The sequence below is a fragment of the Molossus molossus genome, unplaced genomic scaffold, assembly GCF_014108415.1.
Source record: "Molossus molossus isolate mMolMol1 unplaced genomic scaffold, mMolMol1.p scaffold_m16_p_20, whole genome shotgun sequence".
Lineage (NCBI taxonomy): Eukaryota > Metazoa > Chordata > Mammalia > Chiroptera > Molossidae > Molossus > Molossus molossus.
In genome coordinates, this window is record NW_023425356.1 from 6,450,772 (window position 1) to 6,594,950 (window position 144,179).

General features: G+C 38.8%; 1 protein-coding gene and 1 pseudogene across 1 annotated transcript; both read right to left on the bottom strand.

Moving 5' to 3' along the window:
* Positions 1-13,153: 13,153 nt before the first annotated feature.
* Positions 13,154-65,733, bottom strand: LOC118637632 (histidine-rich glycoprotein-like). Its single transcript, XM_036273193.1, has 2 exons — positions 65,647-65,733; positions 13,154-14,068 (listed from the first exon to the last, which is right to left on the bottom strand). Exons 1-2 carry the CDS (start codon positions 65,731-65,733, stop codon positions 13,154-13,156), a joined length of 1,002 nt encoding a protein of 333 aa, XP_036129086.1.
* Positions 65,734-83,956: 18,223 nt separating this feature from the next.
* Positions 83,957-84,425, bottom strand: LOC118637813 (annotated as a pseudogene).
* Positions 84,426-144,179: the final 59,754 nt, after the last annotated feature.

The window sequence follows — 144,179 nt, forward strand, 5'->3', positions numbered from 1 at the left end:
CTTTTGTTTTGAGGTGGGTCTCTTGTAAACAACATATATGTGAGTCATGCTTTCTTATCCAGTCAGCTATTCTGTGTCTTTTTATTGGAGCATTCAAACCATTCACATTTAAGGTGATTATTGATATGTACTTATTTATTGCCATTTTTGATTAGTGTGGTTAACATTTTTCTTCCTATTTCTTCTACTAATTACAGCAGTCCTTTTAGCATATCTTGCAGTGCTGGTTTGGTGCTAATATATTTCCTTAATTTTTTTTTTTTTTTTGGTCTGGGAAGCACTTTCTTTGACCTTCTATTTTGAATAATAGCCTTGCTGGATAGAGTAGTCTTGGATTCAGATCCTTGTTTTTCATGACCTTGATTACTTCATGCCATTCCCTTCTGGCCTTTTGTGTTTCTTTTTAGAAGTCAAATGAGAGCCTTATGGGGATTCCTTTGTAGGTAACTTGTTGCTTATCTCTTGCTGCCTTTAGGATTCTCTCTTTGTCTTTAATTTTTGGCATTTTAATTATTATGTGTCTTGGTGTGGGCCTGTTTGGGTTCTTCTTACTTGGGACTCTCTGTGCTTCTTGAAATTGAAGGCCTTCTTCCTTCACCAAATTAGGGAAGTTTTCTGTCACTATTACTTTAAATATATTCTCCAACCCTTGCACATTTTCTTCTTCTTCAGGGACTCCTCTGATGAGAATGTTATTACTTTTCCAGTTGTCCCACAGTTTTCTTAAGCTATCTTTCTGTTTTTAAATTGTTTTTTCCTTTTAGTTTTCTGATTGGTTGATCTTTTCTACCCTGTCTTGTAATTCACTGATCCAGTCCTCATGTTCCTCTACTCTGATGGTTAGTCCTTCCAATGTGTTCTTATTTCTGCTATGTCATTCTTTATTTCCATTTGGTTTGTTTTCAACATTTCTATGTATTCTCATGGTGTTGCTGTCCTTACTTATGTGGTTGAGCTTCCTCAAGATCATGGGTCTGAACTCTACCTCTAATAATTTGCTTAGCTGCATTCTACTGATCTCATCTTTGATAGAGTTCTCTTGTTCTTTCATTTGGGATTTGTTCCTTTGTTTCACCATTTTGGCTATCTCAATGGTTTTAGGCGCCTGCCAATTTTTTTTCTGTGTTTGTTGGTGTTCTGCTGTTTGTGGCTCCCTCTACTGGGTTTCGATGAGCGTGGGTGGGCCCACTTTAATCACCACTGTCTATTCTTACTTTCCTGGGTAGATTTGCAAGCCCAAGAAAGGTTCAGTTATTCTATAGCTTTTTGTCTGGAGGCTAGTGGTCTCAGTTACTCAGGGCCTTGGAATGTAGCCCTGGTGTTCTGCATAAGAGGATTTCCAGAGGGTGGGATAGATGATGGTTGTTAATGAGCCTAAATATGCATTTCTTTGACTCACCAGTAAGGGGCTTAATTTCTGAGGGAGGGGCTGCTGCTTTTCCTCACAGGTCTGGGAAGGAGAACTGGCCATAGTCCTTTGTGGCTGCGACTCAGCAAGAACTCTGAGTGCCCTCCAAATCCTGGGTTTCCCCACGGAGCTCCAGTCCAGTCTGCCCTCCCTCTGCTAGAGCCCCAGGTGAGTGGCCGTAGCCAAACCAGTGTTCTGTTCCAGTTCTGCATTGTGGTGCAAGCTTAGCACTTTATCACCGAGGACTCTGCTGATAACCAAGACCTCCACTGTCTGTGGGCTCCCAGCCCACCACCCTCTCATGCCTCCACAGATCCTACCAGTGTCCCTGGTTATATGGTCCTGTCCTGCTGCATTTCTGTTGCTTTTTTTCTGACAATTTGTCTTTATTTTAGCTGTAATTCCTGTTTTGTCCTGGGAGATCGTCTGTGTAGCTTCCATTCACTCCACCATCATTTTTGCATCTCCCCTTAGCTAGATTTTTATATAGACTTGCTGATACAAGACATTGGTGTTTTCTTTACTTATAACAATACCACTGAGCCACACATTGTCCGATCATTAATGATCACCCATGTCATAGACTAAAGGTCTGTGACATTAATACTTGGAAGTTATTTGCATTAGTTTCTAATTTCACAAATTACCACAAACAAGATGGCTTGAAACAGCAAAAGTGTATTCTCTCATATTTCTGGAGGCCAGAAGTGTGCGGTCAAGGTATTGACCAAGGCCATACCTGGTCTGAGGCTCTTAAAGGCGGCTCCTTCCTAGCCTCGTTCCTGGCTTCTGCTGGCTCCAGACATCCCTTGGTTTGGATGCTCGCACTGCTCCAGTTTCTGCCACTACCATCACATGGCTGTCTCCTGTGTCTGTGTCCTAACTCTCCTCTTCTTGTAAGGACACCATTGTATTGAGGGCCCACCCTACTCCAATAGGACCTCATCTTAAGTAATTACATCTGCAATGATGCTGTTTCTGTAGAAGGTCACATTTGCAGGTCCCATGGGTTAAAACTTCATTATCTTTTTTAGGGGAACACAATTCAACCTATTAAATTCTTAAGGAAAATAAGTGATGTTTTTTAAAAATTGTTAAATTAATGTCTCCATTTCAATGAACCTAGCCTTCTTTTCAGTCATACTGGTCCTGAACCAATGTAACAAGTAATCAATCCCCCATTGTCAGTTCATGGACATGGCTTCCTGCAGACCAAGTTCCCTGGGGGCAAATCAGAAATTTTTGCCATAATTATTCCCTTGTTTTTAAGAATCACGAACACAACCATACTGTTGTTTTATTTGTCAGTGCCTAAGAGTAGATTATTTATGGAGAGATTTTTATTCATCATCAAAACAGTAGTTCATAGAACCTCAGGTGATACAAAAATGAATGGATTTTCTGAAATACATAAAGTGCTCCAGTATGCTCTTATTTATTAGGTGTGGAGTGTGTTGTGCACTCACATGGTTACTGTAGGCATGCTACTTGTGAAAATAGAGCTCAGTAAATCACACTCAGAGTTGTAAGACCCAATTCAAGAAAAGGCTCAGGCCCCTATAGGTGAAGATTACTCTGGAAGGGTCTACTGGCAAATTCTCTGCTCTCCATTGCAAGGATACCCATTAATTTGCCCATATCAAAGGTTCCATAGGTTTTTACAATGATACATTCATCTCTGTTACCCTCATGTGGTAACCAATGGATAACCTTGTTGAGGAGATAGATGTATTGTGTGAATTCAGTCTCTTTCCTAAGCAGGTCATGAGAAGTCTGCCTTAGGCGGCTACAGTGCAGAGAAAAAACCTTTGAATTGGTACAAAAGGAGTTAGAAATCAGGGTTGGAGTCTCGTGTCTGTTATTAAGTAGTTATGTGATACTGGGTACATCTTTCCTCTTCCCCTTTGAGCTGTATACTCTTTGTTTGTAAAGCCAGGATAATAATAGGAACTCTGAAAACTTGCTTTGAGAATGCAAGATTAAAAATGTGAAAAATGCATTCTAAATTCTGAAGTGCTATCTAAAAGGTAATTGTTGTTTTTGATATTTACTACCAGGCTTTCTGTGTGGGTGTACATTGCTTCTTTCTTCTATTTTTTTTTTTTTTTTCTCTCAATCCACCAGTGTACCATTAACTAGACTGCTGCGAGAATGATACCTCTCTGGGAAGAAATAAAAAACATCTAACAAATGTGCCTGAATTTAACCCTATTTTTAACTCCATCATAATCTGAGAATAACTATTTGCTCTTGTGGAAATTTATCCAACCTAAATACCTAAATTAAATTAGCTTTAGAGATTTTTCTCTTTCTTTACAGAAGATTGCATACCATGAGCATGACTTTAAATAGCCAGCCCTGGGGTATGATTTTCATTCTGATGTACTTTTGCAATGTTTTAGTGAAGAGAATAATTTCCATAGATTTCTTATTTATGCCAAGTTTAATAAAGGTCTGCACAGCACAATCGCTTCATTTAAAGAAGGCATGGATTTTTTGAACCATTGTACACCTGCTGGCTTCTCTGAGATGCTCTGTATTCTCTGGTGCATACTTTTTATTTTTTTGGCTAGTTGTTCATGTGAAAGGTGTAGAGCGAATAATATTAGAAAGATTTAAATAAAAACTGAAGATTTCTGCTCTATCTAAACTAGATCATTTCGAAGGCTTTCATCTACAATAATCCTTTCCCAGTGCACTAATGAGTTGGAAAAGGGAAGTTGATATGAAAAAAATCTAATAGATGATAAAGTGTGTGTGTGGGAGGGAGCTGGTGAAGAACAGAGACTAAGCCACTGTCCGATTAACTCAAACATGTGCTTTCAAATAATAGCATTTTAATGCCACAGAACTCATGCTTTCCTCTCCTTTCCTTCTTCTTTACTCCGAAGACGAAAATTTATACCGTTTCTCATTATTGACCAAAAAGGGGAAGGGGATATTTTATTTGATCAACAAGAGAATGGCATTTTAAGTATTATTCCATGAAAGTGTAACAATAGAGAGAATTGACAAGAAATGATTGGTGGGAAACTTAGTCTGTTTTTTCCTCAGTGGGTTCAAGGTGCACGGGTTCAGCTTGCCTCACGTTCACTGAGCCGTGTGGACAACCGCATGGGCTGCTTAGCTGATAAAGTCCAAGAAGCAAAAAGTGACTCAGCATGTAGCACACAGCAGTCCCTGTCATCTCTGATTTTTAGCAGATCCTTCAAAGGCCGACTTGGTTGGTGTAAAGTATCCTCACACCCTGAAGTGAAGTTTCAGGTTACTTCTGACAGCTGTTTAAAAAAATTTTTTGAAACCACTTCTGAAAGCCAAGGTTTATCACTCACTTCTTGCAATAGGAGAGAGAGCATAGAAAGCGGTGGGAGGTTTGATGAGGCTGAGGAAAAGGCCCGTTTAGAGACCACAGTAAGTGTACTGTGTGGCTCCCGTTCCTGGGGGAAGGGCAAGCTAGCAGATGTGGGTGAGGTTACCGAGGCTTTGACACAAGTAACACCAGGAAAACCTCAACAACGTGTTCCAACATCCATGCACCACTTACCAGTGAGCTCAGACATAGTTTTTGGAGCAAACATTATTTCATTGTTACGTCGTTTTGTTTTGTTTTTTGTTTTTGCTAAAAAATAAATTTTTTTGGATCCTGTTTCTAATAGCCATACAGGACCTTTGCAGTGAATAAATACCAGTGAGTTACTTTGGGTAAGTAGTTTAACAAGTCATTTGACATGTCCAGTCAATAATTGAGATTCAATGTATATTTGTTGATTTATAATTTTATGTTGGAGTTATTATTTTTTAAATAAAAACCGATTTTCTTTTTTCTGTTTTTTATTTATTGATTTTAGTGAAAGGAAGGGAGAGGAAGAGAAACAATGATGTGAGAAAAAAAGCATCAAATGGCTGCTTCCCATAAGCACCCCAACCGGAGTTCAAACCCACAACCAAGGGATGTGCCCTGACTTAGAATCAAACTCCCCACCTTTTGGTGTACAGGAAGATACTCCAACCAACTAAGCCATCTGGTCAGAGCGAATTGATGTTGACTTTGAGATAGAACCAGCAATCTAACGCGATGGCTCCAGAGACATCTATTTTCAGGGGATTGAGGAGCATCTTATGAAGGAATTTATCCTCAGGGAAGCCGGATGCAGGGATGAAGACCAACCTTATAACAGAATTGAAGTCTTTTGACAAGGACCTTGAGAAGCATGCTGGATGCTATTTGAGTGCAAGTAAGCTATCTAGACCTGTATTTGGGTCAAGGGCGTATACCTGGGCTGCAGGTTTGATTCCCAGTCCCTGTCGGCACACGTGCAGGAGGCAACCAATTGATGAGTTTCTTTCACATGGATGTTTCTCTCTCTCTATTTTTAATCAGGCTGGGGACTGTCCTAAGCCAAGGAGAAGGGAGAGAAAGAGCTAATTGCAGGCACATCAAGCCAGTTGGGCGAAGTCCTTGTACAGAAAGGAATAAAAGGGGAAGGAGACTAATAAAACAAAATAAAAAGATGGAAGAAAGAAAGAAGCAAGCCTCAACTGGAAGAACACGTACCCTCCCAAGTACTGTGCACCAGGGAAAAAACAGACGTTCCTGTCTCCAGAGGCTGAGAGACATGGGCACGCGACTTCAGAGGTGGAATGTTGGTAGCCATGTCTCGAAGGATTTCTGACTTGGCAGAGCTGAAATCACCAGACTGATGAAAGAATTAGTATACTATGGATACCTAGTTCAGAGTGGGCTTACACATTCCCCATCGACTAGTGAGGAATACAGAAACACTGTTTTCATTTATTTCAAATCCCTCAAAGAAGTGAGGAGGTCATGCCAACCGAGTTGACCACAAGAGACTATCTTAACTGCACGGAAGTGAATAATTAGCCATTCTGTAAGTACCAGCCTTCTACAATATTTCCATGACTAAAATTCCATTCTATTTCAATTTCTCGTTCCACCAAAGTGATTTATAAGCCAGCGGCTTTCTGAAAATTCTGTCTCTGTCAGCCAAATATGCCACTAGATAGTTAAAAAGAAAAAAGAGGAAAAGGTTGCCACAAACACCAGTGGCTCCCTGCCCGAATGTTTTATTTCCTTGAATACAGCTGCTGGGGATGAACACCTGCCTATTTTCCAACATGATCTCATTTTACAGTGGGCGTTTGGAGAGCGCACTGCTGTTCCAAGTGGCATTGTCTTTTCATCCTCTGGCATTCAGAAGTGTATCATTTGCATGACAAACGATTGCAAGGATTTTGGCAGGGAAGTGCCATTCTGCTGTGAGAAGATATGCAGAAACGGACCTGTAGCTGAGGACCCCCGACATAACTCTTATCTGCTTGGCTAGTGCCGTTGGACTTCTCTGTGCGTCTGGGGGTAGAGGCCCTGAATCCATTCGTTCACACTGCAGCTGCGACAATAAACAGTAAGCAAAGTACCTGCTACTCTTCGAGTTAAATTTGCTTTAATGTTAGGCACCCCAAAGACACTTTTGCTATCTAAATGGAATAGACTCTATGTGAAAAACTCAAAGTGGGTCAGTGAGGACACACACCTCCTAAGAGTCCTCCAGTCCTTTGAGTGTTTGTGGACATTGAAATGCAACCTGCTAAGGAACTGATGGAGCTTGGTATGGACACATCCAGTCTTAACACTTTCCTCTTCAAAAGTCTGGACTGTAAGTTGAAGGATAAAGTAGTTAAAGAATTTAGGAAAAGGTTTTGAGCAAAATCATGGCAGCCTGAGTGGGTTCACTTGGAAATGTACTTGAAGTGAGAAATGAGCTCAGAAAGAAATGGTTTCCAAGTGAGAAAGAGGAAGAATACAGAAACTTGGAGATATGCAGAGTTGGAAATACATTTGTTCTTCATCTCTGGCCAGTAAGAGATTCTCTGATTAAGTTCAAACCTAAGGGAATAACAGCAAATCAAGGGTGTGGTCATGGGAACTTAACCTGGAGACAAAGACTAAATCAAAGGCATAAATGTCAAAACTTTACATAAATGTGATTTTATTAGGTGACTCTTAGTAAATATTTTCATTTGGACATTTCTTTCTTTTAAATTTTTTAATTTTATTTTAAAAAAAGAGGAAGGGAGAGGGAGAGAGAGAGAAATATCAATGAGAGAGAACATTGTTTGGCCCCCTCCTGCATGCCCCATGCTGGGTATTTGGCTCACAGCCTGGGCATGTGCACCGACTGGGAGTTGAACCGGTGACCTCTTGGTGCAGGATCAAAGCTCAACCACTGAACCACACCGGCCAGGCTCATTTGGACATTTCTTGAAGGTAAGAACACACAGTTGTGGTCTCATGGAAGCCTGATAAACTCAAAGAACCTAAATTAAATCGATAAAGAGTGAGAGAGGTATATCTCAGGAAGAATTGTGAATCTGCTGTTGTCACACAGGGCTGACTAGAACCAGAGACAGAAACTGGGAATGCTCCTGAGAAAGACATGCAGTGCAATCTTGGTGCTTGAACCTCACTATTTCCAGAAAGTTGTTCGAAAACCAAAGCATTTTTTCCCATTAAAAATAATATAATTTGAATTAATTCGTTCCAGACTCACAAACGATTCTGTTTTAATCTTTCTTACAGATAGTATGTCTAAAGTATTGGTAAATCTGTAAGTACTTTAGAAAAAAACAAAAACAAAAATAACATGATCTGTAAATGAAAATTTAACAAAAAGGAATTGAAAGGTACAGCAATAAATGCAAATTTAATAATATTAAGCAGCAACAAAAGCAAAAACAAAACAAAACAAAACAAACCACAAACATATTCCCAGCACAATGTCCTGAGGTGTACAGAGGTGCACTGACTCATATCATTCTCCCCTTTGCTGCCGGAGAGACGTGTGACCAATCACACAGGCATCAGCAGGAGAGGGTTGTCGGCTTGAGAGGCAAATTGTTAGAACTGGAGACATTAGAAAACGGAGGTTTCACTGTATTACCAAAGTGACACGTATCTTGACGAAAAAAGTTAAACATTCTAGACCTAAAATTTACTTTAGTCTCTCAACTCTCTACAGGTAAGAGAATTGTTTAAGAACCAGGAGGGCACACGCCAGTACCTTCTTCGGCTGTGGCCAGAGGAAAAATCCGGAAAGAAAAAGCCACATGTCCTGAAATACATTGTCAGCGTTGTTCATTCCTGGGGCTGGCACTATGGCAAATCAAGAAGCCCTAGGTGAGGAGCCACCTCCCATTTGCCCAGGGGGACTTCAGAATGCCTAAGATTATGATGAATATATTTTTCCTGTTTCTGTGTTTTTTCTCCGTTTTCTCAATATACTTTGGGTATGCATTGGAGTGGATAGCTTGTCTTTGTGCCTGAAAGTTCTTCCAGCAGAGAGAAGCTCTACAGCATGTAATTTGGTTCACAGGTCTTGGGCTTTGAACCTCTTTTTACTTCTAAAAGAGTCATTTGAGTGCTTTGGGGAAGGAGTCATTGTGTAGTTTGTGCAGTATAGAATGAATAGCATGGTAGGTTCTATTATTGATAATATTATTTATTATCATTCATTCCCTCCCCATATTTGCCATGCTTTCTGACACCCCTGACTTAGGGCTTGACCATGTGGCACACTTTTGCAAATTTGAAATAAACAATTGTGACTTTCAACACATCTGAATACAGGTTTAACTGCAACTGAATGACTTGATTGGGGTTCTCTGGCTCTAGTGTTTCCCCAGATAGAAGCCCCTCCTCCAGATGGGACTTGGGTTGAGAAGACAAGACCAACTCATCCAGAGTAGAGCCCACCAGGGCCCCCACGGACCTGCCAACTGATGTAATGTGTGTGAGAAATGAGTTGTTAGACACTGAGGTCCTTCAACATTGTTCTTAATACATATTTCAATTTATTTTAAACTGTACTACGATAAGAGTATTGTTATAATATAATTCTGTGATAAAAACAGGGTAAAGCTCTGGCCGGTTTGACTCAGTGGTTAGAGCGTCGGCCTGCAGTCCCTAGAGACCCGGATTCAGTTCCCATTAAAGGCATGTACCTTGGTTGCAGTTTGTCCCCAGCCCTGCTTGGGTCATGCGGGTGGCAGCCACTTGATGTGTCCCTTTCACATCGATGTTTCTCTCTCTCTCTTCCTCTCCCTCCCTCCCACTCTATCTGAATAACAACAACAACAACAACAAAAAAACAGAGTACACATTTGTATGTACAGAATGGTCTTGATTATACAGAAAAGTATTTTTAGAGCCATCTGTATTTATTACATGAGGAAAGAACACTGAAATGTAAACAATGGTTATTTTTAAATAGTAGATTTAAGAGAGATTTGGGGCTTTGTACTGGGAAGCTCTAGATTCAGCTCCTTGTTCAGCCATGTGATTTCGAAGTAAACAATTTAACTTGTGTTCCTTAACCATACCTGTGTCTACATCATGGGGATATTGTGGGATCAGGTAAGATACAACTATGTAGGTGTTAATATGTGTAAGTAAATTAGCACAGTATTTTAGAGTGAGCTGTAAATAAATATTAGGTATAATGAGTATTTTGATATTGTTGCTGTGTTAATTTTCCAAATTTTTAAAATTTCTCCCCTAAGGATATGCTTGCTAATTAGAGAGAGAGAGAGATTTATCAGCCTCCTATACACTCCCTGTCAGCAGATGGAACTCACTACTAGGGCATGTGTCTTGACCGGAAATCAAACTTCAAACCCTTCATGTATGGGATAACATTCCAACCAACTGAGCCACGTTAGTCTGGCCTCAGTTTTTAAAAATTTTTATACTGATATATGTTATTTTTAGTCCTGAAAGAAATCATCAAAATCATAAAGGTAGAAAAATTAAACTGCCAAGTTCTGATATAACAACATAATAAAATGCTAACCAGCCTGGCAGATGTTGAGGAATGGTGGCACATCAAAAAGAACAGCAAGCAGCTAGCAGACAACTGCAGAGCGGAACTGGCTGGAGTTGTTCTGATTAATCATATATGGTCATCTAGAAACTGACTGATTAAACTGTGTATTGTAAAGAAGTTGATAGTGACCTAGAAATGAGAAAAGGCACAAAGGAGTCAATGCAAAAGGCACTTCCCTCTGGAAACCTAAGAGCATCTTTTCACCCAGTGAGATGCAGTTTGATGAAGTCCTATCTCATGTGCAAAAAATAGCTAATAAACCCTGATGCCTGCAGAGAGGGAACATGCGGAAATGGAAGCTTTTACACCCCTTTAATGGGGAACAGCCCGGAGACTAACTTTTCAGTGGAGTTAGTGGGTCTCTTAGGTACAGATACTTCTAAGGGCTCTAGGATCAGAAGTGTGTTCTGAGGTCAAGATTTCCAGAAACTTGCTGGATCAGCATCAAATAAGAGAGACTCAGACTGTTTTTACAAGAACCAGAATCATATTATACATATGTTCAGAAACTAAAGATTGTGGTAGAGTAGCAAACATTGATATTCATAGATTATTTTCATAATGCAATGGAATCAAGAACAAACACTATATTTTTATTGATGATAGTATAACTAGGCACTGTGAATAGAATGCTCAACAAAGAGTAATAAAACTGCTTAATTTTTCTCCTAAATTACACTGTGACATTGTATGAGATGTTCACCATGTTGGCATATCAAATGCTTCATTTATGTAAAATTATGAATGTATTACATGATCTTTTCTTTCCCTTCTCTTTCTAACCTTTTTTTTTTTTTTAATCCTCATTTGAGAACATTTTTCTGTTTTTTTTTTTGTTGTTGTTGTTGTTCAGATAGACTGGAAGGGAAAGAGAGGAAGAGAGAGAGAAACATCGATGTGAAGGGACACATCGAGTGGCTGCCACCCACACGACCCAACCAGGGCCGGGGACAAACTGCAACCGAGGTACGTGCCCTTAGCGGGAACCGAACCCAGGTCTCTCTGGACCGCAGGCCGATCCTCTAACCACTGAGCCAAACCGGCCAGGGCCTAACCTTTTTTTATATTGTTTAATTTCTTCACTTCTTGACACAGAGGCATATTTTACTTAACATTAATATAACTACAGATAATGGATGTTTAAAAACAGGTACTTTCAAAATTGAAGTATAATATTAAACATAGTATACAAGTCATACGAATGCAACCCAATCAGTTTTCCTAGGTGCACAACTGTGTAAACATCATTCAATCCAAGATGAACATTACCAGCGACCCACAAGTTATCCTGTTGCCACTGAGTCATGACCTTTTCCTGTGTGTTTCTCCCACATGGGTAGTTGGGCTCCTTCTCAAGACGGCAGGACTTCAGCATGGGTGTTTCAGGGAGCATGGGTGTTTCAGGGAGCATGGGTGTTTCAGGGAGCATGGCTGTTTCAGGGAGCATGGCTGTTTCAGGGAGCATGGGTGTTTCAGAGAGCATGGGTGTTTCAGGGAGCATGGGTGTTTCAGGGAGCATGGGTGTTTCAGGGAGCATGGATGTTTCAGGGAGCATGGGTGTTTCAGGGAGCATGGGTGTTTCAGGGAGCAAGGTGGGACTGACCTTGGGGATCACACCTCCTCACATGCGTCACATTCTTTTGGTCTCAAGTAAGTCAGAAACCCACCCAGATGGAAGGGAAAACGATTTACATTCCATATTTGAAGGAGGTGTTGAGTTTCTAGAACAGAGAAGGCCACATAGTACTTTTTAAAAATAATTCAAAATAAGCCACTAGATACTGGAGTGAGAAAATCATTAGGGGGTTTTGCACAGTTTCAGTAGAAAAGTGGGAAGAGAAGTCAAATTTGCTAGTCAATTTCTAGGCCTAATTATTTTGCTTCAGCCTATATTCCATATCACTTGTAGAATCAGTTTATACTGATATATAATTACAAGCGCTAAAACTGCTCTTTAGGAATTCCCCGAGAGTTAGATGAAGTCAATGACACAAAAAGCACTCTAAATTTTAACATTTAAAATTTAAAATATTTAAAAATAAATGTACATTTAAAATAAATTCCTAAATATTTTCAAATTTGAATTGAACTATTTTCTCATAATAGTCCCAGAATGAACCATTGAAAGACCATGCTGTGTGTATCTGGGAAAAAGTATATAGGACAGCAAACAGGTATTTTGATAAAACTACTTGGTTATAGTAGTTTTGCCTCTAAAAAAAAGTCACTTCTCAGTGAGGGAGATCAGATTACTGTCAAGATATTTTAATAATAATTTGTATCAGAAGACAATGAATAACACCTTTAATATTCTAGGGGGAAAAGTGTGAGCCAAGAAGGTTTTATCCAACTAACTTCCAAGCTGAAGACCCTGCGAACTGTTATGACTATACCGCGCTTCAGCGCCGCCTGCCGGCAAGCAGCAGGCAGAGGCCGCTGGCCGCGTGGGCGGAAGGCTGGCTGCTGCCCGAGGCCCAGCTGCGCTCCATTCGGATCGCCAGCCGGTTCGTCGGCGCCCGAGGCCAACTGTGGACACCCAGGAGGATGTCCAACCCCCAAAGCAGCAGCCAGTAATATATATCTCTGGAGACTGTCACACAGAAAATGAAATAAATCCAGGGATCCAATCAGATGCAGAGAATGTGGATACAGAATAATGTACAAAAAAGGGCTAAAAGATTGGTGGTTTTTGACACTCGATGAAACATGGAATTCAGAAGAATATCTTCGCATTTGGATTTGTTGTTAATGTTGTATAGCTTTTGATTAGAGTGCTTATTTTTATACACATGCACACACACACAAGTACGAGTCCCTCGCCACTTTGCGCTTCCACTCGGCGGCTTCATCCTCTGGTGGTGTAGGTGGTGCGCTTCGTTCTCTGGTGGTGTAGGTGGTGCGGCTTCGTCCTCTGGTGGTGTAGGTGGTGCGGCTTCATCCTCTGGTGGTGTAGGTGGCGCGGCTTCATCCTCTGGTGGTGTAGGTGGCGCGGCTTCATCCTCTGGTGGTGTAGGGGGCGCGGCTTCGTTCTCTGGTGGTGTAGGTGGCGCGGCTTCGTTCTCTGGTGGTGTAGGTGGCGCGGCTTCGTCCTCTGGTGGTGTAGGTGGCGCGGCTTCATCCTCTGGTGGTGTAGGTGGCGCGGCTTCGTCCTCTGGTGGTGTAGGTGGCGCGGCTTCGTCCTCTGGTGGTGTAGGTGGCGCGGCTTCGTCCTCTGGTGGTGTAGGTGGTGCGCTTCGTTCTCTGGTGGTGTAGGTGGTGCGCTTCGTTCTCTGGTGGTGTAGGTGGCGCGGCTTCGTTCTCTGGTGGTGTAGGTGGCGCGGCTTCGTTCTATGGGGGTAGGTTGGCGCGGCTTCGTTCTACTGGTGGTGTAGGTGGTGCGCTTCGTTCTCTTTGGTGTGGGTGGTGGTTCGTCTTTGGTGGTGTCTGTGTGCGCTTTCGTTCTCTGGTGGTGTAGGTGGCGCGGCTTCGTTCTCTGGTGGTGTAGGGGGCGCGGCTTCGTTCTCTGGTGGTGTAGGTGGTGCGCTTCGTCCTCTGGTGGTGTAGGTGGCGCGGCTTCGTCCTCTGGTGGTGTAGGTGGCGCGGCTTCGTTCTCTGGTGGTGTAGGTGGCGCGGCTTCATCCTCTGGTGGTGTAGGTGGCGCGGCTTCATCCTCTGGTGGTGTAGGTGGTGCAGCTTCATCCTCTGGTGGTGTAGGTGGTGCGGCTTCATCCTCTGGTGGTGTAGGTGGCGCGGCTTCGTTCTCTGGTGGTGTAGGTGGTGCCTGCGTTCAGCGGCTGTAGGTCTGGATTCAGACTGAGACTCAAGATCCAGGGAGCCTTGGCCCTTATGCACCACTGGAGGTTTCTGTCCTCTGTGAACTCGCCTTAGGACACCCTTGTTACTGATTGACAGGTGTGCCGTCCCAGTCAAACTCCCCACCTGGCACTGTCCCCAGACAGGTCGTGCCCAGCCTGCGCAGCCCAGCGCTTGGCACCAGAAGCAAGAGCCCCTCAGGGCTCGCCCCTCACCCGCCTCACCAGGTCAGTGAAAAAACTATGAGTAGTGGTATTTCACCCAGGGCTGCAGGGCAGGAGGACCCGGCCCTGCCCCATGGACGGGCAGAGAGGCACCGGGTGGGGAGAGTTATGTTAGGAGAGGAAGCAGATTCTTGGAGGAGACACAGTAAAGAATGAGAGGGGTTGGTGGGGAGGGGAGGAGTGAAGGTTAAAGCAGCATGGAGTTTAGAGAGAATGTCCCGCCCTAACAAGGGGCGGCAGGCTGGTAACACTAGAAAAGACTGGAGAAAGATATAAGGGCTAAAGAACAAGTGAGTGTCTGGGTTGCCCTGGGTTGTGATATGTGGCCATCGATTTCCACAACTGAAACCCCAGAGCGTTGAAGAGGTCCCCTGAACTCGGGGAGGGCAGAGTAGGTTGCCTCAGTATCAATTAAAGATGAAATTGGCCTACCTGCTGCCATCAGAGTTACCCGAGGTTCGGAGTTTGAGGTGATGGTCAAGGCGTCCGTTCCTGGGCACCTTCTGTCTTCAGCTGCAAGGCCAATCAGATGCCCATTCCACCAGCCCAAAGAAAAGATGAGCACAGATCCTGTGCAGTCTGTCCGCAGTCCGACTTCCAGTGGGCCCTCCACATTGAGGACATGGCTTAGGCGGTGGCCGGGGGTTGGGACATTGTTACACCCAATGGTCAGTCTGATTGCACTTAAAGCTGGGCCTGGGGGTCCGCTCTGTTGATCCTGATGGGGCCCTTCTGTCCGCTGATGGAGGTTTGCTGACCCCTTTGATTAGTGGGGCTCTGATGGCAGAGGCAGGCATTTGGAATTCTGCTGTTCTTTGCTGTTTAGCCTCTTCATCGCAATTATTGAATGCCTTAAAAGCTAGATTTAGAAGTTCCTGTTGAGGGGTTTTAGGGCCATCTTCCAATTTTGTAACTTTCTCCTAATGTCTGGGGCTGTCTGAGAGATGAATCTCAGGTTTAAAGTGACAGTCCCTTCTGGGCTGGTAGGATCTAAGTTAATATATCTTCTCATAGCCTGTGTAAGGGGGATAGAAAGGTTGCAGGTTTTTCATTCTTTTCCTGACAGTTTTTCATAGTTAACTATTTTGTGTGAGGTTTTTTTAAGTCCCTCAGTGAAACATATTATCATGTGGTCCCTGGTTTTTCTACCCTCCCCATTGTCCTGATAATTCCACCTGGGGTCCTGGGTAGGGACTGCTTCAGTCCCTACGGGTTAGTGGGGGCCTGTCGCCATGGCCCTGGGCGTTAACCCAGACTCAATTTTGATCTTCCAGATTAAGGGTGGAAGAGAGAATAACATGAATATCATTGCAAGTTAGATCATAGGACTGGGTAATTGGTGGGATCCTCAGTAAAAGATCCTAGTCATTTATTTACTTGGAACAAATCCGAGAGGGAGATGGGGACATAAACTCTTACAATCCCTTCAGCTCCTTCAGGGGAATGGATAGAGACCAAGGATGGCTCCTGACTGTGCCTGTGAGGGAGTGTTTGTGACAGTAGAGAAGCTGGAGCCAGAGTAGGAGGTTCAGGGTAGGGTGGGGGCCAACAGGAGGGGCTGGAGAAGGAAGCCCTGCTGGAGGGGCTGAGGGAGGAGGTGGTGGAGAGAGACTGGCTGGGACAAAGAAGGAAACAGGATATGTCATCGCATCTTCAGAGGGAGGTTTGGGAGCATTAGAGTAGAGTAGGAAGATTTGGGAGGGAGAGAAAGAATCACATAAAGAGAGGTGTGATCTGAGTGCAAAGGGGCCTGGATGTAAGGAACCTCAGACCATTTTCCTTGCTTGTGACAGAAATTGTCTAGGTTGGTGAGAATGTCAAAAGTGCCGTTCTCAGGCTATGGTGACCCACTGTCTAATTTGTACTGAGGCCACACAGTGTTGCAGTTAACAATAAGTTGCTTGGGACGTAAGTCCTGAGCGAGCCCTAGGATTGTAGATTTTTTAGGAGACAACCTTAGGGTGTTGCACGAGGGGTAGTCAATTGCACGTTTCCCATGTTGCGGTGTGAGATGGTCTGACAAATACACTAGTGGAAGAAGAAGGTGTCCCCCCTTCTGCCCTAGAGTAGAGAGATGTGCATCCCTAGATATATGGTGAACTAAGGGAACCTGGTTCCCAAGGAGTGTGTCCTGACCAATGCTGGATTTTGGGAGGGATGATCACACAGACGAGACATGACCGAGAGACCTGGCTCTCTTATGTTCCAGACTGAGGATAACAGGACAGCCTGGAGAATCAGACCAGCAGGCAAAAAAATACACTCACCAATGAATTAGTGTCCAGTGTTGACACTCAGTCAGCAGGAAAGGTTGAAGGTCCAGTATCAGGCTGAGGATGTGATAGATCCCAGTCCAAAAGGAGGCCTGGAGAACTTGGGTGGTCCTTGGCTGCCCCCTATTTGGGATTCTCACAGATCCCAGGTTTCAGCATGAAATAAAATTTCGAACCTGGTGGGAGATCACATCCACAATGCAAGGACAATGCTGAGCAAAACGATTTTATTGCATGCAACTGTGTGCAGGTGGGCTGAGCCGAAAAAAGTTCAGCCTTGAATAATAGTTGGGGTGTAGGTTATATACTCTACTTCTAGCTTCCAGCAGTTCTGCTGATGTACTCTGCCGGGCTCATTGTCCACTTTGCAGTTGGACTGGTCTGGTGTCTTGTATTGCTTCGCCATAATCCAGATAATCACAGTTTCTGCCTTTTGCAAGATTTTACTTTTACTCTTGTAATAATCATATGCTCTGATTTAGGAAGGTTATAATCATCAAAAAATAAGAAGAAAAGTGTGGGCATCACATGAAAGCTAGAATACACTTTTTATTGATTTATAATTATTGCGAATAAAGTGTGTTATTTTACATGAGATGTCATGAAAAGAGAGGGGAGAGAAAAACACGTTAATAACTAATTTCCATATTGTTCATAGTGGAGTGACAATACCGAATGAGAGAAAAAAGGAAATATTATTGACTTTATACAGTTATTATACAAAAGTAAATATCTAAATAAAAGACTTTCTAAATAGAAAAATAAATGTTGAGTAAATAAATCAACCACGTTAGGGAATGTTATATAAAATGGTTGGCACAGAATAGAGGACATGCCTGTCAATCATATCTATATTAACAAATGAGCTTAATTCACCTATTAAGTAAAAATATTGACTAACCAGCAACCTATTTGATAACAGTTTGTTAAAAGGATTTAGATAAAATATGCTACATCCACCAGTGAGACAGAGAATGTGAATGCCATAAAAATGTGGATTATTCTAGTTCCCTAAAGTAACCGACTTCTTAAATCTTATATTCACTATCTCCTTTCTTCACTATATTTCACTATAAAGTATTTTTATTACCTGTATTACTCTACAATATATTTAAATTTTTAAATTGTTCATATATTGCATAGCATATTTTTACAAAAATTTAACCCCTGATTTCCCTTTCATTCCATCCAAATGTGCACTGCTTAGCCCTCATTAACTTGCTCATGTTTTTCACAGAGTGTACTTTCTCTTTGTACCATACCGGCACTACTTTTTGCTAAGGAATACATTTCTTTTGAAGTAGATATTATTTTTTGTTGCTTTTGGTGAGTTTTGAAGTCTGCTGAAGCATCTATGATGTTATTATTACATTTTGTATAATTGGAATATAGATATCTGATGATATAATTGCTGTTTCTGATTTTCTATACTTTGTAAACAATTAATAGAAATACTGTTTATCATAAAGGTTTTGTTTATGGGTTTTTGTTTTTGTTTTGGTTTTCTTTACAGATTCTTCTTTTAATTCCTAGGTCATTAGTGGAGTTCTAGATAACATTTAATTTTAATGCTTATATCTGGATATATTTCTTCCTTTAAATCAGATCTACAAATGGTAAGACCAAACAAATATATTCTTTCTAATAATTTTCTCAATAATTTTTGGAAGTGGGTATACTTATTATTATTTATCAATATTAAAATGTGCCACAGAGAATGGGTTTATGTTAAAGAATGCAATTACTGTCTCAAAAACTAGGAGTAATATTACATACAAATTCTAAAGGAAAAGAACAAGTTAGCAAGGCACATCTGCCTCAATAGGTTATATTTGTGAATCTGTAAAGTTTGTTTTTAGGTTACTAAACTCAGTATATTTGATGATATTAAAAAACAAGAACATCGGCATCTTCTGGTTTCTGGTTTCGTTCCTATTTAGGAAGATAACACAACACTCAATGAGACACGGGCATTGGAACATGTTGATACATGGACTTATACATTTTCATCTTATAAGAGCATTTGCAAATGACTCCAATGAAAGCATGTGTTGGGGTTTAGTCCATTTATTTTGCTCATTGCCCGTCGAATACTTGTTCAGCTTTCAAAACTCAGATGAAGTATCGCCTCTTCATAAAGTTTCTTCTGACTCTTCCTAAATAGACTAGACCTTTTTTTCTGTGAAAAGTACTGTATTGTTGCACTTTGATATCCTATTGCCTATGTTTATTGGCATAACTGCATTTTTTTACTAGATAATAAAAGTTCCTTGAATATAGAAACTTATTCATCTTTATGTCTTCCGCATTTAGTACTGTGTTATTTAACTATTCAGTAAATGTGCATTCAATTAAATAATGAATGTATAGGAAGCAATCTCTAGCTAGAAGAGCCATATCGATATGGTTTTTGCACGGTTCCAGCAACCTAAGAAATTGTGTGCTTAAACATTTTTGCATCAAAGCAAGGTGTGTTAGTGCCTCTTAACTGTTATGAGATGGAGTTGAACTATTAGAAATAACATGAATGTATCTAATGCATACAGACCATATCTAATTTTTGTGCCCCAGCACTTACCACAGTAGCAGTTGGTGTAACCGAATAATAGTTAAGAAGATGATTAATGTCATCATTTATTACTGAGAAAATAAGAACACTTGCAGCTGTGACTGAGATAACATGGAGTTAATAAATTGTTAAAAGAATATTAAATAGTAAATGTAGAGAATGTACCCCATTTATTTTTTAAGTCAAATCTTTGGTTATGTAATAAACTAGTTTGCTCACCTCACACTCAATATAAATCAGTACATACAGTGAAAGAAAAAGAATGCACCTGTTTAGATACTAACTGTATTTTCCAGGAGAAGCAAGAATTCTTTGGCAGGTCTGACTGGTGTGGCTCAGTGGTTAAGTGTTGACACATGCACCAAGAGGTCGCTGGTTTGATTCCCAGTCAGGACACATGCCCAGGTTGTGGGCCAAATCCCCAGTGGGGGGCATGCAGGAGGCGGCCAATCGATGTTCTCTCTCATTGATTTTTCTATCTCTCCCTTTCCCTTCCTCTCTCTCTAAAATCAATAAAGAAAAAAAGACAAAAAGAATTCTTTGCCAGGATTCAGAGTGATAGCAGTGTCATCACTAAATAAATGTAAGGGTAATTTAACTGAAATATCTTCCATATTCCTTATCACTGATGGTAATCTGATTGGTTAATGAATGTCTATGTCCTTGTTCAGTGCTCATGAGTCTTCCTTGTGCTTTGCCACAAAATACCAAAGGATGAATTCTCCAGATGGGGTATAAGTATTCTTCAATCAAGGATATAAGTAATGAAGTTCACAAGGGAGGAAAAAACTTTGTAACACCATTACAACACATTTGTATTTTATCATCATTTATGTGCTTCACTTTCTCTGTCTTTCTAACTAGCAGTCTCTATTTCTGCCATCAGGAATCCATACCACGGCAAACTCAGACTTGTATGAAATGATGAAATTTTGCTCCCTGAATTTCAAAAGAAAAATCTGGCATGCTCACTTGTACAAGAGAAAATTTGTGGTTATGGCCAACAGCCACATTTCTGTCCAGGGATGTTCAAAAAGATATTTTATTAAAAACAAAAAATATTTATTTTTAAATTTTTCTCTTATTTTTTAAAAAATTGATTAATTTATTTTTGTAATAGATGTTTCTCCTTTTCCTCTCCAGACACCCTCCTCCCTATCCTGTCCCCCATCCCCACCCCGCAAGCATTGTTGTCTGTGTCCATTGGTTATGCATACATGCATATAAGCATATAAGCTCTTTGGTTTATCTCATTCCTCCCCCACCCCCAACCCCCTCCTCTGAAGTTTGTCAGTCTGAACCATACTCCTTTCTGTGTCTCTGGGTCTATTTTGGTCATCAGCTTTTTTTAAAACAAGGAATATTTAAGCAAATTAAATTGTACATGTTTGAAAACCATAACTCAGTTCCATTTTGGATTATTTTTTCTACCATTTTCTGACCTTTATACCCTGCTTTAGTGAATTTCATTTCCTTGCTGCTTCCCAGTGGCCATGACCATTCTCCAGTCTTTGCATATGTTCTTCATACTGTGGAGCACCCTCTCTTTTCTTCTTACCGTTCAAGGTCTTCGTATCTTCTTACTATTCTCCATATTTTTGAAGATTGAATACTTGTTTTCTCCTTCCAGAAACATTTCAACCCCACTTAAATTTCCAAGTTTCTTCTCGCACTTGCTGATAGTCTTTTTCTAATTGCTTCATAATTGTTTTAAATAAATATACTGTATATTCTTGTGTTTATATCAGTAATGAGAGAGACTGAATGACAAGGGCTGTCTTACAATTTTTTTTTATTGTTTTCTATTTTACTAAACTGAGTGGTAAACACAAAATTAAAAAAAAATTGAACAGAAATAAATGTAACTTGAAGAATGCATTTTATATTAGAAAACTGTAATCAAAAGCTTTATGGAAAATGCTTTAAGATTGAGGTGAAATAAATTGACCTTGTAGTATAATAGAAGCTACTAAATTGAAAGCTACCATTGTCATCACACAAATTGTATACTCCGATGAAGAGGTTAATACAGAACATATCTTCTATTTTGGTTATCTATTGTTATATAAGAAACCGCAAAACTTACACAGACAATAGTCATTTATTGTAGTTCCTGGTTTTATGGTTTGTCTGAGAATGCTTGGCTGGATCTTCTGTTCTCTGTTGAGTAGACCGACTAACATCCCTTTGTAAGCTACACTGAGCTAGAGATACCCAAGAGGGTCGACTTGCATGTCGGACCTGGCTGTTGGCTGGAAACTCAGTCAAGGCTGTTGATCAAGGTGCTGTAGTTGATCTGTGGGTCTTTCCCTGTGGCTTTAGGCACAGTAGTATCTCTTTTTGTACTAATAGAGAGACACACCCTCTAGCTTGTGTTTTTTATAAAATGATAGTTTGATTTAAGAAATACAGTGTTCTGAGTGTGGCAAGTAGAAAGTACAAATCTCTTTAGGCTTCAGAAGTTGCCCAGCAAGTTCTGTCCATTAAAATAGGTCATAATTCCACCCCAAAAGAAAGAAGACGTCAATGCCATTTCTTTTTTTTTAAATTTATTTTTCTTATAGATGTTTCTCGTTTTTCCCACACCCTGCTCACAAACCCACCTGTGCCATGCCCAGCTTTGTTGTCTATGTCCATTGATTATGTGTACATGCATATAAGTTCAGTGGTTTATATCTTCCGACCCCTCCCCACCACCTCTACTGAGGTTTATCAGTCTGTACCCTACTTCTATATTTCTGGGTCTCTTTTGTTCATCAGTTTGTTTTGCTCATTATATTCCAAAAATAAGTGAGATCATGTGAATTTGTCTTTCTCTGCTTGACATGTTTCGCTTACGATAATACTCTCCATGTGGCCTCAAAGGATAAGATAGTTTTCTTTCCTACAGCTGCATAGTACTCCATTGTGTATATGTACTCATAGCTTTTTTATCCTGTGATTGGTGTTTAAGGCTTCTTAGAGTATATTCCTAGAAATGGGATCACTGGGTCAAATGGAAGTTCAATTTTTAATTTTTTGAGGTAAAACCATATTATTTTCCATAGTGGCTGCACCAGTCTGCATTCGCACCAGCAGTGTACTAGAGTCCCGTTTTCTCCACACCCTCGCCAATACTTGTTTGTTTGATGATTTGTTGATGGTGGCCATTCTGACAGGTGTGAGGTGATACCTCATTGTTGTTTTAATTTGCATCTCTCTGATGATTAGTGATATTGAGCATTTCTTCATATGTCTCTTAGCCATTTGTATGTCCTGTTTGGAGAGGTGTCTATTTAGTTCCTCTGCCCATTTTCTAATTCGGTTCTTTGTCTTCCTATTGTTGAGTTGTATGAGCACTCCATATATTTTGGAAATTAACCCCTTATCTGATACATCATTGGCTGTTATGCTCTCTGATACAGTGGGTTGCCTTTCCATTTTGATGATTGCATCTTTTGGTGTGCAGAAGCTTTTGAGTTTGATATAGTCCCATGTGTTTATTTTCTCCTTTGTTTCTGTTGCCTTAGGTGAAAATTCTACTGTGTATGATGTCTGAAATGTTGTTGCTTACATTTTCTTCTGGGATTTTTATGCAGTCATGAGTCACATTTAAGTCTTTTATCCATTCTGAGTTTATTCTTGTGTATGGTGTAAGTTGATGGTCTAGTTTCATTTTTTTTGCATGTAGCAGTCCAGTTTTCCCAACACCATTTATTTATTTATTTATTTTTTATTATGAATTTTTATTTATTTTTTTGTTACAGATATTTTACCTTTTTACCCCATTGGCACCCCCCACCCTACCCCCCCTCTACCCTGTCCCCAGCTTAGTTGTCCATGTCCATTGGTCATGCATACATGCATATAAGTTCTGTGGTTTATCTCTTCCCACCCCGCCACCCCCCATCCCCTCTTCTGAGGGATGTCAGTCTGTGCCCTACTTCCATGTGTCTGGGTCTACTGTATTCCTCAGACTGTTATGTTCATTATATTCCGTATATAAGTGAGATCATGTGGTATTTGTCTTTTTCTGCTTGGCTTCTTTCACTTAGGATAATACTTTCCAGGTCCCTCCATGTCGTCTCAAAGGATAAGAGATCTTTCTTTCTTACCGCTGCATAGTACTCCATTGTGTATATGTACCACAGCTTTTTTATCCATTCGTCTACTGGTGGACACTTGGGCTGTTTCCAGATCTTAGCTATTGTAAATAGTGCTGCTATGAACATGGGGGTACATATATTCCTCCTGATTGGTGTTTCAGGCTTCTTGGGGTATATTCCCAGCAGTGGGATCACTGGGTCAAATGGAAGTTCAATTTTTAATTTTTTGAGGTAGCACCATATTGTTTTCCATAGCGGCTGCACCAGTCTGCATTCCCACCAGCAGTGTACTAGAGTCCCCTTTTCTCCACACCCTCGCCAACACTTGTTGTTTGATGATTTGTTTGATGGTGGTCATTCTGACAGGTGTGAGGTGATACCTCATTGTTGTTTTTATTTGCATCTGTCTGATGATTAGTGATGTTGAGCATTTCTTCATATGTCTCTTGGCCATTTGTATGTCCTGTTTGGAGAGGTGTCTATTCAGCTCCTCTGCCCATTTTTTAATTGGGTTCTTTGTCTTCCTTTTGTGGAGTTGTATGAGCACTCTATATATATTGGAAATTAACCCCTTATCTGATACATCATTGGCAATGATGTTCTCCCATACAGTGGGTTGCCTTTCCATTTTGATGATTGTTTCTTTTGCTGTGCAGAAGCTTTTTAGTTTGATGTAGTCCCATGTGTTCATTTTCTCCTTTATTTCTGTTGCCTTAGGTGATGTATCAGTGAAAATTCTGCTCCGTATGATGTCCGAAATTTTGTTGCCTACATTTTCTTCTAGAATTTTTATGGATTCACGGGTCACATTTAAGTCTTTTATCCATTTTGAGTTTATTTTTGTGTATGGTGTAAGTTGATGGTCTAGTTTCATTTTTTTGCATGTAGCTGTCCAATTTTCCCAACACCATTTATTAAAGAGGCTGTCTTTACTCCACTGTATGCTCTTGCCGCCTTTGTCAAATATTAATTGAGCGTATTGCCTTGGGTCCATTTCTGGGTTTTCAGTTCTGTTCCACTGGTCTATATGCCTGTTCTTGTGCCAGTACCAGGCTGTTTTGCTTACAGTCGCTTTGTAGTACAACCTGATATCTGGTATTGTGATCCCACCTACTTTGTTCTTCTTTTTCAAGATTACTGTGGCTATTCGGGGTCTTTTTTGGTTCCATATGAACTTTTGAAGTATTTGTTCTAGTTCTATGAAATATGTCGTTGGTATTTTGATGGGGATTGCATTGAATCTATAGATTGCTTTGGGTAGTATGGACATTTTAATGATGTTAATTCTTCCAATCCATGAACAGGGTATGTGCTTCCACTTTTTTATATCTTCCTCTATTTCTTTTTTCAATGACCTGTAGTTTTCTGCAAATAGGTCTTTTACTTCTTTGGTTAAGTTTATTCCTAGGTATCGTAATTTTTTTTGAGCGATGGTAAATGGGATTGTTTTTTCAGTTTCTCTTTCTGTGAGTTCATCATTGATGTACAAGAATGCCGTCGATTTCTTGATGTTAATTTTGTATCCTGCTACTTTGCCAAATTCATTTATTAAGTCTAATAGATTTTTGATGGAGTCTTTAGGGTTTTCTATGTACAATATCATGTCATCTGCAAATAATGACAGTTTCACTTCCTCCTTTCCAATTTGGATCCCTTTTATTTTTTCTTCATGTCTGATTGCTGTGGCTAAGACTTCCAGTACAATGTTAAATAAGAGTGGCAAAAGTGGACATCCCTGTCTTGTTCTTGTTCTTAATGGAAATGTTTTTAGTTTCTGTCCATTGAGTATGATGTTGGCTGTAGGTCTTTCATATGTGGCCTTTATTATGTCGAGATATGATCCCTCTATTCCTACATTGCTGAGCGTTTTTATCAGAAATGGATGCTGGATTTTGTCGAATGCTTTTTCAGCATCTATTGATATGATCATGTGGTTTTTATTCTTCTTTTTGTTGATGTGGTGTATCACGTTTATTGATTTGCGAATATTGTACCAGCCTTGCATCCCTGGAATGAATCCCACTTGGTCATGGTGTATAATTTTTTTGATGTATTTCTGGATCCGATTTGCTAATATTTTGTTCAGGATTTTGGCGTCTATGTTCATCAGGGATATTGGCCTGTAGTTTTCTTTCTTTGTAGTGTCTTTTTCTGGTTTTGGAATTAGAATTATGCTGGCCTCATAGAACGTGTTTGGAAGTCTTCCTTCTTCTTGAATTTTTTGAAATAGTTTGAGGAGAATGGGTGTTAGTTCTTTTTTGAATGTTCAGTAAAACTCCCCCGTGAAACCATCTGGGCCTGGGCTCTTGTTTGCTGGGAGAGTCTTGATTACCTCTTCAATTTCCTTAGTTGTTATTGGTCTGTTCAAGTTTTCTATCTCTTCCGGGAATAGTTTTGGGAGACTGTGTGTTTCTAGAAATTTGTCCATTTCGCTTAGGTTGTCGAATTTGTTGCCATATAGTTGTTCATAGTAGTTGTTAACGATCTTTTGTATTTCCGTGGTGTTGGTTGTTACTTATCCTCTTTCATTTCTGATTTTGTGTATTTGGGTTCTCTCTCTTTGTTTCTTGGTGAGTCTAGCTAAGGGTCCATCAATCTTATTTATCTTTTCGAAAAACCAGCTCTTTGTTTCATTGATCCTTTGAATTGTTTTTTTTGTCTCTATGTCATTTATTTCTGCTCTGATCTTTACTATTTCCTTCCTTCTACTTGCTCTGGGGTTTTCTTTTTGTTTGCTTTCTAATTCTTTAAGTTGTGAGGTTAGACAGTCAATTAGAAATTTTTCTTGTTTTTTGAGGTAGGCCTGTAGTGCTATGAACTTCCCTCTCAGAACTGCTTTCGCTGCATCCCATAGATTTTGTGTTGTTGTGTGTTCATTTTCATTGGTTTCCAGGAAGTTTTTAATTTCTTCCTTGATCTCCTCGGTGACCCATTCATTGTTTAATAACATGCTATTTAGCCTCCATGTGTTGAAATGTCTTTGCATGTTCTTGTTGCAATTGATTTCTAATTTCATGCCATTGTGATCTGAGAAGATGCTTGATATGATTTCAATCTTCTTGAACTTGTAGAGATTTAGTTTGTGTCCGATCATGTGGTCTATCTTTGAGAATGTCCCATGTGCACTTGAGAAGAATGTGTATTCTGTAGTTTTGGGGTGTAATTCTCTGTAGATATCTATTAAATCCATTTGGTCTAGTGCTTCATTTAGAGTCTCTGTTTCCTTGCTAATTTTTTGCCTAGAGGATCTATCCAGTGCTGTCAACGGGGTGTTGAAGTCCCCTGCTATGATTGTATTGTTGTTGATTTCTCCTTGGAAGTCCTCCAGAAGATTTTTAATATATTTTGGTGCTCCTATATTGGGCCAACACCATTTATTAAAGAGGTTATCCTGTCTCCACTGTATGCTCTTGCACCCTTTGTCAAATATTAATTGAGCATATTATTTTGGGTACAATTCTGGGTTCTCTAGTCTGTTCCATTGATGTATCTGCCTGTTCTTGTGCCAGTACCAGGCTTTTTGATTACAGTGGCTTTGCAGTGTAGCCTGAAATCTGGTAAAGTGATCCCTCCAATTTTGTTCTTCTTTTTCAGTATTGCTATGGCTATTTGATGTCTTTTTTTTGGTTCCCTATGAACTTTTGAAGTATTTGTTCTAGTTCTGTGAAGTATGTCATTGATATTTTTATGGGGATTACATAAAATCTATAGATTGCTTTGGGGAGTATGGGCATTTTAATGATGTTAATTTTTCCAGTCCATGAACAAGGTATGTGCTTCCACTTTTTTATATCTTTCTCTGTTTCTTTTTCAGTGACCTGTAGTTTTCTGCGAATAGGTCTATTTCTTTGGTTAAGTTTATTCCTAGGTATCTTAATTTTTTGCAGCGACGGTAAATGGGATTGTTTATTTAGTTTCTCTTTCTGTGAGTTAATTGTTCATGTATAAGAATGCTATCGATTTCTTGATGTTAATTTTGTATCCTGCTACTTTTCCAAATTCATTTATTAAGTCTAGTAAATTATTGATTGAGTGTTTGGAGTTTTCTACGTATAGTATCATGTCATCTGCGTATAATGACAGTTTCACTTCCTCTTTTCCAATTTGGATCCTTTTTATTTTTTCTTCCTGTCTGATTGCTGTGGCTAAGACTTTTAGTGCTATGTTAAATAAGAGAGACAAAAGTGAGCATCCTTTTCTTGTTCCTGATCTTAAGGGAAATGCTTTTCATTTTTGCACATTGAGTATGAGGTTGGCTGTAGGTTTTTCATATATGGCCTTTATTATGTCAAGATATGATCCCTCTATTCCCAGATTGCTGAGTGTTCTTATCAGAAATGGATGCTGGATTTTGTCAAATGCTTTTTCAGCACTATTGATATGATCATATGATTTTTTTCTTTCATTTTGTTTATGTGGTGTATCACATTTATTGATTTGTGAATATTGTAGCAGTCTTGCATCCCTGGAATGAATCCCTCTTGGTCATGGAGAGTAATTTTTTGATGTATTGCTGGATTCGATTTGCCAGTATTTCGTTCAGGGTTTGGCATCTATGTTCAGCAGGGATATTGGTCTATAGTTTTCTTTCTTTGTAGTGTCTTTTTCTGGCTTTGGTATTAGAATTATACTGGCTTTATAAAACGAGTTTGGAAGTCTTCCTTCTTGAATTTTTTGAAATAGTTTGAGGAGAATGGGTATTAGCTCTTCTTTGAATGCTTGGTAATATTTCCCTGTGAAGCTGTCCAGGCCTGGGCTTTTGTTTGTTGGGAGGGACTTAATTACATCTTCATTTTCTTTTGTTGTTATTGGTCTGTTCAAATTTTCTTTTTCCGGTTCAGTTTTGGGAGACTATGTATACTAGAAATTTGTCTATTTTAATTAGATTGTTGAATTTGTGGCAGTATAATTGTTCATAATATTTATTCACAATTCTTTGTATTTCTGTGGTGTCAGTTATCATTTCTCAGATTTCATTTCTGATCTTGTGTATTTGTGTTCTCTCTCTTTGTTTCTTGGTGAGTCTAGCTAAGGGTCCATCCATCTTGTTTATGTTTTCAAAGAACCAGCTCTTTGTTTCATTGATCCTTTGAATTGTTTTTTTGGTCTTCATGTCATTTTTTTCTGCTCTGATCTTTACTATTTCCTTCTTTCTACTTGCTCTGGGATTTTCTTTTTGTTTGCATTCTAGTTCTTTAATTTGTGAGGTTAGATAATCTATTAGAAAATTTTCTTGCTTCTTTAGGTAGGACTGAAGTGCTATGAACTTCCCTCTCAGAACTGCTTTTGCTACGTCCCATAGATTTGTGTTGTTGTGTGTATATTTTAATTGGTTTCCAGGAATTTTTAAATTTCTGCCTTGATCTCTATGGTAACCCATTCATTGTTCAATAACATGCTATTTATCCTCCATGTTTTCAAATGTCTTTGCATGTTCTTGTTGCAATTGATTTCTAGTTTCATGCCATTGTGATATGAGAAGATGCTTGATATGATTTCAGTCTCCTTGAACTTGTAGAGACTTAGTTTGTGCCCTAACATGTGGTCTATCTTTGAGAATGTCCCATGTGAACTTCAGAAGAAGGTGAATTCTGCAGTTTGGGGGTTTAATTCTCTGTAGTTATCTATTAAATCTATTTGATCTAGCGCTTCATTTAGAGTCTGTGTCTTTGTTAATTTTTTGTCTAGAAGATCTATCCAGTGATGTCAATGGCCTGTTTAAGTCCCCTGCTATGATTGCATTGCTGTTGATTTCTCCTTTGAAGTCCTCCAGAAGATTTTTTTTTTTTAATCCTCACCCGAGGACATTTTTCCATTTTTTGCACAGATAGAATGGGAGGGAGAGAGAGGAAGAGAGAGAGAGAGAGAGAGAAACATCGATGTGAAAGGGACACATCGAGTGGCTGCCACCCGCACGACCAACCAGGGCCGGGGACAAACTGCAACCGAGGTACATGACCTTAGCGGGAACCGAACCCGGGTCTCTCCGGACCGCAGGCCGATACTCTAACCGCTGAGCCAAACCGGCCAGGGCAGATTTTTCATATATTTTGGTGCTCCTATATTGAGTGCATATATGTTTACCAAGGTTATATCTTCCTGTTGGATAGATTCTTTCAATATTATGTAGTGACCTTCTTTGTCTCTAGTTATGGCCTTCATTTTAAAATCTACTTTATCATATATGAATATTGCTACCCCAGCTTTCTTTGCTTTTTGTTTACTTGGAAGATTTTTTTCCATCCCTTCACTCTCAACCTATGTGAGTCTTTTGTTGTGAGGTGGGTCTCTTGTGAACAACATATAGATGAGTCATGCTTTCTTATCCAGTCAGCTATTCTATGTCTTTTTATCAGAGCATTCAAACCATTCACATTTACGATGATTATTGATATGTACTTAATTATTGCCATTTTTGTTTAGTGTGGTTCCATTTTTCTTTCTATTTCTTCTACTAATTATAGCAGGGTTTGTTTTTTTTTAGCATACCTTGCAGTGCTGGTTTGGTGTTAATATATTCCCTTAGCCTTTTTTTTTGTCTAGATAGCTTTTTATTTGACCTTCTGTTTTGAATGATAGCCTTGCTGAATAGAGTAGTCTTGGATTCAGATCCTTGTTTTTCATGACCTTGATTACTTCATGCCATTCCCTTTTGGCTTGTAGTGTTTCTGTTGAGAAGTCAGCTGAGAGCCTTAGGGGCTTCTTTTGTAGGTAACCTGTTGCTTATCTCTTGCTGCCTTTTGGATTCTCTCTTTGTCTTTAATTTTTGGCATTTTAATTACTATGTGTCTTGGTGTGGGTCTGTTTGGGTTCTTCTTACTTGGGGCTCTCTGTGCTTCTTGAACTTGAAAGCCTTCTTCGTTCACCAAGTTAGGAAAGTTTTCTGTCACTATTTCTTCAAATACATTCTCTAACCCTTGCTCATTTTCTTCCTCTCGGGGACTCCTATGATGTGAATATTATCACGTTTCCAGTTGTCCCACAGTTCTCTTAAGCTGTCTTCCTGTTTTTTAATTGTTTTTTCTTTTGGTTTTCTGTTTGGTTGATTTTTTTTTACCCTGTCTCCTAATTCACTGATCTGGTCTTCATCTTCCTCTACTCTGCTCATTAGTCCTTCCAATGTGTTCTTTATTTCTGCTATATCATTCTTCATTTCCACTTGGTTTGTTTTCAATGTTTCTCTATCTTTACTTATGGTGCTGATGTCTTTACTCATGCTGTTGAGCTTCCTCAAGATCATGGCTCTGAACTCCAACTCTGATAATTTGCTTAACTGCATTTCATTTATCTCATCTTTGATAGAGTGCTCTTGTTCTCTCATTTGGGATATATTTCTTTGTTTCACCATTTTGGCTATCTCAGTTGGTTTTGGAGGCTGACAAATTTTTCCTAATTTTGTTGGTGTTCTGTTTGTGGCCCCCTCTACTGGGTTTGGATGATCCTGGGTGGGCCCACGTTAAACACCACTGACAAGTCTTACTTTCCTGGGTAGATTTGCAAGCCCAGGAAAGGTTCAGTTATCCTCCAGCTTTTTGCTGGTGACTAGTAGTCTCAGTTACTCAGTGCCTTGGAATGTAGCCCTGTTGTTCTGCATAAGAGTATTTCCAGAGGGTGGGATAGATGCTGGTTGTTAATGAGCCTCAATTTGCATTTCTTTCCCTCACCTGGGAGAGGCTGAATCTCAGGGCGGTGAGGCAGCTGATGCTTTTCCCCACTCCTTTGGGATGGAGCACACTGGCCACTGTCTTTTGAGGCTGCAAATCATAAAAACTCTGAGTGCCCTCCAAATCCCAGGTGTCCCCACAGAGTTCCAGCTTAGTCTGCCTTCCCTCTGCTGTAGCCCCCTGGTGAGTGGCTATGGCTATTATAGCTCTCTGTCCCGGCTCTCTGTGCTATGGAGTGGGCTTGGTCTTTATTCCCCAAGGGCGCTGCTCACACCTAAGACTGCTGCTGTCCGTGGGCTTCCAGCCCACCACCCTCTTGCACCACCGCAGATCCTACCAATTTCCCTGGTTATATGATCCTGTCCTGCTGCTTTACTGTTATTTATTTATTTTTTCCGAGGATTTGTCTTTATTTTAGTTGTAATTACTGTTTGGTCCTGGGACATCTTCAGTGTAGCTTCCATTCACTCTGCCTCCATTTTCACATCCTTTATGCCTATCTTGTGCACAGCTGGGTCGCACAGGCCTCTCTGGTGCCCCAGCCTCCTGCAGGTCCCATGGGTAACTGGATAGCACAGTCCCTGCTGGGTCACACAGGACTCCCTGGTGGCCCTGCACCCTGCAGGTCCTGTGTGCAGGCAGCTGGATTGCACCAGGCCTTCTCAGGCTCTGGATTCCCACTGCTGTTTTGGGCTGCTGGGTCACACAGGCTTCTCTGGTGTCCCAGAACCTCGCAGGATCCACGGGCAGCTGGATTGCACCAATCCCTCTCGTGCTCTAGCTTCCCACCACTCTTGTGAGCTGCTGGACCGCAGAGGCCTCTATGGAGCCCCAGGTGCTGCTGCTGGCTGCTTGGGGAGTGCTGCTGCCCTATGCAGCACAACTCCTGCTTAGCTTCTGCTGTAGTTTTTGTAGATGGGTCTCAGCTGCTGGTCTGTACTTCTGTTGCCAGAGGATGGATGTCTGCTCCCCAGCCTCTGTTGCTAGGGGTATATCTAGACTCTGATTGGTGTGCTACTGTGGGGGATGGTGCTGGGCTCCCGGCTGTCCACGGCTTCCGTGACTGGCACCTTGGGAGCTCCACTACTGTGAACCGGTTTGTGTTAACACAGAGTGTCCACTGTTCCAATGGTGCCAGGTATGCTGGTGGGCTCAGGTTGCTGGGTCCTAGCCACTCCCACTGCCTCTTCCTAGGGAAGACCCGGGATCTTCCAAAATAGTGGGACCGCTCCTCGGCTCTGTATTGCTCATGTTTGGTCATCCACCTTCATGTCCACTCTCACTCTCCCACACACTCACCTTCCCTCCAGTGCTGCCCGCCACCATCTTCTAGAAGAATCCAGAAGTTTTTAAATATATTTTGGTGCTCCTGTAGTTGGTGTGTATGTTTACCAGGGTTATATCCTCTTGTTGGATTGATCATTTTAATATTATGTAGTGATCTAATGTGTCTCTTATTATGGCCCTTGTTTTGAAGTCTATCTTATCAGATACAAGTATTACTAAACCAGCTTTTTTTTCATTTCCATTTGCTTGAAAATGATTTCTATCCTATCACTTTTCCGCTGTGTGAGTCTATGGTTGTGAGGTGAGTCTCTTGCAGACAGCATATATATGGGTCATGTTTTCTTATCCAATCAGCTGCCCTATGTCTTTTGATTGGAGCATTTAAACCATTTACATTTTAGGTTATTATTGATACTTATTAGTTGCCATTTTTATTTTATGCTTGTGTTTCCCCCCCACACCCCACCCTTCTCTCTGTTTGTTCTTTTTCTTCCAACAGTCCCTGTTTTGGTGATGGTAAATTTGTTAAGCATTTTTTTTGTCTGTGAAGCTGTTTATTTGTTTTTCAGTTTTGAATGATAGCCTTGCTGGATAGTGTAGTCTTGGATTCAGATCCTTGCCCTGCATTATTTGTGCACTTCATGCACTCCCTCTGGCCTGCATTGTTTCTATTGAGAAATCAGTTGACAGTCTAATGGGAGCTCCCTTGTAGCTAACTTTCTGTTTCTTTCTTGCTTCCCTTAAGATTCTTTCTTTGTCTTTAATGTTTGCCTATTTTATTATGATGTGTCTAACAGTAGGTCTTTGTGGTTCATCTTGCTTGGGACTCTATGTTTTCCTGGACTTGTGTGACTTTTTCCTTCACCAGTTTAGATAAGTTTTCTGTCATTATTTTTTCAAACAGGTTCTCTATTTTTTTCTCTGCGTTTTCTCTTTCTTATATCCCTATAATGTGAATGTTGTTATGTTTTGTATTGGTCCAAAGCTCCCTTAAACACTCCTCCTGTTTTTAATTTTTTTATCCCATTTGCTGCTCTATTTGGGTGTTTTATTTCTACCTTGCCTTCTAATTCACTGAATCGGTCTATAGCTTTTTCTACTCTACTATTGAACCCTTCTAAGGTATTTTTCATAACAGCTCTGTCATTCTTTATTTCCTCTTAATTTTTATGCATAGCTTCTACCTGTTTTTTTTTTTAAAGCTGATGTATTTCCCACTAAGCTCTTCATAATTCTTTTTAAATTTCTTGTAATTCTCATTAAATTACTTGAGCACCCATACAATCATTGCTTTGAATTATTTATCTGACAAGTTGCTTTCTTCCATTTCTTGTAGTTCCTTTTCTGGTGGTTCTGCTTTTTCTTTCATTTGGGTGATGTTTCTTTGTCTCAGCATTTTAGCAATCTGGAAGTTCTAGGCCCGGTGAGGGATGGTGAGTGTGTATCAAATAAGACTGCTGTGTCTCTTGACTGTTTTTTTGTATGGCACCTCTTGCTTACTGTGGGTCCCGGAGGGTTAATAACTGGCTGCTGGTATTGGTCTGTCATGCAGATCTCAGCTCCCTGTGTCTTGGTGCTGCTTGGGCTGGGACACTGCTCCTGATCAGCCTTTGCTTAGGCTGCTGGGGATGGGTCTCAGCTACCGATCTGTGCTGCCGTTGCCTGAGATGTGTAGGTCCAGATAGTGCACTTCTGGGGTGCGAGGTTCCTGCTGGTATGTTTCTGGGTTGCATGGGCCCAGCTGGGGTGCAGCTGGGGTACATGGGTCCCACTGGTGTGCTGCTGGGGTGTGTGGGGTCCCACTGGTACTGTTCTGGGGTTCATGGGTACTGCTTGTATTTTGCTGGGGTACCCTGCTGCCTGGGAGGACTCAGCTCCTGACCAGTGTTCTGCTGGGGGCGAGTGTCAGCTCCCAGTTTGCACTGCTACTGCTGCTGCTATTGCCAGAGTGTGCTCTCAGGTCCCCCTCCTCTTCTGCTGTTGACGGCTGAAGGTGCTCCATTCCTGAGACTTTGCTGCTGTTGAGGGGAAGGGCTTCACTCCAAATTCATTGCTGCAGTTGTCAGGGGCGGGTCTTAGATGCCTGAGCCTTGCTGCTGTTTGGGCTGGGGCACTGCTCCTGATTATTCTCTGCTGATGCTGCTGGGAGTGGGTCTCAGCTGCTGATCTGTGCTGTTGCTGCCTGAGGATGGATGTCTGCTTCCGGGCCTCAGTTGCTGTTTGGGGTGGGGCTCCACTCCTGCCCAGTCACTGCTGCTGTTGGGGAAGGTGCTGGACCCCAATCAGGCTTCTGCTGTGGGAGATGGTGCTCAGCTCCTGGCCTGTCGTGGCTACAGCACAAGGCACTTGGACAGCGCCACTACTGTGTTCACGTTGACACAGTGGGGTCCACTGGTCTGATGGTGCAAGGTGCTGGTGGACTCAGGTCAGTTTGCCCTAGCCGCTCTCTGTTTCCTCCTCCCAGAGAAGACCAGAGATCTTCCAAAATGGCCTCGCAGGGAAAAACTCACTATTGAGCTGCTTACCGCGGTAGCCTTCTGCTTTCCGTCCACAGTCAGGAACCTTCTGCCCTGTGTTTCTGCACTGCTCAGGGTTGGTCGTCCACACTCATGTCCTCTCACACTCTCTCTCACACACTCACCCTCACTCTGGTCCTGCCCACCACCATCTTCTGGTCCTCCTGACTCTAGATTCAATGCAATTTTTTGATAGGAGAAAGGGCAAAACTTGGCTGTTATTTTTAATCAAAGCACCCTTTTATTTTCAACAACGTCCTGGACATTCAACAAATATCTGTCTACCTAATTAGTTGATATTTTGAAATTAGACTTTTTCACTTTTTAAAAGTTAATGTAGTGTGGGTGGCTCATGTAACATTTGGAGGAAAATAATAAAATTACATATAGAGTATGAGCTCAACTATGGAAAAATACTTAGAAATACTGGAAAGAAATATATTAAAAGCTTAACAGTAAAAAAAAAAGTTAATGTAAATGACCAAACTGGTTTTTCCATTTTGCAATTTATTTGTAGTCAGGTTGCTAAGACATTTTATTGAGAAATATTTCAAAAAATTAATATGCTTTATCAAAGTAGTGTTAAGCAAGTATAACTATCTCCCTCTTTATACTTGTGCTATCATGTACATAACTTTGGATTTTTGATCATCTTTTCACTGAAGAAGAAGAAAGGCAGAGATATTACAGATGATGTACCCCAGAGTGGTCTCAGGCAACATGTCAATCATCTGTAGATAAACTAGAATAATTTCAGGCCATTGCCTGTGTTTTTGTGTCCAGTTTGATGGACATAGTTGACATCTATTTTTTTCCCCTTAGTTTCCTAAGGAGTCCACAAAGGTGGATTAATGTTAATAACTCTTCAAGTTTCTAAAATGTTTGAATGTAATAGAGAAACCACAGAAAAATCAAAGCTCCACCAGAAGGTATCAGTCATGGATTGAAAGTGTAGCATTTTTTATTGTGGTTAACAATACAAAGAAATTGGTAAGTTAATTGTGGTTTCTGGTAAAACTGACTGTCATTGTGGCTGGACCTACAAGGATATTTTTCCATCATAAGCTAAAAATATAAAAACTATAAAGATTGTCATACATTTTTTTTATACTGACCCTATGAATTAAAATGTATAATTTAGAGAAAAATGTATGTATGGGTAAATCATAATACTTTTATAATTAAAGGATATATTATTAGCTTAGGAAAATAGAAAATACATTATTAAACCTGTTTTTTAATTTCTATTACATTTTTATTATTTGGTTTTTTAAAACTTTTTGAAATAAATTTCTTGAAATAAATTTGAGTGGGCATTTAATTATAAGCAACATTTCCATAGCTGTAAATTCTGACACTACTATAATGGTGTGGGATAGGGGAAGTGGGGTCGAACACCAGGTCCACAAGAATAAGAAAAACAAAAGTACAAAACACACTGAAAATAACTTTGGAAGTAATTAAAATAATAGTCAGCCCATGTGGCTCAGTGCACTGGGCCTTGTCCCGTGGACTGAGAGGTCCCAGTTCAGTTCTCATTCAGGACACGTGCTGGGGTTGTGGGCTCGGTCTCCAGCAGGGGGTGTGCAGGAGGCAGCTGATCAATGTTTCTCTCTCACATCGATCGGTGTTTCTATCTCTCGCTTTCTTCCTCTCTGTCTAAAAATTCCAATAAGAACATATTTAAAAAATAAAATAAAATAATTTTTAGGCTGCAAATTTTAATGTTACATTAAATGCAGTCGAATCTCCAAACTCATGTTTATGAAAAATAATTGAAGTTTTAGGGCAAGTCTTCATAGAAAAAGTAAAATGAGATTTCTATACCAGTCCTGCTGATAAGAACAGGAAGAAAAACACAAGTGTATGCTCATGTGGTTTTATTTAGAATTAAATGTATTCCAGCAAAGTTTTATCTCCAAAATATAAAACTTCTGACTTTTAGTTCTTGTATTGTCACATCACAATAGATAGTCACTAAACAGGAAATGAAATAGAAATGCTCTGTGTAAATTGAGCTGTACTTTCAAATCCCTGTTTTTGACACCTGGTTGTGAAGGTCTCAGGTACTCTGAAGTTAGATTTCATGGGAAGTTGAGATTCTCTTTTCTTTCTTGAACTCAGTGAAATTCTTGAGCAGTGTAAATCCCTTTGAAGTCTGGTTGATATACCAATGTTGAATCAAATTTTGTGAACTTCAAAGTTTGCTCTGTTGTGGAAGATATCCTGGTGAGTCTAGTTATTGCAAAAAGAAATGAGGATACTACTTGAACATTTTAACTAACTTGGTTTCTAAAGTACTATGTGAGTTTTCTTATTTTGTGAATATTCATCAATATTCTAATAGTATTGCTATTATGTTACAAATTTTTACTTTATATTTACTGTATGTTTCAGAAGTCTGAAAAACTTAACTTGATATAGAAATTTTACTTTACTTTTTTCTTACATAAAGGAGTTTTAAAAAGAGCAAATAATTTAGAATCTTAGAAGCTTCTTGAAGACCTCAGCTATGTGTTTTTGGATAAACTGCATTAAAAGATTAATTTAAACTTTTTATAAGAAAGAAATAACAGTGTATAGCATTCAATTATAGTTCATTTAAAGCATTTGATTAAAGTTAATTTCCTTTCTTCTTTTTCTTTACATAAACAGAATTTTCTGGACTATGAACTTTCAGATTAAATGACTTTGATTAATCACCCAAAATGAGAAATATATGGGCAACAAAATTCTGCATATAGGATTCTTGACTGACAGCTCTTTAAGCGCTTGGACTACGTCAACCCATTGCATTCTGGCCTCTAGTATTTCTGGAAAGAAGTCAATGATTAATTTTATCGCTGTTCCCTTGTACATGATGAGCTGTTTTTCTCTTGCTTTTAATATTTACTTTTGTCTTTAGTTTTCAGCATTTGAACTGATATGCCTAGATATGAACCTTTTAAAATTTATCCTTCTTGAGATTTGTTGAGCTTCATGGATCTGAAGATCGATAATTATAATATCAATTATCCCTTAACAAAGAATTGTATTGTTTGGGAAGAAAAAAGGCAGTCATGTTTCCTAGATTGCTGTAAGACTCTGCAAACCTACTTTGGACAGTGACAAGATGTGTTGATTAGGTAATGAAGGGCAGCCCGTTTCTGAAGTATACTGTTTGACCCTTACACGTTGATTACAGCAGCGTCTGTCCTCCAAAGACTGAGTGACTGTGGAAGCACAGTTATGTCAGACAGTATTTGAACCCCAGGCCCCCTTCCTTACAGCACACATGCAATTTCTTAGGCATTAAGTGTGATGGCAACACTTAATTATTTCTTTATAATTGTCCTTTCTCTAACAATGGCATTTATGTGCAATATCATTCCATAGAAGCTTGGTACCTAGTAAAACATAGAACTGATTTGTTAAAATGTGGTGTGATGAAACTTTATGCAACTATAAACTGTTTATTAGAGTATGAAACTGAGGTGACTCTCAGTTGTGACTTTTGCTGTATAGATGATTTAATTCTTGACATGATTTCAAAGACTTAGAGCTGATCAACCTGAACTTGCCTTTGAATGTGAAAGTACATAAGTAGCCCATGCTCGTGCAGCCCGGGGCACGGAAGGCAAGCACACTATTGTTAGGACTTACATGGCAATATAATTCCTAATGTCTGTCTTGCAAGCTTCCCCACCACAGGAGAATGGCCAGACAGGAAGTGTTGCGGGACACCAGGAACCAAGGTGCACCCAATCACACATCTGCATTTCTGTGGACCCAACCCCCCTGCCCAAACCCATCAACCAAGACCCCAAAACCCACTGACAACCACCAGTGGATGCATATAAGGATGAAACTCCAGCTCCTAGGGGCTGCCATTATTGACCCAATACCCCATGGCTTGGTGATGTGTAGCCCTTTCTTTATATATATATTTATTTATTATTTTTTATCCTCACCCAAGGACATTTTTGCATTTATCTTCAGATAGAGTGGGAGGAAGAGAGAGAGGAAGAGAGAGAGAAAGAGAGAGAGAAACATCGATATGAGAGAGAGACACATTGACTGTTTGCCACCCACACCACCCCAATGGGGGCTGGGGACAAAACGCAATCGAGATACGTGCTCTTAGCAGGAACCGAACCCAGGACTGTGGTCCGCGAACCCACACTCTAACCGCCGAGTCAAACCGTCCAGGGCTAGCCCTTTCTTTTGAATATCCCCCTCCCCATTCTTTTTTCTTTAAATAAACCAATTTTCATTTATTCACCATCTGAGATTGCTATTTAGCCTGTCCGCACACCGCAAACCACTGGCTTTAACCTTTCAACTACCATTCATTTCCATTTCTTGCTTACATAAGAGTCTGTTGACCTAGCTCATGCATTCAACCAAAGAGAACTCAAAGACAAAATCCTGAGTGTGGGGGAGGTTATTAGAGGTGATGGGGATTTCAGAGAGAAAAGCTAGTGCTTTTAGACTTCTTTGTACAAATGGAAAAAAAATGGTCACTGGAATTGAGGAGTCTGTTCTGTTTCATGGTCAGCCCCACTGCTACTCACCAAGTGCTAGGCTTTGTAAAGAGCAAGAAGATAGACTTCACTTATGGAGATATCCAGTTATTCACTTTTAAATTAATTAATTGAATCCGAACATCGCTTGATGCTCTCAACTTGCTCATGAGATTAAATAAAGGGTGGACTGAGGTGTAAACAGAAGCCTGCTTTTAAAAGGCCTTTCGTGCTAAATTAAAGAGATTGCATTTTCTCAAAAGATAATGAATAGGCTGCTAAGCAAGGAGTCACATCATCTGATTTTCCTTAGAGAACGAAAATCTTACACCTCTCTTCTAGATGATAAAGTGATTAAAGTATTGAAGCAAGACAACCTTTCGATGGCTTTGTTCAGCTCTTACCTTCTCAAGAAGACCCGTCTTGAGAACCACCCAGCAATCTGCCTCAGAAGAAACAGAGAAAAGAGAGAAAACCCGGAGAGTGAGTAGCCAGAAAGAGACATTACCTGGAGACCACTCTCTTTTTTAATTTTTTTATGAAGCATTGCAAGTGAAGGAAACACTAGGAGATCATGTAAGATGGAGACCACATGGAACACTGGTTCAGTTCTAAGGAGCTTGTTTGTGATCTGGCGAGAAGAGTGGACTGTATTGGTAAGTGAGACAGCCAGGTGTGCAGGATGCTTCGTCTCCATACAGTGGGACATGCACAATCCAGTAATGCAAGAGAAGCAGGAGGCCCAGGGATCCGAAGACCATGGCATCCCACCCACCACACATCGATTTTTTCTTCTTCTTTAGGAAATTACCTCATTTAAAAAATAGCCATACTAATACCTGGTTCCCAATTGCAGAACTCTGTCTGATTTTTTTTTTTTTTTTGCCTTTGTCTTCAGATAGAGTGGGAGGGAAAAAGGGAGGAAGAGAGAGAGGAAGAGAAACATCAACTGGTCGCCACCCCCATGACCCCAACCAGGGCCAGGGACAAACTGCAACCAAGGTGCATGCCCTTGGCAGGAACTGAATCCAGGACTCTCCGGTCCACGGCCGATGCTCTAACTGCTGAGCCAAACTGGCCAGGGCTGTCTGGAATCTTAATGTGAAGGCCATTGCTTATCTACCATACCTTTGAGCTATTATTTATTTTGTAGGAGAAAAGCTGAGACTCTGTCAAGTAAAACATGATTAATATAATAAGCCTGCCCTTCTTTGCAAAGTATTTACTTGAATGTATAGGCCTTAGAAGTGATAATAAGACGATGTCTTTGAAGATCAATTTTATTTTTTTAAAATGCTTCCTATTGTTCACTTGATAGATTGATACACACACAGAACCAGAATGTATTTACAGGTACCGTGGTTTGAGCATTATTTCACATGTTCCAAATATGAATTATCTTACATTGCAATGTATGAGTTATTTCAATAAAAGGTACAAAATACTAGTAGCTGGAGCTACAGGGCTGCCTTCGTTTTTAACCCTGGGGTCAGCCTGCTGTTTCTTCAAAATGGGAAACCACTTCTATGGTTGTCCCTTTGTGGCCTGCCATTGTTTCTTCCCTAGTAACCATATCATGTGTGTTGAAACAGCGTTTCAAGGTGCTCTTGAAGTATTACTTTGATATGTCATTCTAAAGTCATAGTGGGCAAGTAACCTTAGAGGGTTTCTGTTGCAGTTTTTATCCTTAATATTGCTGAAATTTCCTTTTTTATGTAATGACCTTGAAATTGTCATTTCCAAATTTACAGGCCCATTTCAAATTTAAACTTTGTTTTGCTTTCTGTACCAGAGAAGGTATCAAATAAAAATGCTTTGTTGAGATGGTCAGTAATCAATATTTACTATTTCTTCATAAATTTGGTTTAGCAAGGTCAGCGACAGGAGTTAAGCTTTGATGGCTTGGACTGAGTTGTTTTAATTGCATCCAATCATTCATCTTTTTATTTTTCATTAAAGTACACTCTTAATTAAAATAGTGGCATTCAGCATTTAATTGCCCACTCATTACTGAGTAAAATAAGAAGGCCTGACAGAACATTTTTAAAGAAGTAGAGCCACCCGAGTTCAAGTTAATAACCTCCAAGTTACCAGCCGTCTGCTGCTCACACGTAGCCAGTGTTCATTTTCATGGTCTGCATTTGCCAGGAGGTAAAGAAGGATTTTCCTCACTAGAAGAGGATCATTCTGACAGGAATACACACACAATGGTGTTTCATTTTGTTAGAAGTGCACAAATTACTACATTTAATTATGTGCTTTTTGGACTCATCTGTCCTGTTGCTCTTGTTCCATCTTGGGTAAGGACCTGCTCCTCCTGAATGGACGTGTACACTCCGCACCCAGTTCTGTGAAAGGAGATGCGGGATGTGTGGAAATGCACAAGACAGGGTCATTTCCTTCCGTTAGGGATGCAGACGATAATTTGAGTGGAAGTGAGCACTACCACTGTGTGGATCCTGGTTTCAGTGACCAACAGTAAAGGTTACTCAAGGCATTCTAATGGGAGAGTAACCTGAACGTGACAGGTAAGAGTTGGAAATGGAAAGGGAGAGAAAAGACATATGGAAAGAAGCTGAAAACTGCTGTCACCACGCAAGACAGATCAGTTCCTCTCATCCTACAGTTTGGATGCTGGACGCGCTGGACGCCCAGCCTCTGCCCTTGCCCAGAGGATTCTGTGTCAGTGACTTCTTTATCTCAGCATGTTTACTAAGGTTTGGTTAGCTGGCTTTCAATTTTCTTACTTTAATTTGCTTCAGGCTAGGGGAACTACATTTCTAGGGTTTTATTTCATTTTTATATTTATTTTTCTCTTTTAATTGAATGTATTGGAGTGACACCAGTTAACAACATTATACAAATTTCAAGTGCACAGTTCTACAATCACCTTTAAATCACAACAGCCATTGTAGTGTATTGCTTCTGCACGCACGATTCTATTTCCTTCTTACTCCCAGGACTAGCTGTTGTCTTTTACAAAGCTTCATTTATGTCCCCAACATATTTCATTTAATGATTTTGCTCTTTCAAGGATAATGAACTCAAATTACTTTAAAAAGGTTGCATACTTATGTGAAACTTCAATACATATGTTGGTGAATGAAAAAGGTGTATGGCTTCTGTATAATTAAATACAACAAGAACAACAACACAGCTTCCAGTTACAGTACAGTGATTTCGCTCAACAAATCTCCCACTGAGAACCACCAGATAATTGGCCAAAATATCTTTCAAACTCTGCTTTAAAGCATTGTCAAACTACCAAGGCAGCAACAACTGCTGGGTCTGAGACTCTGAGAGAAGAAAACACAGGCACTGAGCCCTGAGACTGGGCACCCGATTTCACCTGTGGAATTGGCCATTTGAAAGGCTGAGAAATTAAGAACTTTGACCCATCTATCTACCTAGCCCCATGTGCCATGACCAGCTCGCTAGGCTACTGAGGCAGAGAGGGGTTATTGTTGGCAATGTATTTTTGGCTACAACCCAATTATCGGAATAATAGAACATGATAATACTTTTTGCCCTGGTCAATTTGGCTCAGAGGTTAGAGCGTTATCCCACAGACCAAAGAGTCACACAGGCTTGATTCCAGTCAAGAGTATGTACCTCGGTTGCAGTTCTATCCCTGGCCCTGATTGAGGTTATAAAGGAGGCAATCAATTAATGTGTTCCTCTCACATTGATGTTTCTCTCTCTCCCTCCCACTCTATCCGAAGATAAATGGGAATATATCCTTGGGTGAGAATTAAAAAACAATAAAAAAATGATATTTTTATGTATTAATTCTGTAAACCAAATGTGTAAATTAATGTTATGGGCTGTCTGAAGCCAGAAACATTTACTAAACATGGACGTTTTTTATTATTTATGTTTCTTTTGTTTGTTTGCTATTGAGTTATATCAGTTCTAATGTACTTTAGGTACTAACTCCCTATCAGATGTATGGTCTGCAAATACTTTCTCTTGTTCTGTAGGTTGCCTTTCACTTGTTGATCATTAATTTGGAAAAACTTTCAGTCTCACATTTGACTTTGTTGCTTGTACTTCAGGTCTCATATCCAAAAAATTACTAATTTTTTTCAATTAAGAACTCTATATCTAGCACAACTATCTTTCATAAATAAAAGATAAATAACTCATTAGCAGAGAGACAAAATCTGACAGAGTTTGCCACTAATGAATCAGCTCTTCAAGAGCAACTAAAGGGATTCCTGGTGTAAAATTCAACTCAATAGGCCCTGGCTGGATTTCTCAGTGGTTAGAGCATTGTCCCCATACACCAAGGTTGCAGGTTCAATCCTCAGGGCACATACAAGAAGCAATCAATGAATGCATAAATAAAGGAACAACAAGTTGATGTTTCTCTATCTCTCTAAAAGAAAAATCAATGTATAAAATACAACCACACAAATCAATAATTGTAAATCTATGTTGATAGAAATTTAATGCATAAAGTTCTAATTTGTGACAATAATCAATAATAGCATAGAAGAACGTGAACAATGGCACTCATTGGAAGCAAAGTTGTGGATATTATTGAAAGTAAGTTAATATTAATATGAAATAAATTTTGTACAAAGTATATTCTCAGACCACAATGGAACAAAACTAGATATAAATAACATACGGAAATTTGAAAACTCTACACACATATGTCATTAAACAACACACTCTTAAATAAGGATATAAGAGATAAAAGTAGAAATTAAAAAATACTTTTGAAAAGAAAAACACATTGATAAGCACTAATGAAAATTCAATTAAAACATTGCTGAGAAGGAAACTCATAAACATCTGTTTTATAAAAGAAGAAATATCTCAGATTAGTAACTTAACCTTTCATTTTAAGAAACTATAAAAAGAAGAGCAAATTAAATCCAAAGTAAGCAGAAGAAAATAATAAACATTAAAGAGATAATAAATTAAATAAGGAATAGAACAATAGATAAAATCCACAAAACCAAAAATTAGTTTTTTAAAAAGATTAACAAAATTGAAAAACCTTTTGCAAGACTGACCAAACAAAAAAGAAAGCTACATTACTAAAATCCAGAAGGAAAGAGTGTCGCTAGTAATCTTACAGAAATATTTTTTTAAATTAAAGAACTCATGGACACAAACTAGTGTGGTGACTGCCTGTGGAGCCTAGGGGAGGAGGGAGAAGGAGGTAGACGAGGGTATCAGGGTGATAGTGATGGATGGAGACTTGACTTGGGGTGGTGAACAGACCATACAGTGTGCAGATGATGCGTTATAGAATTGTGCACCTGAAACTTGTATAATTTTGTTAGCCAGTGTCATCCCAACAAATTGAATAAAAAAATGAAGGAATATCATGACAAATTGTACACCAACAAATTAGATCACATAGAGGTATTGGACAACTTTCTAGGAAGACACAGAATAAAGTTTATCCAAAAAAAATTTTTTAAAATATTGTAGACCTATAACTAGTAAAAATTGAGTTAAAATAATAAAAAAAATTTCACACATTCATACATACAAAACAGCCAGGACTAGAATTCACTTGTGAAGTCTGTTAATCTTTTTTTTAGAAAAATTAGCATCAGTTCTCCATAAAATGTTTCATCAAATAGAACAGGAAATATCACTTCTTAACTCATGTTTATAGGAGATTTATCTCTACCAACAGCGATCTCCCTGAATATCTTGAAAGTAAATAAATTATTTTGATATATGTTTTCTTATAACAGTAGAATCCTAAATGCTCAGAATGTTACAGGCCAACTTGATCTCCAGTTCAGTTGCCATGCATCGTTCCTTCATAGACAATGGGAGGGTGGCTGTCATCTCTTTGTATAAGAAAACTTTTGTTTAATAATAAGGTTAAGAGCAGAAAAAAATGTGCATTGTAAGCAAAGTGTACAAAAATGTGTTTTCAGTGACGTAATTACTGCTTTGGATGAGGGTAGCAACTGATAAATTATTTTCATCACCACTCTCATTTATCTTTAACAAAATGGTAATATTACCAAGCTCTATTTCAGTTGGTATGTTTATTTAATCCATTACTTTTACTTACAGAAGATAAATCATTTGAGAATAAATTCTTATTTTTGGCTGTATCTACACAAATAAATCAGTCTGATAAAATTATCTGAAACTAAGGTTTGAACTCAAGAGACCCAATACAAGTATGTGTGTGTGTGTGTGTGTGTGTGTGTGTGTGCGCGCGCATGCACATGCATGTTCAGTAAGAGAGAGAAAGGAGTCCTTTGACACTTTAATCCTGTTTATTCTCACTGTTGGTAAGAATTGTCTTTTATAATAATTACATGTTCTCCCATGAGGAAGTTTGTATTATAAATGTTCTTCCCTATGTATAAGAATCAACTTTCAAGAACAGAGCCAGGAACAGGTTCTACCAAACTAGAATGTAAGAGGTGATGTGTCTTCTTTTTTTTTCTTTTTCTTTTCTTTTATTGACACGAGAGAGAGGAAAGGAGAGGGAGAAAGAGAGAGATAGAAACATCCTTCTGCATGAACCCCACTGGGGATCAGGCCCACAACATGGACATGTGCCCGACTGGGAATCGAACCAGTGACTTCTTGGTGCACGGATGGATGCTCAACCACAGAGCTGGCATGATGGGTCTTCTTAATCAGAAGGAGGTGACATGCTGCGAGAAAGGTACAGCATTCAAGAGAACACTCCATCCTCTCAGCTATAGTGATTGTCTCAGAATAGGCACAAAATCCACATTTACCCATTACAAGCTTCACAAAACATTCATATAAGAATGTTGGGATAGTGAGTTTCTGTTCCTTTAGTATAAGGTATACATAGGGTAAACATACGTTGCAAATTTTCAGGGAATGTCCCATCTGTTTATACTTCTTTGCTTAGATAATTATAGTATCACCCTTTTTACTCTCAAAGGTGTCTTGGTTCAGATAATAATTAATACAGTTATCTCAGCTCAAAGGATCAAGTAAGTGTGGAAATAGTAGTATCCATCTCTCCTGATGAAATGAAGACAATAACTAGTTTGTTAGCTTAGAAATGGTGTAAAATCTCAGGCTTATCATAGTCATTGATGCACCTGACTTCACATCCCTCCCACACATATCTACCTAACCCTCTGGGGAATGTTTCCTGAATGCTCAGAAACAAGTCTTCACGTCTCCACCATCTGCTAAGATTATAAGAATTTTAATTGTGTGATAATGATCACTCCTACTATGGTCTGATAAATGCCCCAGGGCACTGAGTATTGATGCCTCTGTGAGCATTGACTATTTCATTATCACCACAACAGTGTTAACATCTGTGGCTCACAGAGCTGGCTCACATTAGTGTTCCTGGCACCCTGATTGTAACATATTCTCTGTGTTGATCACACAATATTGCTGTTTTCTAGACCTGACATATCAAAGATTGTTATGTGAAAAGAAGCAATTAATTCAGTTTTAATTTTAAGCATCTCTCTTTAGGACTCAAATGCACGTCAACAGAGAAGGCCAAATCAACACGACAGGATGTATGAAGAACATCTCTCACATTTTTTTATATATCAGAATCTCTCTCACTTAAGGATTATTTTTATTGTAGGCACTTTAATTCCTTTAGAAATTACATACCCACTGACCGAGAAGAAATGCAACACATTTGCATTCTGACATTGATCAAAATCTTGACTAACACAGACCTCTTACTATACAAATATAAAATAGCTACAATTAGTCATAGCTGTCAAAATATCTGTGAATAGTAATTGTGGGCATTAAAGCAAAAATATTTCAATAATATATTAAACTATTACTTGAAGATTTTTGCATTTTAATTAGAGAAGTGTTGTAAGTTTTGCTTTCATTTGACCAATGAGGAATTTTTATGTTATTTTAAATAGCATTGAGATTGGCTAAATTTTCTATTTTCCTATCACAGTTTGACTTAGGGATTATTTATTCTCTTTTTGGATTTTTTATTATCCATATGAATACATCAGTTAATGGTGACATTTTTTAGTCCCAGAATAACTATTGTGTGTCTACTAAACTGATTTTGAATTTCTCCGTATTTGTTTTATTACCAAGTAAAATATTAATATCCAGAATGCTACTTGAATTGTATACAATAAAGTTTAATAATTTGTGACTGATCTCTATGAGCAGGACTGACAACCATAACATGCTATATGTTTACGACTTAATTGCAGTATTATGCACAGTGATGGCTATGAAAGTTTCTCCTAAAACATAAATTTTTAACAAAACAAAGCTCCAATTTATACATTTTAATGGAGGAAAAGTATTTTATCAAAATATATGTTCTACAATTTTCTATGAAAATCTTTGGGTTTTACTCTTGAGATTGTTTTTTAAAAAAAGTGTAATGCAATATTTCTCAAATTAAGTAGAGGAAAAAAACTCATCTTTATAGTGTCCATATGTTAAACTCTTTGATATTTAATATCAAAATATTTAATTATTTTCTTTTTTTAAATTAATTTATTTATTTTGGTTATAGATATTTCTCCTTTTCCCCCCACTGAATCCCCCTCCCTCTCCCTCTCTGCCCTGTCCCCAGCTTTGTTGTCCATGACCATTTTTCATGCATACATGCATATAGGTTCTGTGGTTTATCTCTCCACCACCACCACCTCTTCTGGGGATTGTCAGTCTGTACCCCACTTCCACATCTCTGGGAATACCCCATTCCTCAGACTGTTATGTTCATTATATTCCACAAATAAGTGAGATCATATGTTACTTGTCTTTCTTTGTTTGGCTTGTTTGCTTAGGATAATACTTTCCAGGTCCCTTCATGTAGTCTCAAAGGATAAGAGATCTTTCTTTCTTACAGCTGCCTAGTACTCCACTTTGTATATGTACCACTGCTTTTTTATCCATTCGTCTACTAGTGGACACTTGGGCTGTTTCCAGATGTTAGCTATTGTAAATAGTGCTGCTACAAACATGGGGCTACATATATTCTTTCTGATTGGTGTTTCAGGCTTCTTAGGGTATATTCCTAGAAGTGGGATCACTGGGTCAAATGGAAGTTCAATTTTAAATTTTTTGAGGTAACACCACAGTGTTTTCCATAGTGGCTGCACCAGTCTGCATTCCCACCAGCAGTGTACTAGAGTCCCCTTTTCTCCACACCCTCGCCAACACTTGTTTTTCGATGATTTGTTGACGGTGGCCATTCTGACAGGTGTGAGGTGATACCTCATTGTTGTTTTAATTTGCATCTCTCTGATGATTAGTGATGTTGAGCATTTCTTCATATGTCTCTTAGCCATTTGTATGTCCTGTTTGGAGAGGTGTCTATTTAGTTCCTCTGCCCATTTTTTAATTGAGTTCTTTGTCTTCCTTTTGTGGAGTTGTATGAACACTCTATATATATTGAAAATTAAACCCTTATCTGATATATCATTGGCAATTTTGCTCTCCCATACAGTGGGTAGCCTTTCCGTTTTGATGATTGTATCTTTTGCTGTGCAGAAGCTTTTGAGTTTGATGTAGTCCCATGTGTTCATTTTCTCCTTTGTTTCTATTGCCTTAGTTGATGTATCAGTGAAAATTCTCCTGTGTATGATGTCTGAAATTTGGTTGCCTACAGTATCTTCTAGGATTTTTATGGATTCATGAGTCACATTTAAGTCTTTTATCCATTTTGAGTTTATTCATGTGTATGGTGTAAGTTGTGGTCTAGTTTTATTGTTTTTGCATGTAGCTGTCCAATTTTCCCAACACCATTTATTAAAGAGGCTGTCTTTACTCCACTGTATGTTCTTGACACCTTTGTCAAATATTAATTGAGCATATTGTCTTGGGTCCATTTCTGGGTTCTCTGTTCTGTTCCACTGGTCTATATGCTTGTTCTTGTGCCAGTGCCAGGCTGTTTTGATTACATTGGCTTTGTAGTATAACCTGAAATCTGATAATGTGATGCCTCCAACTTTGTTCTCTTTCAAGATTGCTGTGGCTATTCGAGGCCCTTTTGGTTCTATATGAACTTTTGAAGTATTTGTTCTAAATTCTGTGCAATATGCTGTTGGTATTTGAGGATTGCATTGAATCTGTAGATTGCTTTGGGTAGTATGGACATTTTAATGATGTTAATTATTCCAATCCATGAACAGGGTATGTGCTTCCACTTTTTTATATCTTCCTCAATTTCTTTTTTGAATAAACTGTAGTTTTCTGTAAATAGGTCCTTTATTTCTTTGCTTAAGTTTATTCCTAGGTATCTTAATTTTTTTGCTGAAATGGTAAATGGGATTGTTTTCTTACTTTCTCTTTCTGTGAGTTCATCATTGGTGTATAAGAATGCCATCGATTTCTTGATGTTAATTTTGTATCCTGCTACTTTTGCAAATTAATTTATTAAATCTAGTAAAGTTTTGATGCAGTCTTTGGGGTTTTCTATGTATAGTATCATGTCATCTGTGAATAATGACAGTTTCACTTCCTCCTTTTCAATTTGGATCCCTTTTATTTTTTCTTCCTGTCTGATTCCTGTGGCTAAGACTTCCAGTACTATGTTAAATAAGAGTGGCAAAAGTGGGCATCCTTGCCTTGTTCCTGTTCTTAAGGGAAATGCCTTTAGTTTTTGCCCATTGAGTATGATGTTGGCTGTAGGTCTGTCATATATGGCCTTTATTATGTCAAGATATGATCCCTCTATTCCCACATTGCTGAGTGTTTTTATCAGAAATGGATGCTGGATTTTGTCAAAGGCTTTTTCGGCATCTATTGATATGATCATGTGTTTTTTATTATTCATTTTATTTATGTGGTATATCATGTTTATTGATTTGCGAATATTGTACTAGCCTTGTATCCCTGGGATGAATCCCACTTGGTCATGGTGATTAACTTTTTTGGTGTATTGCTGGATCTGATTTGCTAGTATTTTGTTCAGGATTTTGGTATCTATGTTCATCAGGAATATTGGTCTGTAGTTTTCTTTCTTTGTAGTGTCTTTTTTCTGGTTTTGGAATTAGAATTATGCTGGCTTCATAAAAAGAGTTTGGAAGTCTGCCTTCTTCTTGAATTTTTTGAGATAGTTTGAAGAGAATGGGTGTTAGTTCTTCTTTGAATGTTCGGTAAAACTCCCCGTGAAGCCATCCGGGCCTGGGCTTTTGTTTGCTGGGAAAGTCTTGATTACATCTTCAATTTCTTCTGTTGTTACTGGTCTGTTCATTTTCTATCTCTTCCTGGTCCAGTTTTGGGAGACTATGTGTTTCTAGAAATTTGTCCATTTTGCTTAGATTGTCTAATTTGTTGTTATATAATTGTTCATAGAAGTTGTTAACGATCTTTTGTATTTCTCTAGTGTCAGTTGTTACTTCTTCTCTTTCATTTCTGATTTTATGCATTTGTGTTCTCTCTCTTTGTTTCTTGGTGAGTCTAGCTAAGAGTCCATCAATCTTGTCTATCTTTTTGAAAAAACAGCTGTTTCATTGATCCTTTGAATTGTTTTCTTGGACTCTATGTCATTTATTTCTGCTCTGATCTTTACTATTTCCTTCCTTCTACTTGCTCTGGGGTTTTCTTTTTGTTTGTTCTCTAGTTCTTTAAGTTGTGAGGTTTGATAGTCTACTAGAGATTTTTGTTTGTTTGTTTTTTGAGGTAGGCCTGTAGTGCTGTGAACTTCCCTCTCAGAACTGCTTTCGCTGCATCCCATAGATTTTGTGTTGTTGTGAGTTTATTTTCATTGGTTTCCAGTAAGTTTTTAATTTCTTCCTTAATCTCCTCAGTAACCCATTCACTGTTTAATAACATGCTATTTAGCTTCCATGTGTTCAAATGTCTCTGCATGTTCTTGTTGCAATTGATTTCTAGTTTCATGCCATTGTGATCTAAGAACATGCTTGATATGATTTCCGTCTTCTTGAATTTGTAGAGACTTAGTTTGTGTCATAACATGTGGTCTATCTTTGAGAATATCCCATGTACACTTGAGAAGAATGTGAATCCTGTAGTTTTGTGGTGTAATTCTCTGTAGATATCTATTAAATCCATTTGGTCTAGTGCTTCATTTAGAGTCTCTGTTTCCTTGCTAAAATTTTATCTAGAGGATCTATCCAGTGATGTCAGTGGGGTGTTAAAGTCCCTGCTATGATTGTATTGCTATTGACTTCTCCTTTGAAGTCCTCCAGAAGATTTTTCATATATTTTGGTGCTCCTATATTGGGTGCATATATGTTTATCAAGGTTATATCTTCCTGTTGGATAGATCCTTTCAATATTATGTGGTGGCCTTCTTTGTCTCTAGTTATGGCCTTCATTTTGAAATCTATTTTATCAGATATGAGTATTGCTACCCAACTTTTTTTTCCTTTTTGTTTGTTTGGAAGATTTTTTTTCCATCCCTTCACTTTCAACCTATGCGAGTCTTTTGTTGTGAGGTGGGTCTCTTGTAAACATCATATAGATGAGTCATGCTTTCTTATCCAATCAGCTACTCTGTGTCTTTTTATTGGAACACTCAATCCATTTACATTTAAGGTGATTATCTATATGTACTTATTTATTGCCATTTTTTGTTTAGTGTGGTTATATTTTTCTTCCTATTTTTCCTGCTAATTACAGAAGTCATTTCAACATTTCTTGCAGTGCTGGTTTGGTGCTAAAGTATTTTCTTAGCCTTTTTTTTTTTGGTCTGGGAAGCTCTTTATTTGACCTTCTATTTTGAATGATAGCCTTGCTGGGTAGAGTAGTCTTGGATTCAGATCCTTGTTTTTCAGGACCTTCATTACCTCATACCTTCTGGCCTGTAGTGTTTCTGTTGAGAAGTCAGCTGAGAGCCTTAAGGGGTTTCCTTTGTAGGTAACCTGTTCCTTCTCTCTTGCTGCTTTCAGGATTCTTTTTTTTGTCTTTAATTTTTGCACTTTAATTACTATATGTCTTGGTGTGGGCCTGTTTGGGTTCTTCTTACTTGGGGACCTCTGTATTTCTTGAACTCGAATGCCTTCATCCTTCACCAAATTAGGGAAGTTTTCTGTCACTATTTCTTCAAATATATTCTCTAACCCTTGCTTATTTTCTTCTTCTTCGGGGACCCAGATGATGCGAATATTATTATGTTTCCAGGTGTCCCACAGTTCTCTTAAGGTGTTTTCCTGTTTTTTAAGTATTTTTTCCTTTCGGTTTTCTGATTGGTTGATTTTTTTCTACCCTATCTTCTAATTCACTGATCTGGACCTCAGCTTCCTCTACTCTGCTATTTAGACTTTCCAATGTGTTTTTTATTTCTGATATGTCATTCTTCATTTCTTCATGGTCGTTTTTAATTTCCAACTGGTTGATTTTCAACATTTCTATGTCTTTATTCATGGTGCTCATGTCCTTACACATGCTGTTGAGGTTCCTCAAGATCATGGGTCTGAATTCTAGTTCTGTTAACTTGCTTAACTGCACCTCATTTATCTCATCTTCGGTAGAGGTCTCATGTTCTTTCATTTGGCTTTTGTTTCTGTATTTACCATTTTGGCTATCATAGTGGGCTTTGGAGCCTGCCTAATTTTTCCTGTGGGTGTTGGTGTTCTGCTGTTTGTGGCTCCCTCTCCTGGGTTTGGATGAGGCAGGGAGGACCCTCGTTAAACACCATTGTCAAGTCTTACTTTCCTGGTTACAGTTGCTAGCCCAGGAACTGGTAGTTATCCTCTAGCTTTTTTGCCTGGATGCTATTAGTCGTGGTCACCTGAAGAACCATGGTTTCTGAGTTGAATGAAAAACTCCCTCAGGTGCTCAGTGTAAGAGGATTTCCCAAGGGTGGGGCAGATGCTGATTGTTAATGATCCTCAATTAGCATTTCAATGGCCACCAGGTGGGGTTGAATCTCCGAGGGAGGGGCCACCGCCTATCCCCAGGGCCCTGGAAGGAGTCAGATAGCCACAGTCCTGCATGGCTGCAACTCAGCAAAAGCTCTGAGCACCCTCCAAATCCCAAGTGTCCCCACACAGTTCCAGTCCAGTCTTCCCTCCCTCTGCCAGAGCCCAAGGTGAGTGGATGCTGCTAATTTAGCCTCTGTCCCTGCTCTGCGCTGTGGAGCCGCTTGGGACTTTAACCCGAGGGTGCAGCTCCCAGCTACGACAGTTGCTCCTGGCTGAGGCTGAGGCAGCTCCCAGCCGAGGGCGCAGGTCCCAGCCAAGGCCACAGGTCCCAGTCAAGGCCACAGCTCCCAGGTGAGGCCACAGCTCCCAGCCAAGGCCACTGAGGACAGTGGGCTCCCGGCCCCCTCTCACATCTTCAAAAGCCTACCAGGATTGAGTCAGTGTCCCTGGTTATATGGTCCTCCAAGCTGATTTTGGTTGTCTTTTCCTGACGATTTGTCTTTATTTTCATTGTAATTCCAATTTGGTCCTGGGAGATGGTCTGTGTAGCTTCCATTCACTCTGCCTCCATTTTCAGTCTCCATAATCTATTGTATATTCTCAATTATTTTCTTAAAGAATCTGAAAATATAATTGATGTATAACATAATTTTACAGAAAATACATAATTTATATTCTCTTTCAGTTCTCTTATACCATTTATATGGTTTACATGACAGAGCACTTTTTAACAAATTTTGATAAGAAAAGTAGCATAGGTGGTGATTCAGAGACCCAAAGAGCTATTTCACCGGACTTCCCTTCTAGTTTGGGACATGATTCCTTCAAGGTGTAATGTTGCTAGGTTTTTCAACACTTTGGCTCAACAATTCTTATCCCATATTTTTTATTCTGTGAGAAGCAAGATACTTAAACTTTGCTTAGAGCCTCATGCATTCAGAGTGATGGTCAATGCGTGCTAGGAGTCCAATTTTGTTTTCTGGGTTAAAATCACTACTGTTGCAAACCTCATGGACACATTCTTGTCCATCCAACTGGGAGCAGCTTTTCACTGATTACTTTTCCCCAAACAGTTTCCTAAGGACTAAGCACTTAATGGATTCTTATTAAGGCAGAAATGAGAATATTATAAGCTTCTCTACTCTTCACAGAGATGAGTCTAATAAGTCAATACCGGTGACTCTGAGTCACTATGAATTTTCTTTGACCATAGACCAGTATGGACTTGGTTTCTTCCTCTTCCTTCCTCACTTCCTCCATTCTGTTTTTTAATATGGGAAAATATCTTCAGTAGAGAAAAATCTCATTTGCAAGGTGAAATTTTGAAATTTTAACATGTTTACATAATCATGACACTATCATGTCAATGTCTTTAGTATTCTCAAGAAAATCTATACATTATATTATTGTTTAGCCTATTTTGTTTGAATGGAAAAATTCAGAAAACCTTCAGGTGTGAGTTGAAGATAATTTTATTTGTCAAAATCCTAACAAGTAAAAAATAAAACTAGGTAATTGCAATCAAACTCATCTGCCCAGATTTTCCTCTCTTGCTTTTCTCTTACTGTGTTGTTTCCCATATCCCTTCATTTCTGCATTTTATGTATGCTGTTTCTAAAGTATTTTTAACCTGTCTCACGATCCTTCTCTAAGCACTATCTTCGACTCCCACTTTTTTCTCTACTAATATAATCCTATTATGTCTATTACATATCCCATACTGTCTTTCTTTTCTGTACATCATAATCTGCCTGCCTCTTCTATTGACCGTTTCTTCCTCTCTATTGTTATATTTCAACTTGTCTCATTTGCTTTTATATTTGCAATTCTGTCTTGTTTCTCATACTCACCTTCTTGGTTTCACCTTCATTCTTGTACTTGTTTTGCCTTTCATTGCTATGACTAATCACTCAATGTTTATCAGTTAGCTATTACCAAAATAAGTGCTGTGTAACCAACCAGCCCCCAATTTAGTAGCTTACAATGACCTCACTAATGGCCTGTTTATTGGTTGGGGTGGCTCTGCTTTATTTTGTAGGGTGAATTCAGGTCAGCTCCACTTGTTTTCCACATCATCCTGGACCAGTAGAATGCACAACCTTCTCTTTACGGATACAAGGAACAGAAGAGGGTAAGTCAAAATCTGTGGTCATGACATATTCCACTGGCTGAAGCAATAGGTGAGAGAGCAAGAGCTTATTCACAAAGGGAGGAGAACTATCATTAAACAATAATGCAAACCATCACACTACCCTTTCTCCCTACTGTATTGTATTATAGTCCATTTAGCCTAGTTGAGTCTCTAATATTCAGGGCCAAACCAGTTCTGTATCTTCAGCTCCCAGTCCCATCCAGCTTTTTCCAATCTTACTGTTTTGCTTTGTGCAAAAGCTCCTCTTTGTGAGTAAATGGTCTTTAAAAAGCTAGCTTGACAAAGGTTCATTTATTAGCTCATGTAATTCATAGACTAGCTTACAAAGCATGTGAAAGAAAGGGCACAGCTAATCCTTGAGAACAAGGGGATCCAGCACTTCAGATGTTTCTTATCTTTGCTTTTTCTTTGTTTGTGGGTTTCTTTCTTTCTCACAGCTTGCTGGCTTAGTTAACCTGGTTGGAAACACAGGGAAATATTAAATTTGACATCTTATATTTTCCATCCCCAGAGAGGATCAGCATATTTTTTTCTCCATCCCAATATATACAAGTCAGAAGACCAGGTTGGGACAGACAGCCACCCCTAAACCCAGAGTCAAGACAAATTCAATGTAGATAAAGAGAGAAAAGGAGTGTGTGTGTGTGTGTGTGAGTGATGCTCACACCCCTGACAGTATGTTTCTCCCTGTTTTATCTCATCTCTAAGCATCGCATCAGCTCTGATTCAAGCACAGCGGTTCTTGGCTTGGTAGTGATCATTGCTTACCCATGAGGATGCTGCATAATTGGATTATCATAGTTTCTATATGTAAGCTTATCCATATGGTGTAAAACAAATCATTATTAATTCACTTATTAGGATAATACTACAAAATAATATATCCAAATACAACACTATTTCTTAAGAGAATTTAACATTTTGCGTGAGGTCTGAGATGTTATCCCAGTCTTCTTGACGGAATTGCTCTATTCAACAGAAAGTGAAGAACACTTCTTCTGTAAACACAGATCTCATTTTAGGGAGAAAATGCAAATCACACCATCAGGTCAAGAATAGCGTGACCCTCAGACTGGGAAGCTCATTGTTCTAGTACACATGGAAAGCTTCTACATTAATCTGACTACTACTGCCAGTAATAGCCTCAGTAGCAGGTGCTGGACGGAGGGAAATGCAAGCACTTTGAATGAGCTGCTGAAAGCCTGGTAAGCAGTGAAGTAACCCTAAAATACACCAAGGGAAAAATGTAACCCTCAAAAAATCAGAGTAGTCGTTTGTTTGTTTTTAATCCTCACCCAAAGACATTTTTGCATTTATCTTCAGATAGAGTGGGAAGGAGAGAGGGAGGAAGAGAAAGAAAGAAACATTGAGGTGAGAGAGACACATCGACTGGTTGTCACATGCACACAACCCCAACTGGGGCCAGGGACAGACTGCAACTGCGGTACGTTGCCCTTAGTGAGAACTGAACCCGGACTCTCTGGTTTGCAGGCCGATGCTCTAACCGCTGAGCCAAACTGGCCTGGGGTCAGAATAGTTTTTTATAGGCAGTGAAATTACACCCTCTGTGGCCATTTTTGCTTTATGTTCCAGCCTGCATGTCATAAATAAGTATGACTCCAAGTTGAAATGATTTCCCATCTGGGAGTCAATCATCCTATCTTTTCCGTTTGTCATCAGTGTAGCCAATGAGTATTTTGGACACAAATGAAGAATTATTCTGATAGGTTGCAAAGGAGAGTCCTACTCACCAAACTCGGAAGAGCTACACTAACTATACCCTCAGTTCTATATTGCGCCCAACAAATGCAAACTAAAAAGCCCCAACAAAAAGAATTATACATTCTTTTGTTAGGGGTACTCTGTGTATGAGTCTGTGTGTCTGTTCGGAATTATATGTACTACCTCACATGTTTGATTATAGCAGAAAATTTTCAGCCTGTAATGGTGCCATAATGAATCCCCAAAGGATAAAATTTAAAAAGAATTTATTTCCAAGGTGAAATATGTTGTTGGTTGATGTCTAGGCACTCTTACATATATTTACTGAACATTGCAATTTAATATTTATTTATAAATACTATTATTTACACAATGCTGAGCAGAAGGTAACTTAAAAGCAGTTCAATTCCTAACTCCCAAAAGTTTCTATTTTCATTTGAAGATTCGATTTGTGTCAGGTATTTATAATAAAAGGCAGCGTATATGCTATATTAAATGAAGGTTTATCCGAAGACTTATGGATTGTGAGTAGCTAAATATTGCAACTAATGGGAAATATCAGGAAAATCTTCTTGGAAGAGGTAACTTTTCAAATAAAGACTCAAGATTTACACTTTGACAAATAAATGAGAACAAAATAATTACTGTACAAGTAATTAATCTGACATATAAACACTACTTAATCAATGCTAATTAAGGCTGAATTTAGGTTTCCAGATAATGTAAGTAAAGAAATGGAGTTACACAAGAAAAACCAATTTTGAAGAGCATTCATAACACAAAAGCTTGAAGCACAGGATTCTCGTAAGATAATAGTAGATTGGAGGTGAGTGAAAGGCCTCAGGGATACTGCATTTTATTAAATATATGGAAAGAAAGTTTGATGTTTTCTGGGAAAGAACAAAGCAATCTCAGTCATACTTAAGTAGACTAATTTGACCTTGGGCTATAGAATGGATACTGGGGGAGAAACCTAGAGGCAGAAAGCTGAATTAAGAAGTGTTTGCAATATTCCTTTTCACAGACAGGCTGTTCTCACATAGGCTGGCTCTTTCCTTCTAAGTACATAGTAGGATTCTGGGGCCCAGCCTAGCTGAAGTTAGAGCTGCCCTGTGACCTTCTCCCCGTACAATCAAACAAAGCAAATCAAAATCCAAAACCTTATGGGTAGAAAATTTGAGAACCAGGACGTTTTACTACTTTGCATTCTCTGTGCCATTCCATAGAGTGGCAGCCTAGCAGCTGCATTTCTAGAGGAAGGTGACATTCAGGCACGGTAGGGCCTCACCAAGCTGCTTGACCTGCAGCAAGGGTGAACACTAAGTCTGAACAAATCAAGCCACTGAGAAGCGAGGGTTTTTCATTTCTCCGTAATATGGCCTGTATGGACTGTCCCAGTGGAAGATCATTAGGATTTAGGCTGCATCAAGAGAGGCAGAGAGAAATATAAAAATAGATAGGTGGTTGCTATGTTATGAGCACAGTATTGCTTAGACAGTTCTGATCCCATCCACTGGGGTTCTGGTTATTCCCCAGTTTTACAACACCTGGCTTTAAGGTCATCCCAGGTTTCCATGAGACTGGCAATACCATGTCATAGTTGAAAACTTGAAGCCCTGTAGTATTCAGAAAAGAGAGAAGCAAAGGGACAGTAAAGCCCACAGTAATCCAAGAAAACTTGGAAAACATTGCGCAGAATGATTTCTAAGGATTATATTCTTCCTGAAATGTTTATGACTTGCATTTAATTTCTTTTATCTTAAACTTTCTTTTTATACATATTTTTGTTATATTTAATACATAACATGGTGTTAATTTAGTGTGTCCGACATTTTGGATACATCCGTGTATGGTTATGTCACGGTAGTGATAACTACCACCCCTGTCACATCTTATAATTATCAGTTCTTTTCTGTGGTTGGAATAATTAAGTTCTAGTCTCTTACAAGTTTGAATATCATGAGTCAGTATTGTTTTATATATGCACTATACTTTGCCTTAGCTCTCTAGTGCTTTTTTACTACTAGCCACAAGTTTGTGCCCTTAAATAACATCTCTCTTATTTCTCCATTTCTCAGCCTGTTTTTAACTCTCTATTTTACCAGTTTAGCCTTTTTAAAAAAAATTAGTTTATCTTTACTGTTGAATGTATTATAGATGTTCCTTATTTTTCCGCTATTGACCCCCTCCTCCAAACTCCCACTCCCCTCCTGCCTTTTCCTACACTGTTGCCTGTGTCCATTGGTTATGCATATATACATACAACTTCTTTGGTTTATCTCTTCCCACACCCCACCCTCCCTTCCTTTGAGGTTTGTCAGTCTAACAACCAATTTGTACTTCTTAATCCCTTCACCCATTCCCCCAACTCCCTCCCATCTGGCAACCAACAAAATGTTTTCTGTATCCATGAGTATGCTTCTGTTTTGCCTGTTCATTTTGTTTCTGGATTCAATTGTCAATAAATAAGTATTCATTGCCATTTTGTTTGTTCATATTTTTTATCTTTTTCTTTGAGAAGACCCTTCAACATTTTATATAATAATGGTTTGGTGGTGATGAACTCCTTTAGCTTTTCCTTGTCTGGGAAACTGTTTATATGGTCATCGATTCTAAATGATAGCTTTGCAGGATAGAGTAATCTTGGTTGTAGGTTCTTGCTTTTCATCACTCTGAATATTTCTTGCCACTCCCTTCTGGCCTACAAAGTTTCTTTTGAGAAATCAGCTGACAGTCTTATGGGAACTCCCTTGTAGGTAACTAACTGCTTTTCTCTTGCTGCTTTTAAGATTCTCTCTTTGTCTTGAACCTTTTGCATTTTGATGATGATGTGTCTTGGTGTGAGCCTCTTAGGGTCCATCTTGTTTGGGACTCTCTGTGCTTCCTGGACTTGTATGTCTGTGTTCTTCACCAAGTTAGGGAAATCTCCTGCCATTATTGTTTCAAATAGGTTTTCAATTTCGTGTTCTCTCTCTTCTCCTTCTGGCACCCCCAAGATGCGAATGTTGGTATGCTTGAAGTTGTCCTAGCGGCTCCTTACTCTATCCTCATTTTTTTTTTTTTTTTTTGGATTATTTTTTATTTTTGCTGTTCTGATTGGGTATTTTTTGCTTCCTTATATTCCAAATTGATGGTTTTCTTCTTGGCTTTACATATTCAACTATTGAATCTGTGTAAATTATTCTTTATTTCAGTTAGTGCCTCCTTCATTTCTGACTGTGCATCCTTCATTTCTGACTGCTCTTTTTTATGCTGTTGAGGCCCTCACTAAGTTTATTGAGGTTCTCACTAAGTTTATTGAGCATCTTAAAGCAGTGTTTTGAGCTCTGCATCTGTTAGGTTGTTTATCTCCATTTTGCTTAGTTCTTTTCCTGGGATTTTGTTCTGTTCTTTCATTTGGGACCTGTTTTTTGTCTCCTCATTTTGGCTGCCTCCTGTGTTTGTTTCTATGTATTACTTAATGGGAGGTATGGGGCTCGCTGAGACCAGATGCTGCTTGTTTGAAAGAATTTAGGAAAACCTGAAGCAGGATCTAAGACAGGCCAATCCTATGGTAAAACAACTGGCATCAGCTTGAGTGGGCCTGAAAGTTCGGTAGGGCAGGGCCTCAGGGAATCACCAGGGCAAAGCAAACAGTGTGAGCCAAGTTGCTGGAGTCCCAGATATGGTGGCTGTCCGCCACCGCAGGGAAGGGCTCACCAAAGGAACAAAGGTCTCTGATAGCATGTTTGTCCCGGAGAAAGCTGCCTCTCCAGCCCTCGCTCCAATGCCAAACAGCTCAGTTCTTCCCCATATGTCTCTGGTGCCTTTCAAGCTGCCTCCCCCACGCTGGAGCCTGGAGGGTGTGAGTCCATGTAAGTCCGTGCGCGGGCCTTTTAAGAGGAGCTGCCTGGGGCTCCAGCAGCCTCAGACTCCCTCAGCCTCAGTTCTCACTGGTTTTTCCAGCCAGAAGTTATGGGGACTTCTCTTCCTGGCACTGGAACCCTGAGCTGTGCATCTGTTGGGGGACGGGGACCCCTCAGTCCTCAGGGAGGACCTTCCCAGCCGAGGTGTCCTTCTAACTTTTTTCCACCACGTGTGGGTGTGGGACCAGCCCGTCCACCTCCACCCCTCCTACCAGTCTCAATGTGGCTTTTTCTTTAATTTTGTGGTTGTAGGACTTCCATTCAGCTTGATTTCAGGCAGTTTTGAATGATGGTTGTTCTGTAGTTTAGTTGTAACTTTGATGTGATTGTGGGAGGACGTGATACGGCGTTTACCTACACAGTCATCTTGACTGGAAGTCTGGCCTTTTTTTTTTTTTTAAAGATTCCACATAAAGGTGATAGTATGCAGTATTTGTCTTTCTCTGTGTGACTTATTACACTTAGAATAATGCCCTTACGTTCCATCCATGTTGTCACAAATGGCAGCATTTTCTTCTTTCTCATGGCCAAATAATATTCCATTGCATATATATGCCACACCTTCTTTATCCAATCATTCAACTGTGGACACTCAGATTGTTTCCATATCTTGGCTATTGTGCACAATGTTGCAATAAACATAGAGTGCAGATATCTCTTCAATATCTTGTTTTCATTTCCTCTGGTATATGCCCAAAAGTGGAATTGCTAGGTTATACTGAAGACTGATTTTTAATTTTTTGAGTAACCTCCACCCTACTTTCCATAGTGGCTGAACCAATTTCTATTCCCATCTTCAATGCACAAGGGTTCCCTTTTCTCCACATCCTTGCCAACACTTTTATCTCTTGTCTTCTTGATAATAGTCATTCTGAGTTTGATTTGCATTTTCCTGCTGTCTAGTGATATTGAGCATCTTTTCATGTGCCTATTAGCCATTTGTGTGTCCTTTTTGTAAAACTGTATATTGAGTTCCCAGTCTACTTTTTAATCTATTGTTTTTTTAATAGCTGGAGTTAGAGTACCAGCTTTATCCATATCAGCTAGACTCTTAACATGCATGCAAATTCCCGAGTCTCAATGCAGCTCCAAGTATTATGATACCTGTGATGGAGCCTGCAGGTCTGTACTCAACATAAAAGTTTCAGATAACTGGAATGCCACATTGAATTTTAGTTATCTCCACCAGTGTAAATATGACCCCCCTTCTCTAAACTTTTATGGCATTTTGTTTGTTTGTTTGTTTGTTTATTTATTTATTTATTTGTATTACAGATGTTTCTCCTTTTTCCCCCATTGACACCCTTCTCCCCCTCCCTCCCCACCCTGTCCCCAGCTTTGTTGTCCATGTCCATTGTTCATGCATACATGCATATCAGTTCTGTGGTTTATCTCCCCCCCCTCTCTTTGGGGGATTATCAGTGTGTACCCTACTTCCACCTCTCTGGGACTACCCTGTTCTTCAGACTGTTATGTTCATTATATCCACAAATAAGTGAGATCATATGATACTTGTCTTTCTCTGTTTGGTTTAATTCCCTTAGGATAATACTTTCCAGGTCCTTCCATGTTGTCTCAAAGGATAAGAGATCTTTCTTTCTTACAACTGCATAGTACTCCATTGTGTATATGTACCACAGCTTTTTTACCCATCCGTCTACTGATGAAGACATTATTTTTTTTGTTTGTTTTCCACCATTATTACAGCCCTTAACATGTTCTACCTATGTGTTGGTATATTTAGCAATGTGTATGTTCCCAGGAGTCATGAATTGTCTTTATTCCTTTTATTCTCCATAACATGTGCCACATATCTCATAGTAGACATTCAAAAACAGTCTTCTTGGTTTGTCTCATTGATTTTTTTTTTTTTTTATCCTCACCAGAGGATATTTTTCCATTTTTTTGTACAGATAGAGTAGGAAGGAGAGAGAGGAAGGGAGAGAGAGAGAGAAACATCGACATGAAGGGACACATCGAGTGGTTGCCACCCGCATGACCAACCAGGGCCGGGGACAAACTGCAACCAAGGTACGTGCCCTTAGCGGGAACTGAACCCGGGTCTCTCCGGACCGCAGGCCAACGCTCTAACCACTGAGCCAAACTGGCCAGGGCTGTCTCATTGATCTTTATCTCTCTCTCTCTCTCTCTCTCTCTCTCTCTCTCTCACACACACACACACACACACACACACCCAGAGAAGCAGAGAAGAGATTTGTTAAGTGACATCAGATATCTCACAGAAACCTGGAGGGCCTGAGAGGTAGGAAACTGGCAAGCGTTCAATCACAACCTCTCATCTTTGCCACTGCAACGGCGTTTGACACTTTATATCAGGGGATGTGCTGCTTGCATTTCTGGAAAACTGGTGCTATCCTCAATGTATCTGACAGATGAGAAGCCCTGGGAAACAGAGCGGCTCTTAGAGCTGCTCACTGCCACGGTCAGGTCTTCCGTGAATGGCTATGGGCAGAGGGACTGAGGTCATATGCCTTCCTCCCTGGTGAGGGAGGCATATACCTTATCCCTGCACAACCCGTATGTGGGGAAATCTCTCAATGGAGGGTCTCAAATACCTGGAGCAGCCACGGACAAAAACATGTAAAGTCTGTGGTTTAATATAAAATTCGTTTTCACCTAAGATGGTGCTCTTCCAGGTGCTCTTGTTTATGGAGACACATTGTGAGAGATTTCAGCTCTGGATTAGGATGTGACGGCCAGATGATACCACTGAAATGGGATCTAGGTTCAGGTGTTCTCTATCCAGTACAATTGCCTGAAATTCTTGGGACACTGGTGTTTTCCTCGGCACAATGACGATCTTCAACTACACTGTCCTTGAGATCTCTTTTTGCTCCGCATATTCTGCCCCTTGTTGATTGATGCCTGTTCCATGGAAGAGTTAATAATGCAGTTTCAATGGGAAAAAAAGACTGGGATACACACATTCGAGACCTTGAGGTATGCATTAACATCCACTCCAGCTCAGCCTGGGTGTGCTATCGTAAGTGTGACACATGAAAATATACAGGTCATACATGCACAGACCATGATGACAACAGGAGAAGAAGCGAGTCACGGAGGATTCTTCCCTGGGAAAGTGAACCTCGGCTGTTTAATCTGGTCACAGAGTCCCAGAAATATCACAAGCCTGGAGTGTGATTAACATTTTTAAAACAATATTTCTCTTTTTCTCCTTGTGATACCTCTTATGTTCAAATTTCTGCCCTCCCGTGCCTTTGCTGTGTCAACTGAAATCCCTTTGTCTGGTTGGTTTATAAATGTGTTACGTAGCACCTGAGTTGAGACTGTAGGTCCAATAACTTTGTCCTGTTGCTTATTGGTTGTAGGTTCATCTTTTGACCTCGAGGAAAGTTGCCAGGGACGCCCAATCAGCCAGTTGGAGAGAGTAAGTCAGTCACCCCAACAAAAACATAAAATAGGCAAACGTGTCCCCTGTAACCTCTGATGAGGAAGATAAAAAGGCTGCTAATGTGTAAAATGGCATTATGAAAAAAGCTGTTCTTTTAAAGAAAATAAAAGCTGTGAGCTTACTAAAACCCTTTGGTAGCATTATGATTGCTATACTATTTTGTATATATTTTTGCTATAACATTAGATTCTGGAATAAGCTTTTCTGTCAGTGAAATAAGAGGAGGGTACCAGATCAAATTTCCTGTGATAGACTATATTAAATAGAAATCATTAAATATTGATAATTCAATATTGGTGGAATAAAACATCAAAGAAGGAGTGACAGTCTCTAATGAAATAATGATACCTAATGAGATTTCCAGCTACTCATCTTCACTCTCTAGATAAAATACATTCTTTTTAACAATTACTGCCACAATTTTCCAGTGGCTAGTTCTCCATTATAATCTATGGCTATTTTTTTTTCCACTTAACCTGAGTAAGTGACTGTTAGAGTTCAGATCGATTTCAAGTGAATTTTCATCGGGCACCGAAGTGTCTAAGATGCTTCCATCCACCTCTACATCACATCATACACCAACTAACTTCTACTCTGCATGGCCCCCTTTCCTGTAAACTGGTGACCTCTCTTTTTGTTCTTTCTTGAAGGCACTTTAGTCTTCTGCATCACTGGTACAGCTGTATTTGGAAACAAGAAGGTCTGGGTTACTTGCTAATGCAGCTTACCTGTGCTGTCTCCTCCTACTCAAACTTTCTCCACGTTGTGCCGTTTCCACCCTATAGTGGATTGGTCCTGAGCCCGTCCTCTCCTGTGACTTGGTGTGTCCATCAGAGCCCATTCCTCATAGGCAGTTCTGTGCACATTTTCACACAGTGTTCTAGGCTCCAGCACTCTGTATCCACCAGGGCCACGTAACAGAGAGTGTAGGTTTATAAAAAACCACACAGTTCTTTAATGAGGACACCCAGGAGTCTGTGTGTGATTCCCCGACTAGAGCATTTTTTTTGCTTCACCCTGCATCTTTTGCTACCACTGACAGTTCTGATGTCAGAGAGTGTGGCAGATGATGTTGCCCAAGGGGCAGGGATACTTGCACTGAAATGGAGACCTGCTGCAGAAACCCCACATCATGCTGGCTGACTTCCACCAGCCATAGTGTCTCGGTCAGATTCATCATTCCCTGGAGTAGCTGTGTCCCTCTGTGGTAGGGGATAAAATGTGAAGCAATTTGTCATTGACTTTGTAGGACATGCCCCTGACTACTGGATGTCTACAGACTACACTGAAGTCATAGGTCCCTGAATTTTCATAGATGTGTCTCCCTCCCTTCACAGCAGGAGTTTTTCTGAGGCTCCCAGCATCTTAAGCACCTATAGTTTGTCTTGTCTAATTACCGTGATGTCATCAGTTAGTATGTAATGGATTAGTATGATATTCAGTAAGATGCCTAGGCCATCGAAGATCTTTTCAGAACGCGTCATGACTGAGGGTGGCAGATTTCACATGGCCTTGAGGCAAAACTGGAAATGCACAGTTTTCACCCATGTGGATGCAAGTCTTTCAGATTCCCTTATCTAATTGGAATCTAAAAAGAATGCATTTGCCAAATTAATTATTACATGGCATTTATGTAAGGTTGATTAATTTGTTCCAGCAATGACGGTTCAGTCTAGGTGCAACTGAGAGGCCTGTGATATTCTACAACCATCCTCCAAGCTCTCTGTATTTTCTGCAGGGATCAAAGTGTAGATGTAAATGATAGAGAATGAAAAGAACCAATACCCCTATATACTGTAGGTCTTTGGTGGTGGCATTAATCTCCACCATTTTTTGGGAATGCAATATTGTTTTTAATTTGTTATCTTATCCAGGGTTTGGAGCAGTTTCAGAGGTTACCACTTGGCCGTCCCCATCTATGATAGTCATTACCCCATTGACCAAAGACCCAATATGGAGATTTCTCCAACTGCCATGTATATCAAATCAAATTATATTATGGGACTGGAGACAGAGTCAATGAGTCCTCTGTGAATTAAATTTTAGCAAAATGTCCATTTAATCCTTTTTCTCCTAAGTCTTAACTTTAATAGAGAGGGGAAATTTGAAGCCCATTTGAATCTGCGGGCAGCATTACCAACTCAATCCCTTGAAAATTCTGATTATTATATTCTACCCAACATTCAGTCACTCCAGTAATGTCTGTATGTCTTTAGAGAAAGAACTGTGGGAATCATTAAAGTATATACCTGCTGCAGTATTGCCAAGGCCTTTATCCTAGGTACTTGACCACCTTTGCAGTCAGTGAATTATGAACCTAAAAGCAGGCTAATATCTAGGAAGTAAGCAAGTAATTTGGGGGATAGCAACTACCCTTAGTATCCTGATTCCTAATTCTTACTCTTTTTATGGCTTTGGACATTCCCCAGACCCTTCACAGACTGTACCATTTGGCTCCATGATATATTAACAAACAATCTCTGCTATTTTTTGCATATCAGGGTCCCTTGGCTGTTCCTCCAACCTTGCAGGTTGTAAGAGTAATTGTGGCTTCTGACTTCTAGTGGTTATGTATCAAAACCTGGCATCTTTTGGGATCCCATGCTTCCACTGATATTAATGTAACCAGGTGTGTGACCACTTCTATTATCATCTCTAGCCTATAGAAGAGAGCCACCACTAAACTTTTTGCGATGCTGGTATGTCTTTTACCATCCCATTTTGGACAGTCTTGGGGTACAGTGTGTCGTCTGGGCCCCACCTTTGGAACATAATCCTCTAACAGATCTGCTTGGCTTGCATAGTATAGCCAATATAATTATTCCAGAATTTTGGACACTAGGTTTTCCCTAGTGCACAAAAAAATCAGACACTGATGTTTGCATGAAAGACTGCCTTGGTTGGAGTCTCTGGAGATCTGGAGCTACGACTATCAGATTCTGCCTCTGCTGCTCAGCTACAACAGCTCATTTATGGCAGAAGGTAACAATGTCTTTGTAAGCTGTCAAAAGGCCCTCTGTCTCTTACACTTCTCTAATACTTGAATTTTTATTATCCTTCTGTGGGTCATCAATACTACTCACTCAGCTAGGCCGCTGTTGTTGTAGGCTCTTTTCCTTCCCACCGCTTTGAGCCTGAACATGGCAAACTGGCACAGATGTTTATCTCCACAGGGGTCTTTTCAGAGGTCATCATTTCAATAATATGTTTATAGCTGGGACCCAACCTTATGCTAGGCACTAGGCACCAGGACAAAAATGGACTCTTGTCTCTGTGACAGCTGGTAGCTTCAAGATTACCTTACCCTCACGAAATCTGGCCTCGAAAATTACATTGCACCCAGCTCAGTCATCCAAGATTTCTTTTTTTTCTTATCCTCACCTGAGGACATTTTTTCACTTTTTGTTCAGATAGAGTGGGAGGGAGAGAGAGGAACAGAGAGAGAGAAACATTGACATGAAAGGGATACATCTAGTGGCTGCCTCCCACACGACCAACCAGGGCCAGGGACAAACTTCAACCGAGGTACGCGCCCTTAGCGGGAACCAAACCTGGGTCTCTCTGGACCACAGGCCGACGCTCTAACCGCTGAGCCAAACCGGCCAGGGCCCAAGATTTCTTTAATGTATGGGTTTCTCTGATCTTCTTGTCTACCACATATTTGGGAATTAAATCTCATGGACATTGTTACATTTATGGAATTTGAGGACTTATTTTCACCTTATTCTTACCAGTTTACTTTTCTCACTTTTGATGGAGAATGACAAGTCAGTTACTTTGTTTAGTTAATAATGCATTGATAGCAGGCTATCAAATAAAGTCTTTACTAGAAAGAAAAATTGTTTATGGTTTATGAATGCTGGAAGACTTAAACTTCTTCATATTTGCTCTTCCAGACTTTGTGACTGTTAAGAGGTATATAAAATTGATAATTCACGGACATCTGTAAATATCATAACAATGTCTTGTTTTTGATAATTTTTAAAAACACAAATAAATCTATTTTTCTTGATAATGTTATAGTAATGATTAAAACATTTTATAGTTTATAGGTGCTCATCCATTTATTATTTACAAGGAATCAAATTAATTTCTTGTATTAGTTTTCTACTGATGAATAATTAATTAAAACGTATTGATTTAAAATAACAAGTATCATCTCACTGTTTTACACCCCAGGAATGTAGGTATTTCTCAACAGGAGGCCTCTGGCTCAAAGGCTCTCAGCAGATGTCAATCAAGCAGACCCTTTGCTCATTCAGAAGTTCTGCCGGGGGAAGTCTCCTTCCTACCACATTCAGGTGTTGGCAGGATTCAGTGCCTCATGAGCATTAGCCCTGTGGTGCAAACCTCAGGCTATAGCCCTCTGAACCTCAGCTTCTCAAGGAAGCTCTGTCACATTAACCTCTACAGAGGAACTCAGAACGAAGCAGCTCGCTGTGCTGGGAGAACAGTGAGTAGGGGATAGGCACCCAAATGGGAGCCACCCTCTTTTTATGACCAAAACTCTGAAATCCCATTACTTCCACTGGATTCTGGTCATTATAAGAGAGTCAACACATCTACCCCATACTCGGGGAGGACACAGCATAAGAAGATAAAATCAAGCAGAAGGGATTATTAGGGTCATCTAGGGGTTGCCTACCACATATCTCTCCAACCATTTTGGTAGAATATTTTTTTATATTTTGATGATGATGTATTGCATAGTAGAAAGCACATTATAATCACTTAAGACAGTGGTTCTCAACCTTCCTAATGCTGCGACCCTTCAATACAGTTCCTCATGCTATGGTGACCCCCATTTGTAAAATTATTTTTGTTGCTACTTCATAACTGTAATTTTGCTACTGTTATAAATCATAATGTAAATATCTGATATGCAGGATGTATTTTCATTGTTACAAATTGAATGGAATTAAAACATAGTGATTAATCATAAAAACTATGTAATTATATATTGTGAAATATTTATTTCTAATTATGAATACATGAAATTTAGTCTTGAAGCATGGTGTAGCATGGGTAACAGTCTTAATATAACAACAGTAAACTACATTGCCACATTTTGTGACAGTATGTGTAAAAAGCCAACATCAGCCAGGAGACTGCTGACCTGAGACTGTGACCTCTTAATCCCTCAAGGTCTCCTTTCTTTATTTGTAACAAGATGAGGGTGGACTAAGTAATTGGAGGGATCCCTCTGAGGTCCTGCCAGTTTCCTGGAAAGTGATTATAGTCTGCACCTATTTTCACAAAGAACACTTCCTAAAGACAATCCCTATAAAGAGAAATTCTTAACAACTAATCCTTATAATACTAACTGCACATAAGAGTTTGCCATTGTTTATTTCAGAAATTACCATATTACATTGATATGTTATCAGATATTTCAACACTGATAAGAAACATATCTAGTTGAGTGTGCTCTGTATATTATCAATATTTTATTTTTCCAGTGTTAAGAATAATTTCAGCCATCTGGATAATCTGGAAGAAAATGCTAAGATTTATAAATATATACTTATGAGATTTTATTATATTTTCTATTGTCTTTGATGTCTTCTTTATAGTCTATGGTAGATTTCATTGATGTGTGCATAATGGTACAGTAAAATGATGTTATACAGGATGAGGCAAAAGTAGGCTTACAGTTACTCATATGGAAAATAATATAATAATTAATGAATAATAATACAAGATTAAAGTCTGTGTTTTTTTGTACTCACAACTGTAAACCTCCCCTGTACATTAGAACATCAAATACATATTAGTTTCTCTATATTTTTTAAAATTAGGTACTTTTTTCTTTGTTTCAATAAAAATACACATATTCACTAAAACTGAAGTCTGATGTTACAGGACCTTTGGTTTTGTAGCAGAAATGGTTCTGTGGAAATCATGCAGATGCAGCTTTTATAATGTGCCTTCCGTTGTGATTCTTGTCCTTTGTGAAGTGCTGCTGCCATTCCATCGGAGATGTGTTCCTGAGGTATCTTTGGCAATGTCCTATGGGGCAAATATAGAGAATAATATAATCTGACACTTAAATAACCAGAAATGACTAAATAAATGTCCAAGTCACTAGGGGAAAGTCAAGGTCATAGACTCCGTGTTTCAGCTGGCAGAGAGGAGTGAATTACGCCCCTGAGATTCAGCTGTGTTCCATGAGCCAGAGCTTTACTTGCGTTAACATATTGACAGAGGACAAAGAAAGGTTTAATTAACTCAACAGCTAACCTCAAAAGTTTAAAAGAATCTACAACTGGACAAATACATATCGAGTCCATTATTTCTTTACAGTATGGGTCATTCATTTGTACCACAAATGTGGGGTGCCAACCATGTGACAGGATTTCATGGGGTTTACAGTCTAATTGGAGAAATGGCGATTAACAAAATTATTAAACAAATGATTGCACAAGTACAGACTTACATATGCTATGTGTCATGAGAGTATTTAAGAAGGGAATTTCAATCAGTGTGGGAGGTGCGAAAAAAGGGACCTGGGGAGGTAACTCTAGCTAAGGGCTGAGATTGAAGCAATTTACAAGCTAACAATTAATGGAGGGGAAGGAAGAGAAAGGGTTTGAACAGAGAGAATAGTAAGGGCCTACGCCTGTGGTAAATGTTGCATGTACGGCTATTTAGTAGTGAAAAAAACCCAGTGTGGTTGGACAGGGAGGAAGAAGAAAAATAAAAATGGGCAAGCAGATTTGTGTTAATATCTTTAAAGAGCCAAAGAGTTGTAAATATTTTAATACTTGATCTCAAATATAATTACAAAATCTATCAATGTATAACTAGAAGAAGAAGAACAAACTTTGAATTTTTTTAGGAGACTAGGTTGATACATTTTCTAAAATACAACAGTATTTGAAAAATTATTTTTGGCGCCAATGTTTTATGAGTTCCTGAAAACAAGCTGCCTAGCGGGGATTCCAGCACTCGGTGGGCCCTGAGCATGCAAGGCATTGTACGCCATGTTAAATATGTTGTCCTTTATTAAAAAATGGAGGGATAACAACTCTAGTTGCAGAGGTACAGACAACTTGGCGAAGTCAGTTTTTTGTTTTTGGGAGACAGGGGGTACTGTGATTATAGGTCTGTGTTTAATTTTTAAGCAGCCTTGATAAATTCAAATTGAAATATTTAACAGTTGGCCACAGAGACCTAGACTCAGAGGAGGGCTCTGGGCTGGAATATTGTTTTCAGAGTCATTGACTTGAAGCGAAAACACTGCTTAGAGGAATTACGATGTTCACTCTTCAAGTAGCTGAAAGGAATCTGAAAGGAGATGAAGAAGGATGAGGCAGAAGGTATGAGGAAGATCACTAGAGGTGATGGGAGACACACCCTGAATAAAAGAATGTAAGGAAACTGAACCCAAAGTGGCAATTCAGTCTCAGACAAAGGACCAACAAGGAGAGTCCACGGGTAAGAAGGGAAATTGCCACATCTCTGAAGACACAAATCCACGTGTTTAAGTGTCTGTGGTTGTGTATTTATGTTCATCTGATTTGTTCAAAGAGATTTAATGGAAAGAATCTATTTACAGGCTTTTAACATTTATTGATGTTCTATTTTGAAACTGGAAGGAGGGAGGGAGAAAGGGAGAGAAAGAGAGCGAGGACAGAAAAAGGGAGAATACTAGGGGAATAGAGACAGTAAACCATCAGTGTGTTAGGGAAGAAAATGTGTTATACCTGGTGTCCAGTGAAATTTTTTTTTGTTTGTTTCTAATTTATGTTTTACAATTTTTATTAATTTATTTTTGTTATAGACACTTCTCCTCCCCTACCCCCCACCCCCAATTAACACACTTCTCCCAAATCCCCACCACCACCCAGTCCCCAGCTTGGTTGTCTATGTCCATTGGTAATACATACATGCATATAAGTTCTGTGGTTTATCTGTTACCTCCCCCCACCTTCTTCTGAGGTTTGTCAGTCTGTACCCTACTTCTATATCTCTGGATCCATTTTGTTCATCTGTTTGTTTAGTTAATTATATTCCACAAATAGGTGAGATCATGTGATATTTGACTTTCTCTGCTTGGCTTGTTTCACTTAGCTTAATACTCTCGAGGTTCTTCCATGTCCTCTCAAAGGATAAGAGATTTTTCTTTCGTACAGCTGCATAGTACTCCATTGTGTATATGTACCACAGCTTTTTTTCCCCATTCGTTTACTGATGGACACTTGGGCTGTTTTCAGATCTTAGCAATTGTAAATAGTGCTGCTATAAACATAGGGGTACATATATTCTTTCTGATTGGTGTCTCAGGCTTCTTAGGGTATATTCCTAGAAGTGGGATCACTAGTTCAAATGGCAGTTCAATTTTTAATTTTTTGAGGTAACACCATATTGTTTTCCATATTAACTGCATCAGTCTCCATTTCCACCAACAGTGTACTAGAGTCCCCTTTTTTCCACACCCTCTACAGCACTTGTTATTTGATGATATGTTGATGGCGGTCATTATGACAGGTGTGAAGTGATACCTCATTGCTGTTTTAATTTGCATCTCTCTGATTATTAGTGACATTAAGCATTTCTTCATATGTCTCTTAGCCATTTGTATGTCCTGTTTGGAGAGGTGTCTATTTAGTTCCTCTGCCCATTTTTAAAATGGGTTCTTTGTCTTCCTTTTGTTGAGTTGTATGAGCACTCTATATATTAAAAATTAACCCCTTATCTGATGTGTCATTGGCAATTATGCTTTCCCATACAGTGTGTAGCCTTTCCATTTTGATGATTGTATCTTTCGCTGTGCAGAAGCTTTTGAGTTTGATGTAGTCCCATGTGTTCATTTTCTCCTTTGTTTCTGTTGCCTTAGGTGATGTATCAGTGAACATTCTGCTGCATATAATATCTGAAATTTCGTTGCCTACAGTTTCTTCTAGGATTTTTATGGATTCATGAGTCACATTTAAGTCTTTTATCCATTTTAAGTTTATTTTTGTGTATGGTGTAAGTTGATGGTCTAGTTTCATTTTTTGCATGTAGCTGTCCAATTTTTCCAACACCATTTATTAAAGAGGCTGTCTTTACTCCACTGTATGCTCTTGCCACCTTTGTCAAATATTAATTGAACATATTGTCTTGGGTCCATTTCTGGGTTCTCTGTTCTGTTCCACTGGTCTATATGCTTGTTCTTGTGCCAGTACCAGTCTGTTTTGATTATAGTGGCTTTGTAGTAGAACCTGAAATCTGGTAATGTGATCGCTCCTACTTTGTTCTTTTTTTTTCAAGATTACTGTGGCTATTCAGGGTCTTTTTTGGTTCCATATGAACTTTTGAAGTATTTGTTCTAGTTCTGTGAAGTATGTCATTGGTATTTTGATGGGGATTGTATTGAATCTATAGATTGCTTTGGGTAGTATGGACATTTTAATGATGTTAATTCTTCCAATCCATGAACAAGGTATGTGCTTCTACTTTTTAATATCTTCCTCTATTTCTTTTTTCAATGACCTGTAGTTTTTTTGCAAATAGGTCCTTTATTTCTTTGCTTAAGTTTATTCCTAGGTATCTTAATTTTTTTGCTGTGATGGTGAATGGGATTGTTTTTTTAGTTTCTTTTTCTGTGAGTTCATCATTGGTGTATAAGAATGCCTTCGATTTCTTGACATTAATTTTGTATCCTGCTACTTTTTCAAATTTATTTATTAAGTCTAGTAAATTTTTTATAGAGTCTTTTGGGTTTTCTACATATAGTATCATGTCATCTGCTAATAATGACAGTTTCACTTCCTTCTTTTTAATTTGGATCCCTTTTATTTTTTTCTTCATGTTTGATTGCTGTGGCTAATACTTCCAGTACTATGTTAAATAAGAGTGGTGAAAGTGGGCATCCCTGTCTTGTTCCTGTTTTTAAGGTAAATGCTTTAAATTTTTGCCCATTGAGTATGATATTGGCTTGGGAGACTGTTTGTAGAAATTTGTCTATTTGTCCTACATTGTTCTATTTGTTGGCGTATAATTGTTCACACAGTATGTTTCGATGATTATTTCTATTTCTATGGTGTCAGTTGTTATTTCTCCTCTTTTGTTTATGATTTTGTTTATTTGGGTTCTGTCTTTTTGTTTCTTGGTGAGTCTGGCTAAAGATCCATCAATCTTGTTTATCTTTTCAATAATCAGCTTTTTGTTATATTGACCCTTAGAATTGTTTTTTTAGTCTCTATATTGTTTTTTTTTCTGCTCTGACCTTTACTATTTCTATCCTTCAACTTGCTCTGGGTTTTTCCTTTTGTTTACTTTCTAGCTCTTTAAGTTGTAGGATTAGAAAGTCAATTAGGAATTTTTCTTATTTTTTAAGGTAGTCATGTAGGGCTATGAACTTCCCTCTCAGGACTGATTTTGCTGCATCCTATAGATTTTTTGTTGTGTGTTCATTTTCATTGGTGTCCAGGAAGTTTGTTATTTCTTCCTTGATCTCCTTGGTAACCCATTAATTGTTTAATAACATGCTATTTAGCCTCAAGTATTTGAATGTTTTTGTTGTAACTGAATTCTAGTTTTATGCCATTGTGATATGAGTAGGTGCTTGATATGATTTCAATCTTTTTGAATTTTATAGAGACTTATTTTGTGTCTTAACATGTGGTCTGTCTTTGAGAATGTCCCATGTGCACTTGAGAAGAATGTATATTCTGCACCTTTGGGATGAAATGTTCTGTAAATATTCTTGAAGTTGAACTGATCTAGTTCATCGTTTAAGGATTCTGTGTCCTTGTTAAGAATTCTGTCTAGAAGATCTATCTAGTGGTGTCACCCACTATGATCATATTGCTTTTGATCTCTCTCTTGAAGTCCTCCAGAAGTTTTAAAATATATTGTTGCGCCATATTTGCTGCATATATGTTTACCAGGGTTATATCCTCTTGTTGGATTGATCTTTTTAATATTATGGAGTGACCTTCTTTGTCTCTTATTATGGCCCTCGTTTTGAAGTCTATCTCGTCAGATATGAGTATTGCTATACCAGCTATTTTTTCATTACCATTTGTTTGGTAAAATTTTTTTCCATCCCTTCACTTTTATCCTGTGTGAGTCTTTTCTTGTGAGGTGGGTCTCTTGTAGACAACATATATATGGTTGGTACTTTCTTATCCAATCAGCTACCCTATGTCTTTTGATTGGAGCATATAAGCCATTTACTTTTAAGGTTATTATTGATAGATCTTTATTAGTTGCTATTATTATTTTATGCCCACGTTTCTCTCTTTCTCTCTCTGTTTCTTCTTCTTCTTACAAAAGTCCCTTCAGCATTTTTTTACAGTGCTGGTTTGGTGGTGGTAAATTCCTTTAGATTTTTTTTTTGTCTGTGAAGCTCTTTATTTCTCCTTCAATTTTGAATGATAGCCTTGCTGGATAGAGTAGTCCTGGATTCAGACGTTTGCCTTGCATTACTTTGTACACTTCATTACACTCCCTTCTGGTCTGTAGTGTTTCTATTGAGAAATCAGCTGACAGTCTAATGGGAGCTCCCTTGTAGGTGACTTTCTGTCTCTCTCTTGCTTCCTTTAAGATTCTTTCTTTGTCTTTAATGTTTGCCATTTTTATTATGATGTGTTTAGCTGTGGGACTTCTGCTCTGACCTTCCGGTTCATATTGCTTGGGACTCTCTGTGTTTCCTAGACTTGTGTGACTTTTTCCTTCATCAATTTAGAGAAGTTTTCTGTCATTATTTCTTCAAACAGGTTCTTTATTTCTTTCTCTGATTCTCCGTTCAGTAACCCTATAATGCCAATGTTGTTATGTTTATATTGTTGTTATGTTTATATTGTTCCAAAGCTCCCCTAAACTCTTCTCCTGCTTTTGAACTTTTTTTTTCATTTGCTGCTCTATTTGGGTGTTTTTTTTCTACCTTGTCTTCTAACTTGCTGATTCGGTCTTCAGGTTCTTCTAATCTACTATTGAAACTTTCTCAAGTATTTTTCATAATAGTTTTGTTATTCTTTATTTCCTCTTGATTTGTATGCATAGTTTCTACATCTCTCTTTTTTAAACTAAAGTATTTCCCACTGATCTCTTCATAATTCTTATTAAGTTGCTTGTAGTTCTTACCAAATTGTTTGAGTACCCTAAAAATCATTGTTTTGTATTCTTTATCTGACAAGTTGCTTTCTTCCATTTCCTGTAGTTTTTTTTTTTTTTTTCCCCCTGGTGATTCCTCTTTTTCTTTCCTTTGGGAGTTGTTTCTTTGTTTCCCCATTTTAGCTGTCTGTTAGCTCTAGTCCTGGTAAGGGATGTTGGGATGTGTAGGAAGGTCAGTGTGTATTCAATAAGGCTTCTGTGCCTCCAAGACTGTTGTGTTGTGTGTCTTCTCTTGCCTTCTGTGGGTCCTGGTGGATTGACTACTGGGGGCTGGTATTGGTCTGTACTGGTAGGTGCTGCTGTTGGATTATGTGGGTCATTATGAACTTGTGCCACCTGCAGCTGTATTCCTCACTGGTGCCACCTGCAGCTGTATTTCTCAGGCCCTGCTGTAGCCACACTCCCTTCAGCATCGTGGGCAGCTGGATCACAGAGGTCCCTCTGGAGCCCCAGCTCTCCAGTGATCCTGTGGGAAGCTGGGTCACACAGGCCTCTCTGGAGCCTTGGCTCCCTGCCAATCCCTGGGCAGCAGAAATGCACAGGCCCCACTGGAGCCCCGGTTTCCTGCCAATCTTGTGGGCAGCTGGGTCACACTGGTCCCTCTGAAGCCCCAGGTCCTGCCACTGGTAGCTGGGGAGCACTGCTGCCCAGTGGAGCTCAGCTCCTGCTCAGCCTTTGCTGTAGTTTTTGGGGATGGGCCTCAGCTGCTGATCTGTGCTTCCATTGCCTGGGGATGGATGTCTGCTCCTTAGCCTCTGCTTCTGGGGGTGAGTCTCGACTCTGATCAGGCTGCTACTGTGGGAGATGGTGCTGGGTTCCCAGCTGTTTGCAGCTTCTGCAGCAGGCGCCTTGACAGCTCCACTACTGTGCACTGGTGTGAGTTGACACAGAGTGTCCACTGGTCCGATGGTGCCAGGTGCACTGGTGGGCTCAGGTTGGTGGGCCCTGGCCGCTCCCACTGCCTCCTCCCAGGAAAGACCAGGGATCTTGCAAAATAGCAGGGCCTCCTACTTGCACAGGGAGAAATGCCCTGAAGAGCCACTTATCGCAGTGGCCGGCTGCTTTCTGTCCACAGCACAGGAACCTCTGCTCTGCATTTCTGCACTGCACAAGTTTGCTCATCCACATTCACGTCCACTCACACTCGCTCTCACACTCGCTCACTCTCTCATGCACTCATCCTCCCTCCGGCCCTGCCCGTCGCCATCTTTTTCTCAAGACAAAAAACCTTTGATGCGGTGATATTTGAGCACAGCCTGAATGAGGTGAAACCTGAGCCACGGGAGTATCTGCTTGGCTACAGTGAATGTACCTTGAGGCTGATGGGGACTTGGTTCGCCAATGAGCCTGGAAAGGAGTAGACATGAGACAACTGGTGGTCAAAGAACATATGGACTTTTAAGCCATGAAAAGATGATGGTTCTGTTTTATGTGGAGTGAAATAAGAGAACATGAGAATTTCCAATTAAAGACATCAAAGTGGACATCTGTTTTTAAGGATTATCAAGCTTGCTTTGGTTGCTCTGAAGAGAACAGACTATAGGAAAGAGCTTGAATAGAAAGAGAAGTTAAGAGACTATTAGAGAATCTAGTGTCCCAAAAATGGCCCTTAGACTAAGGAATCAGGAGTGGAGGGAGGGGAAGGAATTGTAGATGATGAAGTGGACGAATCTGTTAAATACATTTTTGAATAGGGGTGTGAGGAATGGGGAAGCGAATGTAGAAGGGGGTAAGGTTGGAAATGTGTGTGTGCATACCCGTGCTCACGTACCTTGTCTGGGAGCTTATTAATTTGATATGTGAGTAGCATGCATTGTTTGTGAATGGGAATAATCCAGGAGGAATTTTAGAAAAAAGTAGAGGAAAAAAATTACTCGAGTGATATACTTGAGCAGTGAGCCTTTTAAAAGTATTGATTAAGTGATTATTATGTGCCTGGCATAGTCCTAGGGAGATTAAAAAATAAACACACAAAACACTTTTTCTTATAGAGCGTAATACTAGTGATTGGGGAGAGACAGTAAATAGATTAAGTAAATAAATACTGTGTCAGATGGTGGTACGTGTGAAGGAGAAAACTAAGTTGGAAGTGGGATAGAAGCAGATGGGGGCTGGGCTCTGACGTCAGGCAGGGGACTCTGGAGAAGCAGGTCTGTCAGGTGACAACACGTCCTAAACTTCATGACAGCCATTTCTGTCCGCTGCAGACTGAGCCGAAAATTTCTTTTAACACTAAGCAGTCTTACTCAACTGATGAAAAGAGGACCTATTAATCAATAAAAAAAAAAGAATTACCATATATATACCTGTTGAACGTTAAAAAAAAAAAAAAAAAAAGAAAAGAGGACCTATATAACAGTGTCCACTGCATGGCATGACTGCTTGAACAAATTACTTTTTCATCATCCTATTTACTAAAGACCTTGGACAATGGAAGTTTAATATTCTTTAGGAATACAGAAGAATGAGCATAAACACACATAACTCCCACTTTGCAAAATATGAGGATAGAGTATCCCTTTATACACATGTGTGACCATTACAAGGAGAAAAGACATGGATAATTTTGTCTTCCATGATTATCCATGTTTTTTACTGACCTTCCTAGTGTCTGTTCACATAAAAGTATTTTTAATAGTTGTTTCAGAGTCCTCTCCAGTTGCACCTGTATCCATGCTGCACACCTAAAATTACATCCTTTCAGTCCTTACATCACCAGTAGTGAACCCTATGAGAACAGTACACCTACCTATGGAGAGGTGTCTTGTTGGTATTGTTTTCATGAGGTAGCTGCTATAAAAAGTGCTTATTTAGTAATTCTACTGACATACCTTCTTGGATCTTGATAGTCCACAAGACCTTGATAATATACAATACAGGTAAAGCCATATCCATTAATTTTATTAATAAAATTATGGGTGTCATTTTAATCATGTACAATTTTTATTTTCCAAATTAATTAGTTGAGATAATATGTTTACTCAGTAAAGAGGTTAGCATATTGAGGTGCTTAATAAATGATAGTTATATTAATATTGTCTTAGCCTATCATAGCAGACTAGTCAATTATAGTCATTTATAAAGATAAGATCTTTAAATTTCTAAAAGAACTTAGTATGGTGAATATGGTTTTACAATATGTTTGGAACCATAAAATTCATTCTCAATACTGTACAACTTGATAGTTGTATAGATATATAGAAATTCCAAATTTAAAGACACAAAATAAGGGAAACATTAATACACTATTTGAAATAATGCAAAGTTCATATTTCATTTTCCTTAAAATGAGCTGTCTCCTCTTTATTACAATTAGGGAAGCTATGCTTAATTTTGCACCATACTTGAGTTCTGTAACAGAACCATCACTAGAACATTCACTTCTTTTCATTGGCTTACCACCCAGTATAGTCAGGTGTCATAAATCTGAAAAATAGTATCATTAGTCAGAGAACTTCTAAAACTGCTATTAAATTCATAGTGTTTTTCAAATAAAAAATTTTTACTTTTAAATTTTACTTATGATTTGTTTAATAAGTCAATCATTTATTTTTTTTATCTTTATTGTTGAGAGTATTTCAGATATCTCATCTCTCCCCACCTCATTGCCCTCCTCCACTGGGCTCCTGCCCCACCCCAGTCCTTCACCACCTTATTGTCTGTGTCCATGGGAGATTATATATATATATATATATATATATATATATATATATATATATATATGTTATTTGGTTTCTCTCTTCCTGCCTTTTCCCCAACCTCCCTTTCCTCTGAGGTTTGTCAGTCTGTGCCATGCTTCTATGTCTGAATCTATTTTATTCATGAGTTTATTTTGTTCATTAGATTTCACATATAAGTGAGAGCAAGTGATACTTGTCTTTCTTTGATTGGCTTATTTCGCTTAGCATAATACTCTCCAGGTCTCCCCATGTCATCTCAAAGTGTAAGAGATCTTTCTTATAGCTGCATAGTATTCCACTGTGTAAATGTACCACAACTTGTTTATCCACTCAGACACTGATGGGCACTTGGGCTGTTTCCAGATCTTTGCTGTCCTTTTTATTTCAGACTGATACAGTACTTAGGTGAGTTTAGAGTGTGTATTGTCTATATGACTTGTTGTTTGGGCAAATACTTGTAAGATCAGAATTAGCTTTTTGAGAGGGTGAGTGGAGCCAGACTCAAGTGGGGGCTCTGCATGTCTGCAGTGGCTACTGTGATAGAGTGCAATGTCTTACCTCTGACTAAGGATAAGTAGTCCAGCAAACTATAACTGGGTTCAAAGTCACTGTGATATTCTCTTATACATATGTAGTTTTAAAACTGAAGAGCCTCATAGCTGGTGTAGTTAAATGACAACAATTGATGTAGAAGCAATGAGCTTAAGTTCTACAAATCTTGGGAAAAATTCAAAGTGAAATTTGAATTATTTCTGACATATTACTATGCATTTCTTACTAACATCCATACTATGTTTTCTCTCATTCAACCATGATAAGCTGTTCTAAAAGGCATATTTCCCTCTATTTCTGACACTTTCCTGATTAATTAGAGCATTTAATATATACACAGGTATCACTCAAACCACCACTTGAAATAAAAGCTTTGCTTTCTACAGGGAAGTGCCTGTGTTACACCAAGTGTCTCTGTGGACACAGAGCATCAACTGTCACACTGCAAGACGATGTCACGAATTTGACATGAAAATGAGAGGACAGCCCTGTCCTGTAGGGTAGTGATTATGTTATCGATAGATAGAAGTAATGTAAACTGAGAATACTGGAGTGCAATGAATGTTTCCAGTATACAGGTGGAGAATGTGAGGTATATTATGATAAATATATTCATCTGATTTGCAAAATAGTGCAAAGTCAGGAGTGTACTGTTCTCCAGAATCTAAACAGGCCTAAAAAATTGACTCAGATAAAAATACATAGGTAATGAAAATCAATTCCTACCCTGCATCTAGATTCCTAATACAAATTATCTCTTAGCGTTTATTGTAGTCATTAATTTCTCTAACTCTGTATTAAATTTACCATCATTACAATTTCATCTTGTATAGAAAAAAATCGCCCAAACTAAAATTAAGATAAATGCTACAACTACTCACCTTGTATCTGATTTACTCTGCTTTTACACAGACTGCCACCTGTGGCTGTGACATAAATATGCACTAGAAAAACAACAGCACGTGTCTGTAATGTTCCATAAGATTTGGTTTATTGTGTTTCAAAATGTTACTTTATGCTCATACAACTCCACAAAAGGAAGACAAAGAACTCAATTAAAAAATGGGCAGAGGAGCTGAATAGACACCTCTCCAAACAGGACATACAAATGGCCAAGAGACATATGAAGAAATGCTCAACATCACTAATCATCAGAGAGATGCAAATTAAAACAACAAGGAGGTATCACCTCACACCTGTCAGAATGGCGGCCATCAACAAATCATCAAACAACAAGTATTGGCGAGGGTGTGGAGAAAAGGGGACTCTAATACACTGCTGGTGGGAATGCAGACTGGTGCAGCCGCTATGGAAAACAATATGGTGCTACCTCAAAAAATTAAGAATTGAACTTCCATTTGACCCAGTGATCCCACTGCTGGGAATATACCCTAAGAAGCCTGAAACACCAATCAGGAAGAATATATGTACCCCCATGTTCATAGCAGCACTATTTACAATAGCTAAGATCTGGAAACAGCCCAAGTGTCCACCAGTAGACAAATGGATCAAAAAGCTGTGGTACATATACACAATGGAGTACTATGCAGCGGTAAGAAAGAAAGATCTCTTATCCTTTGAGACGACATGGAGGGACCTGGAAAGTATTATCCTAAGTGAAAGAAGCCAAGCAGAAAAAGACAAATACCACATGATCTCACTTATATACGGAATATAATGAACATAACAGTCTGAGGAATACAGGAGACCCAGACACATGGAAGTAGGGCACAGACTGACATCCCTCAGAAGAGGGGATGGGGGGTGGGGGGGTGGGAAGAGATAAACCACAGAACTTATATGCATGTATGCATGCCCAATGGACATGGACAACTAAGCCGGGGACAGGGTGGAGGGGGGGTGGGGTGTGGGGTGCCAATGGGGTAAAAAGGTAAAATATCTGTAACAAAAAAATAAATAAAAATTCATAAAATAAAAAAAAACAAAAAACAAAAAACAAACAAAAAAATGTTACTTTAGATTTTCTTTGATTTCATGAAGTTGGAGTCATTCATTTTTTAAAAATTTATTTTTGTTACAGATATTTCTCCTTTTCCCCCCATTGACAGCCTCCTCCTGATCCCCCCCACCTCACCTCCTCCCCAGCATTGTTGTCTATGTCCATTGGTTAAGCCTACATGCATGTAAGTTCTGTGGTTTATCTCTTCCCTCAACCCCATCCACTCTTCTGAGGTTTGTCAGTTTGTACCCTACTTGTATGTCTCTGGGTCTATTTTGTTCATCAATTTGTTTTGTTCATTATAGTCCACAAATAAGTGATATATGTCTTTCTCTGATTGGCTTGTTTCACTTAGGATAATACTCTCCAGGTCCTTCCATGCCATCTCAAAGGATGAGAGATCTTTCTTTCTCAAAGCTGCATAGTACTCCATTGTGTATATGTACCAAAGCTTTTTCATCCACTCATCTATTGATGGACACTTGGGTTGTTTCCAGATCTTAGCTATTGTAAATAGTGCTGCTATAAACATGGGGGTACATATATTCTTTCTGATTGGTGTTTCAGGCTTCTTAGGGTATATTCCTAGAAGTGGGATCACTGAGTCAAATGGCAGTTCAATTTTTAACTTTTTGAGGTAACACCATATTGCTTTCCATAGTGGCTGCACCAGTCTGCATTCCCACCAGCAGTGTACTAGAGTCTGGAATCATTTTTAATTACTTTATTTCTCTAACCTTCCATCTGATATTACAGGAAATCCTGTTGGCTCTACATTCAAAATATAACTGATCATTTCCCATTAATACTGCTGATTCCATGCTGGTTCAAACCACTATCATTTCTGACCTGTATAATTGGAATGGCCTCTTGAAAGATCTGAAAAACTTGATAATGTCCCTGGGGACGGGGATCATCCTTCCTCCTTTCAGATTCACTAATTGGGGAGAACCTAGAAGTCATTGTGGTGTCTTGTTGCCATGTGCTTGAATTCACTTTAATTTTCAGTTATTACATAATTTGTAACTGACTGGTTGTTATCTCTCCCAACAATATCTTAGATGTTGGGTAAACAATACATTTTCTATTGGAAAGGAGACATAAAAGTATTTATTATATTATATTATTACATTATATATTATCTATATTATCATGCAGTTGACAAGTTGTGTTATCTTTAGAATACTGTGGAAACTAATCATATTTAATCAAAAATTATTACTGAATCTTTACTATCAAATGAAAATATTTACTGTACATTGAAAATATGCTTCCAAGGAGAACCATGACGATAGAAATAATGAAAAATTGGGTTCTACATAACAGTTCTTTAACATAAAACATTTTATTTTATTTTATTTTATTTTATTTGAAATGTTAGATCATGTCTTTTATTAACCCTTATACAAATTACTTGTCTTCTGGTTTGTTGAAACAATAGGTCAGACAACATTTGCCATAATATCGTCTGTCAAAGTGGCTGCCATAAAAACTCCAGCACCACATTCACCTGAAGGGTATCCAGACGAAGGCGACTGGTTTTGCCATTCTCATCCACTTTGTAGTGTTTAGGGCCAGCCAGCTTAACCTTCTTTCTCTTATGCTTACTCTTTTTGGCAGTGGTATAAGATTTCTTCTTCCTTTTCTTAGCCCCACCACGAAGTCTCAACACAAGATGAAGAGTGGACTCCTTTTGAATGTTGTAGTCAGACAAAGTACGTCCATCCTCCAGTTGCTTGCCAGCAAAGCTCAGTCTTTGCTGGTCAGGAGGAATTCCTTCCTTATCCTGGATCTTGGCCTTTACATTTTCTATTGTATCCGAGGGTTCAACCTTGAGGGTGATGATCTGCCCCATGAGGGTTTTCACGAAAATCTGCATCTTGGTGGCAATGCCACCGCAGATGGCAGATCAGAAAAAGCAACATAAAACATTTTATATGAAATACTTGAAATCAGACATTGTTGTGTAACAACAAGCATTTATTTAAATGCCTGAAACAATAAACATCTATGTAGCTCACAAATCTGTACCTTGGTGGGGCAGTTTGGCTGACCAGACAAAGATGGGCTTGGGTAACTATGGGGGGAGAACTTTTGTACCTGTACTCAGCCGCACGCCAGCCAGGCAGCTGTGCTGATCTTGGGTAGATTATCTCACATGTCTGGGTGCATCGCTGGGACAGCTGGACCAAGTTGACTCTGCTGTACAAAACCTCAGCTTTTCCAAATGGTTAGCTTGGGTTTGTTCTCATGGCAAATGCTGGGTTTGAACAGTAAAGTCCCACAAAGCCTCTTGAAACTCAGGTTCACAAATGCCACACCATTATGTCTGCTGTGCTCTCTTGTCCAAGGGAAGCTCAGATTGAGGGTTTAGCAAAAAGGACTCCACCTAGTGGTGGGAGGAGCTCAAAGTTCCTTGGCAAAGTGGTATAATAAGACTATAATGATACCATTACCATGTCTCACATAAGAGCGGTATCAAGCTTTCATTGTTCAGAGTGGTGAACACTTTGACATATGGTGACATGCTCAGCATAGCAGAGCCTAATGGCCAAAACAAAAATTAGAAAAACTTCAACTTTACTTGAAAGTCATAATGGATTTGTTCAGATATTTATGCAGCTAGAGAACACATAATTTTGAGCAAATTTGAGTAATATTTGAGTAATATTGACATATTAAGTAAATATGTCTAATTTGAATAACAAATGTTTATTCAAAAACAATTATAAATGTAGCATAAAAGGAGAAAATACACAGTTACTCCTGAGAAAATAACTTTAATGACTTTTCATAACTTAATATTTGCTTTTTGAGGGATTATCAGTCTCTTTAAACATCTGACATTTGTGCTTCTGTAAAGAATTCTTATTTGGGTGTTAGAGTCAAACACTTCCATTGTCTTTCCTTAGTACTTGGAAAATAACAGTCTGTGCCAATTGTGTACATAGTCACAATTTGTAAATATTAATTTGTACATATTTGAAATCATAATAAGCCTTTCCTTAAAGACACAAGGTTTTCAAAGAAGTTCTTTATTTTTATACATTCAAAAAGTTTACTTTTTCTCCATATAAATTTTGTACAAAATTTGAAAGTTGAATATCATGAATTAGAATAATTCATGAGCTTTTCTTCAATATATGTGTTTCATACAATACATACAAGGGACCCTTGTCTTTATGGGTTGTTAACATATTATGAGTATGTGACTAAAATTTGATATATTTGAGTTGACTTTATTATGAATGTATAATATATACTATGTTAATGTAATGACATTATAAAGTAAATCAATGCAAATGTGTTGGAAATATATACTTAAGATTTAAACAAATTTGGAAATAAGCAGTAAAACATACCACTACTACATATCGCTATATAATGGTAGTATAAAATATTTTAATTTTCTTTTCCATACTTTGCAATTTAATTTTTCCAGAATATGGTTATAATTATTTCATAATGAGAAAGAAATAACAAGTTATTTGGCAAGTGGAACAAAATCAACAGATGCTCTTTTCACCAGTCTCAACTCAGCATCACGGTGCGTCTCTTGCTTGCTCCTCCTCTGGGATCATTTCTGGAGTAACCACACAAATCAAGTTCCGTCTTCCCATCTTCTATTCGGGCCCCACTGACATAAAATACCAGGCTAGACAGTAGTTCAGAGGGAACTGGGATAAAAACCTAGCTTCAATCTAGTTCCATCTATGCTTTTCTCACCAGATCACAGTGTTGTTAGCTGAACTTCACTGAAGTTAATGATTGATTATGCTCATTCACATCCCTTCAGGCACAACAGGAGTCAAGATGAGCCAAAGTTTACATTAGTATTTATAAGCCAACATTATGCAACACACACATGCGCACACACACACACACACAAAGTGCACACATGGAATTTGTGAAACAACATAAATATTATAACTGACTTTTTCCAACTTATGAAACAACATAAATATTATAACTGACTTTTTCCAATTATTTGACAATTTTAAAGGTCTTTAATAAAAAGAGTCATTAACATATATGGCTATAGAACTGAGAAATTCAAATGGTGGATATGATTAAGTAGGGAAAGATATAATATCTGACAAACGCCATTGAAACTGTTTCTCTTTTACCCTGGCCAGTTTGGTTTGGCAGTTAAAGCACTGGTCTGTGGACCAAAGGCTTGAGGGTTCAGTTCCCAGTCAAGGGCATGTACCTGGTTGCAGATTTGATGTGCAAGAGGCGGCCAATCAATGTGTCTCTCTCCACCAATCCTTCTCTCTCTCTCTTTCTACCCTCCTCCCTCCCTTCCTTCCATTCTATGTAGAAAATCAATAGAAAAATATCTGTGGGTGAAGATTAAAGAAAAAATAAACAAACTGTTTCTCTCTCTCTGTCTCTCTTTTAAAATTCCTGTTCAGCTTTATCCTTAAGCTCCTTTTTTATCATGGCTATAAGGTCATTGGAAAATCCAAACTCATGTCCCCCTAACATGTCAGAATCTTAAAGTAAACATAACAAGCAAAACAAAAAGTTACACAAATCTTCAGGAATAAAGAAAGGAAGATCAGTATTGTTTTCTTACAGCTACAGAAAAAATATTAAAATATCTCTTATTATTTTTACTTGGATTGCACATCACTTCAGAACCAGTCACCATGTCTGTGGCCTGTTTTAGACTGGCGATTCTGTGTTTTAGCCCAGCCTGGGGCTGGGGGTTGGGGTGTCTGTGAGAGCAGAGACCAAAAGTCCCTTCTACCTAACTGCCTTCCTTAGAACCTCCACTTTTTCTTTCAAATTTGCCCTTAAATATGTACCAAAGAGAGGAAAATACAAACCCAATATTGAGTCATATTAATTTCTCATAACTGTTCTCTTATTTACAAAGACCCCACTTCTTTAAATGACTACCTGTATAAATTCAGTAATTAGTCCAGGGTCATCCTTGTCTGCAGCGACTGATGGTGGAGAAGGACGGGATCAATTTCCACTTGGGGTTTTGTGCGTACCCTTCCTCTTTGTGACACATATCAAATGTGTACAAATGTGCCTACACACACACACACACACAACACACATATAAATGGATGTGGGGTTTTCACAACAGTATTTATGCACATATCAGAGAGTACAATGTGAAATGATCCATAAAATATGTACAGATTAATCAGATCTGAATTTAATTTAGACATGATTTTTTCTTGTACATGTTGACTTTTTTGAACAAAACAAAATATAGACTTAGAAAATAATGCTGTATTTGAACTTGTTTAACTTAAACTGCCCTCAGAACAAAACCACGGCTATTGCCATCTGGAAAAAAGTAGCATCTAGGTTTTACAAAGCGTTCTGAAAAATAGATTCAGTTTACATTCTTTTTTAATACGTTTTTTTCTGTCACCTAAAAACAAGGCCTTCAATTAGTTTAGAATAATGTAGATATACTTGCAGAAGTGACTGAATTCTCCAGGTTTATGTTAGTCTCGTCCTTGCAAAGGAAAGCATGCTTTTAAATGTCTAATAAAGCTTTTTAAATGTGTAGTCACAGATGTTATTTCCAAAGCATAGATTTAATTTCTGCCTGATTTGAAGAGTTGTGTTTTTCATGCAAAGGCACATCAAGAGAACAAACTATGCAAATACAAGCCCGAGATTACTGTGTGTGCCAGTGACATAGAAGAAAATGTGGTATTCAGTGATTGAAAAGTGAAATGGCAAATGCTAAAAAAAAGAAGGCATTATACAGCAATCCGCAGCAGGTACGAATATAGTGACCTTGATATAATCCTCACCTTATCAGTTCTGACTTCTGATTTCCTTACATAGAAAGATAAGCATGATTTGAATTATAATATGGATGTACATGAATACAACTGGTGACAAAACCCAAAGTAACTATAAAAATAAATTTGATATCTGTTGGATAATGTTGTAAATATACCCAAAAAGTATCTAAAAGTTAAAAAATATCTGTGAAGAATTATGGAGAATCCTGGAACTGTTTACCTACGTAACAGAGTGATTTTCAACCGTTATATGTAAATAAATTCCTCATTACTAAGACACATCAAAACACCTATTGGCTAAACATATTACAGATGAAAGACATCCTACTGTGAGAAAGACCTAATGTTATTTTCTTTCGATCTATGATTTTAATAACGCAGTGCATTGAACACATCAGTGATTACACATAGTAGGTGCTAAGTAAATATTAGCTTGTTTTTTAATGGAAAAAAATCACTAGATGTAATCTAGTGACTAGAAAGTTACAGCATTTTAAAGAATGCTAATCATTTAGAAAACTGGAATTAGTATTCAGCTGTGTTGGGAATAAACTTAAGAGCCAAACTGCTGGGCCATAAGCTAGGCATCTGTTGAGCTTTAGTTGATGCTGCCAAAGATTTTTTTAAAGTAATTGTACCAACTTACACTCCAACAAGTAGCATATGACTTCCACCAGCTCCACAGTCTGATCACCACTTGATCTTGTCAGACATTCTGATTTTAGACATTTCATTGGATTTTCAGTTTTTTCTCATTGTGGTTCTAGTGTGCATTACTCTGATGACACATTATTTTGAGAACTTTTCTACATGTTTGTTTGTGGTTTGATCATTCCTTCTGTGAAGTGCCTGTTCAATATTTCATCTACTTTTAAATTAAAGCCCTAGCCACTCTGGCTCAGCAGTTGTAGCGTTGCCCACAGACCAAATGGTATCGGGTTCCATTCTGGTCAGGGGCACATACTTGGGTTTCAGGTTTGATCCCTGGTGGGGAGAAAATCAATCGATGTGTCTCTCTCACATTGATGTTTCTCTCTCTCTCTCTCTCTCTCTCTCTCTCTCTCCCTCTCTTTCACTCTATAGAAGAATATCCTTGGGTAAGGATTGATAAAAAAAATTAATTAATTAAAAAATAAATAAATAGTTGTCTGAGATTTCCCTATTGATTTTTTTTTTGTGTGTATTTTGGATGCAAATATTTTGTTAGGTACAAGTATTACCAATACCTACTACCAAATCTGTGTTTGATGGGTAGTAGTGGTTTGCCAGCCTTGGGTGCTACTCTTAACGGTCTGAACCCATCAGCCTCTGCCAAGTACTCTAGCGGGGCTCTTGGTAGCCCTCCAGAGCTGTCTTGTCTGCAGCTCTCCTCTCTTTGTTACTCTGTACTGTTACCTCTGGTCACCTTTGTCCAGACGCTTGGTGTCTTCAGACCCTCAGCTCCGTCTTCTCAATTCAAGGAGCTCACTGGGCTACGAATGGGTTCTCCTCGTGCTGAGGCCTAGAGACTGCCACAGCCGGGGCAGTTACAGGCCTCGCCGAGGTTGTGTTCCTCAGATACCACTGCTTGGAGGCTTGCTGTTGAAAATCAGTGTTTTACATATTTTGCCCCTGTTTATTATTGTTTTTGGTGGGAGAATAAATCCAGTCCCTGTTTTTCCTTCTTGGTCAAAGCAGAAATAGAAGGAACAGAAATCATTCTCTCGCTCTCTCCTGTTTTGTGTGTGTGTTGTGTTATCATATATGTGTATATATATGATATATATGAATATATGTACATATATATACAAATAAGTAAAGTATACATGCATGTAATGTACATGCGCACATCATGTAACATGATCATCACATATGTTTCCAGCCTTGCATATGCTGAGGGTAAAGATGTAGACACTGAAGATACGTGTTGTGGAACAAATGGAAGGGATGGGAGAATGGAGAACAACAACTTGACATTGGAGTCCTATTTACGACCTCTGAACCATGGAGCTACTGCAGTATTGGTGCTAAGGGCACTAAAGGGACTCAGGTAGGTGGGACGATTTCAGCCACCGCTTTGTCCAGACTTCTCAATCTGTCTGTCCGAAAGGCCTTCTGGGAAGCTTCTTATTTAGTGTGTTGCATTTTTCCAATTAAATCTCACACAGAAACAGCATGTAATTACTTTTCATTGGTCACATATTTTCTCTGAATATTATCCTGTAGGCCTCTGTTGTCCTGCCTTTCAAATTTAGCTTTAAAATCTGACATTTTATTCAGACATATATATTTCTTAGGGTCCTTCTACATAAATTATCTGCCAGAGAAGGTTGAGACTTGGCTACTACTTCTCTAGTTATTGAAAGCATATTTATTTTTTAACCCTTAAACTAAGTGCAGCCTACCCCATGAGCCTGCTTTGATTAATTTTTCTGCGATCCCCATAATGTCTTGGAGATACCTGTTTTATAAATAAAAATATATAACATTTATCAAGCTAAAGACAAAGAAAAACTATTTTTTATCAGGCAGAATATGGACTTACAGTAGAAAATGTATCTTTTAAAAAAAAACAACAAAAAAACCCTTGCTGCCCTGGCCGGTTTGACTCAGCAGTTAGAGCGTCGGGTTCGGTTCCTGCTAAGGGCACGTACCTCAGGTGCAGTTTGTCCCCGGCCCTGGTTGGTCGTGTGGGTGGCGGCCACTTGATGTGTCCCTTTCACGTCCATGTTTCTCCCTCTCTCTCTCTCCCTCCCCCAAAATAAAAAATAAATAGAAATAAATAAATAAATAAATGCCTTGTCAAGCTTATCTCCACATGGAACTGAGCCTTTACTTATTATTATTACTATTATTATTATTTGATTGATTGATTTTAGAGAGAGGATGTGGGGGGGGAGGGAAACAATGATTTGTTCTTCTGCTTATTACTGCACTCATTAGTTGATTCCTGTATGTGCCCTTACTGGGGATCAAACCTGCAACCTTGGCATAGCGGGACGATGCTCTAACTAACTGAGACACGGAGCCAGGGCAGAACTGAGCCTTTAGAACCTTGCAGTAAATAAACTGATGTCTATGCTTCAATGAAAATGCTGAAGTTGTTTTTCCTGAGATTAGAAGAAAATTGATTTGTTCTAGAAAATAAGGATCAAGTCTGCTACCACTTCATGGCAGAAAAGAAGAAGAAAAGAGGACAGCTGGGGGAATAGTGGTCTTTCTGCAGATTCTTCATGTGAAGAAGAAAGAATGTGACTAGAAGAGGGTGTAGGGATGGTCACATAAACTACACTTTGCATAGCCTGATGACATGACACATTTCCTCTTATTATTTATATTCACCAGTATGAGAAATATAAGATGTGTGTTGAGATTCTTCTGAAAAACTATAATTGTTGAGATTTTTTTTTTTCCTTTGAGAGGAAGAAAAAGACCGGTTATTGCTGGAGGAGTCATGGGTCCCAGTCTTTATTCTGGCAAAATATCCGTGATATAAAAATATTGGTTACATCTCCTGGTGACAGAACCCACATCCGTAATTTAAAAATATGTCAACTTGAAGGAAATGCTTCTCTTAAATTAATGCGACACTTGCCTTCCATATCTAACTGCTAGAAGGAAGGTCAAGGTGACACAAAAGAGATAGAGAAGGTGACTCTTTGATTTAGGGAAATGCCAGAGGCTGTGTGTGTGAGAGAGAGCGCGCTATTGCTCAAATTTTATTAGAAATTAACTTTTTCTCTTTCGAAGTAAATTGGTAACTATCCTTTCTATTATTTTCAAAGCATTAAGAATTAGAAGATATAAGCTTTAAATATGCACAGAGAGATAATATATAAACAGACCCACTCAGGTAGACAGTAAGTTAACTCCACAAAATCAGGTACCCTTGAGTGACCCAGACAAAATGGACAGTAACCACACTGTGGATAACAACAGAAATTGTATGAATGGTATGTTTTTTGACTCCCCAGTCTCACTGAAGAAATAAAATATCTTATCTTTCACTTCTTTTATCTTGACTAAACTTATGCATTCTCAGTTGCCACCCTAGGTCTAAACTAGATGTTGCTATGTTTGTTAGGTTAAGTTTTTAAACTTTTTAGTTTTTATTATGAGTTTTTTCTTTACTGTTCGAACATACTTGCCTTTGAGTGGTGGTTTTTCTGTTCGGAATCAGTGTGTTCTTCTGTGATGCACCCAAGGTCACTTTCTCTCTCCCCAGCCTGCTGTACATGGGCACAGCAATAAAACAGGTAATACTCTTACTCAATTGAGGTGCAGAGCTCATTTCTGCTGAACATCTGTGCAGCATGAATCTCCATATTACACCCTGAACACCAATTTTTTGGTAATATTATCGACATTGCCTCTTTGCATTTTTATTTACATTGATACGACTCAACTGGGATATGCCGTTGTTGAGGCATGCATAATTTTTAATGACAGAAAATGTAGGGAAAACCATGCTATACTATTAGGAAAATGTCAGTTTTAAGCAATACAATTTCTAATAAGGAATAACTTAGAGAGACATTAACTAATAGAGATTAAGCTGCTTTTCTATTTCAAAAGTGACACTTAGGGAGAAAAAAGATTGGATCATCATAGCAAAAGTAAAAACAAATCATTTTCTATGATATTAAGGCTGTGTCTACTCACCTTTTATTCTCTCCTACCCAAAGATTTCATTTCACGACAATTTTTATTTCTAAAATACATCAATTAGAATGATATAAATCCAACATAGTAGACATCATTGGTTACAAGGAGTAGCATGAGTAGCAATGTGCATATTACTACATTTAGGCTCATTCATATTTCAATTTTTTAAAATTAATCTGTATATTTGGGTAAACATACGGGTGGAATGCCTCTGATTCACCTCTGCTTTTTTTCTTGATGATGAATATAAGTAAACATATTTGTGGTAGGTTTAGGGACACATAAGTGAAGTAGTTACCATGACAAATTTCCAGAATGCCTGGTGCATAACTTCTCCTGTCCCATTTACTGGGTAGGAATGGACTCCCCCTTTGCTTATCTAGGAATACAGAAGGGTGTGCCAAAGCCTCAGTCTAAAGTCATTCTTTTCACAATACTAAGTTCATATTCTGTAGTGTATAGTTCATAAAGATTGGGCCTTAAATATTGCCCAATATTATTTGTTTATAGTCAAATACACGATTAGAAAAAGAGCAGTTTCATTTTAAAAAATTGCATTCAAAGATAAAATGTCTTTTAAATTAAATCACTAATATTTTCCTTTTAAGGTAGCACTTTGTATAAAGCTCTGCAAACCCCTTGAGAATGAGTTGGTCTCTCTGTGCTCCCATAATGCTTAATTCCTAATAGTATTTTGACATAAACCTTATTAAAATTAGACATTTTTGTGTCCTCCATTCAAAAATTGTGAGTTCCTTACAAAAATAGACAGAATCATTAGTTCTTAGCAGAAACTAAACACTCAATAAATGCTTTCTTAATAAATTCTCTGGATCTTTGCTACGTAAATGGGGAAATATGAAAATATAGTGAATAGTAAGCTAATGACGTCTCTGTGCTGTTTTTAATTTAGATTTTGCAGCTTGACTGGGATGTATAAGACTTTGCCAGAGAAAAGCACTAAAGAATTATAAGATAGGAAATAAAACTCCTATGAGAAACACCTAACGTAATTAGTAGCTGTGTTTCGGTGGGAATAACTGCAGATGTGTGTAAGGTCAAGGTGCTCCACAATAATCAAATCCGCGGATGTGAAGCAAGCTCATTAGAGACAAGGCTACATTTGCATTGTCTATTTTCTTGGGTTCTCAGAAGAAATGGATGAATGTTAAATAAAATTTATCTGGTATAGTTATCAATTAATCAGATTAAGCAGCTGTTTGTTAGATTTCCATTTACTTTGAGCTATAAAGGCATAGACTTTGGTATATCTTATACCATTAAATTTGTATGTTAATTAAAAAGACTATCTTTTACCTTTCTTTGAAACAAAGCATATAGAATGCAAACTGACTTTCCCCCCCATTATATATAATTCTGATTATCATTGTTCCATAAACTGCCTTTTATTGTCTTGACTTAAGAGGCTATTTAAAATTTACCCAAATGAGAAAAGAAGACTGAGCTGTTTCTTGCAGAGACATTGACTAAGACTCTGAAATATTCTATGTACTCACCAGTTAGTATCCCTCTAAAAGCGTGGAGCCTGGCCAGTGTGGCTCAGTGGATGGAGCACCCTCCCAAGGACTGAGAGGTCCTGGTTTCATCCCAATCAGGGCACATGCCTGGGTTGTGGGTTCAATCCTCAGTGAGGGGTGTGCAGGAGGCAGCCAATCAATGTTTCTCTCTCATCGATGTTTCTGTCTCTCTCTCCCTTCCTCTCTCAATAAAAACATATTTGAAAAATAATATCAATAAATAAAAACATGGGGGCAAAACAAATAAACAAAAAATGATAGCAAAAACTACAAAATAAGCCTAAGAGATTCTGATTTACCAACACAGATGTTAAAAATGAAAATTAAAGGCATAGTCTCTATAGATTTTATCTCCACAAAAATAGTCACACCCAACTGTGGTCACTGACAAGTTTTAGTGTTGGAGGCTATTTATTCTTCTACGCTAGAGAAAGGGTTGGAATTTTCTGAGTTGAGATGTTTGCAGGTATTATGGAATAATAAAATATTCAATGAATAGATTGAAAGCATTTGATAACATTTTAGAGACATGTAAATACAAAGTGATGTAGTCTGTTGAGAAAAGGACATACACATGCACATACAGGTACACCTTCGGTCTAGTGGGGAGGCTGGCAAGGAGGAAGATAGGACAAAACAAGAAGGGAAATGCAGGTATGATCCCTGGAAGCAGTTTACACCCTTCAGAAGATCAGAAGTAGTGGCCCCTTTCCCCCTCTCACATAACCAAAGTACCATGACTTCCTCCAACAGCCCCTCTGGATTGTAAATATTAAATAATAACTGAAACTACGAGTTGCAATTTGGCCAAAGGAGAGTGCTGCTTTGAAGTTACAGGCCATTGGTATTAAATTCTCATTCATTCTGTTGTTTGATTTTGTTAACATTAATTTTCTCTGAGACACATTTTCTATCATCTTTCCCCATGGTGTTTATGCAGTTTATCAGAAAACGACTAGTGCCAACCGAGTGGAAATTTACAGCTTGTTCTTGTATTTATGTAAATAGTATTAAAACATCGAGATTGCTAAAGGTTGTATGTAATGCCGCAACTACATATTTAAGAGGAAGAAGACACGGCCCAAGGAGCAGGTAATGGGAAGGTACTTGGTGGAGTGGACTGTCAAAAGGGTGACAGGCAGGTCCTTTGAAGCTAATGTACTCAAATTTCCTGGGGCAGCTGCCGTCTTCCACGGGAACAGCCTCTGAATAAGAAACACTTCTGTCTAATCCTGCCGGAGATAGATAAGTCTGCCAATTGAGACGGTAAAAGTCTTGACAGCCAACGGCATTGGTTTTGTAATAGCAAAAGACTGATGCTGAACTATCAGAAATGGAATAGCATTCTCTGACAGCAGAAACTAACATGTTTGACAAGAAATTGGAACCAGAATCGTTCCTACTCAAACAAGATGTCTGTTCATTCAATGCATCAAATTTCCCCTCATTGCCAAAGTTCAAGACTTATTTCATTACTGACATAATCTTTTCTTTCTCCCCCTATCTACTTTCCAAACTTAGAGGCTCCTGTGTTTTATATATTTCACCAGGGAACAACCTTTGCTATTTTCCTTTTAATAAGGACCATAATAAAAAGAATGCAGTGCTTCCCCTCTGTGTTCAATCAGATTGCCACACTCATTTATAAAATCTGCTCCATTTAAACATCCACTCTCCACACATTTCAGGTTTTGAAGTTTTTTATTCAACATCTATCAAATGTGAGATCCTTCTTCCCATTCTATCTCGGAACCTACTCAGTTTACCCATTAGCCTTAAACGCCTTTATACTATCTGGATGGGGCTGATATGACACAGAAAAGAAATGTCACAATTTTAAAATATAATAAAGGAAAATTAACCTAACTATAGTGAATAAAGAAAATGAAGCTCATCTACTATTCCCTTAGATATTTAATAGGCAATACTTGATTTAATGACTTTGGTTAACCCCCTGGATATTTTCCTCAAGTTCTAGAAGCCTGCGTAATAATTTATCAAAACCAAAGTAGCACGCTTTGGAGCAAAATTTTAATAGATGGAAAGGCTTAGAGATTTTTCTCATGAATTTTAAGAATAATTATAACACAACTGCCAAATGGATAACAAGCCTCATGCTAGATGTTTAGAGTGTGTTCATAGATAGTGCCTGCTTACTTTAATATTATTATAATGATTGGCATTTCTTTTGTTTTTAATTTGTCAAACATTTCTAAGTCAAAAACAACTTAAAACATGTCCCAGTTAGCTACAGTCTTAATGGTTTCTTAAAAAGGGATTAAACTCTGACAAAAAATATAAGGTATAGATAATAAGAAAAGTTATCACAATACACCCTCACACTATATGTTGGCAGAGTGTAAATTTATGCTATATTTTATGTAAGACTGATATAGTTTACGTGTTGCTTTTATTTGTGACAGTGACATTACATAAACATTGGAAACATAAACCAATGACTCAAAATAGTTTTTTCTTAATTATTGATGTCAACTCTTTACATTCCCTGTGGGCCTAATTTTCATGACAGACCCAATGCATAATGCAGCATTGCTAAAATAACTTGGGGTCCTGAGACACGGAGAGTTTGTTTTTAGCTCACATTATTTAACACAACGCTATTTTTGCCAACATGGTCGCTAAGTATATGGTTTGAAAAGAAAGCAATAAACTTTTAAATCATGATAAACTAGGTATATTTTAAGAACACTGTTTAGTTCTAAACGACATATATTCTATGGGCAACACTTTTACTTGGATGTCAACAAGGATAATTTAAAATCAAAGCTGTACAATTCATCTGTTGTTACCTGGCTCTGTATAAGTAACAGCTCTCCTGAATGTAATTTTCCTCACTTGTAAAATCCATGTGTTGAGAGTTTCAGCTTGATCCTCAGCTAGCTTCACCCCTGGGGTTCACGTGGGGATGGAGATGTGGCATGCAGAAGAGGGAGAGGCAAAGCCCAGGAACATCAGACACATGGGTGTATATGGTCAGAGTGGTCGAGTGCAGGAAACGATGGTTTTGACATCTTTGTTGTTTTTATTCTGCTTATTTTGTTCAGCCTCCTTGACTTTGTTCTGATCAACTGACTTCAAGAAAGTAAGAAAGAGCTGAGATGCACACAGATCATTAAACTATTCTAAGCATAAAATGGCAAAACTTTGGGACCAAACGCAAGATAAAAGGTTCTTGAACATCATTTAAGCTGTTCCACTTATGCACAGCTTTGGTCTGCTTTTCCAGGGAAAAATTCTTTTTCAGGAAAAAAAATCTCACTAAACACTCTCTTATTTCATGCCTGTTAGGAGTCAAGCATTGTGCTTAATACTGAGATGAACACAAAAGGTAAAATACAGAACATGATTTTTAATAAACCTGTGACATGATAGGTCTTGATTTAACATGACCTTGTAATTTGTATTTTATTTTTATTTCTACTGCTACCATTAGCTATCTGTATATTACTACCATGGATACTATTTCAATAATAATACCTCAGTTGTTTTTATTGGGCCATTCTTCTCTGCTAAGTCTTGGGAGCCAGGATTCACTTCAGATTTTTCCATGGAGCCCTGGCCAGGGAACTCAGTAGGATGGAGCATGGTCTTGATACCTAAACGTTGTGGGTTTGATCTCCAGTCAGGGCACATACAAGGATCTACCAGTGAATGCATAAATAAGGGGAATGGCAATTTGATGCTTCTGTCTCTCTCCTTCTCTCCTTTCCTCTCTCTCAAATCAATAAGTAAATTAAAAAAAATTGTTTCCATGGGTTTCTATGGTTTCAGTTACTACCACTGATTTACTGTCCTGAGCCCTGCACATGTTTCAGGCTATGGCTGGTTGCCATGTGGACGTGGTGCAGGCATCTAAACGCAGTCCCAGTGGAGCACACCGTTCATCACTCTACTCAACTGTATTCGTTCTGTCACCTAACTGTGCCAGATACATATATTTATCCTCACCCGAGGACATTTTTGCATTTATCTTCAGATAGAGCATGAAGGAGAGAGGGGGGAAGAGAGAGAAAGAAACATTGATGGTTGCCATCCACATGACCCCAACTGGGGCGAGGACAACCTGCAACTGAGGTACGTGCCCATAGCGGGAACCAAACCCAGGACTCTCTGGTCCACAAGCCGACACTCTAACCACTGAGCCAAACCGACCAGGGAGTACCAAGTGTATTTTTATCTTTTCATTCTCACTTCCATTGCTGGAACTTCAGACTTTGCTATCTTTATCTCACCTCTTGCAGTATGTTTCCCATTTACTTCAACGATTACAAAAGGCTCCGTTTTCTAATCCCCATGTGGGTGTCTAGTTCTCTTTCATGCACCTGTCTCCTGGGGTGTGTGTGGGGGTGGGGATAAGAGCCCCCTCACTTTGCATCTGTATCATCCACCAATGTCACCTACTAGCTTACCCAGGACTTCTCTTCATGCCTGGAAGAGTCAGTGGCTGTGGATCGCAAGCACCCCGCGGCCACGGTTCTCAATCTCTATATCCGCCGACACTGTTTTCTTTCTGTTTTGTCCTAGTTGCCTACCCTATTGAGTCACTCAGTCCTACCTATAATGATGTCCCAAATTTGTCATTAGCAATAATTGCACTCTTGCATAATCTCAATTTCTAATGTATTTTTATCCACTATGTTACCCCTCTTACCATGACTTCCTTTCATGCTCTCTGTCTAGTAATTATTTGCCCTATATGGGCAAGTAATGTATCATTTCATCATTCTTCATCTCCATTACATCTTTATTTCCCTTCCATCACAGGCTTAAATTATGACACTCTCAAGCCCGTTTTTATTCTCTCCGTTCCTGTAACTTCTCCGGCAAAGCCCCAATATTTGGTTGTGGGGATCCATTTTTGCTCACTTTGAGCCTGTTCCATCACAGACAGACATAAATAGAGAAAGTACACGCACACACGCACACACACACACACACACACACACATTTTAACTGTTTTTTCTTGATATTAAGATCATTCAGCCCTGGCTGGTTTGGCTCAGTGGTTAGAGCGATGGCCTGTAGTCCAGAGAGACCAGAGTTTGGTTCCCGTGAAAGTCATGTACCTCGGTTGCAGTTTGTCCCCAGCCCTGGTTGGGTCGTGTGGTTGGCAGCCACTTGACGTGTCCCTTTCACGTCCATGTTTCTCTCTCTCCCTCTCTCTCCCTTCCATTCTATCTGAACAAAAAATGGAAAAATGTCCTCGGGTGAGGATAAAACAAAAACAAAAACCATTCAATTCAAATGGGCCTTCATCTATTTGCCCTCCCATTCTCCCGGATGACGGTCTATGGTTCCTTTTCCTGCTCAAGCCTCCACTGCTTTCTCACCCGTTGCTCTTTCAGCCGATTATCCACATCCTATTTCCAACTTACATTAGCCGTGTTTTTCAGCAGGCCTCCCAGCATCATGTCTACATAGCTGTGTCACATCTGATGCTCTCCCTGCATCCCTGCCTCTGGCTCACACACTGGCCGTGCTCCTGCCAACCCCACCACTCTGTTTGTGGCCACATTGCCTCGTGTCTGCTCACCTCTTGTGCCTCACCTGCCTCGTTCTCATTTCCCTCTACTGGCAAATTTGCATCAACATCCAAATATGCTTACATTTCTTTCATGTTAAAGAAAATCATGTGCTTCTCCATGTCCTCAGCTGGTAACTCCTCAGTGTTACTTTCTTATCCACAAGTAACCCTCAGAACTGGGTGAGGTCTAATTCCCCTTCCATTCTCTTTCCTCCTGGAAACCACTTTAATCAAGTCTGTGCTCCTGCTACTTTGTGGAAACTGCTCTTGATAAGTTCACCAGTCCTCACGGAGTCCAATCTTATGGTCAAGTTTCAGCCCTCGTTTATTTGACCTTTCAGCAGCATTAATCATCCTCTACCTCAAAGCAATCCAAACACTACTCTCGAGCCCGGATTCCCTGTTGTTCTATTCTGGTGTTTCTTTGTCCGTTTGTTTGTTTATCCTCACTTACAGCCATAACCTGTACATTTTAAGGAGGATAAACACCTTTTGCATAAATATTTTAAGAAAAAGAAAAATATTTCAAAACCCAATGTTTCTAACAAAGTTATAGCTCCACACACACAGTAATTGAGGAGCAAAATTTAAGTCACCTCAGAAATCACTTCATTCACTACACTCATTCTTCCCCTCTTCCATGAACGCCCTGTTGAACTTTATGCTTTAATTTGGTGACAGACTATTAGTAGCTTAATTTGTGAAAAGATCACACATAACATAACAAAATTATAAAATATGATGTTTTTATTTATTAAAAAGCTACAGGCCCGGCCAGTATGATTCTATCGGTTGAGCATCATCCCAGGCACCAGGAGGTCGCTGGTTCAATTCCAGTCAGGGCACAGGTCTGGGTTGCGGGATTGAGGGGCATGCAGGAGGCAGCCGACTGATGTATCTCTCTTTCTCTCCTTCTCCCTTCCCCTTGCTGAAATCAATAAAAATATATATTTTTTAAAAAGCTACAGATTTTAGCCCTGGCTGGTGTGGCTCATTGATTAGAGCATTGTCCCCCACACACAAGTGTTGCTGGTTCAATTCCCAGTGAAGGACACATACCTGGGTTGCAGGTTCCATCCCTGGCTCTGGTTGGGGTTGTGTGGTAGGCAACCAATTGATGTGTCTCTCTCATACGGATGTTTCTCTCTCTCTTTCTCTTCCTCTCCCTTCAATTCTATCTAAAAACCAATGGAAAAACAAAAGAAAAAAGCTGTAGGTTTTCCTTAAAAGCTGGATGCAAATATAAGACAATTTGTGCTATCCAGTTCAGCCTTTTCAGCCGGCGTCATTAAATGTCTGAGCACCTGCTGCTGGCTGGGGACACTTAGGATGGGTTCTGGGCAACACTGCTCCCAGTTCCTGTTGTCCTCGGTTTCCCACTGTGTGGACAGTGCCGTCACCTCAGTGCTCACAGCCTGGAACGTTTACAGACCCTCCGATTACAATCAGAAGCCAGATCTATGTTGCAGAGCAAGAGCACCAACAAAGCCCACATCTCATATTTCTAAATATGAAATGTCTATTTGGCAGCTGGATCTTCATAACACCCCCGAGAAGGTCAGGTAACAATGTGCCATTTCCGACTCCCGAGTTTCCTTCCGCGGGATGGACTAGCATATGGGGGAGTCAGTTCCCTCCCCCAAATCTGCCCCTTTCCTCCTCCTCCCTCCACCTTGACCACTTATCTGAATTTATATTCCCAGAATCTAAATTTAGTCTCCTTGTCATTCGGAGTCACTTGTTAAATTCCTCATAACGGTAGATTATTGGTTTTAATTTAGGAAGATTCCATTAAGGAGTGTGCCTGGCTCCTGTTCCCTTGCTTCTGCCGCTCAGCTCTGTGAGTGCTCAGGCCGTCACTACACCTGTTCGGCCTCGTGCTTAGTACTTTGAACATTGGAAGTGGGCAGGCCGCAGGCGTGGTTATTTGGACTAGAATTTGGGGATCCCAGGTACCTAGGACAATGTCTAAAGGGAGTGCTCTAGGCTCTAGGTGAAAACATCCCTTGGCCTTTAAGACTTTGCTCCACAGGGAGGCCAACTTCCTGAGGAGGGCTGGAGTGGGCTGGATCCCTAAGTCTGAGGATGCTACTGATTAAAACAATGGTTTGGCCATTCTTACTAAACAAGAACTATGTTTTACTGGTAAGAGTAATGTAACAGAGCTGAGATTGGGTTAACTTGTAAACTCTGAATTCTAAATTTTTATCAATGAATAATTGATAATTACTCATTTTTATTACTACTATCACTATATTATTACTACTCAGTACAATACTGAAATTTATGCGGTGTTCTTTTTTTCCTATTTATTTTCATAAAACAGTTTTGATGAGGTATGATATACAAAACCCCACATGTCTAAAATGGGGGACATCTGTAATCGTGTCAACAATAAAAATAGAATTTAAAAACCCCACATGTTTAATTTATATCATCTGATAAGCATATGCATGTACCCATGTTATACTAAAAATATTTACGAAAATATATTATCTATTATATATGGTGTGAATACCTTGGACATCAATTTTGTAGCTCTTTTACCTTTCCTTTTCCCCAAATTCCTAAGATTCTTCTCCTGTGCAGAGAGCCACAGAGTGAGGAATATTGATAGGACATTCATGAGATGTGACTGGTGGAATAATTGAATTCACACAATTCATTTAACTGGTAAGGAAACTATAATGGTTTCCGGAGGGGACTTATCTGTCTTTTCCCTGAACCAGTGCAAAATTTGGTTACATTGTGTAAGAGAATGAATAGAAACATTATACAATCTAGCATTAAGAAAAAAAGAAATTTCTTTCGATGTTGTTGGTTGTGTTATTTTGTAAAAGTAGTAACTAAAACTCAGATGTTTTGATGATATCAGAAAACCAAATCTCAAACTATGGAATTTAAAAATTAGAATCTAAATTTAGTCTCTTTGTCATTTTGGATTGACTTGTTAAATTTCTCATGACAGTAGAATATTGGTTTTGGTTTAGTAAGATTATATTAAGTAATCAAAATGTTCTATTGACTCTTTCTTTTCAGAAGTGATTTATATCTTCTGCTTTGTCCAAAGTTGGATCAATATGGTTCACTTAGCATGCTTTACATTGTCTTAAGTATACTATTTGTTCAGTCTGAATAATTCTGTAATTAAATTATAAATTGGTAATTTAACATATAATCACAAAATTATATGCAATTTTCAGCTTCACTGAACTATAACTGACATACAGCACTGTGTCAGTTTAAGGTACACAGAATATTGACTTGACATATATATTGTGAAATAATCACCACAATAAGTTCTGTTAACATCCGATAAAAAGAGAAAAGAAAAGTACATATAAATCATAAGCTAAATTTTTTTTTATATTGAACACACAATATTATAATGACAAACAAGACAGAATTCAATTTGTACTTGTATATGTCATTCAATAAAGTAATTGATATAGTGAGAATGCAATCATTGGTTTTAAACAATTTCATTAGTTGATGCCTCAATGACCATACAGAGATACTTTGGGCCGCCTTCACTATGGGAAATACAAGTTCATAAAGCTCTCCCTGTGCCTCCGGGACCTGGTAGGTACCATCAGGAGAAAACACTGTTCTTTGAACTAATTGATAATATCAACAGACAAGCAGCAACCATGTAGAAATTCCAGGTGGTAAATAAGGAAAAGTCAAAGACCAACTCTAATCCGACAAAAGAAAATGCCTTTACACTAGGCAGCTCTACTTAATAAAATCTCCCTGCATCCAGCATTGAGCCAGAGAGACCAAGAGGCGCCAAAGTCTTCACACACACACACACACACACATACACACACACACACACACACACACACACACACACACACAGCATAGATGTGTTATTAATCAATGAATTATTATATATTCATTAACTGAAGTCCCAAACCACAATTCTCCCTCATTAGTTTTAAGATGAGTTGTTAGCTTTAAATGCCAGATCTGTCTTTGGGTCCCTTGGTCTCTGGCACCCCAACATGTACATACATATTAAATTTGGTAATTTTCTCCTGTTAATTTGTTTTATGTTAATTTGATTATCAGTCCAGACAGAAGAAGTTATGAGGGTAGAAGAAACATTATTTTTCCTCCCCTAAGTTTACATAGGTATGTATATTTATTAAGACATTGAATTGTAAAGATCCACAATTTCACCATATACAAATTTTGCTCAAATAAAACAATAAATAAATTTTGCAATTTTGTTTTACTTCTTGAAATTATCCATAAAGTATTCTTTTCTCTTGCTAACATTTCTGTTGGTTCCAATAGTTTCTAAAGTTTTTTTCAATCAGCTTAGAAGTAGAGAGTCTCATACATTTTTATTTCATTATTACTGCTTTCATTTATTATTTATAAAGTATCAGCAATGAATGTGATAGTCTGCAAATAAACATCACACATCAAAGACTTTGCAATTCTAAAATAAAAGATATACTGAATCCAAGAAATGCTGTGTTATAAATGTAGGCAAACATCAATTTAGTTCACATCTGTTTTCTTGCTTTTTACCTTCTGCTTTTCTCCTCGCATTTTTTCCAGGTATACTTAAAAAAATTACAGAAATTGCTATTTAGAGAGCTCTAAGGAGAAAGTTCACAGATGACTTAAGAGACACACAGGAGCCCGTAACCTGGGGCATTTCAAAGTGGAAGCTATGTAGTGTCCACTGAAGCCGATGAGTGAAAGGCAATGGGTCCAAGTGCATGAATTCTTTGCATTAAATACACTAAAAGACAGTAGTGAGAAATGCATGTTAACATTTGCTTTACATTTCTCCAGGTCAACTCTCATTTGCTCTCATATATGTGTATGCATATGTGTGATATATGCACATACACACTCATGCTTAAATATTCATGATTTCTGTTTAACACTGCCTCAGTAGTTGATTAGACATGTTCCATTTTCACTGAGTAAATCTGAATTTGTGACTTTAATACTTGCAAAATTCAAATTATTAACATCTTTTCTGTTTTCTTATGTATATAATGGGGATTATAATAGAAAGTATCTTATAGTATTGAGGGACTGACACATTACTACCCTATACAAATTTTCTATTTTTATTCAAATTATTAAATTTATCTTCAAATTTCAACAATATTGTTGTTTTTATAAGTCTGTTGCTTATGTGAACAGTTTCTACTTTTTCTCACTTCTTGTAGCCTAAGATCTTGAAAAAAGGCTTTTAAAATCAAATTCAGGATTATATCCACAGGAATGATTCAATTTATGTAGCAAATTTAAAAGAAAATCAAAGCAGAGTACAACAGATTAGCTTTATCTGGTAGTTTGCTTTAAATCCAAGAAACAATGTTTTCTGCCGTGGTCAGTCTGGCTCAGCGGTTAGAGCGTCGGCCTGCAGACCAGAGTCCTGGGTTCGGTACCTGCTAAGAGCATGTACCTCAGTTGCAGTTTGTCCCCAGCCCCCGTTGGGGTCAGGTGGGTGGCAGCCACTCGATGTGTATCTTTCATGTCGATGTTTCTCTCTCTCTCTTCCTCCCTCTCTCCCTCCTGCTCATCTGAAGATAAATATAAAAAATGTCCCTGGATAAAAAAAGAAGGAAACAATGTTTTCTCCTTCTGTTATGAGTTCAGGAAAAAGAATAGGATGAGAAAATGTAACTAGAACTTCTATAATTTATTGTGTGATTTTTTAAAAACACAGATAATGTAGGTAACATGTATTTACAGTGGATTACAACTAGTTGAGGTGCCAATGGAGGGGACAGAAGTATGACTGTATTTTTCCTCCCTTTTGTTTATTTAATTATTTCAATCTCACTGACTTCTATTTATTTATTTATTTTTTATCCTCACCTGAGGACATTTCTACATTTTTTTTTTCAGATATAGCTGGAGGGAGAGAGAGAGAGAAACATCAATGTGAGAGAGACACATCGAGTGGTCGCCACCCACACAACCCCAACCAGGGCTGGGGAAAAACTGCAACCGAGGCACGTGCCCTTAGTGCAAACCGAACGTGGGTCTCTGGTCCACAGGCTGACGCTCTAACCACTTAGCAAAATCGGCCAGGGCCAATCTCACTTACTTCTAAAAAGAGATAAAACAGCCTCTGGAAAATTCAGCCCAAAGATATATTCCTGAAATCACAAAACATCCTCCGAAAGACCAGGCTCTTAGAGTGCATGTGTCTCTAAGCCAGCTGGGCATCAAAGTGGTTGACATTGTATCTGAGCAATGTGAGGCCCAATAACTCTGCACGGTCTACATAACGGTAAGCATGGCCATCCTGGTCCTCTTCCCCAATGGGGAGAACTTGTTTTCTATTTCCTTCTGTCCCTTAGGAAAACATCATTTTGTGCAGGCTGCAATTTCTATATGAGAAAATATTTTTGAGCATCTACATTGGACTCTGAGGTGGGCTTTAGGGATGCACTGATGAAAAACGTTCACACACGTCGCATTTTAGAGGTAGTGGAGATCGCAGAGACAGATCGTGAGCCAGATAACATGCCCTGTGTCAGCATACATGCGTGCACACTGGCTGTGGCGCATGCTCTCATGAAATGGTCTGAGAGATCAGATGCAGTAACACTCGAGACGTTTCACTGGGTTGTTGTTGGTTTTCCTTCTAGAGTAAGTGGCCTGATTAGGGAAAAACAGACAGTTTTGTCAGGTGAAGAGGGAATATTGGATTTACAGGAACAGCATGTACTAAAGTCAAGAGACTGCAATGTCTGCTTTGGAAACGGTCTGCAAATCATTTGTATGTCTGAGACAATATCAGCAGAATTGAGACAGAGATTCCAAGGCCATCGAGTGAAATGTTATGGACATCTTCTAAGGAGTTTAGAAAGAAAAAAGGGACACTTATTTCGATCAAGGAGGGGCCGGATCGGTAGAAAGACTAGTCAGGCACGTTTCAGGGCTGCAGCTGAGGCAGGTGACACCACCGTTTTATAGATAAGACATATTTAGTTCACCAGCAAAGATATGGTCACAGACAGAAGGGGGCACTCAACTCTCCCTCCCTCCCAATCAACTTCTAGCTTTTAATCACTAACGTGTCCCTTCTATTTACTTTGAGCTTATATTTTGTCATAGGTGCAATTTCTTGCTATTTTCATTTCTTATTTGTTTTTTGGTGACTTCTGCATACAATGCATGGTTATTAGTCCTCCCAGGATCTAAATTCTTGAAGAACATTTGCAACCTTAATTTATTGGCCAAAGTATATTTATCTGCCACATTCCACAAATATAACAATAGGTATTTTTCAAAATTCATGCATCAAATTGTGTACTCAAAACATTTTGAGACCCTGTCACAATATAGTAGAAAAATGTGATATTTTTGCCTTTGGAGACTGCGCAGTCTAGTGGAGGAGACTGGTTTACAGGGAGCCACAACCTGGATGTTCATGACAGAGGCTCAGCAAGATGTCAGGGAGCTGTGGGTGCACATACACATACAGGGTTAGTAACGTCTGTGCTTGAGAAAGGGGACTGGGAATTTTGGTCAGGGATATGAAAAAATTTGAGATAAAAACAGGTTCTGCAAGGCTGGTGTAGATGGTGAACAGAAGTGGGAAGTGGGTGATGAAGCCATTTCCCAGTAAGAAGTGATGCATTTCATAAATGTGGAGTTGGCAGCAAAGATAAAGCCCAGGGAAATGAAAGCACCCAGAGAGCCCTTCTCTCTCCAATATGCAGCAAAACTTTGAATATAATGTCTTCTTGACTGTCCGAATAGTTTAAGTGTAGTGAAATTATGTAGTCAAAATTCAGCAGCTATTGTAATTCTCACATCTTAGCAAATCACACTGAGAATAATAAAACCATTATGGTTAAGTAATGCTTCTATGTATTGGAAAACAATAGCAATGAGCAGAGCTTAAGTACAGAAGACAGATCAGGATATAGATGTTGAAGACTTTCTTGACAGACAAGGCTGCTTCTGAAACCTAAACCTCTCAGTGAAGGTTTATCCTGGGTTTTCTTCCCTGAAACACTCATTGTGTCTCAAATCTCAATCTCTATCTCTCTCTCTCTCTCTCTCTCTCTCTCTCTCTCTCTCTCTCTCTCTCTCTCTCATCAACAAAATTTTAATTCAATTTTGTAGAAAGAAGTTTGAGTAGTAACACAAATAATTAATCTCCCTAAATTCCACTTAGGTTAATTTTTCAGTTGGTCAGAAAATCCTCTTGCGGCGACACCGCTCTGCAATGCTACCGAACGCTCCCAGGAGACACAAGTCTATCTCATCATCCAAGATCATCGGCTCTCTCACAAACATCTTAGATTCCCATCTGTGATTTCTTTCTCTCAGCACCACTCTGCTCCCCTATTTACTGCATCTTTATAACCACTTGTTTTCCAGAAGTAGCTAGAATCTACTCTAAGAGCAGAGCAACCTAAAATCCAAAATAGGGCAAAAACTGGTCTTAATGGTCATATGACAAATGTCCTTTTATGTTTCTGAAATTGGAGCTGGATAATCCTTTGGTGGGGGGACTATCTTGTGCATTGTAGGATGTTTAGAAGTATCTCTGGCCTCTACTTACCTCTCTCCCCAGTTGTGACAATAAAAATATATCTCATATTATCAAAAGTCTGTGGCCCATAAAGCTGCCAGATAAAAATGCAGAACACCCACTTACATTTGAATCTCAGACAGAAAACCAAAAACTGTATTGTAAAATATTTATTTAAACACATCCCAAATATTGCATAGATCAGAATTATACTAAAAAAATGTTTATCTAAAATTGAAATTTAACTAAGCATCCTACATTTTTATTGAAATCTGGCAATTCTCCTTGAGTTTGGGAGGCAGAGGAAGGTCTGGGTGGAGGGTACAACTGCCTCCAATTGAGAATCACTAATCGAGCATTATATTAAAAAATTAAAATAAAATGCTTTAGGCATTATTTTGACATTGCCATGTGTTAAAGCATTTAGCTCCATGGGTTATTTTTACTATTAATGTAATTATTTTGGGTCCAGCTGGTGTGGCTCTGTGGCTAAGTGTCAACCCTGCACCAAGAGGTCGCCAGTTTGATTCCCGGTCAGGGCACATGTCCAGGCTGAGGGTCTGATCCCCAGTTAGGGGCATGCAGGAGGCAGCCAATCGATGTTCTTTCTCATCGATGTTTCTATCTCTCTCTCCCTCTCATTTCCTTTCTCTGCAAAATCAATAAAGAAAAAAAAAATTTTTTTTAATTATTTTAGTATGTTCCAACATCTTAAATAGGGGAAAATAAAGCAAAATGTACCACTTGCTTCCTTCATGGGGTCTCAGTTCTCGAAGATTTAGTGCGTTGGCAGCTGTACAGAGAAGTGGCTGCATCCACTTCAGCTTTCAGTGCGCATTAGGATGGAGGCAGGCTTTCTTCCGATATAAAAATGATGGATGGAAATCAGAACCTGCTAGTTATTCTCATGGTACCGCAGACATCAGGAATATGCATTTGTCCTCTGAGTGAGGCCTACACACTCTACCACATCAACCCCCAACTGCACAGAGGTTGAACCGTTTAATCTGCTCTGGGCCTACATTGCCTAATCCAGCAGTTGATATAATCATCTTCAGACACTTACAAGTCTCTAGACGACACAGCCAAGGAAGATAAAAACACAAGGTGAACTTGTGTTTGCCCTCTCATTAAATTTTGCAAGCTGCTGTGTTTAAGTTTCTATTTTATGGACCACTTAGGCAACTATTAACCTTTAAAAATACATTAGCATTTTTATTTCAGACTTTCAAGAAGACACAGACCAAAATAGAACAAATGATGCCTGGGAGTTCTGACTTACCAATTGATATTCAATTGTTCAAAACCTGTTTTTCCTCTACCACATTAAGGAAGTATTCCAAGTAATCCATCTATTCTAGTTCTCTTTTAAAACTGGCTGTATCTTTTGTTAGAACAAATTATGATATGATGGCAGTGAGCACACCAAGCTTTACTGAAATAAATGTTAGGGAAGAGTTACTGATGATTTATTACTTTTAAATTGAAAGATGATGAAGACTTAAATGAGCAGAGAGACACTCATGTAAACACAACAGAATTGAAAATATTTGTTTTCTAAGACAATAATTAAATACAAAGAGCTTTTAAATTTTGATTTAAAAAATTTGCAATGGCCCTAGCCGGTTTGGCTTAGCGGTTAACCTGTCGGCCTGTGGATCAGAGAGTCCCGGGTTCGGTTCCCACTAAGGGCACGTGCCTCGGTTGCAGTTTGTCCCCGATTAGGGTTGTGTGGGTGGCAACCACTCGATGTGTCTCTCTCACATTGATATTTCTCTCTCTCTCTCTCTTTCTCTCTCTCTCTCTCTACTCCCCTCTCTCCTTCCCACTTAAAAAAAAAAATACAATGGCTAGAAATTGTCTTTTAGAACATGGAAACTTTAAGTAGACAATAACTGAAAAACATAAAATACTATGATTTTGTTGTAACATCAATAAACTAGTACTAAAATGTTCTTTCTTCTTGCTGGCAGACTTGAGAAAATATAATGTTTTCAATACTAGTGTAAAAAGATTTAAACAATATTTTAAAAACTAAATGAGCTTTAACCTTAACATATATTTTTGACTTCATGACGATTTATTTTTGCTAATTTGGTGCCAGTCTATTAGACTTTGCACATGAAAACAGAAATTCACTGGTTTGAGAAGTTCCTTACAGATTTTTGAAGTTTAGCATTAAGTAGTTGTAATACCCCAGGTTAACTGCACCTGAAGAGGAATGGAATCTGTTTTACTGTGTGTTTTTTACCCACATTTATACTGGATAATTTAAATATAGAATTCTTGATCGGGTCTGTCGGCAATGAGCATCACCTGTTCCATGTGTCTGGGACACAGAAATGACTAAACCAGACCTCCAGGCTGAAAGGTTTGGGTAAAGAGAAGGCATTTATAAGTCTTGTTTTCTTCCTATTAATCTGTGCTTGGCATTAGAGGTGACTAACAGAATAGCAGGTGCCAGAGAGGAAAGGGGACTCAGGAAAAGTCCAGGTGACTCATCGTACGCTCATGATATACTTCCCATTTTCTTAAGCAAGACTAAGAGAGCCAGGACCGTTAAAACATCTGATGGAAACATAGGAAACATTGCCCAACATTGTCGTTAAAGCCAGAGAAATGGGAGTAAAGAGGACCTGTCCGGGTTAAAGGATGGGCCAGCACTAACCTAGAGTAAGAAAGAGCCAAGGTATCTAAGCTACCTGCAGGTAATGGTTTGGCAGGGGAGAAGTACCTAAGACTTTCATAGCTTAGCTACAGAAGGAGCCTGTAGTAAGAAAAACTCAACTGTTTCCCCTAGATACACTGCAAGAAGCTTCGAGCCCAAGGCAGTGGCCAACCATGACTGGAAGCAGCTTGGTGGAGTGGGTGCCCCCTCTTCCCACCTTCTTTGCCCACCACTACAGCTAAATGGAAAAAGGGACATGAATTAGAATATGGCTTCAGCCACTGGTGTTAAGTGGCAGATGACATGTGGAGACTTAAAAATAAATGGCTGTTAGCATAAGATGGAAAAGAAGAGCCATGGCCTTTTGGATGAAGGAGTAAGGTATTTTTTCCCACTTAGTTTCTGGAAAGAGTTAGCATGATTTAATTTAGGAGACTAATAATTTCTGACTGTGATATTCTTTTAATTGTTGAAAGTACTACAGATGTGTCCCCTTTGCCCCCCACTGACACCCTCCTCCCACTCCCAACCCCACCCTACTTTCCTCGCAAGTGTGTCCATTGGTTGTGCATATGTGTATTTAAGTTCTTCGCACTCCTACCACCATCCCTCTGAAGTTTCTCAATCTGTTCCCTACTTCCACGATTCTGGATCTACTTTGATCAACAGTTTATTTTGTTCATGATGTTCCATAAATAAATGAGATCATGTGGTATTTGTCTTTCTCTGACTGGCTTATTTCTCTTAGCATAATACTCTCCAGGTCCCTCCATATGGTCTCAAAGGGTAAGAGATCTTTCTCTCTAAAAGCTGCATAATATTTCATTATGTAAATGTGCCACAGCTTTTTTATCTAATCATGTACCGATGGGCACTGGGCTGTTTCCAGATCTTAGGTATTGTAAATATGTTACTATGAACATAGAGGTGCATATATTCATCCTGATTGATGTTTCAGGCTTCTTAGGATATATTCCTAGAAGTGGGCTCACTGGGTCAAATGGCAGTTCAATGTTTAATTTTTTGAAGAAGCACCATATTTTTGCCAGAGTGGCTTCACCAGTCTGCATTCCCACCTGCTGTGTGTTAGGGTACTTTTTCTTCACGTTCTCACCAGCACTTGTTGTTTGAGGATTTGTTGATGGCGGCCATTCCGGCAGGTGTGAGCTTCTATGTCATAGTTGTTTTAATTTGCATCTCTGTAATGATTAAAGATGTTGAACATTTTTCATATGTCTCCTGGCCATTTGTATGCCCTGTTTAGAGCAGTGTCTACTCAGGCCCTCTGCCCATTTTAATTGGATTATTTGCCTTCCTTTGGTTGAGTTGTATGAGTACTCTATATATTTTGTAATTAACACTTTTTCTGATGTATCATTGGCAAATGTGTTCTCCCAGAGTGGGTTCCCTTTTCATTTTGATGCTGGTTTCTTTTGCTGTGCAGAAGCATTTTAGTTTGATGTAGTCCCATTTATTAATTTTTTTCCCTTTGTTTCTCTTGCTCTAGGCAATTAGTGAAAATTCTGCTATGTATGATGTCTGAGATTTTTCTGCCTACATTTTCTTTTAGAATTTTTATGGTGTCAGGAGTTACATTTAAGTCTTTTTTCATTTTTGAGTTTATTCCCGTGTATGGTGTAAGTTGGTGGTCTGGTTTTATTTGTTTGCATATCCCTGTCCAATCTTCCAACACCATTTATTGAAGAGACTGTCTTCTCTCCATTGCATGCTCTTGCCTCCTTTGTTGAATATTAATTGTGCATACAATCTTAAATCAATTTCTGAGTTCTCTGTTCCATTCCATTGATCTCTATGTCTGTTCTTGTGCCTGTACCAGTCTATATTGATTACAATGGCTTTGTAGTATAACTTGATATCTGGTATTTTGATCCCTCCCACTTTGATCTTCTTTATCAAGATTGCTGTGGCCACTGGGATATTTTTGGTTCCATACAAATTTTTGGAATATTTTTTATAGGTCTGTGGAATATGCTATTGGTACTTTAATAGAGATTGCATTGAATCTGTAAATTGCTTTGGGTAGTATGGGCATTTTAATAATGTTGATTCTTCCAATCCCTGAACATGGTATGTTTCCACTCTTTTATATCTTCCTCTATTTTTTTTTTTCAGTGTCATGTACTTTTCTGAGAACAGGTCTTTTACCTCTTTGGTTAAGTTTATTCTTAGGTATCTTATTGTTTTGTTGTTGTTGCAATGGTAAATGGGATTTTTTTCTTTTTAGTTTTCCTCTCTGAGTGTTCATTGTTGGTGTATAAGAATGCCACCAATTTCTGGGTGTTAATTTTGTGTTCTGCTACTTTGCCAAATACATTTGTTAAATCTAGTAGATTTTTGATGGAGTCTTCAGGGTTTTCTTTTTTCTTTTTGGTACATGCCCCTAGCAGGAACTGAACCCAGGACTCTCTGGCCCGCAGGCCAACGCTCCAACAGCTGAGCCAAACCGGCCAGTGCTTTAGGGTTTTCTATGTACAATAAATATAATGTCATCTGCAAATAATGACAGGTTCATGTCTCTTTTCTTTTTTCTACAAGTCTAATTGCTGTGGCTAAGACTTTCAGTACTATGTTAAATAAGAATGGTGAAAATGGGCACCCCTGTCTTGTTCCTGTTCTTAAGGAAAATTCTTTTAGCTTTTGCCCATTGAGTATGATGTTGACTGTAGGTTTGCTATATATGGCCTTTATTATGTTGAGATATAATCATATAATACCTCTATTTCCACATTGCTGAGCATTTTCATCAGAAATGGATGCTGGATTTTGTCAAATTTTCTTTCAGTTCCTATTGATATGGTCATATGATTTTTTTTCTTTTCTTTTGTTTTTTTTTATTTTATTTTATTGTATTTCTACCCTTCTCCAGCTTCTTTCCTGTCAACATTTCCTTTAACTGATTGCCTCTCCCTCTTATTCTTTCTCTCTCTCTATCATCTCTGCCCTCTGTTTTTTTTCCCTCTTTTCTTTCTCCTAGTCAGTGTTGTCCCTGGTCTTTCTACTTCTATTTCTGGAAGATATTCACAAGGTTTGTATTTTTAAAAACCATTTACTAAATATTAATAAAATAGTTAAGTATATTCAGTTTTAGGTCTTTCATTTTATTTTTATTATTGTAATTTTCATCTGTCATGTTTTCTTGCTTCCCAGCTCATTTTTAAACACCCTTGTTATATTTGAGGAATTTTCAGTTTTTGAATTCAGTGTTTCCTTTCCATCCTTCTTTGCATATGGTGTCATTAGATTCCACCCATAGTGTACACCCATATAACACCTAAGATTTGGAACAAGTATCTTGGAGCAGGAGAGTCTGCATGCTGGCAAGACAAGGTGACAAAAGTATGGCAACCATGAGGATGCATGCCAGATATCCAACAAGGGGAGCATGATTGACCACAGGTCCTGGCTGCTGCCCTCTAAGAACCATCATGGCATATGTATTGAGGCTACACTTCTTAAAAGCTGCTCAATGAATGGTTCATGAATACTCAGGCAGGCCGTTTCTTATTCTCTGATGACCACCTTCATCTGGAAAACTTCCTGAAGCACCTTCCAGAAACTTCCTTAGACTGTAGCAGCCTAGTACGTCTCTTCCCACCTTCTTTCTCTTTTCCCTTCATTTAGGGTCACACTTGGTTGGAGGTCTGATGGCTCTCCTCTCCTATTCTAATACCCTCTACTTCCTGTCACATGGGTTTTTCCCCAGTAAAATCCTTGCATGTGTAACTCTGTTTTGGTGTCTGCTTCTAGAAGGACCCAGAGTAACACAAGAGGCAGTCATCTTTGAGGGAAAGCAGTGATTGTAAGGTTGAGTCCTTGGTGTTGAAGTAGCAAAGGTTGTAGGAAAATCAATCTCTTGGTATCAGTGCTTGATGAAGGCTATAGTCTATGTTTCTTTATCAGATCAGTTCTAATCTGTGTTTGGGGACATTTTCTTTAGAAGCTTAGCCTCATTATTCTTACAGTTCCTTGAGCTTCTTTTTTAAAAAAATTAATTTATTTTTGTTACAGCTGTTTCTCCTTTTTCTCCCACAGATACCCTCCTCCCTATCCTGTCCCCCACTAAGCATTGTTGTCTATGTTTATCTTTCATTTTGTTTATGTGGTGTATCACATTTATTGATTTGTGAATATTGTACCAGCCTTGCATCCCTGGGATGAATCCCACTTGATCATGGTGAATAATTTTCTTAATGTACTGCTGGATTGGATTTGTTATTATTTCATTTAGAATTTTGGCATCTATGTTCATCAGGGATATTGGCCTGTAATGTTCTTTCTTTGTAGTGTCTTTATCTGGTTTGGGGATTAGGATTATGCTGGCCTCATAGAAAGAACTTGGAAGTCTTTCTTGTTCTTGAATTTTTTGGAATTGTTTGAGGAGAATGAGTGTTAGTTTTTTGAATCTTCAGTAAAATTCCCCTGTGAAGATGTCCAGACCCAGGCTTTTGTTTACTGGGACTTTATTGATTACATCTTCAATTTCCTTAGTTGTTATTGGTCTGTTTAAGTTTTCTTCTCTTCTTGGTTCAGTTTGGGAGACTGTGTGATTTTAGAAATTTGTTCATTTTGCTTATGTTGAGCAACTTGTTGGCATATAGTATTTTGATTCATAGTATTTTCTAATAATCCTTTGTATTTCTGTGGTGTCAATTGTTACTTCTCCACTTTTGTTTTTGATTTTATTTATTTGTGTCTTCTCTATTTCTTGATGAGTCTGGCTAAAGTTTCATCCATCTTTTCAAAGAACTAGCTTTTTGTTTCATTGATATTATGAATTGTTTTTTTAGTCTCTATGTCATTTATTTCTGCTCTGACCTTTACTATTTCTTGCTATCTGCTTGCTCTAGGTTTTTCTTTTTGTTTACTTTCCAGTTCTTAAAGTTGTAGGGTTAGATAGTGTATTAGAAATTTTTCTTGTTTCTTGAGGTAGGCTTGTAATGCTATGACCTTCCCTGTTAGAACTACTTTTGCAGCATCCCATAAATTTTGTGTTGTTGTGTGTTCATTTTCATTAATTTCCAGGAAATTTTTTATTTCTTCCTTGATCTCCTTGGTAACCCTTTTATTGTTTAATAACATTGTTTAACCTCCTTGTTTTTGAGTATTTTTATTGTGATTGATCTCTAGTTTTATGCCACTGTGATCTGAAAAGATGCTTGATATGATTTCACTCTTCTTGAACTTGCAGAGATTCAGTTTGTGTCCTAACATGTGGTCTGTCTTTGAGAATGACCAATGTCCTATGTGCACTTGAGAAAAATGTATATTCTGCAGCTTTGGGGTGAAATGTTCTGTAAATGTCAGTTAAATCCTGTGGATTTAATGCCTTGTTTGGATCTCTGTTGTTTTTTTTTATTATTATTATTAATTTTGTTTTTATCTAGAAGATCTACTCATTGATGTCAGAGGGGTATTAAAGTCCCTCACTATGATTGTATTGTTGTCCATCTATCCCTTGAAGTCCTCTAGAAGTTATAAAATATATTTAGATACTCCTATATTTGGTGTATGTATGTTTACCAGAGTTATATCCTCTTGTGACATTGATTTTTAAATACTATATAGTGACCATCTTTGTCTTTTACTATGACTCTTGTTTGGAAGTCTGTCTTGTCACATATGAGTAATTCTAAACAAGCTTTTTAAAATTTTATTTCTATTCACCTGGAAAAAAATTTTCATCCCTTCAGTTTTATCCTGTGTGTGTCTTTTGTTCTGAGGTGGGTCTCTTGTAAACAGCATATATATGGGTCATGTTTTCTTTCCCTCATTTTTTAGAGAAAGAGAGGAAGTATGAGGGAGAAAGAGATAGAAACATCAATGAGAGAGAACATCAACTGGATACCTCCTGCATGACCTGCACTGGGGATCGGGCCCACAACATGGGCATGTGTCCTAACTGGGAATTGAACTGGTGACTTCTTGGTGCATGGGTTAATGCTCAACCACTGAGCAACATTGGCTGGATGGGTCATGCTTTTTTATCCAATCAGATAACCTATATCTTTTGATGGGAGCATTTAAGCCACTTACATTTAAGGTTATTATTGATAGGTACTTACTTGTTGCCATTTTTATTCTTTATGCCTGTGTTCCTGTCTCTCTCTATTTCTTCTTCTTACGACATTCCCTTTAACATTTCTTGCAGTACTGGTTTGGTGGTAGTAAACTCCTTTAGCCTTTTTTTTTTTTTTTTTTTGTCTGTGAAGCTCTTTATTTTACCTTCAATTTTGAATGATAGACTAGTCTTGGATTCAGACCCTTGCTTTGCATTACTTTTTATACTTCATGCCACTTCCTTCTGGCCTGCATTCTTTCTATTGAGAAATCAGCTAACAGTCTAATGGGAGCTCCCTTGTAGGTAACTTTCTGCTTCTCTCTTGCTGCCTTTAAGATTCTTTTCTTGTCTTTAACATTTGCCATTTTAATTATGATGTGTCTAGGAATGGATCTTTTGTGGTTCTTCTTGACTGGTACTCTGTGTTTCCTGGACTTTGTGACTTTTTCCTTCACGAGGGTAGGAAAGTTTTCTTGGATTATTTCTTCAAACAGGTTCTCTATTATTTTCTCCAATTAATCTCCTTCTGGTATCCCTATGATACAAATATTGTTCCATTTTGTATTGTCCCAAAACTCCTTTAAACTTTCCTCTTGCTTTTTAATGTTTTTGTTTTTTTATTTTTTACATTTGCTGCTCTGTTTGGGTGTTCTTTTTCTACTTTTTCTGGTAACTCACTGATTCGGTCTTCAGCTTTTTCTAATCTACTATTGAATCCTTCCAAGGTATTTTTTTTTTTTAATCATCTATGTCAGTCTCTATTTGCACTTGATTTTTATTCATAGCTTCTACCTCTTTTTTAATGTGGTATAGTTCTCATTAAATTGTTTGATCACTCTTAAAATTATTGCCTTGAATTATTTATCAGACAAATTGTTTGCCTCTATTTCACGTAGTTCCTTTTACGGTGATTCTTCCTTTTCTTTCACTTGGGGGATGTTTCCTTGCCTCACCACTTAATAGTATGACAGTTTGGGGCCAGGTGAAGCATTTTGGGCCACATAGGCAGGTGGGTGTGTATCAGATAAGAGTGCTGTGCCTCCCAGTTTTGGGGTGGTGGTCTTCTTGTGAGGCCTAGTGCAGTAGTCTCCTTTATCTTCTGGGCTAGGTGCTCTAGGTATGATCCTTGTTTGGGTTATGTTGCTCTTCTGATGAATTTGGGTCTTTATTGCTGTTGTCCGTTTGTGGGTGGGCTCAGCCTTCATGGTTATTAACTATGAGTCGCAACCCCAGCTTCGTTACCTGTGCTGTGCCAACTGTTATTTAGGTGTTTACAGGACAAAATAAAGCAACTAGACCAAACCCAAAAGACCCTCTTTCCTAAATATCCACCTCAACAGTAATAGAAGCAACTTCCTCAACAAAAAGATTAAAAAACACACAGACAATTAAAAAAACAACATACACCCACACAAGGAACACTAGGAGTTGTGAGAGCAAAACAATTTGAAGAGGAAAAAAGGGGGAAAAAAGAAATTAAAATAAAGTAAAAGAAAAGAAGGCAATTCACACTCACATTTAAAAAAGAAAAGAAAAGTCCTGGCTAGTGTGGCTCAGTGGTTGGGCGTTGACCCATGCAACAAGAGGTCAGGGGTTTGGTTTCCGGTCAGGGCACATGTCCAGGTTGTGAGCCATGTCCCCAGTGTGGGGCATGCAGATGGCCAATTAATGTTTTCTCTCATTGATGTTTCTCTCTCTCTCTCCTTCACACTTCCTCTCTGTCTCTAAAAAATAAATGAAAGAAAGCATGATCCATTTATGTGCTGTCTACAAGAGACATACCTTGGAACAGAAGACATACGCAGGTAGAAAGTGAAGAGATGGAAAAATTTTTTCCAGGCAAATAGAAATAAAATTTTAAAAGACTTGTATAGAATTGCTCATTGACATTTCTATCCATCTCTTCTCCCCCTTTCTCTCTCTCTAAAAATCATTAAGGAAAAATTATTTTTGTTTATTTTTGAATTATTTGTATTAATTTATTTTTGTTACAGATGTTTCTCCTTTTCCCCTCATTGACACCCTCCTTTCCATCTCCCCCTGCCCAATTCCCAGCTTTGTTGTTTATGTCCATCAGTTATACATACAGGCATATAAGTTCTGTGGTTTATCTCTTTCCTCCCTCCCCACCCCCTTTTCTGAGGTTTGTCAGTCTGTACCCTGCTTCTATGTCTCTGGGTCTAGAAAAATTATTTAAAATAAATAACAACAACAAAAAAACACATCTGTTTGAACAATGACATAAGCCCCTGGCTCAGCAATACCATTAAAAGACAAACAAACTGCCTTGCCAGTGTGGCTCAGTGATTGAGCATCGACCCATGCACCAGGAGGTCACCAGTTCATTTCCTGGTCAGGGGCACCTGCCCAGGTTGTGGGCCAGCTGTCCAGTGGGGGGCATGCAGAAGGCAGCCAAAGGATGTTCTCTCTTGTCGATGTTTCTATCTCTCTCTCCCTCTCCCTTCCTCTGTCTCTTAAATCAATAAAAAAAAAAAAAAAAGACAAACAAACTGAAAACACACACACTCACACCTGACACACAAGGAACAATACTAGAAGGCATGAGACTGAACGACTTAAAAGGGGTGAGAAAAAAAAAGTATATGAAAGAACGGAAAGCAAGGCAATAGCAGACCAAACCCAAGGGCGCCTTCAACAGATAGCAGCGTCTACAGTGGTAGAAGCACCTGCTTCAGTGAAAAGCTTAAAGGACAAACAAACAACCAGAAAACACACAGACACACAGAAACATGCACACACACGTACACAAAAAGAATACTAGAAAGCATGAGACCAAAAGGGTTAGGAGAGTAGAAAAAAACAAAAATAAGAATATGAAAGTAAAGAAGGTGGAGACCAGAAGTAAGGTAAGTATGAAAAATAAAAGATAGAAAATAATAACTGTAATAATGATAATTTTAGAAGGTAGTAATGCTAATTTGAATAAATTATAGAATAGGAAAGTAGAAAATTGGAAAAAGAAAAAACAACAATTGAATTGAAAAAAGTGGCAAAAAACAAAAAAAACCCACACACCAAAACCACCACCATAACAATAACAGAAACAAAAACAAACACTTTGGACCTTCTCTTCATAGAGCTCACTGGATTTTTCTTCATTGTAATTGGATCTGGCCCCTTGTTGTGGGTCCCTGTCCTCTTGGGCAGTTCTCTGGTGCAGGCCAATGTGAGTCACTGTCCCTGCCTGGTCCTGGGCCTCCTGGCTGAAGCCCTGCAGGGCAGGTTCCCTAGCTGAGAGGCTGGGTCACCTTTAGGGCTAGCCACTTGCATGTATTTGTTCTAGAGTGCTTTCCCTTCCCCCATGACACTGGGCTCCGTAGGTATCAGGTCCACTCAGGGTGGTTTACTCAGATTTGTGTTGGGGCTGGTGACTGTAGCTTGCAGGAGAGGCAGAGAGTCTCCTCCTTTCCTTCCAGTGATTCAGTTCTGCCTGGGTTGTTGGTGCCCCTCCCCAAGCAGGTGAGAATAGAAAAAAAGTGTAATGAAAAGAAAGAAAATGAGACAAAAAGACAGAAAGAAACAAACACAAAGAAATGATCTGCTCTGTTTGGCTCTTTAATCTTTCAGCAAGTCCTGCTTGCATTGGACGGGGTACTGCCCAGGCTCCCACCCGGCCAGACGTTCGAACCCCCAGTGCCTCAGTCCCGGATGGTAGGGTGCAGATCTCCTGCCCTATGCCTTACGCTGTTCACTGTTCAGTGTTCCGTAGGGCAGGGGGTAGGGCAGGGGTTCTACTCAGGCTCCCTCCCGGCCAGAGGTCTGACTCCCCCGCACATCAGGCACCGCTGCCGGGATGCCATCTTTAACTCAGAGCTGTTCACCGGGTGGGGGGAGGGGCACCTGACTGTGATATTTTTTATTTACTATATTGTACCCTTAGACACTGAAACTCTGACCATTTTACTTAATGTAGATGAAATGTAAAGAACTACTGTGCTACAACAAAACTGTAGAAAACTTAATCTATTTTTCCTAATAAAGTGAATACAATTATACAATTTCAACTTCTTAAATAAGTAATAATGCAGATAAAATTATCAACTGTCTTAAATTTAGCAAAAATCCAAGTTTCTTTTGATTTAGAAAATATATTAGAAAAATTATGAATTTTATGTTTTTATGTTTAAATTTCTGCTTTTGAATCCTCTGAGTTTTCCTTTAGCAGGTTGGATGCTGACCCATTAGAAATGAAGGCCAGCCATGGTGTTCTCTTCGGAAACTTTTAAACCTTGAACACAAAAACATTCCAAAAATTTATCATTGTTTCGTTTTGGCCAAACCATTCAATATGGCCTTAATTAGCTTTCAAAATCTCTAACACAAAAGACTGGTGGCAGAAATAAATTGTTAGAGGAAAAATACAAATGGTGCTGAAATGCACAGCCTACTCTCCAAGAAATACTATGCCCCAACATAGTGTTGTTTTTATACTGCCTCTGCCTCATTTGATTTAAAATATTTCTTCCATCTACCATAGAATATAAACAGCTTCAGAAGTGTAAAGTTAACACCGAAAATTGAAAACATAGAGTCAAGATGGTGGCATAGGCAAACGCTGTCTTCACCTTCTCCCACAATCACATCAAAATTACAACTAAACTACAGAACAAACATCCTTCAGAACCACCTGAAATCAAGATGAATGGAAGCCCTACAACTACAAAATTAAAGAAGCAGCCACATCGAGACTGGTAGGAGGGGCGGGGGTGCGGACGGGCTGGTCCCACATCCACGTGTGGTGGATAAAATTTAGGAGGGACATCTCAGCTGTCAAGGTTCTCTCTGAGGAACAAGGGGTCTTCATCCCACACCAGGAGCCCAGCTCAGTATTCAGTGCCAGGAAGATAAGTCCCATACTTTCTGGCTGTAACAAGGGGGAACTGAGGCTGAGGGAGGCTGAGGCTTCTGGAGCTCCAGGCAGCTCCTCTTAAAGGGCCCTCACATGAACCTACTCAGACCCATTCCCTCTGAGCTCCAGTGCAGAGGGGAGGCAGCTTAAAGGACACCAGAGACATACGGGGAAGAAATGAGTTGTTTAGCATCAGGGCGAGGACTGGAGAGGGAGCTTTCTCCTGAACAGATATGCTGGTAGAGGCTGTTGGCCACCAAGGCAGGCAGATGGCCACCATATCTGGGACTCCAGCAACCTGACTCCCACTGTTTGCCCCACCCTGGTGATTCCCTGAGGCTCTGCCCCTTCCCAACTTTCAGGCCCATGCAAACTGTTTCCAGTGGCTTTACTATAGGATTGGCCTGTTTTGGTTCCTGTTTCAAATTTTCCTAAATTCTCTCAGACTAACAGCATCTGGACACAGCAAGCCCCATACCTCTCGCTAAGTGGCCCCAAGGCCTGGCACTAGAAGCAGCCAGCCTTGGTTTACAGCTTGGCTTTGCCTGGGCACCTCCAAGCCCAGCACAAGAAGCAGCCATTGGAAGATTGCTTTGTAGCTTATGCCAGGTGGCTCTGGGTAGAACACAGGCAGTGGTTGATCTTTTCTCAGAGTCAGCACACCCAGTGGACAGCTTCAGACCATGGCAAAGCACCACCACCCAACCACCTCCAAAAGTGATACACTCGAGGAATGAACTCAGGGTGTACCAGAGCACTGCTGAAGTAAGTCTTGCTCTTTGTGGTGGGCCCCTACACAACTGATCATCCAAGGTAGTCAGAGATCAGTGGTCAGTGTGCACAGCCAGTCCTTGCAGCTGATCAGCCTGAGTAAATTCCTCCTATTGAGATACCAACAGCAATTAAGACTAAATTACAACAGAAGATGTACAGTCCACACTAAGGGTGCTACTGAACCCTACAGGACACCTACAACAATAGGCCACCCTACGAAGTCTAGGAGACATAGCAACTCTACCTAATACATAGAAACAAACACAGGGCAGCAGCCAAAATGAGGAGACAAAGAAACATGTCCCAAATGAAAAAACAGAACAAAACTCCAGGAAAAGAACTAAATAGAATGGAGATAAGCAATCTAAGAGAAGCAGAAATCAAAACATTGCTTATAAGGATGCTCAATGAGCTTAGTGAGAATTTCGAGGAACTTTGTAATAATATCAAGGAACTTAGTGAGGACCTCAAGAGCATAATAAATGAACAGTCAAAAATGAAGTATGCACTAACTGAAATAAAGAATAATTTACAGGAAATCAATAGTAGAATAAGTGAAGCCAAGAAGCAAACCATCAATTTGGAATATATGAAAGCAAAAAACACCCAATTAGAACAAAAAAAGAAAAAAGAATTTAAAAAAATGAGGATAGTGTAAAGTTAACATTGAAAATGTTAAGGAACTCTGGAACAACTTCAAGCATACCAACATTTCCATTATGGGAGTGCCAGAAGGAGAGGAAAGAGAACAAGAAATTGAAACCCTGTTTGAAAAAATAATGAGAGAAAACTTTCCTAACTTAGTGAAGGAAACAGACATACAAGTCCAGGTAGCACAGAGAGCTCCAAACAAGATGAACCAAAAGAGGTCCACACCAAGACATATCATCATCAAAATACAAACGGTTAAAGTCAAAGAGAGAATTTTAAGACCAACAAGAGAAAAACAGTTAGTTACCTACAATGGAGCTCCCATAAGACTGTTTGTCAAAGGAAACTGTTTGTCAAAGGAAACTTTGCAGGCCAGAAGGGAGTGGCAAGAAATATTTAAAGTGATGAAAAGCAAGAACCTACAACCAAGACTACTCTATCCTGCAAAGCTATCATTTAGACTCAATGGCCCTATAAAGATTTTCCCAGACAAGAAAAAGCTAAAGGAGTTCATCACCACCAAAACAGTATTATATAAAATATTGGCTGGTCTTCTTGAAGAAGAAAAATTTAAAAAATGAATAATAAAATGGCAATGAATACATATCAATCACCAAACAAAATTCACAAGCAGAACAGAAACAGATTCATAGATACAGAAAACTTTTTGTTGGCTGCCAGATGGAAGGGGCATTGGATAAAAAAGATGAAGGGATTAGGAAGTACAAATTGGTTGTTAGACTGATGAACCTCCAAGGGAAGGGGGGCGAGGGGGTGGGAATGGAGAAACCAAAGAATTTATATGCATAAATGCATAACCAATAGACACAGACAATAGTGTGGAGAAAGCAGGAGGAGTGTGGAAGTGGGGAGGAAGGAATCAAGGGGTGAAAAAGAGGGACATCTGTAATACATTCAACAATAAAGATACGTTTAAAAAGAAAAAAAAGGAAAATTGTAGCCAACAGTAATTTTTCTTCAAGTTCCAATGCATTACATAAAGGAACAGTGAGCTCTTCAGAGTTTCTTTATCATTCATTAAGGTCTTTGAGAGGGTGTTTATTCACAAATTATTGAAATTAGGGTACAATGATGTGACTCTCTGATGGGAAAACAATGCTATTCAGAGGCCTGTTGGTCATCTCTGCATGAACTGTAAGGTTATGCCCAACTCTGGCCTTCTGGGCTCGAAGGGCCAGTTACACCTGGATGGGAAGAGGGTGAATGAAACTGAAAATAAAGCAATGGCATAGGGGGTAGATCTGAAATCTTCTTTGGAAAATAACAGGTTTTGAATGTATTCTCCCTGGAAATTTATCTTCTAGCAATCCTCCCAAATTAAGTTTGGTGCATTTTGGTGTTCTATACCTATGTGGATTATTTCCCAACTGATTCATATTAATATCTTCTGTTTTAGCAATATCTTATTTTTTATTCTTATTACTGCATTTTATTATAATGGAACTTTGTATAAAAGCTGGGCAGTATTTTTACTTTTGTCTTTTTTACCACTGAACCATAAGAAAACATAAAAATATATTAACTGGCTTATTTGAGTCTCCACTGATAGAAGCAGATTTGTAAGAATTAAATAAATAAATAAATAAATAAATGGCTTATATATGCAAGAATTTTAGGGTGTAGTCAGGTTTTGGTAACTTATTATTATTATTAGCATTTAATTTATAAACATGATAATCTTTAAGAACAATCAGAATAGCAATTATCATTATGTTTCACATATTTATATGAATTTTTTATGCAACCCTCATAACAATCATATTAATAACATAAATCCTAACCCCACTTTATAAATGGGAAAACTGAGGTCCTAGACAAGTTCATTAACATTGTTCAGGGTCACACAGCTAGCAAATGTTGGAGTTTGTATTATAAACCCATGGAGTTTGACTCCAGAGCTATCATCCTTAAGAGTTATAATAGATGACTCCCTATATATTTTACATCAGGTCTTCTCTCCTCTTGAGTTTCAGACACACACTGAGATTATTTTCTCACATAAAGTGTTAAAGGTATTTGCTTCTTCATCCATTAATAGAGAGAAAGGTCTAGTTTTCTATTTATATGACGATGTCTCTAACATTATTCCTAAATATGTGAGCAGACAATTATGTCAACAAACCCAGCTTAGACAGGATTCCTTTGTGGCCATATGAATATTGGGCAGCCAGATGGAAAAGTCAGGTTAAAGCAGGAATACATCAACTAGAGTCTCCGATACTGGGAAACTCAATTCTCTAATTAATTTATGAGAAGAGGACCCTGACTGACATGACACAGTTTTGTCCTCAAACTAAATGTGTGTTCTCTTGGACATAGAAAGGTGTATAATATGTGTTCCTATACTCTATTTGCTTATATATCTTCTTTACAGTCATCCTGTAGAACTATAAATTATACATTTATACAAGTCAATAAAATTGATATTTTGCACACTTGGAAAGCTTCTAGACTAATATCATTCAGTCTGATTTTTTTAGTTCTAACTAGTGTGAGTAAATATTGGTGAAATAATAATGTGGTGTGCTTACTCTTTCAGTATCTCAAGCTGGTTCTAATGATGACTGAGAAAATGATTAGTGTGCACTTCTTTTATTATGACATCTACTTCAATCCAGGGTAAAATTCTTAATATGCTCCTGGAAGAGTGTTTGATCACAACTAATGCACAAAGGGTGAAACACACTCCCTTGCAACTGGGAAGTAGAAGGATAAATCTGCTTCCATATCACCTCATAAATTAGAACAGAGGAGAGCTTCCATCATTTAATTTCAAAGCAAAATGGGGGTCATGATGCCAGAAAATCCTGTTTGTAAGTTTATTTACATAGCATATGCAGAGCATATTTGAGTTTTCCGAATTTACTTCATTTAGAAATTCTGTTTTGGGAGTTCCTATTAGACTATCAGAGTGTTCATTTCCTTCTGCCCACTTTGCTAACTGATGTGTCCCATAAATATTGAACCCCATGAATTATACTGATAATAGTCTCTGTGCTCAGAATTTTTACTCTTAATTAAGTGGTGATGGTCAACAATTTCAGACAATGAATTGTTCAGGAAGCCACAGTTAGAATGTTTATCAGTCAATCAGGTCTCTTAATTTTCTCTCTTTTTTTAATGACATGGAATGCAGCTGCCATATAATATTGAATGTGATAGATAAGAGTGGTTGTTAGTTTGGCCTCCTTTGTTTTTGTAAGCACTAATATTTTGGAAGATAAATAGTACGTGATGCCTCATTTACTTTGATTGTTTTTAATCTCAAGATACTTTGGGAAATTTATTACCCTATAAAGCTTGAGTTAGCTACAGCTTTTCTGTTTTGGTCCAAATAAGCAAGTCATCAAAACGTCAGTAATTCAGAAACATTGTGTCATGATTATAGCAACAAAACCATCTTAGAATGAAACCAATTTTTGATTATCCCCAGGGCTCCTAAGATCAAGTATGCCTCAGTATAGTTAATGATGCCCTTTGCTCTGCAGAGTTTTTGCAATGGTGGGTACAATGTACTTAGTAAAAGTATTGCTTTGTAAGATTTACAGATGAGTCAATTAGACGTTCATTGGGTGGTCTTTGGAAACGCGGTGCTGCTCATTTGGGAAATGGTCTGCTTCAATGACTAATATATATTAATGTCAGCATCAGTGACTTCTGAGCTTCCCCCATGTGTCTAAGGAAAAAGAAATCAAAGAACCAGTCAAGGAACAACAGATTTTGCTAAACTGGTATGTTTCTCATGACAGAGATTTAGGTTGCTTATTGGATGTACCCAAAACACAAAATTTTAGGGTAGCATTAACAGCTATGCTTAACTGAATAAAGATAAGTGCTAAAAAGCTCATAATTAATTTTCATAATCTTTTCAATATTTTTATTAGGTAGGTGGATTTAGTTTCTGTAAGGAAGTGTTTTTCATTGCCAAGGGCCTTCAAAATATAAGAATTATATCATTTCCCAGTTTAAATTAATTATGTAAATAGTAGTAAGAAGCTTATTGAAATAAACCATGTAATTTTTCAAGGGTCAACTGTAAAAATTTAAAATGTTCACTTTCTCCTTAGAGCATATGGTAATCAAAATAATAGAATTAGCTATGTCCTTACTTATGAAACTGTCCTGAATTGCTATTCTACTTTGCTGGGTAAACTGTAATCTACACATCACCACTGTTACTTTGGGGCAGTGTGGAACTAGCATAATCTGATTTCCAAAAATAATCTTTGTAATGAGTATAGTCATACTCTAAAAGACCATACAACCCAAAAATGACTTAGGTGAAGAGGAGACTAAATCTAGATAAAAATTTGGCCTGTAATATATGTAAGAATGGACCTAAAATATTTCAAAACACCTCACCTTGTATTAGAAAAGCACCCCCCCCCCAATTTCTTTGTGGGATGCAAAAAAAATGACGTTGGCATATGTGAGCCAGCAATCTAATACAAACCTAATATAAATTATGCACACTCCTGTGTAAAAACTTAAGCAAGCTTAGACAGCTTATGATTAGGTCAATAGGAATATCACATAAAATATATCTATGCTGAATGAGCACAGAATTCAACCTGTCTGCACAGTCAGGTCTACAAAATTGTCCTGAAAAATTGTCCCTAATATCATGTTTCATAATTTCTCAGAGATTTCAAATGCCAGGGGTGGCTACAGATTTACAGCAACCCTGGTGGATTTAGCAGCAACGTTTCCTTAAGCATGTTCTATCAAACACTGTTCCCAGTGATGATAAATGATGGAAGAAATTTTGTGGTCAATTGGAAGTCTATCAAATAAATGATTGGGTCTTGTGACTTTTTTTGTTTTTACCATAGTATATCTCTTTATGTAAGTTCTCCAGGGAAAATATCTTTGAGAAATCAACTCAAGATTTGAAGACCCAATTATAACTGAATGTGTAGAACTCAATTCATGGCATTGGATTAAGGTGCTAGAATGTTAAAAATTTTGAATCATGTGTAATCATATAATACTTGTTATATACCAAACATTAGAAATAAAGTATAATGTGAGTCATGAAATGAATAATGAAATGAACTTTGGTGAACTCACCAACCAGATTTAAAATGAGGAAACTTACAATAATACTGCATCGAAGAGGGTTCGATCTCTATCCCGTCCCCTGCCTAAGCACAGAGACAGCCACTTCCCTGAATCTAGTCCCTATATTCCTTTGTTATATATGTGGACATATCCCCAAAAGATTTACTATTTAGTATGTATTCTTTTTTTATTTTATTTTATAAAGAGTATCCTACTGTATGTGAATATTTATGACCTGATTTTTACTTATTATTTCTCAGATACATCGATGTTGCTGTTGTGTATAATTCATTCATTTTCATATAATTCACTCATTGTTATATGAGAATAACTATACTTATTTATAAATACTAATAACTTAAAATCATGAGTTGCTTACAAATCTTTTAAGAATATTAAAGTCAGAATTATCTGAATACTTTTATTTTTCAGTGTTTTAGAAATGACATATTGAGTACAATAACAAGTGAAATAACACAGATCCTTCTTGCAGGAGCCTACAAACTTGTAGGAAATTCAGACATGCTGATAATTAGCAGGAGGCAGTGGGATTACTATCCTATCTGTGGTACCATGAACAAAGAGTGATGTATTCTGATTTAGGAAGATAGTAAGAGCTACACAAAACAGAACAAAAAGGGACCAGAGCTGCAAGAAGGAAACGCAATTGCAAATAGAATCACCCAGGTAACCACACAGAGAAGCACTTGAACGCAGACCTGAAAGAGGTATGGAGCTGAGAGATTCATATCTATGCAAGATGGACATTCCAGCAGCGCAAAAGCCAGTGCTAAGTGTCTAAAACGAAAGTGTACTTGACATTTCCATGGGCCAGTCAGGCCTAGGGGACAATAAAGGAGTGGCCATAGTGATGAGATGACTGAGGTCATGAATGGAGGTCAGACAGGATTTGTAGGCCAGTGCCACAACTTTGGTATGTGCGATGGGATGCACTTGGAAGGTGTGAGCAGAGCAATGCTGTGATCTGACATATCTGAGAGGGACTCAGTGGCTGCTGTCTGGTGAATGCTGTGGGATGCAAATATGGTGGCCACAGGCTATACATTTGATTGCGGTAATCCAGGTGAGAGTTTTGGTGGGTCAAAGTCAGGATGGTAGCAGGACTGGAAATGAGTTGTGGTTAGAATCTGAGTAGACTTTGCATGCATCGTTCCATTTTCCTCCTTAATTAACTTTTTGGTGTGCCATCTTTCATTATTTTTATTGCTATCACCAGACATTATGATATATTGGGGATTTATTAAAGTCTACTGTGAGGTAATACTTTTACTACCACCCAGACTGAGAACAAGGATTTAGAACTTTTTAATTCCCTATGTTCCCTTCCAAACTTTATCTTATTGTATTCATGGGTTTTAATTTCACACATATTTTAAAGCTCTCACAACATTGATGTGCTTTTAAACAATGCTACTTCTTATTTACATACACATCTCCTTTCTAGTAGTGTTCCTTCCTGCATTGCCATATTTTCCTGTAGGATATTTTTGCTTTTGTCTTCAGAATTACCTTTGATCATAATATATATATATTTTAGCCTGGAGGCAAAACAGTCTTTCGGTTTTGTTTTTGTATAAACAGCTTTCCATAGCTATAATTTTGAATGATATTTTCAAAAGATTTGGAATCGAAGCTGGCAGGTATTCTCTTTCAGGCTGTTAAAGCATTGATTCTATTTTCTTTTGTTTCTGTTGTTCATTGAAAGTTAGCCTTCAGTGTCATGATTTCTATTTAAAAGTATTATGTGCTTATTGTTCTGTGGCTTCTTTTAGATTTTTTTTGTTTGTTTGTGGCTGGTTTTCAACAATCTTATTATGATGTAAGTAGGTGCAAAGTTTTTTTTAAATCTCCTTGCTTTTTTAGAGCTTCCTAAATTTGAAGTTTAATATTTTTGCCAGCTGTCAAATTTTCCAGTTACTCTCCTCATAATGTTTCTCACTCACCCCATTCAAAGAGTACAATTATACATCTGATACAACCTTTATCCACATCTCTACGTTAGGTGTTTCTCATACTTCTTTTTCCCCCGCCTGTCTTTACATTAGACATTTCTACTCACCTAAAGTCCAGTTTACTAATTTTATACTGCATCACAAGTGTTTATTTTTCCGCTTGGATGTGGCCATTTGTTTACAGTTTTGATGGCTGCATGTTTTTTTTGTTTTTTGTTTTTTCAATTTTGGTGTTTTTAAAATATCTGTTCAGTTTTAATGAAATTGGCATTTGAAAAATGGCAGAGATTCAAGATGATAAAATCTTTCTTTAAAACAAGTAATTTAGACCAATTTCTGTCAGGAAGTTATAGAGGAGTAGATGATCTTGATCCAAAAAGGTCTGACTTGCTTGGAGACAGAATTTCAGTCATCCCGAAGGGCTTGTCCATTTCTCATTCGCCATTCCTCCAAAAGTTCCTTTAGGATTTTCACATCACAATCCACTGTTTCCAAAGTATCTTCTAATTGACGAGCCTTAAACATGTTTTTGCTTTTCCTCCCCAGACCTTGTCAGCAGCTCTGAACTACTCTTTTCTGTTTGTCCCTTGAGCCCAAGGTTGATTACAAGCGGGCAAAACTCCTTACAGGAAAACACCGCAGGGCACTAGCCCCGCTCCCTTTTGGTAACACTTCCCTTCATTTCCCTCAGGTTCCAGCGGACTCTGCTCTGTGACGCCTGCAGCGGTGTGTGGCTGTGCACGTGCGCGTCTGTGCTGCGCTGGGTTCGGGTTTTAGCGTTTCCCTGGGGAGGGTGCTCCGGGTCGGGCCACCCGCAGGTGGGAGGAATCCGTGCTGGGCTACATCTAAGGTACATCCAGTAAGGCTTCTCTTTGGTTTGGATGCAGCGTGTGAGACGAATGAAATAAAAGATGATCTCAACATTTTTAGCTTGAGACACTTAAAGATTAAAGTTGTCATTAAATGAGCTGTGGGAAATAAGAAATTTTAAGAAGAGAATTATTTATAGAAACTGAAGCTCAAGAAGGGAACTGGGTAAGAGATATGGATATGGGAGTCATTAGCCTACAAACTAGAAGGATTACCAAGGAGTTGAGTATAAAGAGAGAAGGGGAGAGGGAAGTGGAATGCACCCCAGAATATTCCGATATTCGAAGGTTAGGAAGGAAAGGGGGAATTCGCGAGGAGCCGGCGCATGTGCGACCAGCAGGAAAGGGGAAGAGAGACAGCGAGGTGTCCAGGAAAACAGAAAAAAACATTTTAAGAGGAGAATGATCTGTATCAATGCTGTTGCTAGGTCAAGGATAATGCAAAGTTAGCCATCAGACTGAGGAAAATAACCTCTCCTTGGAGTTAAAGGAAGGAAATGATGGGGGTATTGAGAGGTACTGGGCAGAAAGAACTCTGTCGGGAATTCTGCTCAAAAGAGAAATGAAAATTGATCTCGGAAAAGTGAGAGAAAAGAATTAAAGATGAACTGAAGGAAAAAATTGTCAAGACAGATTTTATCAATAGGCTTTTTAAAAAAAGAGCATTTTCAGGCGCACAGCAAAATTGAGCGGAAGGCAGAGCTTTGCCTCTTACCCGGCGACCCTGCCCCGCCCCCACCCGCAGCCTCCCCGTTGTCAACTTCCACCACTGACGTGGTGCATTTGTTACAATTTGTGGACCTGTATTGACACATCATCTCCCCAAAGTCGATTGTGTAGGTTAGGATTCATTCTTCGTGTTGTGAATTCTCTGGGTTTGGACAAATGCATATTGCCTGTACCCACCATTATGGTATCACAGAGAATAGTTTTACTGCCCTAAAAATTCTCCATGCTCTGTCTGCTCATCCCCTCTAACCCCAGAAACTACTGATCTTTTTATAGGCTTTATATTTTACCTTTTCCAGAAGGTCACATGGTCGGAATACAGAATATAGCCTTTTCAGATCGAGTGTACTTTGTTTTAACAGGGAAATAAAAACATGTATGCCAGTTAAAGGTATAATAAGAAAATGATTGTGTCAGACAGAGGAGAGAAATGCTAATCTAATAGTCTTATGGAGCCACCAAAAGACATAATATTTACTCATTTGATTCTCAAAAACTTCTTTAAACCATATATTTTTACCATTATCATTATTCCAATTTTATACAGGGAGAGAGGGAGGCTCAGTAATGTGTTCAAATTCTGAAGCTTTGGGAGCTGCATTGACCTGCAAAAGCCCAGCTTGCCTGCAGAGTCCACCATTCGAAGCACTCAGCTCACGTTGGGCTCATTGTCTCTCATGTAGACTTGTACTCCTGTCATAATTCCTGGTGCTTTTCAAGGTCTCCTAAATATTCTATTACTTTCTATTCTCTTGACCTCATCTTCTACAATGATATTTTCCTGAACATTGTTTTGGTCACTTACTCCCATGGTCATAATCTAGACATTGATATTCGAAATCACTTCTTACTCCACAATCTCATTTTTTTTCTAATCCTCACCCGAGGATATTTTTGCATTTGTCTTCAGGTAGAGCAGGAGGGAGAGAGAGAGAGAGAAACATTGATGTGAGAGAGACACATCAATTGGTTGCCACCTGCACGACCCCAACTGTGGCTGGGAACAAACCACAACTGTTTGGCAGGAATCAAACCCAGGACTCTTTGGTCCACAGGCTGATGCTCTAACCGCTGAGCAAAACTGGCCAGGGCCACAATCTCATTTTTAAATTTCTTAGTCGCTGTCTCTCCAGCTTACATTTCTCTCATAATTCCTTGACATTGCTGTTTGTTGTCCTCTGTATTTTTCATTCCTCCTCATCCTCTCTCCTTTTCTTCCACACTCACTGAGGTTCCGTGGGGTTTGGCATCACAACCATTGCCTCACATGCAATCTCTCTTTAAAAAAAAAAAATATTTGTCCTTTATTGATTTTAGAGAGGGAGGAAGGGAGAGGGAAAGAGAGATAGAAACATTGATGAGAGAGAATATCGATTGGCCACCTCCTGGATGCCCCCACTGGGGATGGAGCCCACAACCTGGGCATGTGCCCTGACCAGGAATCGAACTGGTGACCTCTTGGTACATGAGTCAACGCTTAACCACTGAGCCACATCAGCTGAGCACAATCTCTATTTCTTTATACCTTCTCTCTGTCTTACTTGACAGGAGAAATCCAGTTTCACTACCTTTCACCTGCATCTTAGAAGCTAGGTTTGGCTGCAGAAAACACACAGCCATAATGCCTGATGAAACTGAAAATTCTTGACGATTACACAGATGGGGACCCTTAAGTTGGCTGAGCAATGCTCTTATCCTTTCCTATGCCATTTTACTTCCTCCCACCCCCAGACCTTTCCCCTCAGCTATCAAGCATGCCTTCTTCCTTCATCCTCACATTTAGGTCATGACCGTACTTCCTCTTTCATTGGGGAAGTGGTAGAAATCAGAGCCCTTCCACTTCCTGTACCAGCAATCTCAAGTTGCATATGCACTTGTGTGATCTACCCTCCCTTGATTTTCACTGATAAACTAGGGTGAACCCCTAATAATACTCCAAAATAGGCTGAACCTTTCTCTCTGTGTGCTGGATTCCCACACTTCATATCTGCTCAAGAACATTCCCAGAATTTTACCAAGATCACAATAACTTAGATTTTTCAAAATCCAAGGATTGATTGTTAGTCGCTGTTACTTGACCTGTCCACAGCTAAGGTCCCAACTTCTTGGATCTATATTTACTTGGCCTCCAGAGGCTCTCTCTTAATTTTCCTCCTTCTTCACTGGCTGATCATTTCAGGTCCTTTTGATGGTTCTTCATTTCTAACTTCATGCCCTGGGCTTACTACTTCTTCTCTTCTATGCCCTCTGACATCACTGCATGCATCAAGATTTAAAGACAAGCGCTGCTGCATTGGGAGGTCTTCATAGGATGCCAAGGACAATACCCAACTTGCCGCCATGGGCGGCTCAGCCAAGCACCACGCTGTTCCTGCTACTGCGCAGGGCCTTGGACGGATGGGATGTGCTGCTCTCTCATTCTGAAAGCAATTCCATTTACCTCTGTTCCAGCACCTTTTCTGGAGAAGAGTTTAATTGGGATACAGAGCTGGCTAAAGAACTCAATGGAGAAAATGAGTTAATTCCCTAGCTGTCTGCATTTTTATTTTCTTTTACTGAACTATAAACTTGATAAATGGGAGAAATAAAAAGTGGTAGGGTGAATTGAAAGCACTACTTGAGGTTCTGAATTATAGCATTTTTCTTTGCAGGCTTAGAAACCATGAGATTCCTGGTCACACTGTTGTGAAGGCGGGATGGGATGTGCTCTTTTTACAAGTGATTGTGTAATCGCTTTCGGGGAGTCTTCCAAGGGATGATCATTCCAACAGCTCAGTGCTCACAGAGTTTCCTGTGCAAGCTCAATTTTTTTTTTTTTTTATGGCATTGTGCTCACTGTGGCCCAGCCTAAACTATTCAAAGTCATCTTTTCTCCTAGTGGAATTTTTCTACATAGCTTGACATGCAATGCTTAATTCTGCAGTGCCTGGCCATGCTTTTTCTGACATGGGAAACATCAGACAGTACAAATCATTTTATTCAACAGTTTAAAATGTTCATTTTTTTAAAGCATGGCCTTCATTTAGCCATGTATACATGACAAATGTTTGGGTGAAATTGGTCTGTTTTTATTATTGAGCTGGTTTCCTAGCGATGCATTTGCCTTTTTCTTTTACTGCGTCTTTACCTGGTTTTATAATAACAGGTGCAGCTGTGCAAGCCCACCCGAACAGTCACACATGCACATACATACACCAAGGGAAAAAGAGCTTTTCACAGCACGTATGCCCTGATTGGGCTAGTTTCAGTTAGATAGATTTCGCTATTGATGCGACAGGTCACAATGCAATTTAGAAGCAATTAAAAGGTAATGAATGTGTTGAACCGAAACCTCTGCCTGGAAGGCTTTTTCTGTGTACACGGAGACCATAGATAGATTTGTGTGTCTCTCCTGTTCCCTGCAGTGATGTCTTTAAGCAAAATGGTAATGTCAAGGTTGCAGACACCTGCCGAAAATGAGTGAAGAATAATCTTGGTTTTTCTCCTGCAATGTTTACACAGAGTGAGGAATACTTCACTGGTGCAACAGCATGAATCATCCTAGACATTGGGCATGGAGTAATTTAAAAGGCAGATTGCCACTGGGAACATCTATTTTTAAAGGCACCCTTATGGTGATGTTGAATATTGAATATTGCAAGTTTTCAATGGTTTGCAAAGAAGAAGTGTACTAGCTGTATGGATTGGACACTGAAAATTTTCCAGGGGCTCATGTGTGGCTACTTATAGGATGAATATCCTCACAATGAGGCAGTACAGGCCATGTGCCTAAGGGAATGGCAATATGCACCAACCAATGACAGAATCACAATTATGGGTGTGTTTTTAGCCATGAAAATACCAGCTAATTTTGTTCCTATTGCAAAGGGGCAGCTAAACAAGAACACTGCCTTTTCAGTATTTCCATAAAATGAATAGATTTTTATTCCAAGAATAATTTTCATATTTAATGACAGAGTCAATTTTTATATATCTCACCAGTCACCTGTTTCTGGACGTATCTTCAAAGCCCACCTATTCATTTATCTTTTTAAAATGGGTTGGGGAGAAAATTTCTTCACCAATTGACTTCTCTCAAGGCCCCTTGGAGGATATACTTTTATAGTGATAATATGTCCATTAGGATCTCTAATAATATTTTATGTGTAGTTTCTGCAGTTCAAATTACAAGTCTATCAACGGAGTTTCAGGTAGACCTGCAAGTATCCAAAGTTTTATACTTTGCTGAACTAGTTCAGTAAAACCGTATTTATAACTTAAAGATAAGTAAGGCACTTAATTTTGGAATTAGTAATACAGAGAGAATGCTGATTCGATTAAGAGGAAGAAGAGCCCCCATCCGTTCTCACCTAGAATACTGGCCCTTCAAGACACACAGTAAGAATGAAATCTTTCCCAGTAACTTTTGGAAAATACTGTCAAAGTGATTTCTGCTTTAGTGTCACAAAGTAAATTAGCATATTAAAATCTTAGAAGAGACCTGCGTAAAGAACTGGGTTGAATCACTGAGGTACCTGAATTATCTTATCCTCAGCATCAAACATCCCTCAAATGGCGGTGTGACTTGTTGAAATGGACACTTGGTAAGGAGAGCCCAGGGGTGTGTAGGTGTTGGATGATGAGTGGTGGTTAGACGAAAGGCAGCAAAGGGAAGTGTATTACTCACAGGCCCTGGAGGGACCCAGTGCAGCCAGAGAGCAGGGCAGGACCTGCCTGGGGCACATACCTGTATTAGGGTCCATGTGTACAGTCTCTGGGGTTCCCTGGCTAAGGAGAGATTTGTCAACTCAAACCAAAAAGAGCAGGGTTTTGGTAAGCTTCATGGAGAGTCCTGTCTAAAGGGCACACTTGGGAAAGGCCATGGGGTGGGAAGAAACTTATCTCAAGGGCCCTGGTGGAGGCATCAGTACCAAACACTTAACTGACTTGTGACCCTGAGGCTGTTATGAAGGCTGGAGCTCTCCAGGGAGGGAGGGTGAGTGTCAGTTTTAGCTCCCTGCAGATCACCACTAGGACACACAGCTGGACGCAGAGGCAACAACACTATGGAGTCGTTTCGCTAAACTTTCTACAGATGGCCTTTACCGAAATCAATCACATTATTAGCTATATGCCTCTAAGTTAAGATACAGCATCTTCTGAGGATGTCAGTTTAAGTGCAAATATTTACTTGAAAATTTCTTTTAGCAAGAGAGAGGAAGGGAGAAAGAGAGAGAGAGAAACATTGATGTGAGAGTGAAGCATTGATCAGTTGCCTCCTGCACATCCCCTACCAAGGATTGAGCCTGCAACCCACTCATGTGCCCTGACTGGGAATCAAACCAGCAACCTTTTGGTGCACAGGATGATGCCCAACCAACTGAGCCATACTGACCAGGGCCCATACCTTTTATTAATTGTACCAGCTGGTTCTAGTTACTCGGTTCTACTCTCAGTGGTGATGCAGTTTGAAGTTGATAAGCTAGTTTTAAACTGGCCAAGGCGGGGGCATTTATATACCATAGCAGCTGGCAAATGGTACAAAGCAGGTATTTTTGGCAGCTAGTCACACCTTTACCAGGAAACGCTGTAAATATCTTTGCATTCTCCTCCTTGCGTTGTTAGAGCTCTGTGTTGGTTCAGGTCTCTTTATGTCTTACCTGGAATATTGCAGTGTGGGCCCCATTAGTGAACTATATTCTCTACATAACTGTCATAAGCTCCTTCATAAAAAAATATAAATCAATTAATGAATAAACATAGTACTTCTTCCCATCTCAAGCATCAGCATTTCTTACTTTCTGGTGCTCCCTCCAGTTTCCATTGCCTGGGACTTTATTTGGACTTTGGATTATTTTTCTTAAAAGAGCCCCCATGTCCTGGCCAGTTTAGCTCAGCAGTTAGAGCGTTGTAGATCATGTGGGAGGCAACCAGTTGATGTGTCCCTCTCACGTTGATGTTTCTCTCTCACTCTCTTCCTCTGTCTCTCTCCCTCCCACTATATCTGAAGATAAACAGAAAAATATCCTTAGGTGAGGATTAAAAAAAAAAGAGTCCCCAAATTGTAATAGTTTCACATTATAACATCTTCATCAACTCTTGTCCTCAAAGAATCCTTGTTTTCCTTTGTCGTTTACCTTTATTATCATTATTTGGAACCTGTCTCCCAGAGAGAGTAAGATTTTTGCCTCTTTGTAGTTATCATTCTATGCTAAGGGCCTGAATCCATCTCTGTCTTCACAGGGATGTGGAGCAAACATTTTCTGGATAAAGGAGCATCACTTTAGATATGATCTTTCTTCTCTTCCACACACCACTATTCAGTCAAAGGTATCGCAGGTGAAGATACAGTGTGTTCTTCTGAACACATTTCTGTAGACTTGGAGGTGATGCCTGTTCAGCATGATGTTGCGTTAGAGCTAAGACATTTGTTGTAGGGGCAGGATTACTCGGAGACACCTGTATTTGTAAACCTGTTACAGCAAGTCTTTCTTCAGATATCCTGTCCATAATAGGATTTCAGGCAGCTTTTGGAAGCCACAAAACTAAATTGCTTTTAAACATGGGTGTCATTCCACATTAAATGAGTTATGAATCAGTATCCACCATGCACTGTAATATATACTTTCACTCTATGATGGAATTAATCCTGGATTAAAAAGGGAAATCCTTTCCTGATCATTCCTCTGACCTGCTTGCCCTTCTCTTCTTGAAAATAGGAGCTTTTCCGATGACTCAGGACTGGAATAATGCATTACAAGCTTCCTCTGGTCGACCTACTCTAAAGTAATTTGGTTCTGCATCAATAACTCCCACTTCACAATCTCTCCTAAACTCGGGTGAAATGCCTACGTCTTACATGAGAGTGTTTATTTTATGAAGAAATGTTTGATGGTCCAAATTCTCTGTGCTTCCTCACACAGTATAAAGAGTTGGTTCTGGAAAAAATTGTAGAGGTCATGTTGGTTCTCCCCATTCCCTCCCTGCTCCACCAGCTCGCTACCTACCATCAGGGGTACGAATATCTGATTTGGGGTCCATCAGCTCAAGAGCAGACACCCATCAAGGTGTCAGTAAACTCTGAATTGGTGGGGAGGACAACCACGTTAATAGATAATTACATTTCAGTGTAATCACATATATGAGAAATTCAAGTTATATATGAGGTCTTGGAGGAAGGAAAATTTAACTCGGGTTATTCAAAAAATAGTTGACAGAGAAGAAATGATGTTTTAAATGATTTGAAGGTGTGGGTCCACCTGTTGGAGACATGGGTGAGAAGACACTGGGACCCAGGGCCACGTCAGGAATAAGCAGTTCAAAGTCACTAAAGACGATTACAAAGCTGGAAACGGAGTCAGCTATCAGACTGTGAAGAGCCTTTGAAGACCTGCTAAGGAGTTCAGCTATGATCTGAAATGCCAACTTGGTAAGCCCTGTTTTGAAGTCTCTAAATTGTCCAATAGCTGCTGCCAAATTCTGAAAAGCATTTTTTTTTTTTTTTTTTTTTTTTGGTCCCCTGCCTCCCCCACACTGCAGAACAAGAACAGAGCTTCTGCAGCGAACACCTATCACTGGCTCAGGAGCAGAGAATAGGTTTTTAGTAAGTCCTCCTGCCGAGCCAAAGCGACCTGACGCTGGTGAGATCTGTGTGCTGTGTCAGCCCCGAGGATACATGTCTTCTCTAGCCCTTGAACTATGTCTCGGCAATGGTGTATGAGTAATAATTTAACTTCCCCAAATAAATATTTTGAACATATCTCAATCCACACTCTTCTGGCTATTTTTCTTTCATGTTTATGATATAGCCCCGAGAACAAAGCCAGCAACTGCTGTTCAAATTCTAGTGTTCTTCAATATCTTATTATAACACATACACACCAGGCGCCAGTGTCGTGCACTGGAGTAACACACTCTAAGAACTCAGGCAAAAGATGTTAAGAGAAGAAAAAAGCTTCTAATCTAATAATATACATTTTGGAACTTCCACAGAAATAGGAATTTCTGGATTAAATCCAGGGACGTTTATTTTCCTTAATTTCTTTTAATATAAGTTTGGTTGTCCTTTGTTTTTTTTTTGTTGTTGTTGTTTGTTTTAATTGTATGCGGCTACTTGCGCCATGAAATTATTATTTAACTTATTTAGGTTACATATAAAAATAAATAAGTAGTTTTCATAAATTTTTGAGTCTATCTTAAAAGCAGAGGATAGTGTTCTATTTAGAAATTTAGTTATATTTAACTAAAACTTTTATTTTAATTATAAACCAGTCAATGGAATTTTCTTAGATTTTTGTACTATATTAAATATGTAAGTATTAAGAACACTCAGTCCTCTTTGAACTCACTATAAAGAGGCTGGTAGCGAAATCCATGTCTGTTGAATTCAAGGTAAGTCCTTACCTAATTCTCGGGTAACTGCGTTCAATCTCATGTTCTGTGTGAACCAGTAAAGGCTGCTTTTGCTAGTTACCAAAGGACACATACACAGACCGACACAGTTTCTGAGCCATATTTAGGGCTTCAGAAAGAGTTTGCAGGACAGTGTTCCCCAGCCTTGTGATTCTGACTGACTGTCCTGCTGAGCCGAGTGCTGATGGAACCCTTCCACACAGCCCAAGCTTGCTTCGAAACTATCGAGACACTGCTTGTTATCTGTGTACCTGAACTCCACCCTACCCCCAATCCCACAAGGCAGCATCTTCGTTTATGATGTGGAGGATGGAAGGCATTCTGTGAATCCTCCTAAGGGTTTTTCACAATATGAATTTCTGTGATATTTTCACTGATTACTTCACCACTAATCAAGCTCAACTATCTTGAAATTTGATCTTTTCAAATTTGTTAAAATATTTTTCAGGGAACACCACAATGCTTACCACTATTTTGATCACATCCAACTGGATTATGGTCATTCTAAAATGACATTTTTTGTGATAAATTTAACAAATTCATTTAGTCGTTTAACGTATATGTGAAAACACAGAAGGCACAATTTTATGTACTTCAGATGCATTTAAAATAGTAATCATGTGCATAAAATTTTACTGGGAATAAGAAGTGCATTTTAATTTATGAATATAAATTTAAAACATGATAAACTAATTAAGATAAACTTCTATGAAAACAAATAATCTTAATTATGTCCTTTAAAATAGCAAAGTAGCCCTGGCCAGTTTGGCTCAGCGGTTAGAGCGTCGACCTGCGGTCCGGAGAGACCCGGATTCGGTTCCCACTAAGGGCACGTACTTTGGTTGCAGTTTGTCCCCAGCCCTGGTTGGTTGTGCGGGTGGCAACCACTCGATGTGTCACTTCACGTCGATGTTTCTCTCTCTCTCTCTCTTCCTCTCTCTCCCTCCCACTCTATCTGTACAAAAAAATGGAAAAATATCCTCGGGTGAGGATAAAAAAAAAAAAAAAGCAAACTAATAGTAGCTTAAAGAAATGGAGATATTTAAATGCATATTATTACTAATCAAAGAGAGAAAAACTGAATATTGGATATATAACATGTCATTAATATACTCATTTATGAACTTAGAATAATGCATAGCCAAACCTAAACTCTTAGCATAGTATTTTCAAAAAAACTAGTTTCGGTTATTGCACACTGCAAATAACTCGTGAAAATAAACTGTGATAATAAATCTAAATCTATGTTCATTTTAATTTAGTGCCACTACTGATTATTTAGTTTAAAATGATCTTTTGTTGGAAAACTTTCATCTCTACCTAATAATAATGGCTAGAAAACCATAAACAAGAATACAATTTAAATTATTTCAAATAGAGCCTTGGTCAGTTTGGCTAAGTGGTTAGCACGTCGGTCCTTGGACCAAAGGGTGGCAGGTTCAATTTTTGCAAGGGCATGTACCTGGGTTGTAGGTTTGATCTGATCCCTGGCCCTGGTCAGGGTTGTGTAGGAGTCAACCAATAAATGTGTCTTTCTTACATTGATGTTTCTCTCTTTCTCCCTCCTTTCCTCCTTTCCACTCTATCTGAAAATCAGTGGAAAAATATCCTTGGGTAAAGATTAACAACAACAGAAAAAATAATTTCCAACAGAGAAAAAAAAAAAAACTAAACCCATGAAAATTACTGAAACATTGAGATAAAAGAATAATAATAATAGTAATTATTATTATTTTGTTAATTGTCACTGAAGGATATTCTTCCATTGATTTTTTTAGATAGAGTGGAAGGGAGGGGAGGAGGGAGAGATAGAGAGAAACATTGATGTGAGAGAAACACATCAGTTGGTTGGCTTCCAGAAGACCCCTACTGGGGCCAGGGATTAAACCTACAATTCAGGTATGTGCCCTTAACCGGGAATTCAGCCCACGACCCTTCAATCCTTGGGCTGATGCTCTAACCACTTAACCAAGCTGACTAGGACTAAAATAATTATTTTTAATACACATTTTAGGTAACACTGCCACATCCTTGAGAGACTACCAGTTTAAGCTGCTACAGAAAATTGCAACGTTCCCAAGCCTCACCTGTATAACACACACAAGAGCTCACCTGGTCCTAGAGCTGTCTCAGGTGGACTCAAGTTAAAGGATCCAGGCTGCCAACCCCTTTGCCTGCTGGAATTGGAACATAATATACCGTGAATGGTGACTCTTCCATCTATCCATGTACAGAATTGTCAGCATATATTCACCCTGCCCTCTCTGTGCACAGTAGACAGCATCCATCTCACATGACTCAGGGAGAGCCTTTGAAAGCACTGCCCTCCGGGCTGAGGGAGCATTTTGTGTGAGGAATCACACCTGGCTCTCTGTGTCCCACTCCCACAAATCTCGGAAAAGAGTTTCCGTGTGCTTAACTGTGCTTGAGCCTCTTCTTGAGTGATTCAGAATTAGTGTTGCAACAAGATAATCCTCCTGAGAGAGGAAGGAGTACAGAGCATATGAAACAAGGGCATACCTGCCTGTACCTCTCTTGGCTTTAATTTGATGCTCAAGACATTTTTATTAAAGCTAGAAAAACATGAGTGGACACATTTAAAGCACCATGCTCTCCAAATGCTTGAGGTCTTCTCAGATTATTTTACGGCATCTGACATCATTTTTTTCCCCTCTTTAATTTCAACTTGATTCTTGTTTTAAAAAAATGTATCTGTACATGACACGGTATTCATGCAAACACTTAGCTTAGTGAGGGTCATTATTTCCTGTTTCAGCTGAACATCAATAGTGTGCAGCTCTTCAGAGAGAACTATGTCTAGCACATTACTTTTTATAGCAGGACAACCCTGTAATATTCCTTCATACTCAATTAGATCTGAAACCAAGTCTGATATGTTGTTAATGGCTTTAGACTCTTTAGATACTTTGAATGAACAAGAACCTTAAAGATTTTTCTGGCAGGAATTAAATTTGAAAAGCAAGATGATTCTTATGTCTGAATGCATTGTAAAAAGATAGTAAGACATTCTAGAAAAAGAAAATGGCTAGAATGTATATTTTTGGCAATTTTTTGTGTACTAGACTTGTTTAACCGTTTATAATGATAAAAAAGTGATGTCTTTATGTAGTGTGCCTACAATAATGCATTTAATGCAACCTTTAAACAAATGAGCAAGAACTGTATTTATTTATATACTTTGTTCCTCATTTCCTTCTGTCCCAATGCCAATTATAGATTTACTTCCCAAATTATTACCCAGACCTTGCTTATGCCATACTGAAAGGGTGGAAGGGAACAAAAATAATAGTTAATGAGTATCTTCTGATGGCATTTACAACATTAGGTGCCTACACTTTACCCCATAAAAACCTACAGCCTCACAACAATCCTAGAGGCAGGGAGATAGCATGTGCCATGCTGAGAGGTGGGAAGCAACTTTTTGCATAATCATGGAATAGAGAAAATGTCTAAGTGACATGGCCAAAGCAAACAAGTGCGCATATATCA

Coding starts and splice junctions, on each gene's coding strand:
- LOC118637632 (XM_036273193.1), bottom strand. CDS start 65,733: ATGACGCGTTCTGAAAAGATCTTCGATGGCCTAGGCATCTTACTGAAT. Junction 14,069..65,646: donor TACTAACTGATGACATCACG/GTAATTAGACAA, acceptor CGCTGAACGCAG/GCACCACCTACACCACCAGA.